The sequence below is a fragment of the Thermobia domestica genome, chromosome 7, assembly GCF_964235325.1.
Source record: "Thermobia domestica chromosome 7, izTheDome1.hap1.1, whole genome shotgun sequence".
Lineage (NCBI taxonomy): Eukaryota > Metazoa > Arthropoda > Insecta > Zygentoma > Lepismatidae > Thermobia > Thermobia domestica.
Window position 1 is genome coordinate 260,913,729 of NC_137460.1, and position 144,179 is coordinate 261,057,907.

A 144,179-nucleotide genomic window follows, 5' to 3' on the forward strand; every position below is an offset into this window, starting at 1 on the left:
TAGTAGATTTGCACCACAAAATCGCTAATTTGCATTTCTATATCTTTAAAAGACAGACTGCGAGATAATAAATGAGGCTGCTAGTGTAGAAGTGTAGTTTGAGAGTTACATTTGGCTTCGGTCATTTCCATTTATTTCCATCTAACATGGTGAACATAATGGATAAATCAATTCTTTAAGGAGAATAAACAACACGGAAAAAACAATGTTTAGGTTGTATTTTTTGTTTGTCCTGGGAAGAAATGTGTTATCCGCCGTAATCTGTTACGTTTCCCAGCTACTGCTTCCTCAACTACCCACCTGATGTGTATTGCGTTTTACATCTTAATTAGGTGTGAACATTTAATTGAGATTTCCATTAGTGACATTTGTTTTCTTGTTCAACAGAATAATACATAATTGATAAATAGTTATGGTTTAAACCTAAATTAATCAGAGCAGGTCTTAACTTTAAAAGCAATAATAAAATTGCCCTAGTTAGATAAAAGAAGGAGAGGTGTGGTCGTGACACACCGTATTGCGAGATGTGGTCGCGACACACAAAATAAAACATTGTGTACAATTGCAAGTATCTACTGCGAAAGTAAATATAAGTTTTTTTTACTTTATAATACTATGAAAATCAACAGGAATTTTATTTTCTTTTTTATTTGATTTGAACACAAGTTGATTTGAAGATTTACCGGTTTGAATATAAATTCGATTCTTGTTGATGACTTCGAAGCAAGTATTTCATGAAGTGTTGTACGTTGCACAAAAAGATTTATGTCTTACTGAAAAATGTACTAATATCAGACTTTAACATTACTTGAAATTATTTTTGTAAAAAAAAAGCTCAATTATTATTTCTACATACGAAAGTGTTAAAAATATACTTTCTATATATGATTATACAAAAATCTTATTTTAGAAAGGAGAGATCTAGGGATTTATAAATAACATTTTTACATGGGTACTTGGAACGTATTACACGCCAAATGTTTATCCAGTATGAAAACTGAAAACGAACGGGAAAAGGTTTAATTTTATTGTATCCCTTGGTTTAGAATCCGAGACTAACTCTTCTACTTGGTACTGTCCTTGGCATGGATATTTCCTTCTCAGTCGTTTTTGATATTTAAAATATCATAGAGTAAAAGCGTGGTGGGTTAAGCAGAGATAATTTGTTTGAATAGGGAGACTATCGTACACAAACTTGCGAATTATGCTATTCATATATAAATATTTGAAACAGGTTGCGTAAATCGATTATCTTGCTGCATTCGCAGTACCATATAACAGGACTTGTAAACTCTTGCTTGGAAGTACTCACCAGCCAAAAAATCTGCTAGTCAGACCATTTTGCCGTTAGTGGTTATACAAATAAACAGAAATCATTTTGCGGCACAGTAAACACATTTTTTATTTTGTTTATTGGCATGCCTCTTATGAATAAAGAAAGAGTGACATCTGCTATTTATTCTTGAATTCACATTTTTGATGGAATTTTTTACACTCAATGTAAAAAAAATGTAGTCGCAACTGACGAATAGATTATAGAAACCCTCGTATGTAATAAGTATACCATGCGTTAATAGATGTTAGTAGGACTATAATGATTATATTTATAGTATAATCTCATTGTAGAAGAGTGACGCAACAATGTATTACCCTACTGTTCTGGTTATTGCGTGTACAAAGTGGGTTCTTGAAACTACATTTTTAGTGAATAATTTTGAGTTGTAGAAGGAGTCTCTTACCTATACGAGATAAGGAACCTCATATCTGCGTTGTTCGCAAGCCTCATCATAATTATAGCGTACCGGTAAAAGCGATAAGTTACCAGTATGATTTAGAATGTGCTATCTATTAGGTTCAACGTGTTCACAAATGTGAAAAACTTTGAATACACGAAGTTCATTACAAAGTTGAAATTATTGATAATTAAACAAAACTAAAATTTCTGTGTAAACCAGTGTACAAATTAACGAAATATTATGACGACAATGTTTATAACACAAATTATTATTCAGAATGTATTTCTTCATCGGTTTTTTTAAGTTATGTGTTAAATTTGTAACAAAAATATAAAAAGGGGCTGCGATGGCTCAGTGGTAGAGCGTTCACCTCTGGTGCTTGGGGTCCCGGGTTCGATCCCAGCCCCCGCCAAGTGAACTTTGTGGTGGACAAACACCGTGTGCGTGGGTTTTCTCGGGGTCCTCCCGTTTCCTCCCACTTTCTTCATTCCACCATTTCATTCATTACTCATCATCACGGTCTTCTTTAGCCTAATCGGCATAACCATGGGACGTAAAACTCAAAGATTTCATTTCATTTTCAAGAATATGAAAATACGCAATTAGAGAAAAAATTTTAAATTTCTGTCACTTGCTTTGGGTCTACGATGACCTACCACACCTTCCCACAATAGAGATGTTTGCTTGGTGTCATCTGCAGAAGTTAATCTAGTTCTTCAACCTTTAAACGGTGAAGGCCGCAACTGATGCGTCAAGGCATGAACCTTAATAACTTACCCCCTAATTAAGTTAGGAAGATAATTTTGATATCATTTGAGTTCATTTTGAATTTAACGTCCCGTTCAGCAGCGAGGCTATGAGACATGAACCTACTGATTAATATGGCACCCGAACCTGGAGCTCCCGCCGGGAATCGAACCCGGGTCTCCCACGTCTAAGGAGCGTACCCTAACCGCTTAGCCACGGAGCTTAATTCTGATATCAATGCATTTCTGAAGGATGCGGCTTGTCGTCCATATGACAAATTTTATGTATGTAGGGGGTACCACGGCGGAGAGGAGAGATATCTCAGGTTTTTTTTAGGGGTCCTTTCTTCCTTATGGGTATTCACGAAAAAAATTGTATGTGAAGCAAAATAGTAGTTCACTACACCTTAGTACCCTCCAAAAGTTCTTGTTACTTAAATGGGGGAGGGACAATGTTGATTTTTGCGTCCAGTTTTTTGGCGTAAATTATATTTTCTGGGTGGTTCCATATAGTACATCTTTATACTGAATTGGTCTAGAAAAGTGAAAACATTGGAGAATAGTGAAAACATTGGTGTGCATACAATGTGCACTATGACGGGGAGGGAGCCAACACCGTAAAGGTCTGCAACGGCACTTCGTTGTTATATGCAGAACTTTTTTAAATAGGAATTTTTTCTTGCTTTTTATAGCAGCAAAAGCTACCATTTTTTAAATATTAGTGTCACAAGTTCATTGCCAACAGATTAGATTCACTTTCTCAGCGTAGAGTGACTATAAGAGTTGCCAGAGCACCCTAAGTTTTATTTTTGACTTTTCTCCTTTGCAAATACGGTGGGAATTGCACAAGTATTACCTCACTGGAATTCGTATTCCGAAAGCTTTCCAATGAGGTACCAATCATTATCGTGTAATTGTTACAGTGTCACCAGGGCCTCCAATGTGACAGTCTACAAGATGTCGATCAAAAACCTGCCTGTGTATAATGTTTAAACACAATTTCTAAAATACCTGATAAGGAAATCATTAAATTTATTAGATCCTTACCTTTTAAATTTACTATGATATTATAGCAACAATTGTTAAGTGTAGATTTAATATGATGCAATTTCTTGCCCATGTATTGAAATTTACTTTTGAAGTTTCAGAATTATTACAATGTATGTTTATTCAGGACCTGTCATCAGAACTTCCATTCCTTTTCAACTTGATTCAATCGCTGCTGATTTATTAGACTGCTGTCAATGTTGTGTACTGTTAATTATGTGGTGTAACACGTATTCAGACAAAAAATATTTATCCAGGTATACCTCAATACAGATCTAATATAAGTAAAACTTATAATTTTTGTAAAGTGACTAGCTGTTACGTACAAACTATTACCTTAATGGCAATAGCGTTTCATGTATGAGTAAATGAATGTTTTCTTAAGCCAGATTTCTGAGCAAAAACTTTACCGCAGTCCTGGCATAGAAATGGTTTCTCACCTGTATGATTTATTATGTGGTCATTAAGACCTGATTTCTGTGCAAATGTTTTCCCACAAATATGGCATGTAAACTGTCTCTCCCCTGTATGAGTTAATATGTGGATATTTAGACCTGATTTCCGTGCGTAGGCCTTCCCACAATGTGGACATAGATGTGGTTTCTCACCTGTATGAGTTAAAATGTGTTTCTCCATATCTGATTTTCTAGCAAATGCCTTTTCACAATGGGGACATGAGTGTGATCTTTTAATTATATTAGAAAATGAGTGCTTCGTCCCAGCTGAGATCGGCGGCAGAAAGTCGCTATATTCGTCACCTGAATAAGATGTAAAATCTACGTGGATTAATGCGTGCGAAATAAGATATGATTTCTGTGCGAATGCTTTTCCACAATCGTTGCATAAAAATGGTTTCTCACCAGTGTGAGTTAAAGTGTGTCTTTTCAAAATAGATTTTCGGGCAAACGTTCTCCCACAATCATTACATAAAAATGGTCTCTCACCTGTGTGTGATAACATGTGTTTTCTGAGACTAGATTTTTGCGCAAATCTCTGACCACACTCCGAGCACTTATGTGGTTTCTGACCAGTATGTGTTAGCATGTGTCGTTCTAGATATGATGGACGCTCGAAACTCTTGCCGCATTCCTGACACTTATGTGGTTTCCAAATCTCACGAGTTATGTTTGTGTTCACATTAGTCTCTAGGAGGAATATGCTATTATACAGCTGGCTTGAACATTCTTTCTCTCGTTTTGGAGCGCAAGCGACAGCCATTGAACATGATTTTTGAGGAAATGCTGTTTCAAATTCTTCGAATGCTTCATCAATTCTCTTGAAGGAGCACTGTTCGTTCCGAGTATTATTTAAAGGCTGTGTTTGCGAGTGAAATCTGAAAAGACAACGTATCATGTGTAATGGTCAGAAGGCATAAGAATTACTGACAATTTAGAGAGTTCAGCGAAATTGATCATACAAAGGTGCAACTGAACAAGTAAAATACAAAACGTACTTGAATCCGGCAAAATCGATGTTTTGTCTACAATCTTCAAATAGACAGAACGCGAAAAGAAACACAGTAAAGAGCTTATATAATAATAATAATAATAATAATAATAATAATAATAATAATAATAAATATTTTTATAATAAAACCAAGAGAGAGAAGGAATCAGAAAATCAAATCTCAAACTTGGAGAATTTACGCAGACAATGTACCGAATATACTTCAAAATGTTGACACAATTCTATATAGGATGTTTGTAATATCCCATAAAATTTAAATGTTGTGTACAAATACGAATATGGGTTTCTAAAATTCAGTAAAACATGTTAATTTTTTTCACTTGACAAAAACTTACTTTGATGTACAAATATATAAATTAATACAAAATAAAATATTACCTTTGGAATTCGTGATATGTTAAAGTTGTTCCTTTTTCTACTTGATTACATGGAGGTGATTCTAAGAGATTTCTGCATATGCTATTTCGATCTATATTCACTTCGTTAACGAGGCTGGTCTCATACGTGTCATTTGTTATGTCCAGCTCTGACTTTGTTAAATGTTCTGTCTCGGAAATCGAAACATAATTTTTGTTATCAGATTCTGGCTGAACTATATTTACTGACTTATAGGTTGAAAGAAAACCGTTTTTAATTTGAAGTTCTGGAGACTTGGAAAGCGAACTACAACTCACAGTTTCACATATTGCAGAATTTGGTTTTGTACTTGCATGCAACTCTGATTCTTCGAGTTGTGTGAATACCATATCCTGTTCTTCCAGGGATTCATCAATATAGTGTTTGTCACTTTCAGCTTTTATGAAAATTTCAGAGAGGGTAGCATTTGTTTTATTATTCCTTTCGCACTCACTTTGCATTATGACATTAAATTGTGATGAACGGTATCCTGTTTTGTGTTTAGTAATTCCTGAGAAGTTATTAATATCTTTTCCTGAAAGTTCAGAATTTGTTATCAGAGGCTGAGATTGATCCGGTATCCATTATAAGTTTAATAAAAATGGGCTACGTTCAAACAACCTGGAGTAGGGAAAAATTATGATAGAAAATTTTCCAATTTATTCTGTAACATAAAGAAAGAATAAATAATTATTAAAAGTTTTATATTTAAGCATTGAAATCACAAGCTTAAGAATCATGCACGGTAATTTTATGCTTTGAAAGTCATGTGAAAAAATGTACATAAGTTTCGCATTAAGTCTAAAACTCTGTTGATATGTACGACCACTATTGTGGATTCAATAAATTAACTAGAAGGTACTAAAAACTTAAAATACTGTGTGTTGGAAGATAGAGAAGGAACATATTGGGAAATAGAAGTTATATATGATTATACAAGGCACGCTCGGAATGAAACTTTTGTTCCAAAAAAGTAACAAAGATGTACCCTATTAAGGAAGCACTAGAAAGAGCTATGACTACACAACCGGATTGTACCTGCTCCAATCGTCTGCACACATTTGACGCCTAAAAAAATCTCTGACAGATGTAGGTCATGTGAAGTAGTCGTACAAACAGATGGATATAAATGGAACACTGTTGTAAGATTTTCCTGCAAATTGGAGAAATGTTTTACTGAAGAGTTACAGTTAATACGTGTGTGCAACTGCGTTGCGTCCGTGAACTCAATATTTCTCACAACCAAAAAGAAAAGCAAAGTTAACATGTGATTCAATAAGTATATAATTTGTTCGGTAATGTGCCTTGTGGAACGCAAACTGAAGTAATCCAATGTATCGCAGTGATCGGAACTAATTTTGCTGCATGGACACGGACTTTATTTCATTGTTTCTTTGGTACATCTCAACGTCTGGATAAAGAGGTTTCACACTATGCACAGCCACGAACATTAATAAATGGAGGTTGGAGCAATAAGAAATAATGGCTTTAGCTTTATTTATTAATGTTCATGACTGTACAAATCTCCTACCATAATCTTTGATTAGTCGGAATCCCGACACATCAAATGATTGTACAAATCGTGTGCAGTTCTTTGGTATATCCTCAACCGTTACGTCTTTGCCATCCATCGTCCAACTTGCAATCGACAATTTGTCTGTGAGTAAACCACAGTCACCAGCAATAGCAAGTTCAAACCATCAAAACTGCATAATTGTTTTGTGCATTTAACTTTGAATCTCTCGAAAAGTTCTTAACCGTACAGAAATTTTATTAGCTTGTGATCAGAATGAATTGGTGTTTCAATGGCACGTTTAGTTTTTCTGCAGGCGAGTGTTCTCTCTCGAACTTCCCTTGCAAGGAGAAAAACTTCACACGCAGTATGACTCTTGAAAATGAAATGAAATCTTTGAGTTTACGTCCCACGAATATGCCGGTTAGACTAAAAAAGACGGTGATGATGAGGATAAATGAAATGGTGGAATGAAGAAAGTGGGAGGAAACGGGAGAAACCCGAGAAAACCCACGAGCACGGTGTTTGTTCACTACAAAGTTCACTTGGCGGGGGCTGGGATCGAACCCGGGACCCCAAGCACCAGAGGTGAACGCTCTACCACTGAGCCATCGCGCCCCCATGGAGTATCACTCTTGTACTAGTATGAAAATCCGAAATGATGGGTTAAATGGCCTGGATGAACTGACATAGACTACCCTGGTACTAGATTTGAAGTAGATACAATGGTTAGAAATGAATTATTTCAGTTTTATGGCGTGAGGATGCTGGAAGAATTGGTGGAATGATATTGTGGGAGAAAATGGGAGTACCCCGAAAAAACCCACGGGCACGATGTTGACCACCAGAAATTTACTTGACCAGGGATTGAATCAGGAACACATGCGAAAGAGGTAAGCACTTTACCACTAAGGTACCTTGTTGCGCACAATAAGAACGTAAAAAGCATGAATATAAGAAATATTTGTGAGTAACAGTTAAGAGTGAACGATAGAGATTAAAGAGGAGTAACTGTTGGTAAGGTATATTAAAACAAAATCAAATAAATAGTAACATAACATTGAAAATAGGACCACGTGAGTTCAATTCGGGGATGCCGTCTGTGCAAGATTAGTTATGATTTTAATGAAACTGATCAGGAATATTATCTCTCTGTACAACATTATTAAGGGCATTATTCGAGCAGACGATTCGGCCAAATCTTCGGTTTCCTTACATTTTTAGGTTAGGTTAGAGTGCAGTTTATGCCGAACAACTGATTTTGTCACTGAAAGTGGCATTGGAGGAACGGAATCACTGTTATTTTAAACAGGTAAGGAGTCGGTGTTATAGTGGTTGGTGGCACTGATGTTGCCTCCTGTGCTGTGGTTGGTTGGTTGTGTTGAAATCGCTGATTGGTTGTTATGTATTCGTAACTGATATTCGAATGTTGTACGATTGAATGTGTGTGTTGCGTTTGTGAAGTGTGATGTTAAGTCAGTTTGGATGTCGTTTTGTTTCTGATATTCTTAAGTGAGTTTGATTTTTTTTTTTGTTGAAATATGTTTGTGATATTGAAGTGAATTCATATCGTTTCGGAATATTGTGTGGATTGATTAACATTGAGAAGAATTATATATATATATATATATATATATATATATATATATATATATATATATATATATATATATATATATATATATATATATATATATATATATATATAGTTTGTAATGTTACTAATTTATGATTTCATTATCAGCGAATGTTCTGGAATTTCCTCGAAATGTAGTAGGCATACTGTTTCGAATTTGTTGTGTTTCTGTAGAGAAGTGATTCTTGAAACAATCGTTAGAAATTCTAGGGACCTTATCGGAGGTCCTGGAAGAGCAGTTGGAGTGGACGAGAGTTTGTTCGGTAAACGTAAATTTAATGTTGGTCGAATGCGCCGTAGTCAGAAGTGGATAGGCTGCTGCTACTTGGTGGTTAGTGAAACGTATCTAATTTTTTTGGCATGCTGGATTGATTTATAATTAGTGGTGAGTGTTAATTTACTTTTTTACAGTAGTTTTTCTTTTTACGTTAGATCTATAGTAGTCGTTTGATTATTTATTGTTGTTTTTAATGTTTTTATACTACTTGAGGGGGGGGGGGGGGGGAAGGGGGACGGTAGATTTAGATCTCAAAATTGATAGTCAGCGTTTTACTTGCATTGATTTCTCGGAATATTTCAGCGTCAGTTCTGAACGATATTGCCCTTGTACGTAGTAATTGAAGAGTAAATTCTTGGTGAGAGTGGTAGATCATTTGGTTAGCAATCGTAATCTATTATCATTGTCATGATATATCTTAGTTTGCTGGTGTAAAGTTAGGTTACGATTGCTTATTAGGTGGTCTGCAAAACTAGTCTAGAATTTACTTTTTGATTGCTTTGATTTATGGGATTATTTTTGGGAACTGATCTCTGAACTGTTCCGAGGAATCGATTCCGGTGAATCGGTTCCAATGAATGTTCGGCATAAAGTGCACTCTTATGGGGCGTTTACACTTGGTCGATTTAGTCGCATGACTAAATCGATTTAGTCGCACGACTAAATCGACTCGCTGCATTTGCCACTAAATCGAAGCAACTAGGCCGAATCAGATCAATGGGTGTGTTCAATTATTTCAACCACAGAAAATAGAACGTCTTTCAATTCAGTTGCCAGTCGATTAGTCGCCTTCGATCAACAAGCGATTAAGTTGAAGTCCCGTTTACACGGTCGATTAAGTTGAAAGTGACGTCAATTCAACTGAATCGAACGCAAATCGACTAAGTGTAAACGCCCCATTACCGATAGGAATTATAGAGTAAGTGTTGGTAAGGTATATTAAAACAAAATCAAATAAATAGTAACATTGAAAATAGGACCACGTGAGTTCAATTCGGGGATGCCGTCTCTGGAAGATTAGCTATGATTTTAATGAAACTTGTCAGGAATATTATCTATTTTGGCAACATTATTAAGGGCATTATTCGAGCAGACGATTCGGTCAAATTTTCAGTTTCCTTACATTTTTACGTTAGGTTAGAGCTTTCTGGTTGGTTCCAACAAGTTGTGACAGATTTCTTATATTTTCAGGCTAGATTATAGCTTCTAAAATGCAGTAGTAGTTCTCGGGTTAGGTTAAGTTACAATACTTTCACTACCATCAACATTTATTTCAATGTGTTATGAAGAGACACAACTAAATTATATTCACACACTCATTCCTTCACAAAAAATGTTTTACATTTAATATATTTTCTACTTGGTAGAACCATCTGCTCGTGTGAACCATTATTAAAGCATGTGTCAATAAAATATGGTAGCAATAAAAATTATTTTAAAACATTAGCCTCATAGTCTTAATCTTTACAGCAATGATGAGCATATCTATAGCATACGTATTAGTAGTAGTAGTAGTAGGAGCGGATTAGAAGCCCCGCAGGGTTGATTGGGTTCTGTTCTCGAGCTACAATGGGCAAATTAAAGACTTGCCAGAAGTTTTCTATTCATTTTTTAATCTTTGGATCCGTATAGTAAAACTGCACTGAGGAAACTCCACTCTGTAAGAGAAAGCCTTATTTGATTGCCAGTTGTTTGTAAGTTATGTGGATAATATAACCTATCCTACTATAACGTTATATTATGTAATCAAACGAAAATCAATAGAGAGAACTGGACAAATTTGAAACTTCGTGTGAAAGAAATTACTGGACCCCCTTAACGGAACATTGACCGCATATTCTTACACGTTAAAACTAATCAAACATATCAAAAATAAATAAACGAAAGAATCTTCTACTTGCTTAAAGATAATCGTTTCCCCGTATACTTTGCAAAATCTCAGTATACCTCCCTACACATTTCAATGTGCTAATGAACTTGATAAGTTCATCAAGGGTGCCATTTAGAACGATTCTATGGTGAAAAACTGCAATCCATTATCTTGACGAACTTGATATCATTGTATATCTGTCTCTTAAAAGGCCAGCAGTGTTGGAGATTATTCACAAAGCAAAAATCGTGTAGTTGTATGAGAATTACAGTATTTCGAATGGATTACCGTACACCTTTGTAATTATTGTTCCCTATGCATAGTCGTTTTAACGTTGTAATAAGTGCTTGACCCTAACTTCCGTATTTAGAAACACGTTCGTGAAGTTAACAGATATTTATATAGAGCAGTGAATTTCAAACTTTTTTACTGATAGACATTTTTTGAACATTTAATACATTGCAAGAAACATTGTGGTTTTTATTATTATAAATAATAATAATAATAATAATAATAATAATAATAATAATAATAATTATTATTATTATTATTATTATTATTATACGGTACCAATTAGTTTTTATAATGACCTTTATAGCACTCAGCATTAGTGGTACCGCTGGTGTTGTTGACTTGTACAGTCTGTCTCGATTTGAACTAGTCATTATGAAATTGATAACGATATTTAAATTCTAGAATTTCGCGACAGAACTTAGTGGACTACGTGACACTCCAGTGCAGGGGTGTAGCCAAGGGGGGCATTGAGGCCAGGCCCCCCAAATTGTTTCCTTGCCCCCCCTCCAAATGACCAGCTTTTATAACATAGAAAAAAAAATATCTCGCTTCATTCATTTAAAAGTAACGAAGTTTATTGACAATTAATAATTTGTGGTAAAATAGTATGGAGAAATTTTGTTTTTCCATACCGATCGAAAAATAGTATAGTATTTCTTCTTTATACCGATCGAAAAATAGGATACTTTTTTGTGACAACATATTACACAATTTACTGCGATTTATATTTGACAGTTTGAAGATAAACGTTTTAACAAGGTACTACAAATACAGCCATAAAACAAAGGTACTAAACTGATTTGTAAGTACAGTATATTTTTATATGCTTTAACAAGTGTTTTAAAAGACATAGAGGATGGAAAATTTGGTGAGAAACAATGCTTTTATTCAATTTGGATTTCATTCGCGCTCTCTTTTATTTCTACTCAGTGTAATAAAATAATTAGGCTATTTTTTTTAGTCACGAATAATAAATAAATATTTTTGTCAGGAAACCGTAAAGAAATTAAGTGAAATTGCAAAGAAAATCAATCTTGTGTAGATAGGTTCTGTATACAAGGTCTTAAATTTAAATATAAAGGTAACCAAGAAAAGTTTTGTTGCTTTTTCACCCACCACCTTCGCACATGGATGTGTCATCTAACCTGGAAGATCAAAAATAGTCCCCATCAGCATCGACGGCCTTCTGAAAACGTTCTGGAAGGCCATGGAATCAAATCGTGGTAGAACTTGGTGGGCCGTGAAACGAAGAAAGTATCAGGTCCATTTGGACTTTTACTAGGGATTTGAACTGGCGTCCTCTAAGGTGATTGTCCAAAGAATGGAACAGGTGATAATCGGACGGTGCAATACCCGGGAAATATAATGGTTGCAATATTGTTTCCCACCCAAGGCGGAAAATGGTGTCCTGAGTCATCCTAGCCACGTGGGACTTAGTGTTGTCCCGTAAACGAGGACCCATTTGCAATTCAGAAGTGATGGCTCCAGAGTTTTGAGTTTTTGTTGAGCACAGCTCAACTGCTGACACTACATAGTTGCATTGATACTCTGACCAGCTGGTAGCAGTTCCCGATGCACGATGCACCAAACACACAGAAGGACCTTCTTCTGGTACAGTGCTGGTTTCGGCTGTTTTTAAATCGATTTATGGGATGCTAACCAATGATGACGGCGCCGTGGAGCTGCGTATAAGACACACTTTTTATCACATGTCTACGCCCTGTCAATAAATGGCTCCGAAACAGTAAATAAACACAGGCGACTGCCGCGTTGCCTTCTAACCCGGTGTCAAAATATGTGAGACCCATCAACCCAACTTGTAGTGCTTCACAAGTTGATGGATGTACTGCCGAATGGTTTCTCCACACAGTGAATTGTAGTCCCAATTCCTCTTTGTACATGTGCTGGTATTCTGTCACGTGGTGTTTTTGGGTGTTTCGTCATCGTCCTTAAACTTATTAAATCATCGCTGCAATGTCCGCGTCGTCACCACACCCTCACCAAAGGCCTGGCATATCTTCTGTCCCACTACAGCGGCGTTTGACTTCCATTTGAACTCGTTCACCATACATGCTCTTATGACGCTCTGTGGATGTCCCATGTTCCCTCTGCCTTTACGCAAGTTCACGGTGTGTCTGAATTTCCACAACTAGGTAGTATGTTGGATATACCCACACCAACAACTGACATTCGCCTTATGTCCACTCGCATTCAACTCACGGTGTGAGGTGCAATTGAACACAAACCTCCACGAAAAGGGACAGAACTTTCTTGGTTACCTTTATAGTTTTGCACAAAAGTATAGCGTTTTGTCCCGGGCAGTAGTTCTTGATTAAGCATAATAAAAACTATCTTGAATATAATTTTTGGATAATAATAATAATAATAATAATAATAATAATAATAATAATAATAATAATAATCTAAAATAGTATTTTTAGTTTTCCAGAAGTAAACCAAAATTTTCCTTTCTTTCAGGCCTCAAAAACACTAGCAGCAACATATTTTTTGGCTTTGTACATTGTAGCTGCCCCCCCTAAAAACGACGGGCCCCCCTACACAAACCTGCTGGCTACACCCCTGCTCCAGTGTATCGCGACAGAGGTTGAGAACCACTGATGTAGAGGAAAGCAGATCCGACTTCTCCTCAGGATTGACCAAAGAAATTAGAAGCATTAGAAATTAGAAGAGGGAGATGTATTCCGTCTTATGTGAGTTTCTAGTTCTGTTTGGGAATTCCTTCAGAGATGGCGTGGCTGGTATCGTTGATGACGTTTTCAGGAGAAACGACTAATGTTCATTATGATGTTGTTAACGAAATATGTTTAGAAATTACGAAAAGTTCTCTGAGAAGTTTTGAGAAAATCGTACGGTAAAATTTTTCTGTCAAGAATAAACTATCACTTTCGGAATTTCTCGGCAGAAATTTGTTACCTCAAACTATAGGTTAATAACTAAATTAGTTATTTATGATGTATGTAGCCTACAAAAATGCCTAAGACATTCCGGAAAATAGTTCTTCCCGCCCAAAAAAAAATCCACACTAAAACTACCTTCTGTTGACTTTTCCAGAAGAAATGACTTACGACGTATCATAGGGTTGCTAATGAACTATTTATCTGCAACATTAACAAAATAACCTAAGTCGGTTTTGAGACAAACATCAAAAAATAACTTTTCCTTAGGAGTAACTTATCCAATAATGAGCAGATACTGAGAGATGGAATTATTTGAGACACTTAAAATTTTCAGTCTGAAGCTGCTTAAAATCTATGCCATATATACCAAAATTTACATACTCAGAAGTCCGAGTTGCACACGATATTTATATGAAAAAAGGAATATAATAAATTATGCTTCATGTTTTCTCATAGGGATATAAAAAACTGTGGACGGTATTCAGAGACAAATCGTTAATCGATTGTTAGTCACCAACTAATTAGTTGTATTCTAGCTCTATAGTAAGGAATGTTTTTTTTTTTGGGGGGGGGATTCAGATTCTACTTTGAGTACAACTAAATAGCTGATTTGGGCATGATTAACTAATATAACCTCAATGCATCGGGTGAGAAAAATAAATGCGGTAACTACGGAAAAGAAGATGTGCGCATGCGTAGTCTATAAACACGAAAATACATGAAATCCGAAATATATTGCACAGGCTAAATCGTGGCTAAAAGGGTACCCTTTGCTCTAGATTAATTAGTCACATGTGATTAACTTCGACAACTAATACGTCCTAATCATAGACTCTGAATACACTTTTGATAACCATCCTTTAGTCAAACCCGTAGTAGATCATAAATCGGACTTCAAAACGACTGTGCATAAGGCCCTGAGTGTCTCAAATTACACAGCAAGTTGGGCTAACTTGAAACAAGGAAAGCAACGATGTAATTAAGCATGAGAAATCAAACACTGTCGCAAGTTATGCATCGTAAAGGATACTTGAGAAACAGCATAAAGCAGAAAAAGAATTTCATTGAAAAAGTACGTACACAATGGTAAGTAAAAGTAAGCCAAAGTTTGTATGCAGACGTCTATAAAGCAATATCAAAAGAGCATCTCTCTCTTGAGACCTTTGAGAGGAAAATGTTACAGATATCAAGTTCAAAATTAAACTCGTTTTCGTCGTCAATCTCAGGATAAACCTAAATGTCATTTCTTGATATCTTCGCATGAACTACCATAACCAGGTTTCCCTGTAAGTTAGGCTACAAAATGCTTCCCGTTTTGGTATTCAAGTCTCAGAGTAATTTGACAATGACAAAGTACTCCTCTGTAATTGCTTCTACTGAAGGAGCTCCTTCACTTGGTCAAAATCATGTGCTGGAGTTCTGCGTTCTGAAGGTTCGTAGCTATTCTCATCTTCACTCTCATTTAAGGGAATATCACGAATATCCTTCTCAGAATTTGAGTAATTAAGTCAGGAGATAGATTCTGACTCGTTGGTAGATCCTACGTAAGGATTTTTAGTCTTAAATCGACACAAAGAATGTTATATTTGTTATTTTTACCTCGTTTTTCTTCTCATTAATTATTTAATTTTCAATTGAAAATGGTCAAGTGTCTCATTTTACCACATTTTTGCCTCAAGTTACCTCTCATCAAGCTAACTTTATGAAATTAAACTGCGCGTGAGAACGGACTCTCCACACTGCGCAGATGAATATTGAGTCATCTATTAGACACACTAGGGTAGACTATACGCAACAAATTTTCAAATTTTAATAATTCTTTGCGAAACAAATGAGTAGTTATAAAGCAATCCAAATAAATTTCCCTTAAGCCCGTTCTTAATCTTCCATATCAATCTTAATTGCAATTGCTTGCTGCTTTCTGCATAACATTCCAGAAGTAAACTGTCTTCCGAAATGCCCCACTCACAAAAATGTAGCCAAAATGTATTTTGTCTCAAGTAGCCCCTTTTGACGGTACCTATGATGATAATGATAATATAATGTGAAACACTTCACTTACGAATAAAATTTCCCTGCCATTTACTCGACTTGCTACTGCACAACTTGTACAAATTTTGTTTAGTGGAAAGATCTAGACGTTCTCGCCTAACGTAAATGTTGGACAATCAGAGGCGCACAGAAGAATTTACTTCAGGTGGTCCATATTCAATATCAGAAATTATATTTAATTTTTTAAATGTACATTAAAATTAGAATAAATTTACAGGGAAGTCGGGAATTCGGATGGTCAAACTGAGGATTTAACCATTCAAATTGTATTTAGTAAGTAATCGCTTATTCTATTTCTTTTGCATGTTTTAAAGTCACTTAAAACAAAATATTATTTCAGCTTCCGCAGTGGAATATGGAATGCACAAGACCAGTTTAGCGAGCTTTCTAAATTTGGAAATTTGAAATCACCATTAAAGTCATTAACGTTAGAAATTGTTGAGTAATTTATTCACGCAACACAAACAGTAAGAAGTCTCCGAATAGTGTTAGACTACCGTCAATCAATATTATTATCCAAAAGTATATGTTTTCTTCCAGAACATCATAAATTCCCACGTTTTTCAGCTTTCTTAAGGAATTTTGCGCTTTCTCCAGATAAAGAAATTTGTCTCCTTATTTTCCCTCGATATAGGAAATTTCGCTTGAAATACTGTGTGAGTTAGGTCAACTATACACTATAGGATAGATCCTACGAAATCTCTTACGCTTTATCCTAGAGTCAAGATCTTAACGTGTACAGTATCAGAGAGCATGTCATTTCCTATGTCCTGAATGATCCTATGAGATTTTTCTTGTTAGAGCTCTCTCTATTTCGAAAAGAAAATTCGTAAGATTTCGATTTAAGTGGCATAAGGTGAGAGAAATTATAAATACATTTATTTTCTTCCCGCCAGTCACAATATTTGTCTACGACACGAAGTGATCTATGCATTGTATTTAAGAGGGGATCGTGATCATCATGTTAACACTAGTCCCACACTATCAATTGCTTGTCAATTGTAAGAGACACTTTTTTTTTAAATGCATGATGGATCGACATCTCGTAACGTCATTCGGTCAGACAGAAAAAATCTTCACGAGTACAAAAGATAGGATTTCCAATGAGAACGGTCGTAACATTTTTCCGAAGATAAATCCCAAGATACTTCCTAGGATTTATCGCACAGTGTATAGTTAGCCTTAGAACAGAGTAATAAATTCACATATTTGTATTAACACTTCATTCTCACTTATGCGCAGTAAAATTGACCATCAAAATTATTGAAATAAGTAAATACCAAACAAGTAATTTGAAACGAGTTCTCTGTACCCCCAAAATGGTTCGGGTGTACTATCCGAAGTATATGAACTCATAGTTCACAGTAACCCATTAACGCCCGGAGCAACTTTAATCAAACTTTTTCGACATATGGCTTTGAATCTGGAAAAAGTATTGTGGTAGAAAGTCTCCCTAAGGAATGAAAGTTGTTAGCAGTGTGATGTAAATATAACGCAAAAGGACTGGTATAAGTGTCCAATGAATAATTTTCTGGGTCGCTGAAATGAATAGGATGTTCCAATCGCGTTTAAGTTTATAACCATGGGCAGAGGTTGAGAAGGAAGTGAAAAAATAAAATGTCAAAAAATTACTGAGACTTTTGTTGAATACAAAGCTGTCGAAGTCTGACCTGTTTTCAATGACTTTTGGAAGGTAGGTGAAGGAGGAAGAGGATTGAAGTATTTCTCCAAAACCTATTCTCCCCGTGGAAAGAAAGGGTCGCGGTGGCTCAGTGGTACAGCGTTCACCTCTGCTTCTTGGGGTCACGGGTTCAATCCCAAGTGGACAAACAACGTGTGCGTGGGTTTCTTCGGGTTTGTCCCGTTTTCTCCCACTTTCTTAATTTCCACCATTTTATTAATTACTTATCATCACCGTCTCCTATAGCCTAACCGGAATAACCATTAGAGGTAAAACTCAAAGATTTCATTTTATTTTTCCCCGTGCAAAGAACAGGCGTTTTATTTAGCATATATATATACAGGGCACTTCAAAGCAACACCGATAACGTTTGGGACGTGATTCCTGAAATCACGATAAGAAAAAAAGTATACACCAACCTGTGTGCACAAATACTTCCTTTCGGGGTAATAGACTACCGAAAACATGAAAATATGAACTTTAAAGGTCGATAGTTCCAAAACTATGGGACGTATCGTAGTAAGGTCCGGACTTCTCTTAGGAACTAGTATGTGTCCTATCCAAATATTCATGCTTTAGAATCCTGCAGTACCTTCACAATAATTCTTATAGAAGTAGTTGGTGAGTACTTCAACTTATATGCCCGTAGCCAAACTCCCTCTATAAAAATTGTTGCTTGAGTACCTTAGAATTCTGAAGCTTGGATATTTGGATAGGGCACATAATAGTTCCTAAGTTAAGTGTTGATCCGACTGCCGTAGGTGAAATTGTTTTGAAGCTATGGACAGTAAAAATTCATTATTTCATATTTTCGGCAGCCTGCTGTAAGTTCGAATAGAAGCATTTATGCGCCCACGTTGGTCCATACATTTTGTCTTATCTTACTCTCAGTAATCACCTCCCAAATGTTGTCGGTGTTGTTTTGAAACTCACTATATATAAATTAGAATGCTAAGGAAAATTTGAAAAAAGAGATTTAGGGAAATAATACCTAATAAAAGTTAAGTAATATAAAGTACATAAGACATGAAAATAAAGTAGAAACATGTCTAATGTAAACAAAAAGACGTAAGGATCACCAATAATATGTTCTGAAATTATTTCTCCATTTCTGACAAGGAAGCGTCACGCAGTGGCTCCGCTGAGATCCGAACGAGACAATTGTATTTGCATTTGATATGTTATAACTAGATGAATCTCAAAGTTATACGCGCCACCGGGCGGAATATCGTGAGTTACAACATATTTTGTAATGTAAGAACTAAAACAAAACAAAAAAAAAAAAAAAAAAAAAAAGGCAGAATAGTTTGAACAGAGTCATTTGTTCGGAAACGGTTGGGTAAGTGGAAAACTAAGCCAACACGTATCCCATCATTTTCAACGACAAACTTTTTTGGGTAAACAACTTTGTCCCAGGGTCCCCCGCAGGCTCCCAGACGGGGTCCAACTCAAAATTTTGAAATGGTAAGGGGGTTTAAGTGGCACATCGTTTGAAAGCTGTTGTAAAATGAAAGAAAATGCAGCAACTCTCGACTCTCTACAACAACTCTGTGCAAAATGGCGACGGGTCAAAGTGTAAACAAAAACTTAATTGAAAAGTCCATGGTCTCCCCTATAAATCGGAAATGGTGAGACAAATGTGAAGACAGGAAAGGATGTGTGGCATTATTTTCAAAGTACAGCGATTTAAGTGAAAACGTGTTGTTCCAGGGTGCCCACAGGGTTCCAGGCGGTGTTCAACTAAAAAGTTTCAAATGGCAAGAGAGGTAGGACATCGTTTGAAAACTCTTGTAAGTGAAAGAAGATGGAGCACATCTCGACTTTCTATGACACCCCTGTCCAAAATTACGGCGGGTCAAAATGTAAACAAAAGACTAATTGAAAATCTATGACCACCTTGAATCCAAGATGGCCGCTTAAAACCTATATCAAAAGGATAAGCATACCAAACTCCTGTAGCTAGGAAAACAAATTTGGCATTAATGTTGATTAGTAAGTGACTAAAATATGCAAAATGTTCAAAAACGCGACATCTTGAGTTCAAAATGCTGCACTATGTGTAGAACGCATATCCAGCTCACACCACTAGTATTGGAGAAGTGAAGGTTTATGGTTAATAGTAGATATCCACAAAATATCAAAGAGTATAATCTGTAAATGCAATATGTCTGCCAGCGTGAAAAATGAGTTTGTATATAAATGTTATTTCCTGGAATACTGTGACCAAACCAACAAAGTTTGACGCAGCTCGATGTACTGAAATGACTTACACATGTTTGGTACTACTTGCCAATCTTGCAATTTTTTTTGTATATTTGGTATTGCTTGAAGTATTGCGATCAAACCAACGAATGACATACAAACGTAACCGTCACGAATACGTTACAATAGAGCCCCCGAATACTGGTACAGCAAGTTCTTTCTGTTTGAACTACGTATGACAAAATTAGAAAAATACCTGAAAGTATTCAACTTTTGTTTAGCAGTATGAGTAGGAAGTCAGAGTTGTCTGTTCATCGCATATTCGTTATATTCAAGTAAATAATGTCGAGAGAACCGTGAACATTGAACCGTGAACCGTGAACCGTGAACCATTAAGAACAAAACATATATGTGCTGTTACCGAATGAAATAATAGTTGAAGTGAATCGAAATTCAATTGTTCTTTTGTCTTCCTATTATTTCTAAATACATAATAGAGAAAAATAGAGATTTAGATTTGCACTGTTATGAATGACAGGTTTTAAACGGCCATATTGGATTCAAGGTGGTCATAATTTTTCAATTACGCTTTTGTTTACATCTTGACCTGCCGCAATTTTGGACAGGGTTGTCGTAGAAAGTCAAGACTTACTCCATCTACTTTCATTTAACAAGATCTTGCAAACGTTGAGTTTCTTAACCTCTCCTGCCATTTGAAACTTCTTAGTTGTACCCCACCTGGGACCCTGTGAGCACCCTGGGACAAGACGGTTTAACTTTAATTGTTGTACTTTGAAAATAATGCCACACTCCCTTTCGTATTTTCATATTTGTCTCACCGTTTCCGATTTATGGGGGTGACCATGGATTTTTCAATTGTTTTTGTATAATTTTGACCCTCCGCCATTTTGCACAGAGTTGTCGTAGAAAGTCAAGACTTCCTGCATTTTCTTTCATTTTACAACAGCTTTCAAACGAGGTGCTACTTAACCCCCCTTGCCATTTAAAAAAAACTGAGTTGAATCCCGTTTGGGACCCTACGAGAACCCTGGGGCAAACTTTTTTATCCGAAAAAGTGTCCTTGAAAATGATGGGATACGTATTGTCCGAGTTTTCCATTTACCCAACCGTTTCCGAACAAATGAATCGGTTCAAACTATTCTGCCAGCTTTGTAGTTTTTATATTACAAAATATGTTGTAACTCGCGACATTCCACCCAGTGGCACGTATAACTTTGGCATTCGTCTAGTTATAACATGTCAAATGCTAACACATTGTCTCCTTCGGATCTCAGCAGAGCCACTGCGTGACCCTTTCTTGTGAGTATTTTCTGTTTACACCATCATTTTGGTGGGGTACGACTTCCTTTATATTTTTTAGACCCAATGTCAATGTTTCTATTTGTTCGGCAGATTTTGCACTTAGAAGAGGGAGGCCGGGAAAACATTGGACGGCTGCAACGTGAAAATGCCGCCGCGTTGAAGCTATGTTTATTGGAGTTTTTCCCTTCTTTTTCTTGCTGTAGATTAACCTCCCGAAGTTTGTGGGGTTGTTACCTTCCATTATACACACACACACACACACACACACACACACACACACACACATATATATATATATATATATATATATATATATATATATATATATATATATATATATATATATAGGATGGAAGGCACCAACCCGACAAACTTCAGGAGGTGATTCTATATATTTTTCTTCTGAGTGGAGCAAGACAACACATATAAAACAAAACTTTGCAATTGGAAAATAACTATTGATATTTTAGAAGCGAGGTAAAGTTGAATTGTATTTTTGTATTATTACAAAAGGAAATTTCCGATCAGTTCCGGTGATAAATTTTTTAAATGTATATGATTTCTCCCATCTCTCACTTTTAAGTGTTTTGGCGCAATGAATTTTATAGTCATCTGGTATTACTACCAATTTTTTCTCATTCTATTTAATTAATTACATTATTGACTCCTTAACGAATTTCTGAGTTTCTGAGGACGACTCCTACGGATTATGGTAAAGAATGTATTGAAGATAGGAAGGATAAGATGAGCAGTAAAGAATTGGAACCACTGAACAAACATTTTAGACAATACTGGCGACAGAACTATTTCTGATATAGTATTACGGTTAACGTATTAGAGTCTAAATTTTTAGATCGAGGCTGAGCTAAGCTATGGTTTGTTTTTTTAATTATACTCGTATCAGAATTAAGCCCTGACTACGTAAAGCATGTAATTGGACAATGGAGAGATTAATTAATAAATATGTTTATTATCGTAATACATGAGTGACATTGCTCCATGATTAATCTATTGATTTTCACTTTTCTGCCTTTCATAGATTCTCTCGTGTTTGTCACTTTATTTAGTTCTCTATCTCCGTGTCTTTTATTTGTTTGTGCAAAATAGAGAGAGAGCGCGAGAGAAAAAGAGACACAGAGAGAAGCATACCTGTAGGTATTCCTACATGTAAAATGATTTTTTCTCTACAATCACTTCTTATTGCACTTCAACTCTATCATATATTGAATAATTCATTTTTGACAGAGATTTTTTTCTCCGCGGTTTAAGTTAGCTAGAGTTACACCTGTGTACAAAAAGGGAAATAAGTTAGGTTGAAATAAGTATCGCCCTATTTGTTTTATCGTCCTTTTCTAAAATATTTGAGTTAGAAATGAGAGCGCGACTAAATAACTTTTCTTTTTACATGACGGAATATCAATAAGTCAACAGGATTTCAATGCCAAGGGTCAACCAACACTGTAGTCTTTAATTTAATTTCTGATGTAGCGATGGATATAAGTAAAAGAAAGCATGTGATTGGTATTTTTGTTGACCTATCTAAGGCGTTCGATTGTATAGACTAAGGTATTATGCCAGGAAAACTATTCTTAAGGCATCAGAGGTGTGGCATACAATTGGATAAAGTCTTATTTATCAGAACGTAGTCAAACTATTGACATCTGTAAAGAGGTAGATGGCAGAAGAGAAATATTCAAATCGTCTATACAAAAGGAGTACCACAATGGTCAATACAAGGTACTCTTTTATTTGTTATATACATTAATGATTTAGTTAACAATTTAGGTCGTGTCAAATCAATACTATATGCTGATGACATAAATGTTCTTATCAGTGAAGACTCGGTAGAGGTAGCAGGAATGCACTCAACAAAGACGTTAACTTAAATTATTAGTTGGCTGAACATTAGTTAACTAACTTTGAATTTTTGTCAAATTTCGATTCCAGGGCTTAAGAAGTGAACTTATACCAATAACTATAAACTTTGCAGAAATATGTCAATGAAACACTGTTACATTTCTAGGGTTATATGTTAACGAAGATTTAATAAGGCATACTAATGTTGAATACATTAATACTAAGTTCAGTTCACTGTGCTTAGCATTGCGTAGGCTGCAAGGAAGCTGTCATGTTCTTATACTTTAGTAGAGTTTCTTCAACAATAAACTATGGTGTTATAGCTTGGAGGAAGAATAAATGCTAGTACATTCCGAATACAAAAATTAATATGATAATAATGTTTATTATGCCTAAACGACCATCGTATCCTCATGTAAAAATGTTTAAAAAATATAAATTATTGACATTACTTACTACACACACACACACACACACACACACACACACACACATATATATATATATATATATATATATATATATACAGTACAACCCCTCAAATCCGAACTAATTGAGGCTGAAGCCTGTTCGGATTTCGGGGGGTTCGGATTACCCGGGAAATAATATTATGTACTTATTTCGTCACTGAATTGGCGGTAAAACAACGACTGGGGTTAGACAGGGTGGCCCAGTGGTCGAAAGGGCAGTGACCTTGACTGGCGGGTGTACACCCATGTCCAAAATGATTGTCGCAAATCTATAACTGTCTTTTTGTAAGAATATAATTAGATAATGATTTAGAATAAGCATTAAGTCTAAAAATGTTAAAACCTTAAAAAAACTAAATTTGTGTGATTAAATCTATTTTTTTTTCATTTTCCAGCTGTAGTTATTTTTTTCTCCTTTTTATATTAGCAAATGTGAATCACTCACATAACACTAGGCAGAATTTTAACATGTATATCATCCAGTAAAAGTATGCAAATTTTAACAAAACTGTTTATATGAATTGTATAAAATTGTATAAGGAACTGCCGACAAAGTATACAGGAACTTACACGAAAACGAACCTTAACGAAAACGAGTATACAGGAACTCTGTTACAATTATTGTTAGCAAAAAAGTTATAACTCTGTTGAAACTCATCTTTCTGATAACATAGAAAGTAACATATCTGACAACTGAAATGCTAAATTGGGGAATATTCTCATATTGTAAGTTATGAACAGGCAAATAAATATGAAAGTGAATATGGCACTGATTGGGGATTCTATGAAACAATAAGGTTTCACTTAGTAAAAGTACCCAAGACTTTTGGAATAGTATTAGAAACAAAACGTACGGGGAATCTAAACCAGTATATCATCTTTTATCTAAAATTGTATGGCGTATTTCAATCTCCCTCATTGAAGAGCACTGGCGCAAACCCCGTGGGACATGTCCCCCCAATTTTGGGCCTGGGGGGACTATCCCGTCCAATAATCTGACTTAAAAAGTGCTTTCTGGGATAAGTGTGATGATTTTTGTCCGATTGCCACAAAGGAATGTAAGATGAAATCGATTTCTCTTGGCTTTTCGATTTTTAAAAAAGAATCGTATTCTGTAGTATTTCATACTGTACTTCTTGCTGTAGTGCGTTTAGTAGTTTCACCAATATGTATTAATTCCACTTTCGCTACTTCGGCACAAATGCAATAAACGCCAGAGGAGGATATGTCCCCCTCCTCATGTTGGAAACTTGTCTCAGCTGTAGGTACGGGCACAAATTCCGGGGAAATGGGGAGACATGTCCCTCCCAACATTGTAACTGGAGGCTGTCCCAATAATCCGATTTGAAAAGTGCATTTTGCAGATACATGTGATGACTTGTGTCCGACTGCTACAAAGAAAATTGAGATGAAATTTGTTTCTCTTGGCTTTTCTATTTTTAATGAAAATGTAGGCGTGCGACTGTGCGTGACGTAACCTGATATGAAGTCTTATCTCCTCTCCCCTAGGCCCTAGCACACGAAGAGTACATAGACTATCCAATGTCAGTAGAACCCATCTTTCCAGTAAATTCGCATTTAATCTATTTGTAGTATCAGCCTAGGCATTTACTGATGCTTCGTAAGTTAACTAACTCTATAGCCTATGGAACCCGGAGGTTCAAGACCGCGTTCACAAAAGCTCTCCACTGACTTCTATCCTTAGTCAACTGGATCCAGTTTCTACTTTGTATTCATATTTTTGCGAAATCTATCTTAATATTGTCTTCCCATCTGCGCCTAGGTCTTCCTAATGGTGGTTTTCCGATTGGTCTTACTGCTAACACTTTCAAAGCGTTCCTACTTTCTTCCACTCTGGCCATATGTTCTGCCCACCTAAGCCTCCTAGACTTTATGACCCTAAAAATGTTTGGTAAGCCGTATAATTTACGTAGTTCCTCGTTATGAAGTTTCCGCCATTCCCCATTCCCGTTCCTCTTGGGTCCGAATATTTCTCTCGGGATCTTGCTCTCAAATACTTTCAGTCTATGCTCTTCACTCAGTAAACGACCATGTTTCGAAACCATACAGAACAACAGGTATGATTATCGTTTTATATATTTTAAGTTCAAATTCCTCGACAGAATTTGCGACGAACTGAACTGAATAATAACACGAATTCCCTGTTTTTAGTCGACATTTAATTTCTTCGTGAATATGATTTTCGTCTGTTAATATTGACCCTAGATAGTTGAAAGTATCCAGTTTATCAAAAGTATTATTTAATATTTTAACGCATCCATAATTTGCTGTATTACGGTCCCGACGCACTTCCATGTATTTAGTTTTCTCTGCATTTACTTCTAAACCCCCATCCATGCAAGCATTTAATAAGATCTCTGCATTTCTTTATATTGTTCTCCTATCATCCCCTATTAAATTTACATAATCAGCGTATGCATAACCTGTAAACACCGTTAAGCTCTAGGTCCTGGTTGCTATCTTTGATGTTCCTTATAGCGTATTCCAGGACAAAGTTGAATAATAATGGCGACAACGCATCTCCTTACTTCAGGCTATTCTTGACGTAAAAGCTCGTGACCAAAAGTTTTCCTACCCGGACTTTTCTTTGGAATTCATTTAAACATGCCTTAGTTGATATAATTAGCTTTTTAGGTATTCCAAATTCTGTAAGAACGTTGTACAATGTTTCTCTCCTAACCGAGTCGTAAGCCTTTCTAAAATCAATAAATTATTGATGTTCCGGGCTTCTTTATTCCCACATCTTTTCGAGTATTTGGCGAAAGGTACGTATTTGGTCGATAGTTGATCGATTTCGTCTAAATCCATACTAATAATCTCCAAAAATTTCATCTGCGGAACTTCATTCGAAATTTCATCAATAGAATGTTTGAAAGGATTTTATAGGATGTTGACAGAAGAGAGATGCCTCGATAATTATTACAGTCAGTTTCGTCGCCTTTCTTGTGGATTGGAACAATGATTGATTTTTTCCACTCAAGTGGGAATTCTTCCTTGTTCCAGATAAGGAGAATGAGTTTGTTTATCTTGTTCCACAATTTTTCGCCACCAGCTAAAATTAACTCAGCCGGTATTTCGTTTACACCCGAACACTTTGTTTCTTTAATTTCCTTATAGGGGTTTCTACTTCTATTCGGTTGGGTTCTGGAATATACGGTCCTGCGGTATCTTCTTTTCTCCACGCCCGTCAGTTTCTGACTGCGTGTCAAGCAAATCGTCAAAGAAATCTCTCCATCTATTTAAGAGGCTATCCGTATCAGTGAGAACTGTTCCATCAGCTTTCTGTAATATAAGCGCGAGGTTAATAGCCTTTCTTAAATTCGTTGATCCCTTTATACATGTCCCAAATGTTTTTATTTTTACTATTATCTTTAAGTTCCTAAATTTAGGCTTTCAAAAAATCGCGTTTCTCTATTCTATCGTACATTCTATGGTGCAAACCGAAGCGTTGTGTTGTATAAGTACCTCCTTTCCTAAGCTGCGGGGCTCAATTTGGATTTAAGCAGCATTGGAAGTGTCACTGTTCATCTCAGCGACCATAAAAACTATAGATTCAACAATAACACTGGTCATTTTCAATCATTTTTAAATATATCTCCTTCTTAAGTTACACTGTCAAAGTGAAAACGAAAAGCAACTCAGGTTCGAACTTCATCTAGGTTGAAAACAACCGAGATTGGTCCAGTGATTCCAGAGTTAAGTTCTATTTATTTTTATGTATCTCTTCCTCTCTTACGTTCTACCGACAAAGTGAAATAATGAAAAAAATATCAGCCCAAAATTCATCTATGTTAAGAATTTGATCGAGATCGGTCAAATGGTTCAAGAGTTATTAAGTTTTATTTATTTTTTATAATTCCCCCTCCTCCTACTCTTATAAGTTACTGTGGGGGCGCGGTGGCTCAATGGTAGAGCGTTCACTTTTTGTGCTTGGGGTCCCTGGCTCGGTCCCAGGTCGCGCCTTGTGGACTTTGTGGTGGACAAACACCGTGCTTGTGGGTTTCCTCGGTGTTCTCCCGTTTCCTCCCACTTTATTCATTCTACCATTTCATTCATCTCTCATCAAAGTTACATCATCAAAGCGAAATGATAAAAACACTCTCAGGCCCGAACATCATGAATGCTGAAAATTTGATCGAGATAGGACTAGTGGTTCAAGAGATTTGGAGTAAAAAACATAGTCACTTTCAATTTTATAATATAGATCTTCAGTTCCCCATAAAACCACTCTGAAGTTAAACTCTTTTTATTTTTACTGATTTACTTAAGAAGTGCTAATGAAAATGTACAAGCATCCGAATTTCAAGTTTTTATTCCAATTCCAAGTACCTAAAACGAGATTATAGGTCCCAAAAGGTCTCGTTCAAATAACATGGAGACATTTTTCATCCCCTCTTTAGACCCCTTAAAAATTAAAAATATTCCCTTTTGGCAATTTTCCTGTGCGGTATTTCCGAAAAGCTACAATCATTCCAAATTTAATCGTTGTAGCCCTACAAGAAGTGCTCAATAATTTATTACAGGTCATGTAGTTTTATATATAGTTAAGATTTTAGTCTGTACTTCATTATCCTTACTATGTACTATCGTATTGTTGGTACTGTAACGAAGAGTTTAGTGATGATGTCCTTCAGTATTAATTTCACCTTGATAAGTGTTGTGATTGTAGTATAGCATAAACTTTACGTTTAAAAAGATACTGGTTATTGTTCATTCTCTTGAGAAGTATGTACGAGCTTTTATAGTCACGAATATTATATTGCTTACTTCTAAAAGATTTATCAAATGGTTCACTGCATGGTCTTATGTTTAGATATTTTTCCCTCTCAATTCTAAAACTATTGTAGAAATTTTATTCCAGAATCCTAAATGACGTTATACCTACTGATGGGCAAATTCTATCGTCCATATATTTTTCGGGATTTTTCCCGGAAAGTTTCACAAAAATGGGAGTTTTCCAAGAATTTGTGTATAAACACAACGAATTGCATTCTATTACTTTGATTTCAAAATAAAAATTCGTTCCTTAATCACAGTATATTTATTACTGTTGTCTGCACAAGATTCTTCAAAATGTGAATTCTGAACAGAATAATGTTAATATTTTATTACATTTAGAGAGTGTGCATAAATGTACATTCAATTACAATATATTTTATAGGAGTAAATATGTTGGAAAAACATTTGGTATATTAAGTCCACATACCTTTACATCGTTAAACGTTTTAAATTTATGTGTAACTGGATTTTCTAAATTTGACTCCACTACTGATGTTGCAAACGTATTAAAGTTTTAAATGTTAGAAGCAAATAAATTTCGGTAACTGCCAGAAAACGTAAGTAGCCTGTCGAAAAATTCATAAGTTTGCCAGTGTATGGGATCGGGTATGTATACACGACTCCAAAAGTGCATTACCACCTGCGATTCTCCTTTTCCTGCAATAGCAGGCAACCCAAAAATCTCGGCGATTGGGTTGGTTGCGAATTCGAAAGGCGTCGGACCAAACCTCAATTTCGTAACAAATATATCATTGTTGCAAACTACAAATAATAGAATAAAATGAATTATTAAAAATGACAATTTTATTATCGTGGCGGAGTTGGATAACATCAAAAGTTACAACATGATCTTATTAAGCAGTTCAAACAAGATGAATGGCAAGAAACACATATCACATGAAAGCATTTATCTCCTCCCCCCGCAACAAAAAATAATCTCATAAAAAAGAAAATAGTTACATAATGTAAAGGTTTAATGTAAAAGCCTCACCAAATATTTAGAAAGTTAACGAAGGAAAGACAACAACAACTGAACCGAAGTGCATGTGAATGAATTGTGCACAGATATTGCAGACGTAAAATGAGGATACGAGTTTCGTATTTTTCTAAAAAAAAAAGTTGGGTGGGGCACGTGCCCCTCCAAACTTTTGATCACGAAATATGAAAAGTGCTACTAACACTATGCCAAATGTGTGTAAAGGGTATCAAGAATTGTAACGAAACTTTGTGTATGGACAATAGGGCAAAAATAAAGGAATATGGGCTTTTATGTTCTGTGGGAAAACGATTTTAGGGGGGTAAAAGTCCCCACGGAAAATTTTTTAAAGCTGACGCCCGAAAGGTAAGAAGAAGTAAATCGAAGTGAAAGAAATTGTGAACAGAGATTGCAGACGTAAAATGAGGATACGGGTATCGAATTTTCTCGAAAAAATGTTGGGTGGGGCATGGCCCCCTCCAAACCTTTGATTACGAAATACGAAAAGTGCTAGCAATAGTATATCAAATGTGTGTAAAGGACATGAAGAATTGCAACGAAACTTTAGGTATAGACAATACGCACAAAACAAAGGAATACGGTTTTTGATTTTCTGCGGAAAAACGGTTTAAGGGGGCTAAAGAACCCACCCCAAACTTTTGAAAGTTAACGCCCGAAAGATAAGAAGTGAATCGAAGTGAATGAAATTTTGAACACATATTTTAGACATAAAATGTGAATATACCCCCCAAACATTTGATTACGAAATATCAAAAGTTCTAGTAACAGTATGTCAGATGTGTGTAACGACATCAAGAATTGCAACATAACTTCTTGTATGGACCATACGCAAAAACAAAGGAATATTGTTTTTTAACTTTCTACGAAAAAGCGGTTTCAGGAGGCAAAAGTACCCACCCCAAACATTTGAAAATTTACGCCCGAAAGATAACAAGTGAACCAAAGTGAATGAAATTTTGCACATATTGTAGACAAAATGTGCTTATGCGGGTTTCGTATTTACCTGGAAAAGACGGTTAGGTGGTGCACGGACCCCTCCAAACCTTTGACCAGGAAATATCAAAAGTGATAGTAACAGTATGTCGGATGTGTGTAAAGGACATGAAGAATTACAACGAAACTTTGTGTATGGACAACACGCAAAAATAAATGAATACGGGTTTTTATATTCAGTGGAAAAAAACGATTTTAGGGGGCAAAAGCTCCCCTCCCAAAATGTTGAAATTTTACGCCCGAAAGGGAAGATGAAGTAGCCCGAAGTGAATGAAATTGCGAAAATATTTTGCAGACATCTAATTAAAGAATACAGGTTTCGTATTTTCCTGGAAGAAACGGTTGGGTGGGACGCGTAACCCTCCAAACATTTGAACAAGAAATATCAAAAGTGCTAGTATTAGTATGTCAGATGTGTGTAAAGGACATGACGAATTGCAGCGAAAGTTTGTGTATGGACAATAGGCGAAAAATAGACGAATACGAGTTTTTAATTTTCTGCGGAAAAACGGTTTTAGGGGGCAAAAGCTCGCACCGAAAATTTTGAAAGTTGACGCCCGAAAGGCAAATAGAAGTTAACCGAACTGAATGGAATTGTGAACAGATATCGCAGACGTAAAATGAGGGTACGGGTTTCGTATTTTCATGGAAAAAACGATTGGGTGGTGCACGGACCTCTCCAAATCTTTGATCACGAAATATGAAAAGTGTTAGTAACACTAGGTCAAATGTGTGTAAAGGACATGGAGAATTGCTGCAAAACTTTACGTGCTGACAATACGCAAAAAATAAATGAATGCGGGTTTTTATTTTCTGTGGAAAACGGTTTTAGAGGGCAAATGCTATCACCCAAAATTTTGAAAGATTACGCCCGAAAAACAAGAAGTGAACCGAAGAGAATGAAATTGTGCACGGATATTTTACACACAAAATAAGGGAATATGGATTTCGTATTTTCCTGGAAAAATACGGTTGGGTGGAGCACGGAGCCCTCCAAACATTTGATCACGAAAACATTGTAAGCGTTAAAGCTGCCTCCTGAAATATTATAAAATAGTACATATACTGTTTGTGCTTACTGTTGATCTTCCAAATTTGAAACATCGGATGGATACACTTGTGAAACACGGAAGGTCTTATTTTACATATCCAATATCTACACTCAATTTCTTTCGCTTCTGTCCACTTCTTCCGCCACCAGACGCCTCGGTCCACCCAAAAGTTTTTTCTTTGCAGGAAAATACGAAACACGTATTCATTCATCTTACCTCTACAATATTTGTGCACAATTGCATTCACTTCGGTTCACTTGTTTTTGCCTTTTGGGCGTTAATTTTCAAAATTTTGGGTGGGGGCCTTTTCCCCTTTACCGTTTTTCCACAGAAAATAGAAAACGCATTTGATTTTTTTGCGTATTTTCACTACGCAAAATTTCGTTGCAATTCTTCATGTTCTTTAGGCACTTCTGGTATACTGTTATTAGCACTTTTGATATTTCGTGATCAAAGATTTGGAGGGGTCCGTGGCCCAACTAACCGTTTTTTCCAGGAAAATACGAAACCCCTATTCCCTCATTTTATGTCTACAATATCTGTGCACAATTTCACTTCGGTCCACTTGTTATTACCTTTCGGGCGTCAACTTTCAAAATTTTGGGTCATGGTTTTCGCTCCCTAAAACAACTTTACCGCAGAAAATAATAATACACGTATTCGTTTATTTTATGAGTAGTATCGACCTACCAAATTTTATCAAAATTGGAGTGTTACACTTGGGAAGTGTTACTTGTCAGTCATTGTAGAACTATTTTCCTTGTTTCTCCATCAATAAAAATTGTCTGACAGGTAAACGGTCCAAATGGATGAATCGAGTTGCGGGATGAGACGTAGTGCGACTGATAGAGGATATGGAATAATGTATATTTGCAAAATTATAAGGGCTGAACGTCATAAGAGACGGAGGGGGTCAAAATTGATGGGTAGGAAAGCTATGCTATGTTATTGAAATACATCAAATAAACTGTTGAATCATAAAAATAGTGAGAGATAGACAATGCAAACGGTGATAGTTTCACATATTGACAGAAGAAGAATGGGCAGAGTAGATCACGAATCTCTGGTGGCACCTTGAAATCCGTCAGTTTGAAATCTGTGATAATTTTCGAAATGGAAAGGTAGTGACGTGATATATCAATTAGGGCTAGCATGCTCTCAGAAGTCAATTATGAACTTTAGTGATCGTCATCTGTACTTATTTGTTAGATTTAGGATAATTTTCATAGTTATTTACGAAAATCTAGGAGACTGATACTCGTATGTTGAAAGTTTGGACTATCACGAAAAAAATGTAAGTTGAACATGTCCAAAGTCACGAAAACTAACCTCGAAATTTGATATCCAAGTTGTATATTATTATATTTCACTGTCGAATATCAAATTTCACTGTTAGTTTTCTTGGTTTGTAGATATGTGAGTTATTTCTTGTCCATAATACGACTCATAATGCTAAATGACTCACAAATCAAATTTAGTTCGTACCTTTAGCATTTCTTACAATCAACGTACAATTGTAGTTCTTAGCCTTTCGAAAATTGTGAGCCTTATAGACTCCTTCTTTCTTACAAATATTAGTATCAATAATACAACATATTAAAAATTATCTTAACGGTAACCCACCGACAAACTTTAAGCAACCCCTGTAAAATGAAATGAAGTATTTCATTTTAACGAACCACGATTATGCTCTTTAGGCTAAGGGAGACAATGATTAAGGCAATTGAATGTTGATGAAAGATATGGTGGAATGAGAATGTGGAAGGAAATTGAAGTATCCCAAGAAAACCCACACACGGTACGATGGTGTCCACCACAAAATTTCTTGGCTGAGGATCGAACCAGAGGCCCCACGTACCAGAGGCAAGTGTTTACCACTGAGTCACCTTGTCTTCCCCCAATCCCTAAGAGACGCGGGCATCCAGTTAAGAATAACTGACATAGAAACACGTACTTACCATTTTCGCACAAAGGAAACTCCACGAATCCCACATTCTGACCGTTTGTACTTCTTGTATGTTGGTTTATCACACACATTATTTAGTATATCGATACATCTGTCAGAATCATAGTGTTTCCTCCAAAGTAGGGGCAGGGTGACTTAGTGATAGATTGCTTACTTCTGGTGTGGGATGGACCTTGTTCGATCCCAGACTATAAAATTTGTAGTGGATACCATCGTACCCGTGAGATTTCTCGGAATTATCCTGTTTTCTCCTACATTCTCATTTCACAAATTATTTCCCAAAAATTAGCTTCCATCTATTACCTGTCTTTATTATTGGATCGGATTTCAGTTTAGCATCCCTTCAGTAGCAAAATTACATGAGATATGGAGCTACGGATTAACGTGAGATACGAACTGCTTGCGCTCCCGCCGCGAATCGGAGCCGGGTCTCCTATGCGAAAGTCGCAGACGCTACCCCATAGCCATGCGTGATCTCTCTGTCTTCATTAGCCTATAAGGCATAACATTTAAACTTTATGGACTTCAAATAATTTCAGTTCTTCCTCGATAGCCAATTCTATACTGAGACAAAGTAGATCAATCAAATGTGTCTATTTTAGCTTTTTTTATAATCTTAATGATGTTCTTGTAACTTTGACCGTGTTCTAAGATTCCTGTTAGTTGAAATATCGTATTTAATTATAGTTAACTTGCCTCGCTCAACGTTTCATAAAATATCCCCATAATTCTTCAATTCATTTGAGGTGACCTTTGTCCTGCCTCCGTACCATATCGCGTTGTGCATTAATGGAAGCCATGGCTAAAAATAATATACATTTCCTTTCCCCCGACTTCGATCCGACATTTTGTTCTCGAGTTACGGCTGTTTTGGGCATTTTTCCGACTGGTTTTTGGCTGGTCATAGCGCCAAAAGGAAGTATTGTGCACCCAGGTTGTCTTATCATGGTGTCAGGAATGAGCTCTCAAACGTTGTAAGTGTTGTTTTGAAACACGCTCTATATTTCTATCCTGTTTCTGATTAGCTTCTCTTTGCTAATCAATTTCCAGTATTCCCAAAATAAACCAAAAGTAAACTAAATTCACTAAATCGCCTTCCTCCTATACTTTCTTCTTGTATAGTACTTATTATATATTTATATTGTAATTGACAGAGATTGCCAATATTGATTGAAATATCTGGTTAAAATTCTATTAGAGGAATTCCCTCTTCAGTACAGAAATTACCTCCTTGCATCCTACCGCAATTTTAGGCGAGATGGGATTAAGTAAGATGGGAATTCCCATCTCGCCTAAAATGGTAGACATTTTTATTTTGGAGATATAAGTGGCTGATAAATCGTTAGGCGAAGGGTATCATCTGAAAAGGTAGGGGTACGGTAGGTAGCGGCATGACGTCACGCCATCCCCCATGCCCATCTTTGCCCATTGTAATTGCTTAGGAAGTGGGAGGACGCCGTACACAGTTTTTTGGAGGTGGGGATAGGGTCCCCCGCGTTCCCACGCACTTTAACCCCTGCTGCTAAGTATTAATTGCTGTGAGGACTAACGAAAAAATTATGTGATAATAATAATAATAATAATAATAATAATAATAATAATAATAATAATAAAGTATCTGAATGATACAGATTATTTTTCAACTTTTATTACAATTGCTGTGGGTTCCCATGAATCTGGTTATATTGTTTTTGTAAGGAATAAAGAGGTTTCAAACAACAATATGATTTGTATAAAAGAAAAAAAGCCTTATCAGTTGCTTTACAAAGATGATAGGTGACCTTGTGTCTGTTTTTTAAACACAATGTTACGAGGCACAGAAGCCACCACGCCTGCGGTGTGCTTGCTTTTTTGCCTCAGGCAGCTTCAGTACTAAAATTAAGACTTTGCCTCAGGCAGACAGTACTAAAATTCTGTCAATTTATGTGTAGCTATCAGTCAACCACACAGGTTCTTTGAAACGCTGAATTTTACAAGAAAGGTTTTGTCCATCAGATAGGAAGTGAACGAAGCCCATCTTACGTTGTAATTCCTTCCCGTCTTTTGCACACTGTGTGAAATTTAACTTGTATACTGTAGTAAGTTACAGAAAAGGGAATGCTATTTTTTTAAAAATGACATTATCGAATAAGACTGACCATTATTACAATATATTCAAGATGAAAAATATTCTTTTAACAGTCGTCGTACTTAGTTGTGTACACTGAAATTCCCATAATGTGCTTTCTTTTCTAATATGAGCTCCGAGCTTCTTCGTGGCTAAGTGATTAGCGTACGTGCCTTTGACGTGAGAGACCCGGGTTCGATTCCGGTGAGAACTCATGTAGTTCGGGTTTCTCAATTAATCAGTAGGTCCCGTCTTATATAGCCTTGCTGCTGAAAGGGACGACAAAATCAACTCAACTCATATTGAGCACCATAGGAGATATATAACTCCGAGGTGAATTTTGTCCCTGGAAAACCTCCCAAAATCATCAACGGTACGAAATATGTCTGCAGTGCTACATGTCCATCATTTCCAACTCTATGCTCTGTGACCTAGTTTGCTTTTCATGTTTTCAGTAAACTAGACAGACAAAAGGAAGAATAGAGGCTTTCTTCCAGAAAATTGTGTTCGAGGGGGGGGGTCACACAGGCTCGTATCCACGAGGAGTCTAGGGGGCCGGGCTCACCCAAAATTTTTACATTAGAATGATTTATGAGCATTAACGTAGTCAGCCATTATGATTTTTTTTTGTTTCAGGATGATCCCATATTCGACTTCTGGTGTAAGCTCAACTTTCAGTCCTGTGTCATTTGCAGGTCTCGTCTCATACAGATTCGTTGAAAAACCTCTAAACATGTGCTATGACTAGTATGCGAACTAATTTTTTTTTTTAGCAAGAGAGAAATTTCTTGCTTTAGACTCTGCCCTGTAATCCAGTTTTTCTGGAGGCGAGATAATGTGGTTATGAACGACCTATCAGATTTAGTTCCGAACCCACATTAAAAAGACCTTCCTTTATAACCTTGGAAAATATACTGATAGCTCCAGTAATAGATATTATAGCAAAGAGATTTAAAAAATAGGTGGTTTTGAAATAGAGAAAGGACAATACCTGAGCTTTATTAGTATTACTAGCATATATTACCCGCTTTGCTAAATTAAAATGAAAATTTAAAAGCACAACTCCGTATTTCATGTGTTTAGTACCCATGAAATATGCTGTTTTCGTTTTTAATGGCATCGATTTAAACAGCATCGGAAAGATCATTGATCATCTCGCCGACCCCAGAAATCATGGATTCGACACCAATAATGGTCATTTACGGTCATTTATATATATATATATATATATATATATATATATATATATATATATATATATATATATATCTATTTCCTCCTCCTCTATGTTGCGGGCCATGGCAACGGAAGTGTCACTGTTCATCTCAGCGACCCCCCACAAATGTGGATTCAGCACTTATTAACTGTCATTTTCCAGTATCTTTAAATATCTCTTCCTCCCTTTCCCCCAAGTTGTGAGGTTGAATTTGAATTTAAACATGATCCAAAGTACCACTGTTCATCTAAGCAACCCAGAAAACTATAAATTTGACACTGATAGTGGCCATTATCGATCATTTTATATATCACTTTCTCCCCTTCTTGCAAGTGGCGGAGCTGATTTTGCATTTAAACCGGATCAAAAATGTCACAGTTCATCAGAATGATCCCGAAAACTATGGATTAGGCACTAATATTGGTCATTTTCGATTATTATTATATATATATATATATATAGCTCCCCCTCCCCCGTGCTGCGGCACACGAAATCAGAATTGTCACTGTTAATCTCAGCTACTCCTAAAACTATTGATTCGACACTAATATTACTCAGTTTCGATCATTTTTAAGCATTTAAACCCTCTCCACCATTGTTCCCTCCCCCTTCCCAACTATTAGGGCTGAACTTGGATTAAAACAGCATCAGAAGTGTCACTGTTTGTCTCATCGGGCCCGAAAACTATGGATTCAACATTAATATCGGTCATTTTTGATCATTTTTAAATTTCTCTCCCTCTCGCCCTCCCCTACGTTGCTTTGTCAAAGTGAATAGCCTAAAGTAATCCCTGCCCCTAAACTCATGTATATTGAAAATTTGATTTAGATTGGTCGGGTGGTTCAAGAGTGATGAAGTCACAGAGCCAGACATTTTTATTTTTATTTTACATATATCTGCCCCCTCCCCCTACCCTACGTTGGCTCGTCAAAGTGAAACGAAAAAAAACCACCCAAGACCCGACTCTCATATTTGTTGAAAATTAGATCGAGATTGGTTGGGTGGTTCAAAAGTTATTAGGTTTTATTAGTTTCTATTTATACGTCCCCCTCCCCTCCCCTAGGATGTACCGTTAAAGTGAAATTACAAAAATGTTTCCAGATCCAAACCTCATATATCTTGAAAATTTGATTGCGATCGGTCGGATATTCAAGATATAGTTCAAGAGTTATTAAGTTAAAAAAATAGTGGCTTTGAGTCTTATATAAATTGATTTATATATATATCCTCCGCCCCCACGTTGCTTCGTCAAATTTAAATAACACAATCCCAGACCTGAGCCTCATCTATGTTGAAAATTTGATCAAGATCGATCGAATGGTTCAGGAATTATTAAATTTGATTTATTTTTACACCCCCCCTAAGTTCTACCATCAAAGTGAACAGCCTAAAACCAGCCCAGCCGTAAAACTCATCCATGTTTCAAATTTGATTAAGATCAGTGGGGCGGTTCGGGAGATTTAGAGTCACAAATATAGTGTTTCTCAATTATATATATATATTAGTAGTGTCGAATCTAAATTTTTCCTATGGGGGCAACGTAAAATTTTACGGCACATTCCACCAGCCCCCCTTCCAACAGAACGGCGAATGGATCGTTTTTACCACTAGCAATCCTTTACATTGAAACTTTTCCGAAATAGGCAGTACTGGCTTCGATACAAGGAAAAAAAAGTTTGAAGGGCCGGATCGGGACAGTGAAGAGAAGAGTGGCAGTGTTGTGCAAATTTCAATTGATTTGATAATTAACAATTAATCTTTCAATTTAATTGTTAATTGCAATTGACAACGGAAGTAAGTAATGGTTAATTGTTAATTGCAGTTGGCCATTAATAAAAGAGAATCAATTGAAATTAATCAATCGATTGAAAGTAATTGCAATTGAATTCAGTCATTCAATTGCAATTGAAATTAATTAGCAATTAATTCAATTGCAATTTTTGATTTCCACAGCAATTACTTTCAATTGATTGATCAATTGCAATTGATTTTCACTGATTAATTTTCAACACTGTAGTTCAGAGAGAGTGTGGGGCAATGAAAACTTTACCCACGACCAACTGACCCACCACCCATCGTGACCCATGACCCACCGTGACCCACTCTGTCCTCTACATCCTCTACAGCATTGTTTCTAGGCTACAGAAATATTTTGAACATCGCTATATATGTATATATTTAATATGGGAACGATCTTACCCGTCCTCCCCCCAATGTTGAAGACAGATTTGCGCTGTTGCATACATACCTGTCGTTTCTCGTTTCTTTTTGTCCATGAACTCAAAATCCTGGACAAGGCTTGCATAAATTTCTCGCCATGCTTTTTGCTTTTCAATTCTGTCCTTGAAAGAGTCTGTTATCTTATCCCATATGCAAATTCTACATTCCACAAGTTCAATAACGGTTAAAATATCGAATGGAAAAATTCCTGCCATCTCTAAAAATCTAAGGAAAACTAGATAGGTAAAAATGCAATAATACACAACCTTTTCATCCAGTCACTGTAGCTAAACTGCAGAACTCTATCAAGGGGTCGATCCCGGTACAAAGGGGAGAGGGAAAACTTGGATACATAGCTTTGGTCTTTGTTTTCAATTGCCATTCTACACATTATTTTTTAAAATGGGAGATTTGGGATAGTTTTGGAAGTGAGAGAAAAAATCTGTAACAAGTGAAGCATGAAGTCACATCCCTATTGTTGAGATCACAATCAAGAAAATGCCAAGTGAGTAACTTGTCCTTGGAGCTTGGGAAAGAGTGTTTGATTGTGTTGGTTTCGTTTCAAAATAATAATTCTACTTTGCTTGTCAAAAAATATTGTATTCAATCATTGCTTATTGAGTGGAACCGGGAAAAGTGATCTGCACACAATTCTAATGAAAATAAAAGGAAGTAATAATAATCAGGATTTTTTCCATATGCTTATGTTCACAGTGTATCAAAATTTGAAAATTACGCTTAAATTAATTTCAAGAATGTATTGAAATTTAAATGCATTAATAGATTAAAAAATATACCATCAAAGAGCGTGTGTGTGTGTGAGAGAGAGAGACAGAGAGAGAAAGAACAAAAATTAAAAATTAGTGGAAAATTATCAAGAAATTGGTTATCTAAATTTCCTATATTCTATTTGGTAATAGCTATTTAGAGGGAAACCAGTACTCTTCAAACTTCCCACATTTTATACTTATTTAATAAAGGGAATTAGCTACTCCAAAACAGAGACTGTAAAAAAATAATAAGCTGTTCCAAAGTTGTTTATAGGACAAGATAATAATAATATTATTATACAATTATAATAGAAAAAATGGAAACAACAAAATTTCAAAGACAAGAAACGAAACAAAAATACACAGCGCCTTGTCACTCACTCTCTTCATCTAACCCACTGCCCGGCCGACATTATCTGCCACATGTGCATTCAATCATAAGAAAACATTGCCACCGACAAAATTGGTGTCGGCGATACCGCCGACATTATCGGGGGCTTGGCCGACAGCATCTGCGTGTCAAAGGATCGGTCGATAATATCGGTGCCGTGTGTAAGCTACGATTTGAGTATATTGAAGTCGATTTCACCGCCGACATTATCGATGCTTCCACCGATATTATCGTTGCCGTGTGCAAACGCACTAAGACTTCTCTTTGATCTGTATGTAAACTTTTGTCAGTTGATGCAAAAAATAAGTGAGTTTGTTCTACGCTCTACAGTTCGAAACTGATTTTATAAGATGGACAGACTTCCCTCACTTGAAAACAACATAGACAGATTTTCTGAAACTTTCGTACGTTGTTAGCTGCAATATTCCTGTACAGGTAATTATCCGCGGAGATGTTTACATAGAATCAACTAAATCTTTACGATCTATGAAGAGAGAGAAAACAGACTTTGCTCTTATTTGCTGTCAATCTGCATTCCATCGGTTTCTTTTTCTCCGCGGACAACCCTAAGTTCACGCACGTGACCTAGCGAAGGCAGAGAGAGAAAGAAATCTACCTGGTTAGATTCCTATCTGCTGTTCTGCACTGTTGCAAAATACAGCCAATATCTTAAACAGCTTTTAAATGGAAGAAAATTAATTTTTAATTAGCGCGCTATAATATTACCTTAGCAAGAAAAAGTAAAAGTGAACATGCAATATTTATACTAATAAACATTTGGCCGAATTTTGAACTCTATAAAATAAATAGTTTTTATAAAATTTTGGAAAGAAATTTGCTATGTTATTATATATATAACGTTTCCCTCGCGTTCCCCCTCAGTTTTACCCCTACTATATATGAGAATTAACATTTCCCTTTATACTTATTATGGAAATAACAAAATGGATATTCAGAATAGTTTTGGTTTTCAAACACTTAATGCCAAGAAGCAAGCATATCTCCATGAAATAAGCATATCGTTTTGTTTGTTTCTTTCTTTCTTGACTCTTCTATCTATCTATCTAGTCGATCGCCTGAAGGCAAAACATTGCACAACAAACAAGCTGATTCGACACGTGCCAACGACAGAATGAAAGTCTTGATTCTAGTACTGAAGCTACACTCAGTCAAAAAAAAGCAAAATACCCGCAGGTTTCTCTGCCTCGTAATATTGTATAAAAAGAAAAACAGACACAAGGTCAGTTGTCAGTTGCTTAGTTCTTCGTAAAACAGTTAATAAAACTTTTATACAAATCGTTGTTGTTTGAAGCCTCTTTTTTCCTTATAAAAACAATATGTCCAGATTCACGGAAGCCCACAGGGAGTGCAATAGAAAGTTAAGATAATATCTTCATTATTCAGATCCTTTATTATTATTATTATTATTATTATTATTATTATTATTATTAGTAGTAGTAGTAGTAGTAGTAGTAGTAATGGTAGTAGTATTAATATTACTACATAATATTTTTCGTTAGTCCTCACAGCAATTTAGCAGCAGGGGTAAAAGTGCTTCGGAATGCAGGGGACGCCGTCCACCACCTTCAAAAATGTGTACGGCGTCCCCCCAGGTCCTAAGAAATTACAATGGGCAAAGATAGGCATGGGGGACGGCGTGACGTCACGCCGCTACCTACCGTTTCCCTACCTTTTCATATTCACTTTATCTTTGCTTAGCAGGAAATCGATACAAGAATTAGTAGGACAGTTACTCTTTATTGATAAAAATCGTAATTTGGCAGTTATTAGTCAATATTTCTGTGTCTAGAGGTAGAAGAGAGGGGACCATGGAAGTTACTATTGCCACGTACAAAAATGAAACCTGTATTCAACACTGACTACGTATATTTTAAGGATTTTTTTAAAAGCGAAATGCTTACACCTTTTTTTTAAAAAAGCGAAATGCTTACACCTTTTCAAAAGTAAAATTAAAATAATTACTAAGAAATACATTCATTGAAAAACTTACAGATGGCAAGTCCACCGTCTTAAATCCGCTTGAGAGCGTTCGAGTCCAAATTCAAGTAAAGTTAACGCATGAAAAACCCAGGTTCGATTCCCTGTGGGAGTTCATGTGATTCGGAATCGACGTTAACTAGTAGGTTCACGTTTCATATAGCTTCGCTGCTGAAAGGGACGTTAATCTCAAAATCAACACAAGAAAAGTTAAAACGATGAGAATGTTTTCTACTGTTTTGGCGTATGCAATTCTATGTTAAATAAAACTACATACACTATTTGATAATGGAAGTATCGTTAGAAATACAGTATCCAATAAATCAAACTTTTCGAGGAGGATTTGTCTGAAGATGCAAACAAATATTGAAAATAGTTTAAAAAGGTGCATAATGCAGAAATACTATTTTATCGCGTATGAACTTGAGGCTTCTAGAACAGCAAGTTCTGACCACATATTAACACCGCAGAACCAGGATATGATCAAGGGATGGACTAAACCATAGTTTCCAACTTTACCCAGTGTAATTAAAGTTGGGTTGAAACACACTCTGTACACTGTATACATGAGCGTCATGGGGGGAGGCTGCAGCCTCTATAAAATTCCCCTTGGATCGCGCCTTGGATTTTCGCAATTCATATTTCATAACTTCATACACGGCACGATCAAGCACTGAATCTATTGAAATCTTACTACGTAATAATTATCGAGTGTCTACACTTTTTCTATTAAAGCTCATAATATATATTGTGACATAATATAAACATAATATGACATAATATTGTGACATAAGATCATAATATAAATTGTCACTCATGTAGTGTGTGCTACTGTAACTTGCGATGCGCACGAGACAAGATTTGTGGCTGTCTCGTCTCGAAAATGTGCTAAAAAGCGATGTCTCGACTCGAAAAATGTATATTTCTCTATTGGAAGTGCCGCGACGACTCGAATTTTGTTATGAAAACCCTGTCTCGATTCGTCTCGTGCGCATCCCTAAATGTAACTCATGACAAAAATGTTTTGTTTTAAAACAAAATGAAGCGATTGAGGTGGACTCTGCTGAGTAGAAGACATGCAATTTATAAAATCGCCTCGCAACCCACTAGGCCGCATACTTAGGTTACACTCTTCACCTTTTTCCCATGCTATCTAAAGTATCGGCTAATCTTAAATTCGCATTGCCGATGCGGGTTTTCTAACAAGAAATATTATGTTGCAACCCAATTTGGTTGTAAAATCCTCACTTAATTAGCATTTAAGAACTTCGCAGCGTGCATTAAAATCATGACAGAAATATAGTTAAATCTCAGTTTCAAATTTCATGTCTACCTTGCATCCAAATACTTGTGCTGTCATTTCTTTCAATGTTGGTAGGAGCCGAAAGTTCCAATTGATCCCAATTTTTCGCTGTAATTCCCTCTATTTTTTCATAAAATTTTAAAGAAATATTATTATTAACAAGCAACACTTCTGAAGTGTAACACTCCGATTTTGATAAAATTTGGGAGGTAGATACTACACATGAAATAAACGAATACGTGTTTTTTATTCGTAAGTAAGCCGAATTAAACGATTCGGCTTACTTATTCGTAAAACCAAGTAAACCGAAGTAAACGAAATTTTACATACATATTGCAGACATAAAATGAGGGAACACGTGTTTCTAATTTTCCTGGAAAAACGGCCAGAAGGGGAACGGACCCCTCTAAATCTTTCATCACGAAATATTTAAAGTGATAGTAACAATATGACAAATATGTGTAAAGGACACAAAGAATTGCAACGGAACTTTGTGTATGAACAATATACCAAAAAAAAAGGAACACGGGTTTTTTATTTTGTGCTGAAAAACGGTTTCAGAGGGCAAAAGCCATCACCCAAAATTTTGAAATTTGAGGCCCAAAATGGAAGAAGTGCACCGAATCGAATGAAATTGTGTGCAGATATTGTAGACGAAAAATGAGATAATTGGGTTTCGTATTTCCCTGGAAAAAGCGGTTGAGTGAGACACGGACCTTCTAAACTGTTCATTACGGAATATCAAAAGTGCAAATAAGCATACGCAAAAGTTCCTAAAGAATATGGAGAATTCCAACGAAACTTCGTAAAGGGACTATTTGCAAAACAATATATGAAACATGTTTTAATTTTTGCGGGAAAACAGTGTTGACGCCTAGGTCCCATCCGAAAAAAAAGGAAATATAGCTCAGGAAGGAATAGGCCCAAGGAAATCAAATTGTGTGTAGATATTATATGTAAAATAAGGACTCTCGTGTTTCTCAAGTGTTCCTATCGGTTTTCCTTCAAATTTGGCATATCAATAGCAAACTGGATATAATCGACACGTGTTTTAGGGTTAAAGCGGTTAAAGGTGCCTCCTGAAATACTATAGAATAAGCTACACTGTTTGTGTTTGCTGTTACTTGATCTGCCAAATCTGAAGAAATCGGATGGAGGCACGACACTTGTCAAACACGAAAGGCCATATTTTACATATCCGATATCTTTCTTTCGCTTCGGTCTACTCCTACCCGCAACTCAACGCCTCAGTTCACTCAAAAGTTTTTTTTTTCTTTTAGGAAAATACGAAACACGTATTCCCTCACTTTACCTCTTCAATATTAGTGCACATTTCATTCACTTCGGTCCACTTCTTCTTGTCTTTTGTGGTCAAATTCCAAAATTTGGACGGGGGCTTTCTCCCCCAAAACCGTTATTAACCAAAATTAAAAAATGTATTCGTTTATTTTTGCGTATTGTCCATACACGCAGTTTGATGCAATTCTTCATGTCCGTTACACACATCTGATATACTGTTACTAGATATTTTGATATTTCGTGATGAAAGGTTTGCAGGAGTCCGTGCCCCACCTAACCGTCTTTTCCAGGAAAATACGCAAACCGTATTCCCTAATTTTTTGTCTACAATATCTGTCCAAATGTCAGTCACTTCAGTTCACTTTTTACCTTTCAAGCGTCAACTTTCGAAATTTTGGTTTTGGGTGTTTTGCCCCTAAAGCCGTCTTTCCGCAAAAAAGAAAACAACATATTCCTTTATTTTTTTGTCTATACAAAAAGTCTTGTTGCAATTCTTCATCTCCTTTACACACATCTGACGTACTGTTACTAGCAATTTTCAGTTTTTGTGATCAAAGGTTTGGAGGGGTCGGTGCCCCACCCAACCGATTTCTCCAGGAAAATACGAAACCCGTATTCACTCACTTTATGTCTATAATATCTGTGCACAATTTCACTCACTTCGATTAACTTCTTTTTGGCTTTCGGGAGTCAACTTTCAAAATTTTATTTGGGAGATTTTGTCCCCAAAAACCGTTTTCCCGCCGAACATGAAAAAATCTGTATTCATTAATTTTCTGCGTATTGTCCATACAAAAAGTTATGTTGTAATTCATGTTCTTTACACACACCTGACATACTGTTACTATCACTCCTGATTTTTCGGGATCAAAGATTTGGAGGGGTTAGTGCACCATTCTACCGTTTTTTCCAGGAAAATACGAAACTCGTATCCTCATTTCACGTCTGCAATATCTGTGCACAATTTAATTCACTTCGGCTCACTTCTTGCCTCTCGGACGTCAATTTTCAAAATTTTGGGTGGGAACTTTTGTCCCCTAATACCATTTTTCAGCAGAACATAAAAGAACCCATATTGCTTTATTTCTGGCGTATTATCCATACAAAACGTTTTGTTGCAATTCTTCATGTGCTTTATACACTTCTGACATACTATAATTAGCATTTTAATTTTTTTTTGATAAAAGGTTTGGAGGGTTCCGAGCCTCACACGACCATTTTCTCTAGTAAAATGTGAAAACCGTATCCACATTTTATGTCTGCAATATCTGTGCACATTTGCACTCACTTCGGTTCACTTGTGTTTGCCTTTCAAAATTTTCAACTTTCAAAATTTATTGTAGAAATTTTTGCCCCTTAAAACCATTTTCCCGCAGAACTTAGAAAAACCCGTATATGTTTATTTTTTGCGTATTGTCCATACACTGAGTTATGTTGCAATTCTTAATGTCCTTGACACACATTTGACATCTGTTATTAGCACTTTTGATATTTTGTGATCAAAGGATAGTGGGGGGTCCGTGCCGCACCGACCCCTTTTTTCCAGGAAAATAGCAAACCCATATTCCCTCATTTTATGTCTACAATGTCCTTGCACAATGTCATTCACTTCGGTTCACTTCTTTTTGCCTTTCCCGCGGCAAGTTTCATAATTTTGGGTGAGAGCTTTTGCCCCCAAAACCGTTTTTCCGCAGAAAATACCTTTCTCCATTTTTTTGCGTATTGCCCGTACGTGAAGTTTCGTTGGACTTCTTCATGTCCTTTACACAAATATGATATACTGTTACTAGCACTTTTGATATTTCGTGATCAAATGTTTGGAGGGGTCCGTGCCCACCTGTCATTTTTCAAGGAAATATGAAGCCAGTAATCCCACATTTTATTTTCACAATATCTGTGCAAGGTTGACTTCTTCTTACCTTTCGGTCGTCAAATTTCAAAATTTTGGGATAAGTTGTTTTGCCCCCTAAAACCGTCTTTGCGAAGAACATAGAAAATCCTATATTCCTTTATTTTTTCTGTATTATCCATACAAGAACTTTCGTTTCAATATTTCATGTCCTTTACACACATGTAACTGACATACTTTTACTAGCTCTTTCGATTTTGATCAAAAGTTTGGAGGGATCGGTGTCCCACTCAATCAGAAAAATACGAAACGCGGATTTCCCGATTTGGTATACAATATCTGTGCACAATTTCATTCACTTCGGTTCACTTCCTTTTGCCTTTCGGGCATCAACGTTCAAAATTTTGGGTTTGAGTTTTGCCTCTTAAAACCGTTTTTCCACAGAAAAGTTTAAAAAATATTTTCTTTTATTTTTTGCGTATTGTCCATACTCGCAGTTTGATTCAATTCTTGATGTTCTTTTACACACATCTGGCATGCTGTTATCAACATATTTAATTTTTCGTGATCAAAGGTCTGGAGGGGTCCGTGCCCCACCCAACCGTTTTCTCGAGGAAAATACGAAACCCGTATCCTCATTTTACGTGTGCAATATCTGTGCTTAATTTCATTCAGTTCGGTTCACTTCTTCTTGCCTTTCGGACGTCAAGTTTCAAAATTTTGGGTGCTAGTTTTTGCCCCTAAATCCGTTTTTGCCATTCCTTTTGCATTCTGCCTACTTCCAACAAAGAACTCCAAATTGTGAATAAACTACACAGCTCTGTCGGCTAAATTAATACTTTTCTAACAGTAGAAGAATAAAATATTAGTGAAAATTATGTGCCCAAAATTAATGTAGGTTCAGACATTAATTTCTGGTAAATCCCAAAAAATGATGTGATTTTTCCAAGCCATTATATCAAAGCGAATAAAAAAAGTTTCTACTTGCCGTACAAGTTGCTAAACTGACTGCGGCATTCTATAACTCCCCACAAAGGTACAAATGTCAACATTCTGAAGAGTTATGGAAAGATAACACGCAACATGCTGTTGCGTTAAGTTGTAACTCGATTACTAAATACACTTGAGTTTCCGATAATTGTCAACGGATAAACATAAATAATGCAAAGAAATCAAATTTAATAAAAGAAATAATAAATTACCTTACAAATTATAAATATGGTTCAAATCATTTTATGGTTGGGTCTGCGAACAAACAGCTCCCGGTACTAGTTTCCATTACTCTGGTTTAGAGCTTTTATTTTCTCAAAGTATGTTTCACGTTCCTTACTCGCAAAGACAGCGAAATATTAGAACGCAGAACACCATTTCCAGATATGTGGAAACCTGCTTCTTGCGGTCTCTTACTTTTTGGACTTTCCGCCAACACATTATATATTTACTAGTATCAAGGTTTACCTATTGTCTACTTTACACTTTAGTCCAAAGCATATCTGAGAATTCTGTTGGAAGCATGCATGAGAACTTTTCCTTGCATGGAATGTGTTCCTCGGACATTATATATTGATAAAATATGCACTTCGGACGGCATTCATATGAGTTTCTTACATTGACAGTTAATGACCACACTTTCTCGAGAACGAAATAACGTTCGTATATCTTAATTTTTTCTCGCTTTAGTGGGGCACTACATTTGAAATTATGCAATTCTGCCCCAAGTCTATATGAGCATTCTCTATTTTGTTATGTAAAATCTCACTAATATTTCGAAGAATACATTGGCACAGTTTTGGCCGAATATGATTGCTTTTCCTGTATACACTAAGGATCTCCAATTTGGTCGAGAAAATAGTCCGTGGTTGGATGTTGAGGTAGCTTCTCGAGTTTTATTTATACAATTTTTAGTCTGCCTGAAACATGTAGCCTTTCCTGAAAACTTCATATATCTTTTCTTTTGTGTTTGTAGTTGAAGCAGTGATAATTAAAGGGCAGTCCGAATGACTTTCGCCCCTGTAGACATGGAATTTCCCCATGACTGTACAGGGTGAACCTGAAAAATGTAGATAAAATCTGGGATGTGATTTGTAACATCCCAAGATGATAAAAAGTATTCTTGCATGTTCTCGAATTCCGCGTTGTGTACGAGTGACAAGTGGTGCCAACTTGGAATCGACAATCAAATCCTAACTATTCGAAGGCAACAGAAAGAAGTGCATAGCTCCAGGAGGTGATTTGAGACATCAAAAGTAGATAAAATCCCTTATTTATGTTGTCGAATACCGCGTCATGTATGAGTGACAGAGGTACCAACTTGGAGTCGACATGGAATCCCGAATTGGAACAAATCAAAAAGGTATGCACACACTACCGAAGTCATTCGTGACATTAAAATACAAAAAGTTCTCATGCAATTTGTCTAATTCAGTGTTGTGTACGAGTGACAGGGGCGTCAACGTGAAATGGACTATCGAATCTTGACAATCAAAACGGTAGAGAATGATATGCACAAACTGTAGAAAGTGATTTGTGACACCAAATTAGTTACATGTGGTTGCAGTTGCACAACGCGGAATTCGACATGCAGGACGACTTTATGTTTTATTTGATATAACGAATCACCACTTGAAGTTTGTGCACATGTTGCTGTCCTGTTACAATAGTAAGGATTTGATTGACGATTCCAAGCTGGCACCCCGTGTTACCTCCTGAACACCCTTCTTTAGCTTGTGGTATCTATATGGACTGTGATTTGATGTTTTTCGAAAATATTATAACTCAAAATTAAACCACGTAAGAATTTTCGCGCCATTTAGTATTTTTAAATCTGGTATATCCATAAGAACCTGTCCCGAACTGTGGGAAAACTTATAGTTAAATCTTGGAACTACGAATTTTTAGATATAATCTAAAGGAATGATAAATTTCAATGAAACTTCTCAAGACTAAATTACCAAATTAATCACTAGGCGAATATTGTCAACTCCAGCATGTTTATTTTGTCAGTGCTAACATTTTGTTTATTCAAATTATTTATTCTAGTTTCCAGAATATCTGGATGACAGTTAACATAGGACAATAGATTGGAACTGTATACAAGTTTCTCTCGTCAAAATTTATCAGGCAATCATGAAAACAATATTTACCTGCATATGTGTATTAAGTGATTGATTTTAGTTATGATAATTCATATAATTTGTTTCAAATACCCTGGTAAAACCTTGTAAACGATAGCACAGACAAATGTCAGAAACACATTCTAAAGTTAGCAATTGTTAATTACTATAGTGTAAATGTGAGTCTATGTAAATATTGATATTTTGTTCGACTTTATATAACGAAACATGAATAACGACACTTGTATCATAAATTTGGAGCCTTTCCGATGTGAGATGACACATGCTTCCTCAGACCTGATCTCTGGGCAAAAACTTTCCCACAATCGTGGCACAGATATGGTTTCTGACCTGTATGAGTTAAAGCATGGTCTTTCAAACCTGATTTCTGTGCAAATGTTTTTCCGCAAATATTGCAGGGATACGGTTTCTCCCCTGTATGAGTTGAAATGTGGATGTTCACACCTGATTTTCGCGCAAATGTCCTGTCACAGTACGGACAAGGATGTGGTCGCTCACCTGTGTGAGTTAATGTGTGTTTCCTCAAAGTTGAAATGTGTGCGAATGTCCTTCCACATTCATCACATAAATGTGGCCTCTCAGCTGTGTGGACTACCGCGTGAGAACTAAGACTTGACTTCTCGGAGAATGTTTTCCCACAGTCGTGACAGAGGAAAGGTCTCTCCATTGTGTGTGTTAATGCATGCTTCTTTAGAACTGTTTTCTGCGCAAACGCTTTTCCACATTCGTGGCATGAAAATGGCCTTTCACCCGTGTGAATTAGTAGATGTTTTTTCAGACCTGATTTCTGAGAATAAGCCTTTCCGCATTCTACACAAGAATGTGATTTCTCACCAGTGTGACTTAAGAAATGTCGTTTTAGATACGAAACATGTTCAAAGCTCTTACCACAATCTTGGCATGAATATAGTCTTCCAGAACTAGAAACTAACACGGTTGCCTTCATATTCACGTTTATAGCGAATGTGCTCTCACAATTCTGTCGTGAACATGAACCTAACTTTCTCTGAGTGAAACTGGAACTTGTTAAGTCCGATTTTCTCGCTAATGTATATCCACAACCATCAAACGTTTCATTAATTTCATTGTGGCCATACTGTTTCCTGCGAACAAGTGAAGTGTGTGTTTGCGAATTAGAAGTTTTGTCGGGCGATGTATTATGTTCACTGTAACAAGAAATAACTTGTTTATAGACATTTTTAAGACAACAGCACTGCTGCTCCTCTAAAGTTTTTTGACATTGAAATAGAGACAGACATATACGTTTTCTTGTTAATGGACATATAGATATAAAATTTATTTTCTTCCCAAATTCTAGAAAACGCATTACGGTTACTACTCCCTTTAGCCACAAGAAGTTACGAAAGAGAGACAGAAAAAACAAATTCCGAGCCGAATATTTCTAAAATTAAGAAAGCGAAATTTAAACAACATGTTTCACATTAATATTCATAACTTCTTCTACAGATAATTTCATAACCGAGATAGATTTAATTCCATCTCTAGAAGTAAGTTTCTCAATAGTTCGAGGTTTTAAGAAGTCAAGAAAAATAGAGATGCATAAATCGTGTAGCAGGAAACAAGAAATGATAAGTTTATTGGAAAGTTGCTAATTAAAATAAGTTTAAATTAAAAGAATTTTCATTACTCCCGAGTGGTTGGCAAAGGTCGGAAGATGAAAGCCGGCAATTCAACTATGATTTTATCTCGCTGCTAATTAAGCAATATATTCTTCAATGAAGTTATGTTGATTCATCCTGTGACTTAAGAGTATTAAACATTACATAAACAGGAGCTTCAATACAATAACATTAACTTTCTATATGACAGAAATGCTATCCATGACTTAAGGATACCATCCGAAAATGCCTTAACGTTTGGCCTCTCCATAAGTGTTGAAGTATAAAGGACCTATTTCCATACAAAATTACATAAAACTGTTGTTAGTACTACTCAAACATAAAATGGAACTCTACAGTAATAAATACCAAACCTGTGGTAACACATATTTTATTTAGTTACAAAATTTACCTTTCAATTCGTTATATTTAAATTATTTACACAATCAGATAATGAAGAAAATTTGATGAAAGATTTTTTCTAAACAATTACTTATTAGTGTGAGATAAATTTTTGGTTTACGTCCCACATATTCTATGTACGCTAAAACCGACGACGTTAATTAGAACTAAAAGGAATCGTGTAATGGAAGAATGGGAGGATACCATAAGAACACACCCACATAATGCTTGTCTATTTCAAGACCCGCTTAACTCATGATGGGATCATAATCAATATGTTGGTACGTTTCCTCAGCTTGTGATATCACTGAATAAGAGTAACAATGTCCCTTGCAAATATATTCATGGGCAAAATTTTAGCGTTCTTTGTATACTGGTTTAGAAGTTACAAGGGCGTATGAAGATTAATAGTGAACCCTACATGAAAGTTGTCTTCATTCTTGGACTCCTGAGGTTGAGTCTCACTCCTATAATAGCCCGAAATCAGACCGAGGTAGCACATACGGAAAGTTACTCCAATTGAATAGTAGAAAATGCTGCCGAAGGAGACCTCAAGATTTGAATGCATATACACTAAATAAAAATAAAATCTGTTAGTTCAATATCCCATGATTATCCCATTTAGGACAAGGGAGACGGATAATTAAGGTAACGGAATGATGATTGAAAAATTGGTAGAATGATAATATGGGAGGAACCGGGAGAACCGAGAAAAATCACGGATATAATGTTTACTACAAATTTACTTGGCCAGGGATCGAACCACAAATTTCACGCAGTAGAGGTAAGCGCTCTACCACTGAGTCACCATGAGCCTCATTTAGAGCATACAATACGAGGCAAAAGTACCTTGTAAGACTAGAATGTCTGGCGGGAGTGGCATTTCTTGGATTGGAGTAGGAGGTAGAACCGTATCTTTTACTCTCGTTTTTATTATGGGGCACTCTTGAAGTATGTCATCATTGATAAACTTTCAAAATCCTTAGTACGATGGCATAATGTAACATATCGTTCACCGCAAAAATATTTAATGATATTTCCATCTTATCTTTGACTGTTTAATAGTTATTACCTCCATAATACATTTATTACCCTATAATTTTTTTTTATAAACTTACAGTGCACCTTGCCTTCATATTGTATACTGTAAAGACATTTAAAACTCGTTTGTTACACTGTAGCTTAATATTTCAAATTGTTTTGTATGTATATTTTAGATAATGCTCGCAAAGTCGTGTCTACATATAACTAGAACTCATTTTCTGTTACTCTATCTTGATTATTTCTTCTACCTTCTTTCGAGGTACTCTTGAATTTACAATTATCTTAAGAAATGACTTATCTGTTGTTGTTATTTAGTCTTATAAATTTTAATCTTATTAATTCTTTTTCAGTTTCGTGATCAAATGTCAGCTACATATGCGAATTTCATATAATCTATTAATCCATCTTGTTTAAATAGATAATCTTCATAGCTACTATTACAAATGGTTATGTGCGTTCAACTAATACTTTCTGCCCTAATTCGCCTGCTCAGACTTAATTTTTCAATCCCCTTCCCCACTACATTTATTGAAACTGAACCGTCAAAAGAACATAAATAAAAGGCAATTCAACCCAACATCAGCTTACTTCCTAACCGTTAGCATGTTTTTTCTTACATTTCGATAAGCATTAGTTTTCTTCTTTCCTTTCTACTGGTACCAAAATCTCAAGGTTAATCTTAGAACATAAGAAACTATTCTCTGGATTTATCCGCTCCGGGTATGGAACCTTGCTACGTTTTGAGATGCTGCTGAGCATCTTTCTCGTTAAAATTCTTGCCTCTTTTCTTAATTTTAGGCTTTTTCACGTAATACTTTATCTTCAGGTTTCTCAAAATGGGTTTAATGAATCCATGTGTCATCTTTATCTGCTTTGAAAGCGAGTATGGTTTGTCTTCTTTTTGCACGATTCGTTTCGTGGATTTTGATACTTTGTCAGTATGTGATGAGATGTTGGTTAATGAAAGTTTTCATTGTAATATGCTTGTAACCTGCATGGAACAGATGCTAATTGTGAAATCTGATACACGAAACTTTTGCGCTAATTTTGACAATTGCAATTGAAACATAGGATTTAGTTCTTTGAAATGTAAGGTCCTGTGAGATAACTCGCAAGCAATACCAAGCACATTTCTTTGTTTTTGTAGAACAAACTATATCAGTATGCTTCCTACGATGGTTTTGCACAAGTGGAAAATTCCACCAATGCTTCGTAGTTTGGTTTTTGGGAGCATCTTACCCGTTATGGTGATGTCTTATGTATCATGTACATAATTTGCTCTATTGGTACAGAAATTTCTTGCTTTAAAGTAGAAATTTGTCACGCTGATATGATTCAGTCGTGTTCTACATTCTGGTATTAGAATCTACGAAGTAGATTAAGTGGTAGAGCGTTGGCTTTGCATTCGGGAGGTCGCGGGTTCGAATCCCCTTGCCGACCATCCTGACTGAGGTTTTCCAGGGTTTCTCTCAGTCGTACCAGGCAAATGCCGGGATGGTACCTACTAAACAGGCCCTGGCCGATACCTTCCCAAATCCTTTTCATTGTTATTGTTGTTGTATATCCAGTGTAAAATGGCCTCTGAGCTGTATCTGGTGATTGTTAAATAAATAAAATCATCTGCAATTCTTCCATGTCAGATGACAATAAAAATTCGTTTAGAAAGATCTGCGCCACTGTAGCTTTAGATTCCAACCAAAGTAAATATTTAGCAAATTCCTCTAATTGTATTTGCAAAAATCTAGAACTAAGTAATTTCTACTATATCTTGCTTCATCCTACGACCTTCTTTCGAGATAGACATTTCAACTGACGATTTTCTTTATTTTCTCAATATTTTCAACTAATCATAAATACTTTTTCTACTTTATGAACAAGTGTCAAATATCTATACGTATCTTCAAGTAATCTTTTAATCCATCTTGTTAACACAGATGATCCTCATAACTACTATTACAAATAGGTATATGCACTCAACTAACACTTTGTCATAAATCGCCTAAAAGACTCCCACATTCCCTCAGCAGGCACTATATACTGTTATTTAATTGAGCAATACTCTTCATAGGTTATTTTGGTCTAAAATGGAAGCAGTACAGGGGCTTAGACTCTAAAAGCCTTGGAAGTTTGAAAATAAGGACCACTCAAATATATATGCAGGGTGTTAATGAACAATACCGACAAATTGTAAGAAGTGATTCCTCACATAAAAATAGACCTATGGCGAAAAGTGCATAGTTTCAGAACTAGAGCTGTCCAAAATCGCGAGAAAGCTAAATTTCAGGAGGCCTTATTTCGAATTTGAGAAATTATGAATGGTGGTCCTTATCAGCGTATAGGAAATAACGCATAAACAATCCAAAAGTGCATATTTCATTAATGCTCAATGTTTGTACAGAGCATTTCGTGCAGGGTCAAATTCCCAGACATGCGATCAAACTAATTTCGAGATACTCTCACATTATGTTCGGCCCAAAGTGGGCAAACGATAAGCCTTGACAGTAGTGAACACGAAAATATTTGGCGCGATATCGGACGTGTTAAGGATCGTCAGGAGAACGGTCCTTTGTACTCGAGGAAACGCATGCTGTGATCTTTTCTTTCACGCTTTTAAGTGAAGAAAACGTGAAATATACCGTGACGAAATACATAACATGTTATTCCGAACACTAAAACAAAAAACATGGAGCTCCCGGTTCCTAACACTCCCGCTTTCCCTCCGAAGCATTACATGTCTATTGTTCAAGGTTTACCTCTTGCTACTTAGAACCCTCCTTCAAATCAGGGTATATCTGTAAACTCTATTGAGAGCATATCTGAGAATCACACCCTGTAGGATTACCCACTACAACTATTGACAATTGATGAAATATGCACTTTTAGATTGTGTATACGTGGCTTCCCTTACGGTGATAAGAACCACCATCCAGTTTCTGAAATTCGACATACGGCCTATTGAAATTTAGCTTTTTTGCGATTTTGGAGACGTAACTCTGAAACTATGCACTTCTCCCCACAGGTTCATACGAACTTTTCCTCTTATTTTGATGTGAGAAATCACCTCTTACAGTTTGTCTGTATGTGGGTGGTAAATAATGTATCTCCCCAACACTTTTCCTTGTTTGTTGATATATATATATATATATATATATATATATATATATATATATATATATATATATCCCGAAACCCTTCGTTGTGGGATGGACGGCTAATTTTACGGATCCTTTAAAATATAAAATTGGGATCCCCTAAAAATAAAATTTATAGAAAGCTTCTTTTATTGATTTGTGGGGCATCCAAGATTCGGTTTCGCCACTACTTTATTGAAGAATCTTATTTGAACGTCTTTTCGTGTATACTGAATTATGCTATCCAATCTTTCATACTGCTGTTACATTTTTCACACGCTTTACGCAAAGGAATACTACATGGAAGTATATTTTTCTTCGTTCTCCATATTTTCTACCACATTGTAAACCCTTGTCTTTCTTTTTATGCTTTATAGATGTACGAAAATAATTTATACAAGGCTTTGAACCAGTTACAAGTTTCTCAGCTTAGAAATTAGTATGATATCAATATCCTGTTTTACGTTAAAAACAATAATCTGATGAATCCCTGGCAGGTAACTACACTTACTTTTCATAGAATGAAAATATAACTGTAATCGATGCATGTGCCTGTGAAGAATGCCGTCAAATACCTCTTTCTTTATCCTATTCATGAATTTCAAGTAGAACACACTTAATACATAGTAACATTCTTAGCAACGGATTTTCATTTGATATGAACATTTGTAATGTACTACTCGTGTATTACCTTAAAAATGTTTATTTTCCTGCTCCTACAGGTAGTACAAATCTGTCTCCTACACATCATTATACAGACCTTACGGCTCTGAAGTGTATTACCTCATATTTTTCTTTTATGAATTGTTTCAGGAGTAAAAAGAAACAAATTATCTATCTTATGAACCACTTCAAACACAGTACATTCCATTCTAAATTACTCTATTCTTTCTATGGCTGAAAGCATCTCAACAGTCGTAAAAAAGTTATAGACAATGTTGGTTATTTACGTTACCTAAAGAAGATATACCTGCATACACATATACGAATTATAAAGATATGTATTACCTTTGATATGGACCAGGATTTATAAAAGATGCTTCTTCTTCCGCTATATTACTTGGAGATAATTTCGACGGTTCAAGGCAGATGTTATTTCCGTCCGCATTCACTTCATTACAGAAACTAGTTGCATGTATGTCATTTTCGACTTCTAGCTCTGACTTTACAAAGTAGACAGTCTCGGAAATCGAAGTACCACCTTCGACTTCCGCTTTCTCTACTAAACATACTGACTCAGGAGTTGGAGCAAATGTGTCTTTGACTTCAAGTTCCAGATTTTCTTCAGGGGTTTCACTTGCTTCCGAACTTTCTTCTGTACATACTTCCAACTTTGACAGTTCGAGTTCTGTGAATGACATATGCTCAACTTTCACTGACTCGTCAACATAACAGCCGATATCTTCGGTTTTGATCAAAATTTCGGACATGAAAGAATCTGTATTGTTGTTATCATAATGATTTTCCATTGTAATCTTAATTATAATCAGTATACTGTATAGTATGTAAATATCAACATTTTGGCAAGTTACTTAAATCTTCGTCCTAAAGTTTAGAATAAGATATCGGAAGCTGAAAATGGTCCAGGTGCTCATCTTAAGCTTATGAAAGACATATTATTAAAATCTGTAAAAGAAAAATAAATTTATAATCTACTTATACTGTACTATAAATTTCCGAATACACAAGTGTAAAATTTAAATTAAATATTTATTGGAACACTTACGTTCACAAATGTACATATTAAGTTTCAATACTTCTTATTTCTTATTTTTACGAGTATTTACTGTAAGGTAAAGAGTCAGATTTGGTATTCTGTTTTGAAAAACTATATAGACAACACTACCATCACAACTAGTAATTTCAAAGAAGAAAATAAACGTTCATTCCAATCTTTGAAAACAGAGTGTTACTATAAGAAAGTGCATTTTACTGGAATAAAAATTATATATCATCCTCTACTTTTAAGCAAAACCATAATTCAAAGCATTGTTTACTATGTCTCTACTATATTGTCATTTTACGAATGAACCAAAGAATTAAGTGTATAATATTATATGCAGTGGAATAAAAATCTAGGATAAATTAAATTAAAGGAGAATGAAATATCCCTATATATGATGCAAGCGAGACTGAAGATGTCACAAACGATAACTCGTTTCCCACGGCCATTTTCAAATCCACCATTTTGGATTGAATTTGAAAATTTAAATTGGAAATGGATGGTGCGACACATCTAGCACTAAGATTACATATATAATTGTAATTTGACTATCTAACGGTTTCTGGCATTTTCAATGCTTTTTCGTTATTTTTCGTTTTACGATCATTAATTGAAGGTGGCCTTCACAAAAAACAGAACGCATAGATTATAGTAATGGAGAGTTAACAAGGTGTGCGATTCATCGCAGATGATTTCAACCACTGCTATCCTAAAAGTAATTCTATCTCACCGAGAACAATTGATACATTCTTAACCGAATTCAGGAATATACGAACTGATGAAGAGAGGGCTCGAACAGTTATACCTAAACCGATTCAGAAATAACAACAATAAATCAGAAATAATCTAGAGGGTGGGCTGTAAGTCGCTTACCACCGCTTGTAAAATCCGTGTTCGTGGAAAATAGTGAACCAGAACCATGTAGTAACATAGTAGGCCGAGGGAGAAGTCCAAGATGGCGGCCTCCTTGAAAGCCGCCATCTTGAATTCACGTCATGATTTTTAAATGGAAACATGGTCATGGTCATTAGGCTAGAATTTAAAGACAAACACAATGGTGAAATCGGTTCGTTAATATCCTAATTTGTTCAGAAGTTACAGGCATTTGAAATTGCTAATTTTAGCTGTCACGCATGGCGGAGCACGTGCTCTTCGTGGCCCAAATCCTGAGTTATGCACAAGGTAAATCGTTCAACCCAATTGTCCATGACCCTCACAAGAGTTTTTGGTGAAATATCGCCACAGGCTGCAAATATGCGTTCTTCCAGGTGTTCAAGATCTCGGATCTTTTGGCGTGTATATTTGCCTTCAGACGACCCTACAGATAAAAATCCAAGGTCGTTAGATCTGGTGATCGTGCTGCCTATTCAATGGGACCACGGCGCCCAATCCAAAGTCCAGGAAATTGTTCATCCAGATAGTTACGGACCGGTAACCCGTAATGCGGAGGGGCACTATCCTGCTGGAAAAAGAGTGGAAATGTGTCCTCCTCGGAAAATATGAAGGGAGGACGAGATCCCTGAATATATCCAAATACCGTTCAGCAATGAGGACACCAGGAATGATGAATGGACCAATTAGCTTGTTGCCCCATAGACCACACCACATCATTAATTTGCCTGTACCTACCATTTTATAAGGGTCAACCCACTGAGGATTTGTCTGGGACCAATAGCGACAGTTATGCTTATTCACTTCCCGAGTCACATAAAAATTGGCCTCATCAGAAAATAAAATTTGTGTGTGGAATCCGTTTACAACTGTGCAAGGGCCCAGTCGCAAAATTCCACACGACGATCAGGGTCATCTTCAGATAGATGATGTTGAAGTTGCAATTTGTTCGGATGCCACTTGCTTTTCTGTAAGATACGTCTGATGGATGTACGGCTGATACCACATCCCATGGAGAGACGACGGTTACTGCGGTGTGGTGATGTAGCAAATGATGCTAGCACTGCTACTGATGTGGCTTGATCTGTTTCGATCGTAGGTCTTCCACACCTGGGTTTATCTGCTAAGGAACCAGTATCCATGAACTTTTGGATAAGGTGGGCGACACTGTTATGGGACAGAGGATGCAGGTCTGGGTGCCTGGCATTGAATTCAGCTTCTAGAGCCCTTGCACTCCTTCCTCCCCATGCCCTGATCAACTCCATCCTCTCTGCTGTCGTTTGCGGCATAATTATTCACCTGCAAGAACAGAAACAGTACGGTAAAATTAGCAATTTGAAATGTCTGCACCGTTTGAACACATTAAGATATCAACAAACCGATTTCACAATTGTGCTTCTCTTTAAATTGTAGCCAAAATTGGTGTGCCGCATGACCATACTCCCACTTAAAAATCTTGTCGTGAATTCAAGATGGTGGCTTTCAAGATGGCGGCTATCTTGGTCACCATCACAATCTGACTTCCCGCTCGGCCTACTGTGTTACTACATGGTTGCTGTTCAGTATTTTCCACAAACACGCAAAGGTGTGGTAAGGGACTTCTGGCCTATCCTGTATAAGAGAATGAGATGGTAAATTTATATATTTAAGTCTACTCTAGTAAAAAGATACAACTACTCTAGTCGTAAGTACTGAGTTGTAATTTTAAGAATGTTTTGTAAAAGCAAACAAAATGCTTCAAAGATTTCTAATCATGAGAGTTTGCCTGATATCGGAAACTACATCTTTAGTTTTCAACAGCTAAAGTCTATCTATCGGAACGTACTTGCTTTAACTTTTTGAAACAACTATCACATCCTACAATGCGTTTCGGGATTAGATGTTGGGATAAGAATGAAGATAAAATGAATGGCCAAGTTATATAATATACAATAAATGTACATGACCTCCCAATAGACATACTTTGCAGTTGCCAACCGACAGTAACACAGTGTAATTCAAGGGTAAGTAGATAAAAAAGGAATGTCACAAAACTGCATTTTTTAGAAAACTGCGATTTAATATTGAAAACCGCATTAGAAGAATAGGGTTACACCTTTTGTCCCTTTTTACATGAACGTTTTTATATCTACTTATACATGGCATATACAGTCAGATAGTACCAAGGGTCACCAATAGATAGGACAAAGCACCCGAAAAACACATACATGGACATTCCTTGTTTTCCCCCTTACCTTCAATTTTATTACATAATGGACGAAAAGTCTTAGAATAATTAAATAAAATAAAAAAATGCGACAAACAGTAACGAAATGATCCAACACAAGTTATATGGGAAGGAAAGATGTTACTGATTATAAAGCTTTTCCGCCGGCCATTTTGAAATCCATAATCATGGGTTCCACTTCAAAATTTCAATTTGGAAAGAGAATTCTAGTACTAAACTCGCTCACTAATTAACATATGTAGACGTATTTTGTATATTACGAACAGTTTTTATATTTTCAATGCTTTTCCATTATTTTTCGTTTCAGGTTCACTATTTGGATGGTTTTCACAGAATACTAAACGCATAGATTTTTGTGATGTCGGGTAAGCTAGGTGTGTCATCGCAGACCTATTCCACCCTAAAAGAATCATATCTCTAACAATACAGTTGATACACTCCTATTTGAATTATGGAATACGGAAGCTGTTAAATACAGGCTTCGAACGGGAACATCTAGATCGGCTACAGACGAAACCACAACAATACATTACATTCTGAATAACATGAAATATAATATCGATTGAGAAGATGATCAGAGCCTAGAGACATAAATGCTTAAAGAATATTAAGCAAGACGGAGAAGCAGGTGTGTAAATTATTTAATACGGACGAAACCTGGTACGACAGCAACACAAAGACAAAGAAATTCCGAAATACTAACATCAAATCAGCTGACCAAGCTTACAGAAAGTGTTTCACCCTCAAGCATCAGGATACCTTATGGAAAGGAACGGAGGTGCGTTAACGACTCTCACCATGGCTGAAAGTCGCTTTACTAGAGCTGACTTCGTTTTCTAAAGTACAAGCAGAAGTGATTATCATGGAAATTAAATGCAGGAAAATATGATTCCTGTAAATCTGCCGAATATAGCACCAAATTCTGTTGTTATTGATACGATCCCATCCACCTAGTACGAGAAAGAAATGCTATGAAGTAAAGCACTAAAACAGAAATTGTAAAGTGATCAGAAATAAGGGTATTGATTGCTTTCCACGATGGAACAAATTTGAAATAATTGATATGAGAAGTAATGTTGCACTCGATATAAAACATTCATACAGAATAGACCTTATCGCTAAAGAAGCACAACAAGAAGGTTTTCGTTATCTTTCTTGTCACTGCGAGTTTTATGGAATTAATTTTGTGTAGAGTATGGTTAAGACTCATGTTGCTTCCGAAAAGAAAGTATTTACATCGTACGCTACATTAAAGTGCACTGTCAGTAAGTTGAAATCACGTCGAATGCAGAACCATCTTTCATCACGCAACTTTCCGAGTCAAGAAAGCGTTTAAGACTACAGTTTTGTACTGTTTATCGCAAAATTATTCTGGAATAAAACATCGGAGGTCTAAAGTGAGGAAATTTAGTGAAACAATTTTCACTAATTACAGCGCCATCTATCACGAATTGAACAAAAGTGTGTCAACTAAAATTTACTTATTTCTTCCCGAAAGCTCCGAATCTGAAGTAAAAAGCGCGGTTCCTTTTAAAGTTTCAAAGTTGCTTTTACGCCACTCCCAGGATGCTAGGAGGGCTATTTTTATCACAAGTGAGTTTCCTTTTACAAACGAACATCTTCCTGTCTGTCACCTATTTCTGTTGATATTTTGCAATCCTACGTTATCCCGTGAACTTGATCCATCTGTGCAAACCATGACACGAAATCCGTAGGTTCTACTCAGAACTAGTAAGTGTATCTAGGGTTAAAATTTAAATTATCTTCCTTTTGCTTGTTGAAAAATTAGAAGTTAAAGTTTGATTTACTTTCGGAGACAAAAATTCACATTAAGGACTTTCAACTCCAGTTATATGTCACTATTTCTGGAAAGTCGTCTAGCCGGAGTACCCGGGCAGAAAACCCATCCTATTTTTTGAAGTACTTTTGATTTTTTAAGCATTTGAAATCGGGAAACTTTGTGCTTTTAATGGGTTTACGTGGTCTTGATGAGCCATTTTACTGAAACACTATTTGCCTTTATACACGTTTTATCAAATATCAAAATCTGTGGTGTAATAGAGTAAAAAACGCAGCTTTGTAGTTTTCGTAACGGGTCATTTGAGGACAAATATAACTTTGTGTCTGCAAATATTGTTGCATTACTATTGACAAAATAAATGCTTTCTTGTTATCCTATGTAATAAATTGTTTTACTCAATAGTTTAATTAATACTTGTGACATTACTGCTTTCAGGCTGTATTTTTGTTTTGCGAAATGTCATTTGTATACATTCGTTATGTGTCCCTAGGCCATTTCTTGAGGTTACAGCCAGTCTTTCTCAAATATGGAATAATTTACTAACGTAATTTTGTCTTTGAATTGTCGTCGGGAAACTGCTATTTTCTTTGGAATACTTTCCGTCAAAGAAATATGAAAATCGTATGATGTAATAGACCATACTTGGATTTGCTACAGGGTTGTTTTCTATTTTTCATTCTTGGGACTATTGCAATTAAGTACTTCAACAGTTGGAAGCCCTGCGCCACCAGAGAGAAATTGCTCGTAGTGAACACTTATGATAGATCGGCATGAGTGTTTGAGTTAGCTTGTGCTGTAAAAGGCAGAAATCCTTACATGGCATGTGAAGTTTTCAATATCATTCTGATAAATTTGTGTCTACTGTTCTTCGTAAGACAGATAAGATATATAAAGAATCAAAATGTAATTACAGTGTCAATGTAGGAATATAAATATTATTGTGTTGTGCCATACTCTGGTTTTCTTTAAGTTGTTGGTTTAATAAATTCCTTTATATATATCTCAAGAACTCTTTATCAATCATTACCATTTGGTGAAAATGTACAAGGTCAAAGGTTAAGAAGCAAGCTCCTTTAGGAGCCGACACTCAAACCGAAAATAATAGAAATTCGTCATTTCCGATTTTAACGTTGATCGCTATAAAGAAAATACGGTAAAAGAAATATGATATTGTGCAATCGGTTACATACCCCAAAAATTCATTTCCCTTTAAGTCTCAACTAGCGTTACGCGTGGTAGAAATTCATTAGAACTTCAGGTTTCAACTTTCAGTTATATAAGGAAAGAAGATAACAGGTTCTTTACCATTTGTTCCTTAATCCCTATTCAAACCGAAATTGTAACAAATCAAGTACTTCCAATTTTAATGTCGATAGCCTTAGAATAAAAATTGTACTAGATAGCCACAAACGAATTTCTGTACTCGAAGGTTCAGATATCTGTAGTCTCTCTATTGAAAACGGAAATAGCACGAATCACCACTTCCGCTTTTAACGTAGATCATTGTACAGTGAAATTAGTAAAAAAAAAAAAAATGGATTTTCTGCTATTAATTAGGAGTCAAATAACTATATTCATCAAATAAATATATTCAATCTAAGCTCTACTCTCTCTCTATTATAATCAGAATTGGAATAATATATTACCACTTTCGGTAAAAAAGCAATTAACAAAATATCGCACTAACAAACAAACAAAACTCCTTCACGTGCTGCACAAGTAACACTTACATGTTTTTAAGGTAAGAGGGTATAATTGTGCACAAGTTATGAATTTGTATGCTCCGTAAACGTACCTTCTGCTCGGAACAATAGCGTAACGTATGTCACACTGTTGTGACGTCGCCTACACATTTGATATTCTGATGGGTGTATATTCTGTTTTTTTTTTATTTTTGTTTTCTGCCACTAAAATCTGGTAAGGAATTTTGTTTTTAAGCATATTACGCTAAAATTTACGATTCTTTCATTTGCAATAAAGCAGAAATATAAAAAAAGCAATAATTTCTTAATATTAGACATAAATGACAAGTAAAGCCCTAGGTCAATGTAGAGTCGTGTAAATGTTCAAATGTAATTATCCCAATATGCCTTTGAACACTGAATTTAAATGAATGTTATGTTATCGGGAATAATGTAATCGGTATTTGCGTACGGAATTTTTTGGATATGCAACCTAGTGAAAGGAAACATGCGAAGTAATTCCGTCTGGTTGACAGACGTTGTATTTCTTACTGGTTCTTGAAAATGCATTTTTAAGAACTCTACAATTTTTTGCGCTTGTAAAATTTCACTTCTTTCATATGATAATTATTACATTTTCGCATATTAACTGACGACTAGTTTCAGTACATACTTATTGGGAGAATATTGTGTGCAGGTCTTGTTTCCTTCCAGAGACATGCGAAATTAACAAGCAACATTTTGAAGAGTTCGAGTATATTATAAAATAATAAAGGATAATGAAGAAGGATATGATGAATTTAAAAGATGGAATGATATAATAGGAGAATGGATGAGAGCAAAATTACTACAGTAAGACGAAAACGAGCGATCATGAATAAAGACATTTAAGAAAACAGTGGACTGAGAAAAGAAGAAATAGGGAAAATTTGAAAAGAAAACAGTGGACTGAGAAAAGAAGAAATAGGGAAAATTTGAAAAGAAAACAGTGGACAGAAAAAACAAGAAAACTTACAGGGAAAACTAGAACAAAATACCGATAAATAATGTGACACTAATTACTCTTCCTCTTAATTGTAATCCGCAGGAAGAACCATTATTTTCTCAAGACAACAAGAACAATATTGAAATAGTTAATAAAAGCAAACTAAGAACACAATAATGTCATAAAACAAGAAGAAATAAGTTTAAAACAAGAACTAAATATTTAGAAACATGTAAAACAATCAGAAAAATTGGAAATCATCATCCAATAAAATATATCGGAACACGATCAAACCGCTTTAGCTAAAGGAAAGCACACAAGTGAAAGGTATTGGAGGTATTTGTGGCAAAAAAATGCATGGATTATGAAGTACAAGGAATTATGAAAAGAATTAATCAATATATATGATATACGGAAGCTTGTAGATTGACTCATGGTGATTTCTGATGAAGTAATGGTCAGGAATCGATCATTCCACACTAAGAAACGTACTATCATAGTACATTTGTTACACCTTTGTCTGATTTTATTATATTTATACCTAAAGGCATTATTATTAAGTAGTCTGGGTTTTGGCAGTTCGGGGAAATTTATTTATTTTTCTTATATTTTAAGGTTTGGCCCTGGAAATGTTTCTTTCATGTTTCTCAATATTCAGCTTTCTCTTTTAACTCCTAATATTTTGTTCTATTCCTGAAATTATCTATCAGTTGTATTCTTCCTACTCTTTGATGGTGCATGAAAAAAACTTATTTGCTCTCACGACACCATTCTCGACCTTAACGTCATTCGGACAGAATATTGCGTATCTTCCTGATACTATCTCACGTTTTCCTGACCTTCTCCCTGCACTCAAACCCACTATGTTCACTTTACATTTATCCATTTCCACTTTTAAATTTTCAAGTTTATCTGCAGGTAGTAAAATTACTATGTTTCAAGAGAGATTGACTCCTTATTCCGAGAGTCAGTCGTTCCCCATCTAAGTTGTCCAGCTAAGACGTTGTTCGCTTTATCTCGCGAGGAAGCATAGGCTGGGTTTTTTCCTTCGCGTAGGCCGTCAACCGACCTCTCCAGTACTTTAGAAAGTTAAAGATATGGACTATTTAATTCTTTAACTTACTGCTATCGGAGTTCCGAAAAAACGTATAACGATTGGTTAACGATATCATAAATAAACTTCCCCGTGAGATGCATATATCCACTAGTAATTTTGTGGTTTAGGAAATCGTATCAATGAAAGATCAAGCAAACTTGGTAGGGGATGTAATCAGGTTTTGCTCAAGTGAGCCAGGCACGAAAAAACCCGGTGTTTGTTTTCGGATTGGACCCACCTGAGAAAAAACCGACTTAAAACCCATCTGGGTTTTCGAGCTTTTTCTTAGTATATTATAGGTACAACTAAGGTAATCACATTGAAAGTGGATTTTGTCAGATCTTGGACTTTCTTTGAGCAAATTAGACGTTTTCACATTAAGGTGTACAACAATATTCAACTAAAGACCTTTGCAAAGTTCTGAATAAACTGAATAAAAAAAAAAAAAAAACTTACCTTACCTTAGCCTGAGATAATTATACAACAAATTACTGTATGAAATATGCTTATAGCCTATTTGAAGTAAAATATTCAATTTTACATTTTAGAAAATACTTTCCGTGAACAGTGTGCTGGCCAACTCGGCGACACCGAGGGACGTTATTCCTTATACGTGTAACGGGTTTAAGGCCATAGGTGTCGGTACTACAAATAAATACTAGTCGGTACTACAATAGTGCATTCGTAAAATTATTAGTATTATTTTTATTTAGTTTGATGGTAACAAGCATTCTTCAGTAAACTTTGTTTTCCAGCAATAACAGTTTAATTTAGTTATTTATTGCTACTCTTCGGATAAGAATTCTGTAGATTCAACACCAGCAATAGCCTAAAAAATCATGTCAAATTTAAGAATCTTAATGCTCAGAGTTCTGAAAACTACGTAACGCTTACTATTTCAAGTGCCGAATTGAAATTTACGTACTACTGGAAATCTCGATATACAGTAAAAAAAAGCTCGAAAAAAAAAAGTCTTGCAACAACTGCTCAAGAAATTCCCGTAATTGAACGCACAAAGTATCGATAGTAAACTTGAACATGAAAACCATTTACTTTACGCTGGAAAATATGTATGTCGTATAAGACATTTGAAACAATTATTTTATAAATATGAATTATATTTTTGTTTTAAATTAATATATTTGATGTTCATATTTGGCGAACATCACTGAGGCAGTAACGTAACTTGATTTTTTTTGGGGGTGGGGGCAAGCATTAATAAGTATATTTTGGCCCTTCTTCCTACTTTTCTCTTACTCTTTATGAATCCCCGGAGCCTGTGGGCCGTTAGTTACGTCCCTGGGTCCGTTCCATACATCAGAAATGAATTAAGGGAACAATATTGACAAATCTTAAAGCCATACGAATAAATAGTATTCCGAAGGTCATTAATAGTAGATATTTTTTATTGAAATGGGGCATGCCTCATTTTGTTTTATTTACCTTTTGTGTGCTGTTTTGTTTATGTAATGTAGTAAACCTGTTTTGATGCTTCATTTATAAACTCATGATCGTATCGTATATGGAGTACGAAAATTTTGTCTTAAAGGGGGCCCTCCTCGAACGGCGGGGATTTCCTTGGAGAAAGTTGCCCCCTGCCCCCACAAGTTACGGCCCTGCACTAGGGATACTGGAATGATTAGGTCTACAATTGTTCGTAAGTCTGCCTGTATCGTACATACTACAGGGTACTACTTCCGGTCTTTTAAGTTTAAATTTCCCGGGTAGAAGCACAAGACACTAAATTTTTGTGTATAGATTTTGGCGGCATACCAACGTAAAATTTCAAAATGGCTGTTATTTTTTCAAAATAGCAGGTATTCACGCTACAAAGCAGACTTTTCGGTCTTTTAGTTTGAAATTTTCAAAGTAAGAGCACGATACACACTAAGTTAGCTGTATACATTTTGGCGGCGATCCAACGTAAAAGTTTAAAATGGAGGGAATTTTAAAAAAGCAGTGAATACAAAATTGTTACAAGTTGTGACGATGATAATCTTGAATTATAAATCACATTTTAACGATTTTACCCCAAAGACATTGAAATATTTCGAAAAAAAAAACTATTAAACCCGAAAAACGCATATGGGCCCAGGTGGGTTGGGCTCTTTCAATAAATCCCGGGTTTTATTCAAACCCTGGAATTAATACCTAGATCAAGCTTGTAGAGACCATGGTATTGCGTATAAAAACTTTTAAGGTACCAAATGCGAAGAATAGAATACACGGGGAACTGTAAGATAAATAATTTGGTCGCTCTGTTAGCAATGTCGAGTGTATTACTGAAAGACTAGCACAATTACGAATTACTTCAGCGAGACTACTAGTGAAAGTCTAGCAACATTAGGAGTTACTTTAGTTATGAATAGTAAAATGAAAATGAACTGAGGAGTATCGAAAATACCTCTAACAGAAAATTAAGGGAAAAGTTGTATCAAATTTAGTAGAAGTTTGGAGTTGTAATAAATGAGCTACACCCAATGAGTTCTATACTTAAGCAGCAACAACTCTCGAAGTGTTTGTGGGGAGTACGAAATGGTAGTGGAAGTGCTGAAATAACAATGAGCTTTAATTCAATTAATCAATTAACTTAAGAACATAAACGTCACAATTAAATGATTGAAGCAGTAATGCTCTCTTAGATACTGTCTACTAAGTCGCAGTAAATAAAAAGCCATCACCGATGGCGACATTAAATGTTTAACACATAAAATGCAGTCAAGAACTTCAGTAGAGTGTTTATGAACTACTTTTCATACCTCCATAGAAAAATTAAAGTGCTTAGTAAATTCAGAGTTCTCAAGGATGTAAGTACTTACTGGATATGTTCTTTGAAACAGAGTCATGCTGACTACGTTTTCGAATCATAAAGTGGTGTTGCACTCAAACGACTTTTTCTATATATATACAGCGTGAAGAGCAAAGCATAAAGTCAGAATATAACGCGGATAGAAGTCAAAGCTTAGAGCTTCTGTATGCTTATGATTTCTGAAGCTCATGTATAATATCCATACTTTGCAAAATGCAATGATTTTCTTACGTACAAACACTAAACTATCGGTATATATAGGTTTGACAGACATTCCGGTTTTCAATGGAAGAATTAACTGTCCCGAAACAGGTTTTCGAGTCGCCTGTTTGTTTGAGTTTTCCTTCTTCAGATTGAAAAAATCAACTTGCAAGAAGTAGTATTTGTCACCTGAAAACGGAAGGTTTTCGGAAGATTTGTTGGCGAATTAATTTTACTAAACAAACAGCAGGGAGTTTGAAATCATTTCCATTCATCCCTCCTACGGGTAGTTTAACTTCCAAATGAAAAAAGGATTTCAAAAAATATTCTGGAGGGGGCATATCCTATGTAATTTTTTTCTTGAATATCATTTTCAATAGAAAAGAACGTACTTTTCTCTGTCACTGCTTTAACTACTAGTTATTTTATACTTCATTGTTGGAACTTCAATCAACAATGCGATACTACTCTCAGTCGCTGAATTTTAACCGCATTTAAACTGTCTGTTTCGTCCTGTCTATCGTCTTCTTAAGCACAATTTCTGCTGAGAACTGAGTTCTCTTTAATATAGTTTCCCATACGGGGATAAATATTTCTAAAGAAACTGTGCACAAATTAAATAATTTCGGATCTATAATGTTTTCTTTATCTGATAAAATTATCAGTAATTTGCAGGCTAATATTCCATAACGACTTACTCTAGCACAAGAAGTGACAGTTAAACACATGAAGGTATGTTTAACTTTCATATTGAATTTTGTTTCCTACCAAATTTGGAAGAGCCTGCTAAAGTCTTTCAAGAGATTGAGTTTTCCTTTATTGTTCTGTATCTAGCGTAAATGTATTTTGCTTGCTAAATTATAAATTTGTGTTTCTGTGTTCTAATAGTGTTTCTGACACAGATGACGACGCAACAAAGAAAAAATATATCTTCAATCGTAAATGGAAGGGTGTGCTGTAACTGGTACATTATTGAGGACTTGTTAAACTAACAAATCGGATTAAGGGACGCCATACAGGTCTTCTTATATTAACTTTTTCATTCTCTGTACATCTCTTGTAGGACTTCATTTGTATTAACTACGTACAGAATGAACTGAAAAGCTGTGAACAGTAACCGGGGAAAAGACAGGAAATTAACTGATTTTGACGAAATGAGTTGAAAAGCAAATCTTATATATAATTTCAAACTGGTGTCCCGGTTTTTCGTTTATAGTTCATTTTCGAAGAAGAATTTAATTTATCAGAGCAGTCTAGGAATGAGTTGTTTGAAACAGACAACATGTTACCAAGAACTCACTCCCAGACTACTTCGGAGAATAGAAACATCTTTGACAACTGTTTCCCAAACTACTCCAGGAATCGTTTGAGATAAATCAGTTCTCAAACAACAGTGATTTATAATTTCTAGAAAAATTGCATTAAAAAACAAACCTGAAATCTTTAAATGAGCTCTAAGCTCTGACTTCTATTCGCTTCTAAACTAACCTAATCTAAACTAATATTCAAACATGACATAAAATTCTCAGCTAAAAGTTACAACAGTAAAAAGATGTAAAAAATGTACAAAGCTTATTTCCGAAAGTACATGGAGCGCTGCTCTAATGATACAGAGATCCACAATGGCATAAAAATAAAAAGATATTGCTCCGCAAATAACAAACCATTAGCAAATTTTCGACGCCACAGGGACCATGAAAAATGCAAGATAAGGTTTCCTGAAGATAAGATTTTATTACAAAATTTCGTTTTAGAATTCCGCATAAGAAAAAGAAAAATTAAAACAACAAAAAACTAATAACGTCTACTCTTGCCATAGGTGGGAAATAAGGTTTCGAGCCCACCCATCAGAAGTTTTCTCTAACTCGATTAAACCGCTCAATGTTGCAAAACAATAACAATCTTTGAATCTAATATAAACCTATTTGAGAAATGAGGAATTCAAGCTCTTAGATCCCATCTCTGTACATATACAAAAGCATTATCTTCACTAAGACTAATTGGCATTCCTTTACAGTTACATCTTGTGTGCATCATTCACATAATAAAAGGCAAGCTACGGATGTTTGTCTCGCAATAAGATTATAGCTCAATTAGAAATAGTGTGTACTCTATGTGTACAAGATTGTATAATCACTTACCCAACATTTTAAAAATATTAAGAACATAAAGGTGTTTAAGAATGAGGTGTTCAAACTTCTTCTAGATAAAGCTTATTATAGCGTTTCTGAATATCTAGAGTGTAACTCTTAAAATATGTATACATTTAGGTGTATTCTTTGCTCCTATTATTTTGCTATCGATTGTAACTCAATTTTCTATTAGTGTTTTATTTTTTTTACTACTATCTTTGTCTGTTATTTGATGTATTATTTTTAGACGTGTCCCATGTGGCAAGGTTCTAGATTACAAGTCCCCCTTCCCTGGATGCGGGTCAGTGATATACATGATGCAGAAGAGCCGAAAAACTGTATTATTAGATGACCAGAAGAAAATAATACACTTTTTCGGATCTTCCGGGTCACCTATATCACTGATCCGTAACTCCCTAACCTACTACCTCCTCCCGTGACAACGACACAATATTCTGTAAATGTATAGCAGGACAACCTTTGACTATCTCAAAAAACCTAAAGTATTATTATTTTACAAAAAGTTAAATACTTCTTCAAAACATAGGGGGGACAAAGCCTCTAACCCCCCGACAATAAATATCTGCAGACAGTCAAAACAAGGACTCTACTTTAAAGCCCCAAATAAATAATAATAAAAAAAAAGTATCGATAGTGCAAAGCAGTACCAAAACTGTGAACAAATGAATTTCAAACAGCACCGATTAAAAATATAGAGAGGACATTCATCTAGAACCTTCCCGTCCTATGTGCTTAGTCTTTTGCAACATTTATGTACAGAAAGGATAAAACTAAACTAAACTAAACAATATTTAGCAGCAAACCGTTAAACGGCTGTTCAATCTCATTTACTAACTGTACACTTACCATGATACACAAATTGTAGTTCGCTCTTCCACGAATTTGACAACCAGCGCATAAACCTAACCCACTGACATACTGACTACATGGAGCTACGAACAGCTGACATCACAAAAGCAAACTACCCAATGACTGCACATTAAGGTCAGACACCTAGTGGAAAAAATAGCCACTGCCACCAGTTCATTTCACAATAAACTTCGTTCACCTCTGGCGCATGGGATCCCGGGTTAAAACACTCCACCCGACAAATGAACTATGTGGTGGACAAATACCGTGTGCGTGGGTTTCCTCGGGGTTCTCTCGCTTCCCCCACTTTCTTTATTCCACCGTTTCTTCATTCCTCATCTTCACTGTCTCCTTTAGCCTAGCTGGCATAAGCGTGGGACGTAAAGCTCAAAATTTTGTTGAATTTATTTCTTTCTTTTTTTTTTCTTTTTTTTTTTACTACTGCTACAAACAGTTTTAGCAAGTGATTGAACATGGAACAACATGTTCCAGTCACTGTCCTTGTCAAAGTAAAATCATACCGGGAAAATCTTCAACATTTCAACCACATTTCATTCAACAATTGAACTCTGTTTATACATTAAATTATCGTAAATAATTTGTGTCGTATTTTAACGTTTTGATAGTTGCGTACAAACATTTTAAAAATATTTTCTTTATCAGGAAATGCAATTCTCTCAGAAATTATTTAAGTTGAATTAATGAATGCTGATTGACTTTACGAAGCTTAAGTACAAATACAACCCATGCATGCACACTATAAAACTGAAACTGCTCAAAGCACGTTCTACTTTCTGCTATTAGGCCCCTGGAAAGCGTTTATATAATTGAAATGAAATCTTTGAGTTTTACGTCCCACGGTTATGCCGGTTAGGCTAAAGGAGACGGTGATTATGAGAGATGAGTGAAATGGTGGAATGAAGAAAGTGGGAGGAAACGGGAGAACCCCGAGAAAACCCACGAGCACGGTGTTTGTCCACCACAAAGTTCACTTGGCGGGGGCTGGGATCGAACCCGGGACCCCAAGCACCAGAGGTGAACGCTCTACCACTGAGCCACCGCGCCCCCCGTTTATATAATTGAGTCAGTGCAGGAGCGCAGGAGGATGATGCGGGCGGAGATGAGTCGGTAAGTCATAGTCACGTCAGCGACGGTGGGTAAACCCAAAAGCGAGGAAAGTGCAAATATACCTTAGAAGGCATAAAGCATGGCTTGCATTTAGCACAGCTCTGTGACACTTCTACACTACCTTCACACAGCATTTCACTAGTTAAATGTCTTCTTCATAATAGAGTATGAAGTTGTAAAAATACAGTAAAGCGCACAACAAAACTTTATTAAACTATACGTAAGAAGTAAGATATCAATATATTTTGATTACTTACAGAATCCTATTATGAAATCAGGTAACACATTTATTTCTTCTGTAAATTTTATGAGTTTAAGCATCCATGAATTGGGATAGCAATCTGGAGTCATTACCAGGACATGTCTATAAGAGCCTTTTGTACATTATCTTCCAATCTCTTAAGGAACAAATAATAATATATGATTAATAAACATCTGAAAATGCAACTCACATATTAAATGTAGTTGATGACGGATTCATTATTGATCATAACGAAACATCAACATAATTCTTCTTCTTCTTCTTCTTAAATTTACTGTGAAAACAGTAACTTTGTCAATAGTTCGTAACTGCCCTCCGGAATTTTAGTTCGTTTTCTTCTAGAAATATTTGAACATTCAAATTAAAATCAATACCAACGCTTTATTCTGCTTCGATTTTTTTTTTTTAACAAAAAGCAGAATTTACTTTTTTACTTTGGGCTATAACAATTTTAAAATAAAACACAACTAATGAAACGTGTTTAAAGGTAATCAATCTATCGTTACTAGTCTATGTCTAAGTCTGCCGTACGTCCCGTAGAAAACGGGACAGTACAGTTTTGGATACGAATGTCCCACGTGTAGTGATGGGTAAATTCCCGGGAAGATATTTTTCGGGAATATTCCCTGGGAAAATTCCCGGGAAGATTCCCAAAATGGGAATTTATGTTCAATCAGAAAGAAAATTGCATTCTATTACTATATTATGATTTCAAAGTTGAATTAATTTTTATATCACAGCATATTATTACTGTTGTCCACAGAGGATTCTTTAAAATGTATATTCTGAACGATACTGTGTTACTTTATTAACACTTTATTATATTTAGAGAGTAAGCATAAATATATATTTATTTATAATATGTTCTATCAATTAAATATGTGTGAAAAAATTATATGTAACAGTTTAAATTTATATGTAAGTGGATTTGATCTACTTGACTCTATTACTGATATTATGAACACATTAAATTTATAAATGTTACAAACCAATTAGATTGGGTAAATGCTAGAAGACACATGTCACCAATTTATCAACATTTGCGCATACATATTTATGTTCAGAAAATTTGCAAGATACTTACTTATCTTTATATTTTAGCACGTAACATTGCCATACACTACCTTTCATTCTACCTATTTCTCGAAATTCCATACGTTAATTCACATGCAAAAGAAGTCCGAGTACCTCTTCAGAAATTCGAGTCAGAGGGAGGAGACAGACCGACGTCTATTAGTAATGGTGGTTCAGGGTTTATTAATAGTACTTCATCTCTATTTCTACATAATTCTAATTTACTTTACAAAATGGTTCCTTTTCATCATTTGTAAATTAGTACTTTGCTAATTTTGGCTGTTCTTTAGCATTGGGGGGGGGGACAGCTTTTGCACATACATTTTTGCGATATTCTATTCCGATGCGGTTGTTTTATGGTTTCATACTTTAAATTACGTTACCAACATTAAATTCAGACAACATAGCAGAGCGAGCGTTAGCGAATGAAGGCAGGTTAGAGCCCCACATGGCACGTTGTTTTCTATCTTCGTTACCAACAATTCACTTTCTTTTCTCACATAAATCACTTGCACTTACCTTTCCGTTTTGTATAAATCCCCTACTGCCTTAAAAAATATATGTTCGATACTTTCTTGACTACTTGAACATCACTATCAACTCATTTCTTCCGTAAATCATCCTATTTTTTGCTAGTTTTTGCCTCCAATACTAAACAATTACCCTACTTTTTAGTTCAAATGGGAATGGAACTTAAAAAATCATATTATTAGTTACATAAAGTACCGTCAAATAATTTTAAATTTTTTAACTAAAAAATTCTTTAAAACCTAGAAGTAAATCATAATATATTAAAATAAAGTAATTAGTCATATGGTTCTTATAATTTGGAAGATAAAGTAAAGAAAAGGAAATAAATTCCTTCCCGGGAATTTATAGGCCAGGGAAAAAACCCAGGAATATTCCCATTTTTAAATTCCTTCCCACCGGGAATATTCCTACTGCCCATCACTATACCCACGTCACCGCAAATTCAGTCGGGACAGGCAAATGCCCCGTATTTTGGTCCCGTCCTATTCCTACTCTCAATATCAGCTTATCAAAAAGTAAAAATCCCCCCCCCAAAAGTCATTGGCTGGAAACCCTGTTATTAGTGAATGAACAATAAACTATTACATGCATGAACGTCCGCAGGGACGACGGGGCCAGGACCCCTGCAATTTCTTGTATGTAGTTTTCAGGCCTCAGCAATAGTATTTGAGGCTACAGGAAACAAAGGCGAAATGTATTTTTTTTCTTCGATCTGAGAAATTGACTGTTACACTTTGAAACTGCAGACTACTTAAAGTAGAGCAGGAAAAAAAAATAAAATGTGGTTTATTTTCTTTTACACTATCAATAGATTCTGCACCTGAAGGCCTACACAAAGATATCAATTTCGACAAAAAGCGACATTTCGTTTTCCTTTCCACTATTCATTTCCTAAATTTAATTCTCAAACTCTATAATTTTCTCAATTTTTTTTTTGTTGTTTCGCGAAGTGAAAAGTTTATTAGAGAAAATTCATAGAATGTTCTTTGTCTCTTAGAGAGTTTTTATAATAACCGACAGTAGCGCACTTTGAATGTGTTTCGGGGAGGTTGCTTGGGAAACAGTAAGAAGCATTTGTGTTTTTACGTACAATTCGACAAAATAACGAATTCATTTCGGGGGCTGATTTCTCCCCAATAGTTTCCCTTAAATACGCCACTGATAGCCGAGAGTAGTAGGGTCCCCGTTGGCGCGAGTTTGGCGCCATAGGTCCTTTGTGACGTAATAGGTCAAAGGTCAATGACCTTGGGTCGGGGTCAATGACCTAGGGGTACTTAGGACCACCCCGTGTAAATTTTGGCAGGGGTACCTTGCCCCACCCCTAAATTTTGGCAGGAGTACATAGGAACACCACCTTAAATTTTGGAAATTGCCAAATCTAAAAATTGGGTATGGTAGCCAAGGACCTTAATATGTACCTCTATTAGTATTGGGGGTCCACCTCGTTCCCTTTCATGGGTAAAAAATTGCCAAAATGTCAAATTTCGGGGGTTTTTGACCTCATTTATTCCCTTTGATGAGGTCTTATTAACTTATATAGTTATATGGGCGTACACTGGGATCCATTCCCCTTCATAAGACATAGTATATCGAAACACCCCTTTATATTTTTAGGAGGGGTACAATGGCCCACCCCTTCAATTTTGGAAATTACCCAATTTAAACAATTGGTATAATAGTACTGGATACCAAAATGTATTATGATAAATTTGGGTTGCCCACCTCGTTTCTTTTAGGGGTACAAAATTGCCAAAATATAAACGTAAGCAATACGTTGTACCACGTGTTTGAATTTTCACCTAATTTATCCCCTTTGGATGAGGTCCTATTACCTTATATGGTTTTATGTTCATATATAGGAATCCATTCCCTATCATAAGACATAGGTACATTTGTGCACCCCTTTAAATTTTTGAGAGTTGTGCCTTGTCCCACCCCTTTAATTTTGGAAATTGCCCATTTTAAACATTTGGTATTATAGTATAGGACCGTAATATAGATCACTATAAATTTGGGTGGTAAACTTCGTTTCCTTTTAGGGGCACACAATTGTCAAAATATAAACGTAAGCAATGCGTTGTATCACGTGTTTGTTTTTTGGTCCATTTTATCCCCTTTGATGTGGTCCTATTACCTTATATGGTTATATGTTCATGTGTAGGTGTTCATTCCCTATCATAAGACGTGGGTATATTGGTGAACCCTTTAAATTTTTGGGAGGAATACCTTGGCCCACCCCTTAAATTTAGAAAATTTTCTAATTTAACCATTCGGTATTATAGTACAGGACCTCAATATGTATCATGATAAATTTGGATGGTCCACCTTTTTCCTTTTTATTGGTAAAAGATTGTCGATAATTAGTACGACCACGTGTTTGGTTTTGACCTAAGCTCTCCCTTTTGATGAGATCCTATTATCTTATATGATTACATAAGGGCCAATTATCTTACATAAGACATAGGTATATGAGTGCACCCTTCTTAAAATTTAGGAGAGGCCCACCCCTTAAATTTTGGAAATGGTTGCATATAAGCATTTGGTGTTATAGTATAGGACATCAATATGGATCACTATCAAATTGGGTGATCCATCACGTTCTCTTTCATGGGTAAAGAACTACCAAAAAATTAAATTTGGGAGGTTTGACCCCATTTGATGAGGTCTTATTACCTCATATGATTATATGGGCATATGTCTATTCTATTTTTTAAGATGTAGATACATTAGTGCATCCGTTGAAAAATTTGAATTAGTACATTGCCCCCTCCCCACTTAAACATTTAGTATTATACTATAGGACCCTAATACGTATTAGTATAAATTTGGGTTGTCCATTTTGTTCCCTTTTTATGGATAAAAAATTATTAAAAATTCAAATTTCGGAGTTTCATTAGCTTATATGAATATTCGAATGTGTTCATTGGTTTATTTTCTTTTATAAGGCATGAGAACATCGATGCTTTCATTTTAAAATTTGGCAGGGGTACATTGGCTCACCCTTAAAGTTAAGAAATTACCCAATTTGGAACAATAATATTGGTTCTTATAAATTTCGTATCTTTTCATGGGTAAAAGATTGTCAAAAATGTAAATGAGCCCTTTGACAAGGATGAATGTGTACAGAGGTTTATTACCTTTATATTTTTTTGTTCCCTTTTAAATTTGAGAATTTTCAAATAACAAGTTGGTGTCCCTCTTATGGACAAATATTTAAATTTTAAAGGTTATTGACCTATTTTATCTTTCTTGATACGGCTTTATTATTATGACTTACTACTTTTTTCATAAGACACAGGTGTATTTGCGTACCAATCTTAAATTTTGGGAGGGGTACATTTCTTATTGTCATATCAATAATTGGTAAAGCCTGTCTCAGACGGGACTGAAGTAAGGCTGCGATTCATGATCTAAAACTCACGACCTTACTTAACGATCGTGTGAGAGGTAACTTGCCCTTAGGTCAGGTTGAAATTTTCTGCTGTCTTTATTTGGATCCTGACTTGGAAGAAATAGAAGCAGTTTCTATTTTCTTCTGGACTTCCATACAACTACCAATCAGAAAAGAGTAGCGCCTGACGATATTCATCTTTATTTCTCGCTGTAATTTCAAAACAATGCTGTCTGGACAAGAAAAATATTAATAATATTAACAAAATCATATGAAAAATATGAATTTTTAGATAATGTGAAGCACGATTTATATTATTTTAGAAAATTGCAAGAATAAAGACCTTAGAGAAGGTATTCAGTGAAGTAAGTAGTGTCCGCCCGAACACAACAGGTGTGAACAAATGTAATTAAATCTTTTAAAAGAATAAAAATAGGTTATTTAAGTATGTTTTGCAAGTAATATACAAAAAAATGAAACATGTTTTAAAAAAGCGTGCAGGTATACTTTTGGCGCACCACTCGAAATAATTGTTCAAAAATTAGAGTCTTTTTACTAATTTCCTTCTTATTGTTTTCTAAATGATTTGTGCTGGGCGACATGAAAATATCCACAATGCATAGTTAAAATTCAAGGGGTAACTTATCATAAGCAATTGTTGAAAAATTATAATTCTTTTACCATTTGCCTATAAATACAGCGTCCGGATGCATGCATAAAAACTACAGTCCAAAAAACACAAAACAACCTTCGCTAGGTCGCCACTGAAAAGCACGAAATCTATCTACCCGAAGCTGGGGGGCCCAAGTGTTAGCGAGGGGGTGCGTCAGTGAAAGTGGGTATCCGCATAAGCGAGGGTAGTGGAAACGAATGTGTTTTGGCAGTGATATGAGTTTCAATAGCATTTGTAATGGTTTTATACTAGTAGCGTTTCGCTTGTAAAAAAAATACAACTTCTGTACACTTGTGCAGAAATTCACCGCCGGTGGAAAATAGTTTTTAGACAGGCATCTTTCATATGAACTCACTTATTTTATCAGTCGTAAAGCATTTGTAATAATTTTACACTAGTAATTCTACACATATAAACATAAAATTCAGATGTGGTGCGCCAAAAGTAAACCAGCACCAGAAATAGAAACAATGAGAGTTAATTGTCATCAACGTGGTGTGGCCATCGTGCAATTTTAGGGAACAGTTCTACAATGCTGGCACAATGCAGAAAGTCCGAGTGTAGTGCATGAAAGGAGCTCCCGGCGCGGTATAAGTTTATGGGTTATGTGGGCATTCTTTGTGGGTAGTGAGCTGAGCGGATACACTCAGTACCTATACTAGAAATTTGCTCTTTCTTTATTTTAGTTTTCCGCGCCTGATAACTGTCCTCATTTACATATGTGGACAAGTCAATTGATTTTCAGTTCTACAATCTGGTGGATACAAGGATCTATAGACCTTTTTAAAGCTGATACAGAGTCCCTGTTGTTCGTATCTCGCTGCCGAATTCTCGGAGTTACTACTTTCAATATCGTGTGGAATTCTGAATAGTCCACTCTGTAGATTTCTTTTGTACGAACGAGGATCTTCTATATGTAGTTAATTATTCGCCATTGAAAATACGGTGCTTTACTGTGCCTTATTGGGGCGAAGAATTCACTCCTTGACCAGCAGCTCCTCTTTACTCTTTCTCTCTCGCTTTTTGGGGGTTGGGGAGGGCGGATTTTGTCTCAACAAAGGAGCAGATATCACTGCTACGGCTATTTCATCTTCGGATGAACTCATATTCTGAAATAGATAAACAATAATATTTACAATTACGACAGTTGATTGCCCTGTACGTAACACATTCTTCAAGTGTTTTTGTCTGATTAACACTGACCACGAGAGGCTCTGCTGGTAAAACCTACCTAGTTTTAAGGATCGTCTGAGACCCCTCCATCACCTTAGGATAAAATAATTTGTATGGAAGTTTAAGTTAAGCAACACTGTTAAGTTGTAGCCTGGATTGAGGCCTTAGTTCAGATCTGTGTGAGACGGGCTTAATTGTTCTTAAAATTGGATGGTATCTCATTCATTGGGTAAATAATTGTCAAATATTAGTATGATCACGTGGTCAGTTATTGACCTATCATGGGATTAGGAGTTCAGGACATTTGTACATTGAAATTTGTTATTAGTATCAAGTTGGCCCCACCACTTTTGGACGGAGAAAATAAATAATTCTATTCGTTTGTGCTACATTAGTGCTGGTTAGTGCCCAAATTTCAGCGTTTGTGCAATCAAAAGAACAAACTTATGAACAATTTAAATTTCGGGGCCAACTTGAGGTCAAGTTGGCCCCGCTTTTTTCCCTAATTCAGATAGAATGGATTTTCTAACGTCAAACGTTTGTGCTACGTTAGTGCTGGTCAGTGCCCAAATTTCGCCGTTAGTGCTCTTCAAATAACGCCGTTATAACAAAATTAATTAGCGTTAAGTTGGCCCGCCTTTTTCCCTAATTGAGATAGAATGGATTTTCAAACGTCAAACGTTAGCTTTACGTTAGTGCTGGTTAGTGCCCAAATTTCAACGTTAGTGCTGTTGAAATAACGCCGTTATAACGAATTAATTAGCGTCAAGTTGGCCCCGCCTTTTTTCCCTAATTGAGATAGAATCGATTTTCTAACGTCAAACATTAGTGCTACGTTAGTGCTGGTTAGTGCCCAAATTTCAACGTTAGTGCTGTTCAAATAACGCCGTTATAACGAATTATTTAGCGTCAGGTTGGCCCCGCCTTTTTTCCCTAATTGAGATAGAATGGATTTTCTAACGTCAAACGTTAGTGCTACGTTAGTGCTGGTTAGTGCCCAAATTTCGCCGTTAGTACTGTTCAAATAATGCCGTTATAACAAAATTAATTAGCGTCAAGTTGGCCCCGCCTTTTTCCCCTAATTGAGATAGGATGGATTTTCTAACGTCAAACGTTAGTGCTACGTTAGTGCTGGTTAGTGCCCAGATTTCAACGTTAGTGCTGTTCAAATAACGCCGTTATAACGAATTAATTAGCGTCAAGTTGGCCCCGACTTTTTTCCCTAATTGAGATAGAATGGATTTTCTAACGTCAAACGTTAGTGCTTTGTTAGTGCTGGTTAGTGCCCAAATTTCATCGTTAGTGCTGTTCAAATAACGCCGTTATAACGAATTAATTTGCGTCAAGTTGGCCCTGCCTTTTATCCCTAATTGAGATAGAATGGAATTAATAACGTCAAACGTTAGTGCTACGTTAGTGCTGGTAAGTGCCCAAATTTCGCCGTTAGTGCTCTTCAAATAACGCCGTTATAACAAAATTAATTAGCGTGAAGCTGGCCCCGCTTTTTTCCCTAATTGAGATAGAATGGATTTTCTAATGCCAAACGTTTGTGCTACATTAGTGCTTGTTAGTGCCCATATTTCACCATTAGTGCTCTTCAAATAACACCGTTATAACGAAATTAATGAGCGTTAAGCTGGCCTCGCTATTTTTCACTAATTAAGGTAGAATTTTATATTTAATGCAAACAGTTTGTGCTTGATCGTTGGTGCTTGGTCGTGCTTCATTTTGTCCGTTAGTGGTGTTGAAATTGCACGTCCGTGAACTTTGCGTCTCCACTTAACGCATCAACGATAAAATTAGTGTCACTCATTATTGCATCGTTAGTGCTACTTAGTGCAGCAACCTCTAACGTTAGTGCTTCGTTAGTGTACATGCTACAAGTAAAACAACTTTAGGGTTTCAAATTGGTGCTGGGCTCACTTTAAGGTCTATCGAAATAATTAGTGCCATTCGTTAGTGCAGCCTCAGTGCTTCTTACTGCACTAACCACTAACGTTAGTGTTTCAATAGTGTAGGTTTTAGAGCCAAAGCAATGGTCCTCGCTGATCTCTCCACACTATGCATTAATGAAAAAATCGTGCCATTCGTTTGTGCATGGTTAGTGCTTTTAGGAAAAACAAATAGTTTCGTAAATGCTTTACTACTCGTGTAGATATAGCCAATTATATGTCACGAAACTCCCTTAAGAAATACATGGGGAATTTTTCATTGCATTTCCCGGCAAATTCAAAAGCACTAATGACTTATTCTAGTGCAATCGTTAGTGCTTCTTAGTGCACCATCCCCTAACGTTTGTTATTCATCAGTGTCGCTGCAACAAGTGGAAAACCTATGTGGTCAGCGTGATCTTGATCCCTACTTTAAGCACTAACGAAGAAATCAGTGCTTTTCGTCAGTGCATCGTTAGGCATCTGGAAAACACTGATTGTTTCGTGAATGCTTCACTATTAGTGTAGATGTAGCAAATTATAAGTTCCAAATCTCCCATATAAAATGCATGGACAATTTTCTAATTGCGTGAAATTCCCGCCAAATTCAAAAGCACTAATGACATCTTTTATTGTACTCGTTAATGCATCGTTAGTGCTTCTTAGTGAACCAACCAATAACGTTAGTGCTTTTTCAGTGTAGATGCTACAAGTAAAAAACTTTGGGGAGATAAGTTCACGCTGCTTTCACTTCAAGCAGTAACGAAAAATCAGTGCCTTCATTAGTGCATCGATATTGCTTCTTAGTGCGTCAACTAATGACGTTAGTGCTTCATTAGTGTATTCTCTAGAACCAAATCAATGATAGGAAGTAATTACCCTATAAGCCTCACTTTAAGCACTAACGGAGAAAATAGTGGAATTTCTTAGTGCATCGTTAGTGCTTCTAAAAACGCTAATAGTTTCGTTAGTACTTCGTTATTGTTGTAGATATAGCTATTTATATGTCACGAAACTCCCAAAACAAAAACGTTAATTTTTTTACTACTTAAATTCTCGCCAAGTTCAAAAGCAGTAATGATCTCTTCTAGTGCAATCGTTAGTGAATCGCTAGTGGTTGCTAGTGCACCAAGTCCGAACATTAGAGCCTCTCATTGTGAATGTTTTTGTAGGGAAAAGCTAGCGTGTAGTTAGCATTCCCTAAGTTTTATTTTATAGCGTCCATACTGTTGAAGCACTAATGTTGGGAGTTCTGCAATAAGACCTATTAACGAAGTAGTAACCATTACAATACACGTCGTCATTAGTGCTTTTAAATTTGGCCTTAATTTTACAAAATGAAAAATGCTATGTCCGTAAAATTAACTGCGCACGGTTCTCAAATGCCAACATTTTTTTTTTACATATTTACAGCTTCTTTAGTGCACATTAGTGCACTAACCACTTACCTTAATACCATAGTACTTTAAAAGTTATTAATGAATAACTAGGGCAGTTCTAAGTTTAGATTTTTCAACTTTCGCACAATTTTATAGTAATTGTGCCACAAAAGTGGAACTAACACCAGCGGTTAGTGCATTGTTAGAGCTCTATGACACAGTAGGCCCTAAAGTTAGTGCTAGCATAATTTAGGAGTTATAAGTGCATAACTCACTCAGCACTAAATTTAAGTTTATCGAACTTTACAATAATTATCTCGCAAAGGTAGAATAAACGTCGAATTTTTCATCGTTAGTACTCCAAAAAGTTCTAACGGTAGTGATATTTAATCTCTAAAGTTAGTGCTATCATAGTTTGGGAGTTATTGATGAATAACTCTTGCGAGGCTAACTTTAGACCTTTCAGTTTTTGTAGAATTTTACATTTATTGTCAGATAGAAACAAGATCAACAACATAAGTCAGTGTATTGTTGGACCTCCATTAAACAGTAAGCACTATTGTTAGTGTTGTCATAATTTAGGAATTATTATTGAATTACATGGATGGTACAGTATTGAAACTTACTGAATTTTACACTAATTTCCCCATAAAGATAGAACAAACTCTAAAGATGAGTACATTGTTAGTGCTACATAAAACTCAAAACACTAACGTTAGTGCTATCATAGTTTAGGAGTTACCAATGAATAACAGAATTTAAAATTATCAAATTTTACTCTGTTTCACAAAGGTAGGACAACAACTGAAGTTTAGCGCATCCTTAGCAGTCAAAAAAAGAAAAACAAAAAAATTAGGTACTAACGTTGTACTATCTCATTTTAGTGGTTGTTAATGAAGAACTCAAGCGAGGCTATTCATTTTACACTAATTTAGATTCACATTAGATTTTTCACTTACACAATTGTCCCACAAAAGTGGGACTAATACCAGGGCTTAGTGCATTTCTAGAGCTCTATAAAACACTAAGCACTGTCTTTGTAATTTCACGAATACTTCAGGCAGGACTGAATTTAGATTAATCGAATTTTACTCTAATTGTTCCACAAAGGTGGATAACCACCAAAGCTTAGTGCACTGTTGGTGCTCCATAATACATTAATCACTAACGTCAGTGCCATCACAGTTTAGGAGTTATTAATAAATAACTCGGCAGGGATAAAATCAGGTTTTTCAACTTTTACACAATCAGTGTAAAATTCAATAAATTTTAATTTAATTTCGTCCGAGTTATTCACTAATAACTCTTAAACTATATCGTTATCGTCAGTGCTTACTATGTTTAGAGCACTAATATTTAGCGATTACACTATCTTTTGATTGACAACTATTGTAAAATTCGATAAATTTAAATTTAGCCTCGCGCGAGTTATTCATTAATAACTTCTAAATTGAGATAGCACTAACGTTAGTGCTGAGTTTATGGAGCACTAACCTCTGGCTTTGTCTCATTTCTGTCTGACAATTAGCGTAAAATTGTATAAAAATTGAAAGATTTAAACTTAGCCCCGCCCGAGTTGTTCATTAATAACTTGTAAACTGCTATAGCAGTAACGGTAATGTTTAGTATCTTTTGGAGCACTAACGATGCACTAACCTTTGACGTTTACTGCACCTGTATGGGACGATTATTGTAAAATTCGATAAAACTAAATGAGTCCCGAGCGAGTTATTCACTTATAATTCCTAAACTATGAGAGCACTAACGTTAGTGCTTGATGTTTCGGCAGGCAATAACGATGCACTAACTTTTGATGTTTATTCCACCTTTGTAGGACAATTATTGTAGAGTTCAATAAATTTCAATTTAGTCCCACGAGAGGTATTCACTAATAACTCCTAAACTCACATAGCACTAATGTTAATGTTTAGTGAACGAAGCACTAACCATGTGAACTGTTTTGGTAGTAATTCAGATGCGTGCGAATCTAAATTTAGATAAGTGGTATTTTCCAGTTTGTAAAATTCCCGCCAAATTTAAAAGCACTAATGAACACATATAGTGTAACGGTAACTATTACATTAGAAGGTTTTATTGCAGAACTCCTAATATTAGTGCTCAAATTGTATGGATGCTAAAAGGTGAAACTTGAGGGAAGCTAACTACACGCTAGGACTAGCCCCTCCGCACAAAAGCATTCACGACAAGAACCACTAGTTTTCGGAATTGGTGCACTAGCAAACACAAACGATTACACTAGAAGAGATCATTACTACTTTTGAATTGGGTGATAATTTGACTCAATGAAAAATTCCCGATGTATTTTTTATGGGAGTTTCATGATATAATTTGCCATTCTACACTAGCTACTAGTGAAGCACTAACGAAACTATTAATGTTTTCTAGAAGCACGACCGATGCACTGCGTTTCATCGTTAGTGCTTTCTCGGGAAACTAACATGTATTTAGACCTCCCAAAATTTTCCTTCTGGCATTCAAACTATTGAACAATTAATGTTGGGAGTTAATGCTCCAAGAAGCACTAACGAAGCATTAACGATTTTACTAGAAGAGATTATTAGTGCATTTGAATTTGGTGGAAGTTTGAGACAATAAAAATTTGCCCATGTATTTCTTATGGGAGCTTCGAGACATAAAATTGGCCATATCTACAGTAATAGCGCAGCACTAATGAAACTATTAGAGTTTTCTAGAAATACTGACGATGCACTATCGATTTCACTAGGTTTCTTCGGTAGTGCTTTCTTACGGGCTAAAGCTTTTCGCTTCTAGCGTCCAACCTATTGAAGCATTAATGTTGGGAGTTGGTGCTCTAAGAAGCACTAGCGAAGCAATAACAATTGCACTAAAAGAGATCATCAGTGCTTTTGAATTTGACCAAAATTTGAGCCCATGAAAAATTCCCAATGTATTTCTTATGGGAGTTTCGTGACATGCAATTGGCCATATCTACTCTAATAGTGAAGTACTAGCGAAACTATTAGTGTTTCCTAGAAGCACCAACGATGCAATAACGAATGGCGCTAATTTTTTCGTTAGTGTTTGAAATGGCGACCAGAGTGTAACTACATACTATCATGTTTTGGCTTTAGAGCCTCCACTAATGAAGCACTAACGTTAAGAGTTTGTGCACTAAAAAACAGGAACAATCCACTAACGAATGGCACTACCTTTTTGTTAGTGCTAGAAGTGGGGGCAATGTCAACTTGATCCCAAAGGGTTTTTTCTTGTAGCACCTACATACACCAATGAGCACTAACGTTAGGGGTTGCTGTACAAAGAAGCACTAACGATGCACTGACGATTACACAAAAGGAGATCATTAGCGCTCTTGAATTTGGCGGGAATTTGTCGCAATCAGAAATTATCCATAACCACACTAATAATGCAGTACTAACGAAACTATCAGAGATTTCAAGAAACACTAACGATGCACTAACGAATGACAATAATTTATTCGTAAGTGCTTAAATAAGAGGCTAAGTTCACACTGGCCCTCCAAATATGTTTTGCTTGTAGCACCTACACTAATGAACAACTAACGTTAGGTGTTGATGCACCAAAACGCACCAATGATGTACTAATGACCTCATTAGAACAGAGCATTAGTGCTCTCGAATTTGGCGGGAGTTGGACGCAATCAGAAATTACCCATGTATTTCTTATGGAAGTTTCGTGACATGTAATTAGCCATAACCTCAATAATAGTGAGCACTAACGAAAATATCACAGTTTTCTAGAAGCATTAACGATGCACTAACGAATGTCATTAATTTCTTCGTTAGTTCCTAAAATGGGGGCCAAGTTCACGCTAGCCCTCCAGAGGTGCTTTACTTGTACAACCTACACTAATGAAGAACTAACATTAGGGGTTCGTACACTAAGAAGCACTAACGATTGCACTAAAATAGATCATAAGTGCTTTTGAATTTACCGGGAATTTGACGCAATGAAAAATTACTCATGTATTTCTTTAGGGAAGTTTCCTGAAATGAGATTCCCATAACTACACTAATATTGAAACATTAACGAAACGATTAGTATTTTCTACACGCACTGACGGTGCATTAACGAAAGACTAATTATTCAGCTAGTGCTTGAAGTGGAGGCCAACGTGAAGTTGAGTACATGAAGGTTTTCTTTTACTTGTAGCATGTACACTAATGAAGACCTAACGTTAGGGGTTGTACACTAAGATGAACCCACGATTGACACTAATTTTATTGTTAATGCCTCAGGTGGAGGCCAAGTTCACTGACGTGAAATTTCATCACAACTATAGAACATATGGAAGCACGACCAAGTTCTAACATAGCACAAACGCTTGTCATTATAAAAATTATACCTCAAATAAGAAACAAAACCGGACCAACTTAACGTTAATTAATTTCGTTATAACGGTGTTATTTCAACAGCACTAACGATTAAATTTGAACATTAACCAGCTCTAAAGTAGCACTGACGTTTGGGATTAGAAAATCAATTCTATCTCAATTAGAGAAAAAGGTGGAGCCAACTTGACGCTAATTAATTCGTTATGACGACGTTATTCTTGGGCACTAACCAGCACTAACGTTTCACATTAGAAAATCCATTCTATCTCAATTAGCGGAAAAAAGCGGGGCCAACTTGACGCTAATTAATTCGTTATACCGGCGTAACTTGAATAGCACTAACGCTCAAATTTGGGCACTAACCGGCACTAACATAGCACTAACGTTTCCCATTAGAAAATCCATTCTATCTCAATTAGGGAAAAAAGCGGGGCCAGCTTGACGCTAATTAATTTTGTTATAACGGCGTTATTTGAAGAGCACTAACGGCGAAATTTGGGCACTAACCAGCACTAACGTAGCACTAAAGTTTGACGTTAAAAATCCATTCTATCTCAATTGGGGAAAAAAGGCGGGGCCAATTTGACGCTAATTAATTTCGTTATAACGGCGTTATTTGAACAGCACTAACGTTGAAATTTGGGCACTAACCAGTACTAACGTAGCACTAACGTTTGACGTCAGAAAATCGATTCTATCTCAATTAGGGAAAAAAGTCGGGGCCAACTTGACGCTAATTAATTCGTTATAACGGCGTTATTTGAACAGCACTAACGGTGAAAAAAAGAAATTTTTGAGTTTTACGTCCCACGTTTATGCCGGTTAGGCTAAAGGAGACGGTGATTATGAGAAATGAATGAAATGGTGGAATGAAGAAAGTGGAAGGAAACGGGAGAACCCCGATAAAACACACGCACACGGTGTTTGTCCACCACAAAGTTCACTTGGCGGGAGCAGGGTTTGAACCCGGCTCCCCAAGCACCAGAGGTGAACGCTCTACCACTGAGTCACGGCGGCTCCTGCACTAACGGTGAAATTTGGGCACTAACCAGTACTAACGTAGCACTAATGTTTAACGTCAGAAAAATCCATTCTCTCTCAATTAAAGAGAAAAGCGGGGCCAGATTGACGCTAATTATTTATTTATAACGGCGTTATTTGAAGAGCACTACCGCGAAATTTGGGCACTAACCAGAACTAACGTAGCACTAATGTTTGACGTTAAAAATCCATTCTATCTCAATTAGGGAAAAAAGGCGGGGCCAACTTGACGCTAATTAATTCGTTATAACGGCGTTATTTGAACAGCACTAACGTTGAAATTTGGGCACTAACCAGCACTAATGTAACACTAACGTTTGGGGCTAGAAAATCCATTCTATCTCAATTATAGAAAAAAGGCGGGGCCATCTTGACGCTAATTAATTCGTTATAACGGCGTTATTTAAACAGCACTAACGTTGAAATTTGGGCACTAACCAGCACTAACGTTTGACGTTAGAGAATCCATTCTATCGCAATTAGGGAAAAAGGCAGGGCCACCTTGACGCTAATTAATTCGTTTTACCGGCGTTACTTGAGTAGCACTAACGATCAAATTTGGGCACTAACCTGCACTAACATAGCACTAACGTTTCCCATTAGAGAATCCATTCTATCTCAATTAAGCAGAAAAGCGGGGCCAACTTGACGCTAATTAATTTTGTTATAACGGCGTTATTTGAAGAGCACTAACGGCGAAATTTGGGCACTAACCAGCACTAACGTAGCACTAACGTTCGACGTTAGAAAGTCCATTCTATCTCAATTATGGGAAAAAGGCGGGGCCAACTTGACGCTAATTAATTCGTTATAACGGCGTTATTTAAACAGCACTAACGTTGAAATTTTGGCACTGACCAGCACTAACGTAGCACTAACGTTTAACTCCTTCAAATGGACTCCTTCAAATTTTTCAACGGATGCACCGATGTATCTATATCTTAAAAATAGAATAGACATATGCCCATGTAATCATATAAGGTAATAAGACCTCATCAAATGGGGTCAAACCTCCGAAATTTAATTTTTTGGTAGTTCTTTACCCATGAAAGGGAACGTGATGGATCACCCAAATTTATAGTGATATATATTGATGTCCTATACTATAATACTAAATGCTTATATTATACAATTTCAAAATTTAAAGGGGGCCCTTCTAAATTTTAAGAAGGATGCACTCATATACCTAGGTCTTATGTAAGATAATTGACCCTTATATAATCATGTAAGCTAATAGGATCTCATCAAAGGGGATAACTTAGGTCAAAACCAAACACGTGGTCGTACTAATTTCCGACAATCTTTTACCCATGAAAGGGAATGAGGTGAACCATTCAAATTTATCGTAATACATATTGGAGTCCTTTACTATGATACCAAATGCTTAAATTGTAGAATTTCCAAAATTTAAGGGGTGGGCCAAGGTACCTCTCCCCAAAATTTAAAGGGGTGCTCCATTGTACCCATGTTTTATGATAGGTAATAGACCCTTATATATGACCAAATGTTTAAAATGGGCAATTTCCAAAATTAAAGGGGTGGGCCAAGTTACCCTTTCCAAAATTTTAAAGGGGTCTATGTGTACCTATGTCTTATGATAGGGAATGGACCCCTTTATATGACAATATAAGCATATAAGGTAATAGGACCTCATCCAAGGGGATAAATTAGGCCAAACCAAACACGTTGTACAACGTATTTGTTACGTTTATATCTTGGCAATTTTGTACCCCTAAAAGAAAACGAGGTGGACCACCCAAATTTATCATAATACATGTTAGGCTCCAGCACTACCACACCAATTGTTTAAATTGGGCAATTTCCAAAATTGAAGGGTTGGACCAATGTGCCCTTCCCAAAAATTTTAAAAAGTGCATCAATATACCCATGTCTTGTGAAAGGGCATGGAGCCCAGTGTACGCCCATATAACTATATAAGGTAATAAGACCTCATCAAAGGGAATAAATGAGGTCAATAACCCCCGAAATTTGACTTTTTAGCAATTTTTTACCCATGAAAGAGAACGAGGTGGAACCCCAATACTAATAGAGGTACATACTATGGTCCTACGCTACATACTGAATTTTTAGTTTTGACAATTTACAAATTCTAAGGGTGGTGGTCGTATGTACTCCTGGCAAAAAAATTTTTGAATGGGCCAAGGTACCCCTGCCAAAATTTACAGGGGTGGTCCTAAATACTCCTAGGTCATTGACCCCGGGCCAAGGTCATTGACCTTTGACCAATGACTTCACAAAGGTCGGGGTCAAAGTCCAAAGTCGCGCCAACGGGGACCCCTACTACTCCGAGCTTGAAGAAAATTGTTCACACATCTATTTTAAATTTGATATTGCTTTACTATATTACGGAAGAGATTTCAGCCATGTGGGAACCCTTTCCTTACCTACATTACTACTTTCTATATTTGAGCTTGAGGCAAAATAATTGCTTTGTTCAGGCGGGTTTTCTTTCTTTTTTTTAAAAAAAAAGTATGCGTACATATTTTTTTCCTAACCTGAGAATGATGGAATGGAACTTCGAAGAAGGCAGAATGCTGTTTTTGTTATAAAAAGAAAGCAACATCGATAAGAATACGCTGCTAACTTATGCTGTTAACTGTGCTATGTGCTGCTAACTGTGTTCTGTTGAGGGAAGCGAAAAATGCTTTATTTCGATAACAATTGTAATTGTGACGTGGAAGTGGCCTGGTAGATATGTTATAACTTTACTTTTCCTTCGTTGATTTTCCGCGCGCTTCGAGAAAATATGTGAACACAGTTGTATCACATGTGTCCGTGTTGTCAATTTCACAGAGTGGTTAACGGTTCATTCGAGCCAGGCATTGGGTTATGAACATGTTTTCAAAACAGATTGAGGGTTGACACCCATCCACCTCATCCCTCCCAAACGGAAAGGCCGATCATAAACCATTTTCCATCCCCAAATTCTACAAATAGACCTGAACTATCCTCTGCTGTTTATCCCTTCTACCCTTTTGTTTTAGTTTTCTCGTCACAATTTTAGTTATTATGTTGTGCAGGAAGTGTGTGAGTATTCTGAATTCCGTGTAGTTGCTAATTTCAAAATGGATATTATAAAATACATGAAACGTCAAAGAACAGCCAGTGATTCACTAGAACGTAATAATGAAAACAATAATGAGAAAGAAAGAAGTATTATTAAGAGACATAGTGATGTTGTAAATAAGCACACTGAGGTTAACGAAGGATTTGCTTCAGTTTCCGCAGATCAAAGTGGCTTCCCTATATGTTGTGATGTTACGATATAGGACAATATTTGCAAATATAATTTATTAGTGTGTAAAGAGACAACGACAAGTTGAAAATGATAGACGAACCGTGGTAACCAAGATCATCGTATGATTTTCGCGGTGATTTGTCAGAGGGAGAAAAGCGTCCTTTTTTTGTTTAAGTGGCTCGAGCGGTATAGTTCCTGGCTGGGGTATTCAGTAAAAGTCAAAGGAGCTTTGTGTCCACACTGTGTTCTGTTTAAACCGAATGTTCAGAGAAGTATGCAAGGTGCTTTCATTGTAGGACCATTTATTAAAATAAAAATATGCATGAAGCATGTAAGAATCATGTTTTGTCTGAGTGGCATAAAGAAGCAATAGAACGCTTGAAGAATTTCAAGAGTACAATGGAAGGTAGACACAATAATGTTATTGAACAAATTGATTCTGCCCTTGATAAACAAATTACAGCCAACAGAAAGAAATTGTTGCCAATTATGTCTTCAATTGTGTTTCGCGCAACTCACGACCTTCTTTGCAAGGGGATTCTTCTTTCTCTGGTGTTCTTCATTATTTACTTGATTTTAAAGTCGAGTGTGGTGATGCTCTTGGCTACCACTTGCGACCGTCGCTCTACGATGTGCGACGACAGACTCGATGGTCTCTGCATGATGAGTGTTCATCGGAACAAGATCGCAGAAGGTAATGAAACTTTAGTTTCAAGCGTAATAACTGCTTTTGCTAAAGAGGCTCCAAGAAGACTTCAGTTTCTCTTCCGAGACTAAGGTAAGAAACATCAAACCATTTAACAGTAATTCGAATTTTATTGTAATTGTATAGTTTGAAGTGTTTATATATATATATATATATATATATATATATATATATATATATATATATATATATATATATATATATATATATATACAGTGGCGTATTTAGGGGGTGGCTTCCGGGCTTAAGCCCCCCCCGAAATCTTACTTAGTATAGTAAAGTAAATGAAATATCTTGCAGAATTTTCACATTTCCAGGCAAAGCCCCCCCGAAATTTAGCAAAGCCCCTCCTGAAACAAAATCGTAAATACGCCACTGTATATATATATATATATATATATATATATATATATATATATATATATATATATATATATATATATAATTAATTTACGAGGAGATTTGAAATTTTTTTTAATTTCAGTTTTTTTTTAAGATTTAATTTTATTTCACATTTGGGAAGTAGTAAGCTCAAACTATGTGACCAGTCATTCTAAATAGTTCCTTTTTTCAGTCACATCCAGTTGCGTCGCCAAGATTTCATTTCGGGAAGCGCCCGAGGTGTTTCGGCGTGGGTGGAAATTTTTGCCTCAATATGGACTTCAGGTTTTATTTTATTAACTTTCAGAAATTTTAGAGAGGGTGCGGAACCCCAGGATCCACCCCTGGTTAGGCCCACTGGTCGCATCATGCGAATATCGTGATCATATCACACAAATTTTGCTCTGGTGACTCCTCCCGAGATTCTTACCCGTCCCCTATCCCAAGGTGAGTCGCAGAGAGAAAAGCAATTATAAATTTTAAAAAAGTTAAAAACTCTGTAACTTTAATGTTTGCCCCCTGCAAAAAATCCTGCGGATGCCCATCATGACATGAAAGTTTGAGTTGATTTGATTTTGAGTTTAACATTCCTTTCAGCAACGAAGTTATGAGATGGGACCTTCTGATTAACGTGGAATCCGGACCACATGAGCTCCCGCGGGGAAAACATAAAAGTTAGGAGCAAGTTATATCACACCACCATCTCAGATTTCATACGAACAAACAAATAGACTCAAAGCGCAGAGTTGTAGTTGTCTGCTGGGAGTCAAGGGGATATTTGATAAAGTTCACGAGCTCAGCTGTTGATAATACATAACAAGTGAAGTGTTCGAATTTTGTGTCAACGAGAATACCTAAATCGAAATGCATGTATTCTTTCAATTTGGTGGAGACTTACCCTTTTCTGAAAGCAACGAAGTTCAACTATGGAGTTGACTGCAAATTTGCAATGGTACTCTTTCCATTGCACATGGTGGAAACTTGGTCACTCTTTAAGGCCAGAAAACAAGCAAACATAACATTGTTTCCAGTGCCTCTATATCTACAAGTACAGGGAAGATGAGTGTGTTTTACTCCAAGACATTAGGTAAGTTAACGGAAATTATAAATAATCTTTTTGAGTGGCAGGGGCGCAGAATTGTGATTTGGTGTAGGGCTTGGAAATGTGTAAATCCGGCCCTGACAATCACACAAGACGCAAGGAGCAACATCAGCTAAGATTTCGTCACGTTAAACTCACAAATGTAATTTTGGCAACTGCTCTGTAAATAAATATTGCTATGTAAAAAATATTCAAAGTAGATTGTATCCCTGATTCAATCCCGTAAAACATTTTTATAAGACTCAACTTAAGTTATTAAGGCGACTTTTTTTTAAAAAAAATATCTTCACTTCGTACAACTAATTGTAGGGAACAAAAAGAGAAAACTAGCTTGAGCTGAGCGAACTTTCGCCTATTATACTGTTGTTCATAACCAGAGCTACAGTTCATTGGATTGTGCTCGAAAGTTTGGCGAGGCCACATCAAGGTGTCCCATATTCTCATGACGAAAATATGGCAGGTTTATCTATGTTCAGACTGATTGCCAACGATTTACGAATGTTTCGGTTTACGTTGCGTTCTCCAAATTTTGCGAAATTTGATAAAGAATAGAGCCCGAAATTATATGGATGACCATTCAGAAAGTGAAAAGTCAACGGCGGCGCAAAATATGCATTGTATTTTACAATGACCGATATAAGACTCAAAATTCTTTGATCCAGCTTTTTCGTGGCGCTGCTGTCCGAAACATTTAGCAAGTAGTTGTACAGAATGGAACTCCTCTTCTAATGAAAGGAACTAGCGGTGAGTTCTGTTTTAAGCGCTGTTGAAAGGATGGGCGTACTATCAAATAAGCGAGGAAAGAGAGACATAAACAGTGTAGGAATTAACCGTGGATTCGAGGAAATTACCTTTGACAAAATTCAGCCACACTAGAGGAGAAAATTTTCATCCGTAGTAGGGGAAACTTCTTATGTCTATTTCTTTTTGGTTTGGCTATTAATTAATGAGGAAACTTATTTTGTGTAGCCGTACTAAAATAAATAAATAATAATGAGAATTGTTTCCTAATATAGTATGAAAAAAATCGTAATATCACCTTTCACTTCTGAAGTAGTTTTAAAAATATATAATTAAAAATGTTAGATATTTTTGGTGTACAAGTAGGTTGTTATGCTCACTACGAGCGCAATTTTGACCTTTTTTTCGAACCAGATTATTTAGACATAGAAATGAATGAAGTAGCGTTATGCGCAAAGTATTCCCATAACTACAATGCTAAAGTGAGATTGAATATGCTTTTATGACATTTAAAATCATAAAAACTTATACCTAAAACTTATAACTTATAGTGCTGTTTTTGATTGAAAAAATAGTTTTTGTTTGATCGAAATCGGTTTATTAATAGCTGAGTAATACGAACTTAAAGTTTAGTATGTCGCATATGGTTGTTACATGTATATACACTTTCACCACACACATATACATATGTTCAGTTGAAGAGAGCATGAGCATATATGTACATGAGATTTATAGCGTCTCTTTTTCCTTCTCCTCACACTAACATACATATATATACATTAGCCTCCTCATGCCAACAGAACTTCTAGCTGCAGTAGGCACCAGATGGAGCTGTTATGACGTAATCCCACGAGATGGGACTACGCAATAACTATGACATTATCCCACGAGATGGGACTACGTAATAACTATGATGTTAGTTGATACACGTCATAATATCCTTCCACCTTCAGCAAGAAAGAGAGAGAATGACTTACATATAGCTCAACATGATTTCCTCAACATCATTTCCTCAAATAAAAGAAAGAAATTCACAACTCACAAATTGTACGTGCTGTTCTCACTAGATCTCTTTTTTAGAATCAGTGTCTCCAACTCAATATTTTTTTCGGAACGTTCCAGGATTTTAATTTTTTAGATATCGCTTTAAAACATATCGGGATGAATTCACCCCATTACTAATAAATATGATAATTGATAAAAATGAGTTGGCAACACTGGCAGTCTCACGCCCAAATAACGTTAAAATTAAATAGCTCGATCCCTAATTAACCGATTTCAAAAATTCAAACGGAAAATGAATACTAATAACATAACCAATTTTATAAAATGCATAAATGGTTGCATAACCCACAGGATATGTTTCCCTTTTTTAATATCTTTACAAAATTTCATTAAATCGAAAAAATAAAAAATACTACCATAATTTAAATAAAGTTTTAAGACTCTTTTAAAGAATAACATTCCCGAAAACTAAAAAAAAAACGTAAAAAATTCCCGAAATTTCGAATTTGCTATAACTTCATCAAATATTAACCGATTTTCAAAATTCAAACGGCAATCAATAGACAAATAAATTTCCTATCTATCGAATGTCTTATAAATCGCATAACTCTAAGGATATAATTATAAAAAACTCAAATAAATCCCTTATTTATACATGTATCTTTAAAATTTAAATGACATTATGTTCTGTATATCCAAAGGTCTTAGTTTTTTATAGTCTGATACTATAAAAACACTTATACACTTAAAATATACTTAAAATTACAAGTTCGGATATTGATAATGAAACCATAAAAACACTTATACACTTAAAACATACTTAAAATTACAAGTTTTATTTTTGTTATTTTTTGGATTCATTTCTAAAGTAAAACTGATGTATTTTATAACCATTATCTAAATCTTTCAAACCCTCATACTTAACAAACAGCTTATACTTTTTCAAATCTTTCAATACTTGCTCACTTTCATCATTATATCTTTGTGGTAATAACGTTTTATATTTCTCATCTAAATGTACTAGAACTCTTTGACCATAACGCTGTGTTTGAATCAATTTCCATAATGTTATCTCGTACGCTTTACCTTTTTCTAACTCATCTATGCGAAGGAATCTCAATGCTTAACGTCATTTTTTACTCAAATAAGTAGCCATAGTTTATTTATTATAAGGAAAATGTTCGTTTTATGAGATTCATAAAACCGATTCTCATTTACACACAGAAAATTTACATAAAATCTACATACAGAACTCAACAGTTGGATAATTATCTTTTAAACCAGTGTATTTGATTTTTATTCCATCTTTAACGATCTCATCAATCATTTTATCTGTTAAGTGTTTTGTAAATCTAGGTGGAAAAAAGACCTTAAAATCCTCACACTCAACTAAAATGCTCTTCCCAAACTTAGTTTTAATCTTTTCCATTTTCACAATCTTATATTCTGTATTTAATTCTAATTCTCTTAATCCAATAACTTGTTCTTGTTCAAGACTTCCAAGTTTTTTTAAAAGCTCAATATGACTCGACATCGTATTTATTATATAGAAAATCAATGAACACTCTTCAATTTTTATCTTCACCAAAAATATTTAAATCATTTTTGTCAATTTCGTTTATGGAAAAACTTTAATAAAACAATACAAACATATATTTAACTATCTAAACTCTTCTACTACTTTCTCATTCTTGGGATCATATGTAAAGTTCTTTTGTCCAACTAAAATCGCATAACATATAGTATTAGCAGCCACAGCTTCTGCAAAGTCTACTACAATCTTTATGTTTGTTCTCTCATTTACCGATACATTTTTCCTCTTACTACAATTAATCACATACATTGGTCTGTTATCTATAAACTCTTTAGGATCATAGTACATTTCGGTATTGCCACATGTTATTCTCTTAAATGCAGTATAATCTTCGTATATCTTAAAATAATGCTTGTTAGCAATATCTAAGTATCTTGATTCTTTTGGAAATACCTCATTCCTTCCATTCTTAAGATAGATATTCTTTACCTTACAATGATCAAACTTACTTGCATCTGCTGTTTGTTTGCCACTTCTATCAGTTTGGAACATTAGAACTACGAAATCAGGCATATCAAATTTTCTAGAATTAAATTGAGTAGTAACATCGAACTCCAAGAAAGAGCCTACAACAGTCTTTTGAACACATTGATAAGTATGGAATGAAAACATGATTTTAGGTTCTTTATGAATATTCAACTTTAACCTGTTTTCATAATTAGATTCGTATTCAACAATAGGCATTCTTATCTCCATAATTTTTATTGTTATTTTTCCATGATGAGGAGCTGCTGCACCTGCTCCTGATCGAGTCCATTTGTACAAGACGTCGTTATTGTTGTTAGCTTTTGTAAATGTTATTCTCAATCCACCTTTCCACATAACCTCTTTATAATCACTTAAAAAGCCTGGAATTAATCTTAATGGATACAAAACACTTAAGTCCTTTCTTAGACCAAGTTTATCATCTGTTTCAAATCCTGCTTGTTTTAGATATTCAACTTCTGCTTTGGAAATCTTTAACGTTCCGATAGCTGTAGATGTTATTCCAGTTAGTTCAATCTTATCTATAACAACTCCATGCTTTCTAACCTCAATTTGAGAAAAGAAGAATGGTGAGAAGTTATCTACAAGTTTTATAGTATCATTTGCACCAAATGTTCCTGTAACTGATGCACCAACAACTTCAAAAGTTATATGACAATCTGCTTTGTGTGGATGTATGAAGCCATCCCCCACATCGAAATCAAACTCAATATCTTTGTTAGCTTCATTCAAATTATTAAATGTTCTTGTGTTAGCTTTAAAACTCTGTAACTCGTAACTCTCAACACTAACCATTTATTATAAAGAAAATCTTGAAACAACGCTTTTATGGGATATACCCATAAAAGAATCATACATAATAACAATTAAAAAACTTATAATCCCCATCCTAACTTAACCTTAGCATTCATAGCAGTACCAACCCCAAAAGCAGCTAATCGTTCACCAATTGACGCATCACTACTAAATGCTCTTTTCCATGCTTTAGTTTCTAGTTCCTTATCTGCAATATGTCATGACTCTGTATCTTTATTGTCTCTTTAGTATATATCGTGTTCTTTACAAGCCTCATCTAATGGGTTAATACCTTTATGTCCTCTTTCTAATCTTTCTTGTAGCTTAGTTCCCGGACCGCAGTACGAAAATCCTGGAATATGTAATTCAAATGGGAGTTTATTAATCAAATCATTTACTAATCCTTTTCCAAGCTTCTCATCATTCCAGAATCGTGGTGGTAACGTATTTAAGATCTTAATCAAATACCCTATACCTTTTGGATCATTAGGAATAAATGGTGAAAGCTTATTATTAATCATACTCACTATACCTACTTTCTCATTATAAAAGTTTTTTTTACCAGCCTTTTCTTCTCCATCTATAACTATTAACCGATCAATTAACTTTCTCACATCATCCATCCATATATATTCTTTAGGTATCTCTGTATATTGTTTAATTCCTTCACCAGTCCTTTTAGGAGTTGGAGGTAATGATGGTTTAATATAATTATCCCAAATAGGCTTGATAATATTAATGTACTTAGAACCTCTATTAGATGCTACTTTTTTTATCTCGATTATATTTTTGGAAGGCAGCATCTGATTCTATTATTATTTCCTTGTCCTGTTCAAAATTGTCATCATCATAAACTTCAATGGTTTTATTAGTATTCATCGTTAACAATTCCCATAGACCTTCTGTTCCTTTATAAGTTTTACCATTAAGTATCAAATCATCACCATTCACTTTAACTTCAGAATTTCCTATCTTATTTATTATTTTTCCATCTTCTTCTACAGTTCTTATTCCAAATACACTATCATTTCTTTTACTATAATATTTCGTTGCAATCTTACCAAATGACTGTGCCGTTGTTAAAGGTTCTATTCCTTCAACTTTGTCTTTAATTTGTTTTCTCATTTTTTTCTCCTGTTATAGGCGTATCACTACTACTTGGGGAACTATCATAAGTTATCTTTTTAGGTGTTTCTAGTAGACCGGGATCTATTGAAGCCTTCTTATGTACAACTGGAACAAGTACAGTTATTAGATTTTTATTTTGTTCTGCTACTTCTTTGATTTCACTTCCCAAGTTTTGAATAGCATTAATTACAGGCTGTTCTTGCGTCTTAAATTTATCATATATTCCTGCTCTTTCTTTCTTCCAAGATTTGAAGCCCTTTATCAAGAACTCTTTTAACTTAATATTCTTGTGAATATCTTTCTCATCCATTTATTATATAGAAAACGAACAAACGTCAATAAACGTCAAAGAACTTCAATAAACATGAAAAAACATCAAACGTTTATAAAGTATTTTATCTTGTTCCTATACTTACCATTGTCTACCTTCCTTGTCATATCAATTACTATAAAACCATAATCTTCTTGCCAACATTTTGAACATATCTCTTTAAATTTATCATAAGACATATCTCCCCCAACAAACTCATTATACACATGTTTAAGATTAGTATCATCTTGTCTGAATATGCATAGGAAGTTAACGTTATCTCTTATAAGCTGTTTAGGCACTTTTGAATATGTTTGTGCAAGATAGAAACAGTCTAAATGTCTATGTCTACCTCTTGTAAAGTAATTTCTAACAGTATCTTGATTCTCCAAAATGTAATAATCAAATACAACTATAGAGTATTTTTCACATTCATCAGTAGGTACAATACAATCATTACCGCTTAAGAACGTTGCTATTTGCTTCTTAAACTTTAGTTCTGCTTTTCCAAATCGATCTTTTAATTGCTCATACTTTGGCTGATTCATGCTTTTAGAATATATATAGAAGTAATTATTGTTTAACCAACCTGGCTGTAATAAAAAATTAAATAACAAAAAAGTTTTACCACACCCAGATGGACCAACTATAAGACATCGAATATCATTAGGTATAAGCTCTCCATTTCTTTTCTTAACTGTTTTTTCTTTTATCATCTCTTTTACATCCCAAATAATAGTTTTCTTACTCATTTGTTATAGAGAAAATCGACTCTTTTATGATCTTATATCTTTAAGTTGTTCTCTGATCTTAAGCAACGTATCTTTTATATATTCGTTACCCATTTCACCATTTAATGTTATTATCATCTCTAACTGTTCTTTTAATTAGTTAATACAAGTGACAATGGTTTTATATTCGTCTTTTCTTTTCCTTATGTTTAACTTAGAAGACAAACCTGTTATTATAGCACTTCCAGTTGCAAGAGATGTTGTTAATATTGAGTAAATTGTTACAGATATAAAAATATTAATAAATCCACTTGTTGCAGAAAGTATAACCGACAACGTGATCAAAGTGTAGTATGCATATTTAACAATTCGTAGTTTTCTCTTTTTCTTCTTTAAACTGTATTCTAACTTTTGAATGATATCTTCTATTAACTTGATTACTTTCTCTCTTGGAATATCTCTAGGTAAATCAAACTCATTCATTTATTATATAATAAATGGCTAAGGTGTTTAAGTTAACGAGTGATACTTCTGTTTTAAAGAAGAAACTCCATTACGAATTAGACAACAGTAGCAACTATTTAAGTATAGGACTAGTTGGGTTTTACAGTACATATCTAACTCCAAACATAACAACAGAAAAAAACAGTTTCTCATATGGTGATAGACAAGTTTTTATACCAGAAGGGCAATATAATTTAAAATCACTTAATGAGTATTTAAAATCTCAATCCATCAACATAACATTATCAGAAGATCATTTAAGAAACAGAATTAAAATAGAAACTGATAGTAATGATGTTACAATTGGGGGTATAGGTACTGTCCTCGGGTTTAATGTTCTTGAAGTTTTAGAAAAAAACAAAACACATATTGGAAGTAAGTTGCCAAAGTTTCATCCGTTTGATACTATAAATGTTCACTGTAATATAGCAGATGGTAGTTTATTAAAGATACAGAATACACACATAGAAAAACAGGAATTATAGCATCATTTAAAACAGATGCCGAGTTTAAACATAGTATTATTTATGAACCTACTTATCCATTATTTTTCCCTATATCCAAAGACAAGGTTGACAATTTTGAGATAAGGATAACAGATGAGAATGATTCCTTAATTGAATTTGGTGGAGCAACAACTGTACTTTTACAAACTAAAATTTTCTCTTAAATAAATAGGAAGATGTGTTCTATTAAAGGTTGTATGTTTAGTGTTCCTTATAACGAACTAAAGGATTTAAATATTGATCATGTATTAACAATAAACAACTTAGTGATAAATCTAAGAAAATTAAAGAAGGTAAAGGAATGGATTTAACTTTAACTACTGCACAAATGAAAAAGATTAAGAAAGAGCATATGGGTGGTTTTATTTTTACAATTCCAGCTATTTTAGCAGCTTTAGGTGCAGTCGGTTCATTAGCAGGTGGTGCAGCAGCGATTACTAAAACTGTACTGGATGCTAAGAAGAATAAACAAGAACATGAAGAACAAAAGAGACACAATATGGCTATGGAAGAAAAGCAGGGAGCAGGTAAACCAAAGAAGTCAAAAAACTAAAACCATTGACCAACTTCGATATAGAGAGGTTGGTTAAAGAATTAAAGATAAAACGATTTAGAGGTGTATTTATGAGTGATGAACTTCCACAAAAACCCTATGTACATGAGTGTGGTATAGTTAACCTTGATAAATCAGAAAACATTGGTACTCATTGGATATGCTATTGGAAAGATAACAACATAAAGTACGTGTTCGATTCTTATGCTTGTGTTCCTCCTAAACAACTAGTACAATATCTTGGTACCAAAAACTTATTTTACAATGACGAACGAATACAAGACTTTAATTCAGTTATATGTGGTCATCTTTGTGTTAAGGTTTTAAATCTTCTAAATCAAGGGTATTCTTTTAGTGATGTTATGTATATGATTAAAAATGATTAAATATTATTAAGTTTAAGTACTTTTATGGTTTATATTCATAAAAGTTTTGTTTTAAGATAAATATGGAAGCTATACACAATAGATTTTTAGATTATTTTGAGAAGCAAGAGGATGAACTAGATGCACTAGTTAGATTTAATTTTAATTGGTATTTTCAGGATGTTAGTAAGATAGACTTAAAAGATAAAAACAACGCATATACAGTTCTTCAGTTATGGAAAATGTTAATACCTAAATTTTTGTATACGGAAGAAGAGTTGGTAAAGTTATATCCAATAATTACCTTAAAGGATATGTTATCAAATTATAGCACCGCACCATTAAAATGCAGTAATTGTGGTAGTAAGTCATTAACAAAAGGTAGGAGTACATATATTTGTGATAATTGTTCTGTAGCGAATGGTTTTGTTTACAATACTTGTGAAGGAATGAGAGCTGCTTGTGTAAGAAAACCATGGTATGATACTATAAAAAGATTTAAGTTACAGTTATCTCGTTTGCAAGCTTTACAGGATAGAATTATTCCTGAAGATGTGTTCAAGGTGCTAAATGATGAATTTAGAGATATCAAAAAATTTAATATCAACCAAAGATGTTTTAGAAGTACCAAAGAAAAACAAATACACAAAATGATGTTTATTTAATACACTATCACCTTACCGATCAAAAACCATTAAACTTACGACATATGGAAGAAACACTTATAAACGACTTCGAAAACTTATACGAAACCTTTAAAGAACTGTATCCGAAAAGAGTATTATTTATTAACTTAAAATGTGTATTGTACCATCTGTTGAAAAAGCACGATGTCCATGTTGATATTGATTTTAAACACTCATGTAAACAAATAGAGATGTTAAAGAAATGTTTTGAAAAATTAGGATGGACATTTTCTGTATAATAAATGAGTATGGATATATTTGGTAATGTTAAAGATAGAAAAGATAATGTTGATATTAGTGAAGAAAAATTAAAATTGTTGGAGAATTTAAATGATCTTGTTAGCGTAAGTCAACTTAGATCAATAGAAGCCCAATTAGAGGACGATAGAAAACGATTTGAAGATGCATTAGAAACGTTACAAGACACATATATAAAGAAAGAAGATTTTCAAAAGGTTAGGATGGATACTACTAAATTGATTATGCAGAAAGAAACTATACCTTTATTATATCGATTGAGAATTAAGAATGCTAAGGAGCCAATCTTTAAAATATTTAATCTCACTAATGGCTACACATTTCTCTATAATGGAAAAATAATGCACATGGAATTAAGTCTGGATAAATACTTTTTAGACATATATTTAGATAATACTTTGATTGAAAATATACCTTTTAACTTTAACAACAACGATATAATTACGATTAAACCAAATAAAAATTCAGCTATGGAAGAAGGACAATTTTTATTTGATATAATGTACATAGAAAGAGAGCTTTCCTAAGGACGTTTGCTATATAATAAATATGGATATTTTTGGTAATGTTAAAAGTATAATAGAAGAATCTAGAGAAGTTTTTACATCCTGGGTTGATTTTAAGAACAAAAGATTGGTTAATGTATCTAATGCTATTGATAAACAAGATGTTGTAACATTAGAACAGCTTGAATCAGTGAAAGAAGAGTTTAATTTACTTACAAGAAAAGAAATTGTTGAAGTTCCATGTCGATTGGCGGAAGATGATCTTGGAAAACCAGCCTTTTTTGTATATAATTTAGCTGCTGCCTACAAATTTCTTTATAGAGGTAGGTTAATGGATATAGAATCGAGTCCTAATAAACATCTTAGAGACTTATTCTTAAATGACGCTTTAGTTGAAAGTTTTCCATTATACTTTAATATAAATGATCAGTTAACAATTAGACCATCCAAAGATTCTGAATTGAAAGAAGGTAAATTATTATTGCTTAATATGTATATAGAAATAGAAGATGAAGGTGAAAACGGATCAAGTGATGATGATGATAATGTTAAAAGTATAGTATTAGGTAATGATAAATTTTATTTTTTTGTTGATTTTCTATACAATAAATAATGATGATGTATTGTGTTAAGTGTAAGAAATTGACAGATACGGAGAAAGATACCATTAGAATTGAACAAACAAAAAATGGAAGATATCTAAGGAAAGGTATTTGTTCTGTATGTGGTGTTACTAAAACTCAATTCGTTAAAAAGCCCGATTGACTAAAAGAAGGTAAAGGTGTTAGAGAAGACATTATAGAAGAAATTCACAAACCATCTAGAAAAAACTTAGACAGATTAAGTGTAGTTATAAAAGGTATTGATGATCTTTGGCAAGCTGATCTTGTTGAAATGGATAGTGGAGTATTAAAAGGTGTTTCTAAATCAAATAAAGGTTATAAGTATCTGCTAACGATTATAGATGTGTTCTCGAAATATGTGTTTGCTGTTCTTGTTAAAGATAAGAGTGGGAAGAATGTTACAGAAGCATTCGAATCCATATTAAGAATGAGAAAACCTAGTAACTTACAAACTGATCAAGGTAAAGAGTTTTATAATATAGAATTTAAGAAGTTAATGGAGGAAAATAAGATTTATCATTACTCAACCTATAGTGGTAAGAAAGCTTCTGTTGTTGAGAGATTTAATAGAACACTTAAACAAAATATGTGGAAAAGGTTTACAACACAAGGGAATTATAAATGGATAGAGATATTACCAACATTGGTTAGTGAGTATAATAATAGAGTGCATCGAACAATTGGTTTAAAGCCAATAGAAGTTAATAAGAAGAATGAGCGAACAATATTGGATAAAGTGTATAAGAAAGAATATAAGCGTATTAAACCCAAATACAAATTAGGTGATCATGTTCGTATAAGTAAATCGAAAGGGTTATTTGAGAAAGGATATACACCTAATTGGTCAACAGAAGTATTTGTTATTAGTGAAGTTATTCCATCTAATCCGCCTACATATAGAATTAAAGATTTAGAAGAAGAGGATGTACAATGTAGATTTTACGAACCAGAACTATTACAGACGAAACATAAAGATGAATACTATCTGGAAAAGGTGTTAAGAAAGAAAGGTGATAAAGTATATGTTAAATGGCTAGGTTTTGATGATTCACATAATAGTTGGGTAGATAAGAGTAATGTTGTAGTGTAAATATAAATGTTTGTCTTTTATGGTTATTATTCCATAGAAGGCTAGCGAACCGTTACTCTCTGTGTTAGATGATTATGTAAGGGTGTAACTATTTCGAAAGAGTTAATACTTGATATGATCAAATGGAAAATGAGAATTTATTTGTGTGGGTAAAAAACTCCGAAAATGATTAAATCAACATTTTTATACAATAAATATGAGTACTATGGATAATTCGTATAGTTTAAATGATATTTGTTATGAACAGATTAAGGGTAATTATTGGTATGGTGTTTTTGGTGATTTTAAACTGATTATAGATAAGAGTACAGGGTACTTCAATGCTACTAAACTGTGTCAAGATGGTGGGAAAAGATTTGATATTTGGCTGAAAAATAAAGAATCTCAGGAACTAATAGAATACTATAACAAAATAACCAGTCCCTATAATCATAGGAGTTGCTCTACATACCTAGTAAAAGGAGGAGATAAAGAAACAACATCAATTGTCTCAGGAACATACGTTTATAAAAAATATTTATTGCTATAGCTCACTGGTTGTCTAAAGAGTTTTATGATAAGTGTTATGATATTTTTGAAAACTACTTCGCACAAGATGCTGAACAATACCTTGACGATAAAGAACAACTACAAACGAAGGTACAAGAAATAGAACAACAAATGAATGAATTACGTATAAACAATGAGAAACAAGAAAAGGAAATAAATCGTCTTAAAACAATCGCAGCACCATATACAGATGATGTTTCAAAAGAAAATTGTCTAATCATATATAAGAAGAATAAACCTAATGATCCTTTCCCTTATTATGCTATCAGATGTCAAAAGAGAAGTCTATATAAGCCTCTTAATGAAGCAGAAGAAAAATATCCGAATCATGTAATAATATATGAAAAGTTAAGAGATCCTAACAGTATTAAGCTATTCAATCTAATGCAGCAAGAACTAGATATTCGTAAAGGTAAGGGTAATGAGTTTTGGGCACCACTATCAGAAGAAGAATTGATTAAAGAAATTGATTGTTTATAGGATCGGTTATTATCTGATATTTAAGGTTAATATTAGATAATTAAAGTTACAACTTTTATGATATAAGTCATAAAACATAATTAGGTTAATATTAGATAATTAAAGTTACAACTTTTATGATATAATAGTCATAAAAGATAATTAAGCTTAATAACTAATAATTAAAGTTACAACTTTTATGATATAATAATCATAAAAGATAATTAAAGTTAATATTAGATAATAAAGGTTACGACTTTTATGATATAATAGTCATAAAAGGTAATTAGTTAAACATTAAACAAACCATCTGTTGTAACATCGAATGCTAAATTCAATATACTACCTAAATCGGGATTATTACGGTATTTTCTTATTATAACTCTCCAATCTACGTAAGGTCTAAATAAATATATAAACTTTACAGAGAGGGGTTGATAAATTGAATGTTATGCCAATGAACTCTGTCTTTGAACTCTGCAATAAATCCTTCTGTTAAATTTTGAAATATTGAAATTATTTCCCAATCTACTTTGTCAGCGTAATCTCTTATAAGGTTTTCTGATAATTGTTGTGTTCGAGATAAGCGTCCCCAAGAAACTTTATCTGCATGTTCTCGTATAAAGGCTTCAGAGAGTTTGTTTCCATAATATATAGCATCAAAATCAACTTTATCTATAAACTCATTAATAAATTCTTCAGATAGGTTTTGATTATACGATACTTCTTTCCAATCAACTCTGTCTGCAAATTCTCTTATAAAGTCTTCTGATAAGTCTTGGCTTCCTGAAATAATCTCCCAATCAACTTTATCAGCTAATTCTCTTATAAACTCTTCCGATAACTTTTTCCATGAACATATTTCACTCAAATTAACTTTCTGCAGATATTTACGTATGAAATCTTCTGTAATGTGATCATAGTTTTATTCCTCCTCATAATCATCATAACCTATAGATAACCATTGTTCATCAGTCAGTGAATCTAATATCTCATAGAGAATGTTTTGTATAAGAAATGAGTTCTTTTCTTTATTGGCTTTCTTGAACAAATGATCTAACATACCTATGGAGATGCTAAAATTTATTTTGTCTTCATCATTATAACCACCAATATCTAAATATTTACATACACAATCAAATATAGGTTTGTAGGATAATATTTCCTTAGCACTAGTCATGTTCGTTTTTATTCTAGATTTTTAAAATTTATCTCATTTTTGTTGGTTTTCTATATAATAAATATGGAGAAAGAATTTGATTTATTACTTGATAGACTTAAACTAATTCATCATGATCTTAAACTCTTAGCAGCACTATTAGAGAAGCAAATACTGTTAAAGGAAAAAGAATTATTAATAATGCAACAAAAACATCTGATTTGCGTAGTGATGATGAATATAAATATGGTAGTGATGATTATGATGATGATGATGAGTAAGTTTACAAAAATGATTTAATTTTAATATGTGTATGTGTGACTTTGATGGGTTATTCTCATCAAAGTCGTGTTCTAATACAACGCGTAATATGTAGACAATGGCAGGAGTGTACAATGTTAAGCGTTGTATTAGGATATATGGAACTAAAAATAGTACAAAAATGAACAGAAATAATCCGGCGAAGATAAAAATTGAGTAGTAAGTTTTTCTATATAGTAAATAAGATTAGTAATTATAGTAAATTTACTGTAATAGAGTTAAGACGGCAATGTAAAGAAAAGGGAATCAAAAGATATTCCCGATTAAGAAAAGCAGAACTAATAAACCTTCTTAAACAATATGATGATGAACAAAGCAGAAGACAGATTAGAGATATATTCCCATTTAAACAAGAAATAATTTTAGAACCGAAAATCAAAGTTGAATCAGTACCAATTGATGTAAAACTCAAAGAAACGACAATGAAATCAAGATTAGAAACATGGAAATTTACAACAAATTACAAACCACAAGATCCACTTGAACAATATATTACTACAACATCTAAAGCTATATTAAACAGATTACAAATTAGCTTAAGTAAACATAGTTCATTAAAAGCTAATCTTTATATAAGTTGTACATATAAGAAAGGTAAAGAAACTCAAAACTTCTATTTTAACACTGAAAACCAAGAAATATATCAATCAAATAATTTAAAAGAAGAAATAACTAAAATGAAACAAAGATTAAGAACAAGAATGGATGAGTTCCAAGCTAGAGGTTCTGGCTGGGCTCTTATAAACATTAACTTTTTACAACTAGCAATCGTCAAATATACACCATATAGAGGATCAACATACATAGATCTATCTGATAAAATTAAAAATAAACAAGCAATCATAAATGTAAAGAACGAAGATGAAAAATGTTTCTTATATTCAATTTGTTCTGCACTATACCCAGTTAATAAAGATCCACAACGACCTTCCAAGTACAAGCAAGCTGTTAAATACTTAGAAGAAAAATTAAAAAAATATTCATTTTCCTGTAAAACTATGTGATATTCCAAGAGCTGGAAAATTACTTAATATTTCTATAAATGTTTATGCATATGATAAAGACTATTCAATCTATATACTACATCACACACAAAACAAGGAAGAAAATCATGTCAATTTATTATATATAAAAGAACAAAATGAAGACCAAGTAAAAACACATTATTGTTGGATTAAGGATTTAAGCAGACTAGTATGTGCACAGTTAACTAAATGGAGAGCTCGAAAATATTTATGTGATAGATGTTTGTTATACTTGTACTCGCAAGACGCTTTAAATAAACATGAGCAAGATTGTTCGTTAAATGAACCAGTAAAAATAATAATGCCTGAAGAAGGTAAATGTGTTGAATTTAAAAACTACCAATACACAATGAAAGTGCCATTTGTGATTTATGCTGATTTTGAATGTTTGTTACATAAAGTTATGGGTTGTGAAGAATGTTATCCGAATAACGAGCCATATACGAAAAATATCAACATCATAAACCATCTGGATTTTGTTATTATGTAGTAAAGAGCGATGGAAGTAAAACTAATCCTGTTTTGTATAGAGGTAAGAACGCTGCTACTAAATTTGTAAGACTGTTAACAAAAGAAGCCAAACACATATCGAGCATATACAAACAAAATAACGAATTAGCATTAACAAAAAGTCAGAGAAAAGAGTTCAATGAATCTAAATGTTGTTATTGCTGTAAGGAGGAGTATACTAAAGAAAATCATAAAGTTAAACATCACGATCATATAACAGGAAAATTTGTAGCACCTCTATGTAATAACTGCAATTTAAAAGTTAAAGTACCAAAGTTTGTACCAGTGATCATACATAACTTGACAGGATATGACTCTCACTTGTTTATAAAAGAGCCTGGATGTAATAAAGAAGAAATAGATCTAATACCCAATAATGAAGAAAGATACATATCATTACGATGATTTGACCTTTTATAATCATGTTCGTTATTCCTATTTTGATTGTCATTATTACGAGCATAGAATGGTATATTACCTCTACTTTTCTTATTTCGGTTGTCATTTCTTCGATCCTTGGAATTACCATTACGTAGTTTTGGTCGTTTATTGTAATTATGAGGGTTACGATTCCGATTTTGCTCGTGGTTAGTGTTTTGATTACGAGAACGTGGTTGTCAATCGTTGTTGTCACGACCATTTGCATTTCTCCTGTTTCAGTTACCGTTTCTTTGAGCCTTGATATTATTAACTTTCTGATTGTAATACCTATTCTGATTATTATTACCATAACTAAAAGATCTCTGATAGTTTTGAGAAGTTTGATTCTGCCTGTTGTTCGAATTGTTACCCTGCAGAAGTTTTTCCTCTCTAGTTTGTTGAAAATACAATGTTTCTAATTTCTGGATAGACGCCAAAATTCTCTAATATTAGTGCAAGAATGTAAATAAAGTTCCGTACGAAATCTCTGAGGTAACATGTGTAGGCCTATAATGTCTGTTAATATCAAATTCTCGGGTAATTGCGGTGTCAGTTCTCTAAGTTTGTTAAACTGATCTAAAGCAAAAGCATGCATTGAGTCATGAGTCTTAGGATTGAATCGAGTTGCTTTACAAGCTGACAGTCTGTGGTGTATTGTCGCGTCTCCGGCGAAAGATTCAACTAACGCTTTTTTAACCTCTTCTAAAGTTTTAAATTCCTCATTACGTGTGTAATACCAGCTTAAGGCTACACCCTCCAATACATGAGGTATGGCTTGTACTAAAGCTTTTTCTGATAATTTAGCAACTTCTGCTGCTAATGCTAACTTACGCAGATATGTATGTACTGATTCAGTAGCGGGATCACCTTTAAACTTAGGTAAATACGCAATAATTTTCGGAGTAAGATGGTCTTTCAATTTAGTTGTTTCTACTTCCCTATGTCTTGTTTCACGATTATGACGTCTAAAATTTCTATTGGTAATGAGCTTAACATGAGTTTCGTCGCTACTGCTAACTTCACTATGTTCGGTATAAGCTGAATCACTGTTAGGTTGGTATCCAGTTCTAACATGAATGTTACTATCGATATTAGGTTCCAATTCCCGTGATTTGTTTTCGATTCTTTTTACTTTTTGGTATACTAACGCCAAATCGTGCCTAATTTCTCATATTTCACCCTGTGCTACTTTAATTTGGGCGTTGTTCTCGAAAGCCGGTTCATTTTTAACTTTGACGTGATAATATGTCTAATCTCTTGGTAACACATCTGAAGTGACCGTTGTTCCGACCCTGTTGTTTTAAATCTACGACTTCGTCGTGTATTTCGTCTAAGTGACTCTCAGTTTCTATATGCGCTACGAGACAACGTTCCTTATTAGCGTTAGAAATGGTGTGATTAGCCTCTACCTGTCCTTGTGTTAATTCTAATTTTTCGGATTTACCCATTAAAAGATTTGTGTTTTTGGATACTTTCATTCCCATTGAATGTACGTCGCGGACCATGAGCTCTAGTTTATCTCTGTTCTGCTGAATGGCTACTGTATTGTGTTCAATTCCCCTCTGAACTCTTTCAATGTTTTGATCTAATTTTTTCTCTAACGCTTGTATTCTATCAGCTATTTTCGTAGTTCCCTCATAGCACTTAATTTCAACTGCTTCTATTTGTGCCTGTAGCTTAGCAAGATTTTCCTTATTCTCATTCAGTGCCCGTTCCTGCTTATCTAATTTTTATCTTAGTTCTGCAAAATTTTCCTTGTTCTCATTCTGTGTTTGTTCTTGTCTATCTAATTTTTCTCTTCCTTCTGCAAAATTTTCCTTGTTCTCATTCTGTGCCTGTTCTAGTCTATTTAATTTTTTTCTTGCTTCTGCAAAATATTCCTTATTTTCTATCTGGGCCTGTTCATTTTTCTTAAAATGTTCTCTATTTTCAGCTTGCATTTGTTCAAGTATCTTAAGTATGTCAATCTGTTGGTGCGCCATGATGAAAATACAATTACTAGTCGCAAATAATAAATGTAAATAGAATTCAAATAAAATACATATATTACAAAACACTATATGAGTACGAAAATACTAAGTTTTACTATTATTATTTATATTGGGACAACCTGTAAAAAGAAAATATGGTTAATAAAATTTCCTATTCCAATATTATTAGTACTTATTCATATATAACTACTGTCTCCATGCTCAAATCACTGGCGGCCTTGGCTCGTGTCGCTAGCTCGGGCGTCATTAAAATTGCTACCTACCGTTTCCCTTGGATGCTGGCTCCCGAAGAACTCCCTAAGGAAACAGCTGATAACAATTCTGGTCCAGGCTCATACTGTGTTTGGGCGCAGAATGATAATATTGAAATATGACAAGTGATTTGACATGAGCCACGTTGGTGCTTTTGAGACTCAGGTTGTATAATACTTACTGTTTGCGTATGCACACGCATACATATACCCAACTGGCAAGTCGTCTGCTCGCAGGAATTCACACACACATGAACGGAGACGATAATATTTACTTAGGTAAACTCCTATTTATTGAATATGAATATATGTGGGAGTAGTAGGGACCCCGTTATGGCTCGCCGAGTCAGCAAAAATTTTTGTGACGTCATAGGTCAAAGGTCAATGACCTTGGCCCGGGGTCAATGACCGAGGGGTACCTAGGACCACCCCCTCTAAATTTTGGCAGGGGTACCTTGGCCCACCCCTTAAATTTTGGCAGGGTACATAGGACCACCCCCCTTAAATTTTGGAAATTGCCAAATCTAAAAATTGGGTGTGGTAGCGTAGGACCAGGGTATGTACCTCTATTAGTATTGGGTGTCTATGTCGTTCCCTTTCATGGGTAAAAAATTGCCAAAAATTGAAATTTCGGGGGTTTTTGACCTAATTTATCCCCTTTGATGAGGTGTTATTACCTTATATAGTTATATGGGCGTATACAGAGGTTCATTACCTTTCATAAGACATGGGTATATTAATGCACCCATTGAGAAATTTGGGAGGGGTACCTTGGCCCACCCCTTAAATTTTGGAAATTGCCCAATTTAAACATTTGGTATTATAGTACAGGACCCTAATATGTATTATGATAAATTTGGATGGTCCACCTCGTTTCCTTTTAGGGGTACCAAATTGCCAAAATATAAACGTAAGCAATACGTTATACCACGTGTTTGGTTTTTGGCTCAATTTATCCCCTTTGATGAGGTGTTATTACCTTATGTGGTTATATGGTCATGTATAGGGGTCCATTACCTTTCATAAGACATGGGTATATTAATGCACCCCCGGGAGGGGTACCATGGCCCACCCCTTAAATTTTGGAAATTGCCCAATTTCAACATTGGGTATTATAGTATTGGACCCTAACATGTATTATGATAAATTTGGGTGGTCCACCTCGTTCCCTTTTAGGGGTACAAAATTGCCAAATTTTAGTACAACCACATGTTTGGTTTTTTGGCTCATTTTATTCCCTTGGATGAGGTCCTATTACCTTATATGGTTATATGGTCATGTATAGGGGTCCATTATCTATTATAAGACATGGGTACATTGGTGCACCCCGGGAGGGGTACCTTGGCCCACCCCTTAAATTTTGGAAATTGCCCAATTTAAACATTTGGTATTATAGTACAGGACCTCAATATGTATCATGATGAATTTGGATGGTCCATATCGTTCCCTTTTAGGGGTACAAAATTGCCAAAATATAAACGTTGTACCACGTGTTTGGTTTTTGGTCCATTTTATTCTCTTAAATGAGATCCTATGATTACAGGGATCTATTTCCTATCATAAGATATGGGCACCCTTCTTAAATTTTGGCAATGGGGTACACTGAAATTGTCCAATTGAAGCATAGTACAGAACCTCAATATGTTTCGGTGGTCCTATTACCAAATTTTTTAGTACAACCACGTGTTCGGTTATTGACTCAATGTATCCTATTTGATAAGGTATTATACCCCTTTCAATTTGGTAGGACCCTTCGGGTGTAGTACGGTCACGTGATCGATGATTTGGTTTTGATGCGTGACGAGGTCCCTGGTCAGTGTTCTCTAGGAATTAGGTGGAAACTTTGAACAAGATTCTTGGCATTTAAAACTTTTTTTTTTCAACTTTTCAAACTTAAAAAAATCAAAACAAAAATTGAAACGAAAACTTTTAAACAAAAATCTTGAAACTAAAAAATTTTTCAAAACGAAAATTTGAAACGAAAAATTTTGAAACGAAAAAAGTTGAAACAAAAATTTTGAAACGAAAAATTTTCAACCAAAAAAAAATTGAAACGAAAAATTTTCAAACAAAAAATTTTGAAACAATAAATTTACAAACAAAAATTTCAAAACAAATTTTAAACAAAAAATATTTGGAAACGAAAAATTTCAAAACAAAAATTTCGAAAAAAAATTTGAAACAAAAAATTTTCAAATAGAATTTAAATCAAACAGTGATCAGGTTTCACGGTTAATCGTTAAACTTTATCCGGTTTTTAACTATTCGATTAACAAATAAACGGTTTTCAACTATTCGATAAACAGATGAACTGTTTTTTTTCCTTTTCACACCAGTGAGTGCAAGAATTTACAAACTAAAACAAAAAAAATGTGTACTCGCTTTAAATACGCATCATTTTTGAAACAAGGTGTTAGTGTTCATCATTGATACACAGTGGAAACATCCATTTACCTGTATTCTCGCAGGGCCTAGTGGGTGTGGAAAAACGTATTTTGTGAAGCGATTACTGTCACATCTCCCAACCATGATCAATGCAAAATTTCGTAAGATATATTGGTATTATGCAGAATGGCAAGACGTGTATGCAACAATGCCAGTTCCAGTAGAATTTCACGAAGGACTTCCACGAATGAAAGATTTTCAGCCTCAAGATGGACCACATTTGATTATTATTGATGACCATATGCGAGAAGTGAATAGTGATATTGTTGATATGTTCACAAAAGGATCACATCATCGAAATATTAGTGTGATTTTTATAACACAAAATGTATTTCATCAAAGTAAAGCAAATAGAAATATGAGTTTAAATTGTTCGTATTTGGTGTTGTTTAAAAATCCACGTGACAAGTCACAAATCAAGCATATGAGTTATCAAATCATGCCTGAGCATCCACTGTTTCTACAAGAAAGTTATGCAGACGCAACAAGAAATCCACATGGTTATTTACTGATGGATCTTAAACAAGATACACCCGATTAAATGCGATTTCGTACAAATATTTTTCCCGACGATTTGCATCATTATGTTTACGTACCAACAAAACATGTTTAAATTATTGTGCATGTGAAAAAAATGACTTAGTCTGTCACGATGTCTCCTACAGTGAAACACGCTGATCTGCTACGTGCTCTGCACAAAGCTAAACCAAGATTGCGTAAAGCTATTATTGCCAATGCAGACGCTTCATTAATTCATAGTATTTGTGAATGTTGTTATAATGTCTTAAAAGGCAATGTTCCACTGACAAGTGCGCAGAAGTCAAGATTAAAGCGTTACAAGAACACGCTCCGCTATCTCGTAGACAATACAAAATCATTGGATAAAAAGAAGAAACATTTAGCCGTACAACAAGGAGGATTCTTACCTGCATTACTTGCACCTATTGTAGGAAGTGTGTTATCCAGTATTTTGTTTAAACAATAAACATCATGGAACATAGCAAGAAGATGGTTTTAGTGCCACCAGAAATGCTTCAACGAATGCATGCATCATCATCCCGTGTGAGTGAAAATCGAGAATCTAATCTCGATCGTGAAATGCAATCCATATTGAATACATCGTATCCAAGTGATGAAGAAAAATGGAATCAGTACAATAGAATATTACAGAAATATCTTTATGTGATACGTAAACAAGAAGAACCAATACCACTTACAATTACATCAATGAAACCTGATGGTGACGTCCCGAATGTTGACGATAGCACGAAACAAGAAATTTTAGCCGCAATACCACAAATGTATCGTAAGAAAGCCGAACTACTATACCGTCGTTTAAAACAAGATGACGCAATTACGTGGGATCATAAAGGAACAGTGTACATCAACGATAATAAACTACATGGATCCAATATTGTAGATTTAATGTGCGATGTGACTCGACCGAGGAAACATTCTAATCCTCAAGGCTGGGAATTGTTTTGCAACTACCTTGCATCGTCAAACACACCTCAAGAATTGATTGGTAATCCACGAAGATTAAACTATATTGTCAAGCATAATAGTACAACAGCATCTGAAGGATCTGCACCACCAAAACCGGCACCTGAATTATTTTCTTCCGGAGAAGAAGAAGAAGAAGAAGATGATGATGATGTTTTAGAAGTCCGACCAAAAAGAAAACATATCATTCTACAATGGTCAACGTACAAACCATGAACAAAAAGTTGAAATCCATTTATTACAATTCAGCACATCCTGCATCGTTTTCTACTGCAAAGAAATTATGGCAAGCCACAGGAAAATCTATACCTCTAGCCAAAATAAAACTTTGGTTAAACAAACAACCTACCTACACGTTACATCGTCCTGTACGTCGTCGTTTCCGTAGAGATTTTTATCTTGTCAACAATATTGATGATCAATGGGAATGTGATTTAAATGATTTACAATCACTTCAAAACTATAATGACAAATTACCGCTATATTCTTACAGTGATTGATGTGTTTAGTCGGTACGGGTGGGCTGTATCACTAAAATCAAAAAGTGCCGAGGATATAGTGAATGCATTTGAAATGATTTTCCAGGAGAGGAAACCAATTGTACTACGTAGTGATCAAGGAACTGAATTTACCGACAAGACAGTACAAAAGTTTCTCAGAAAACACAACGTGCAACATGTTACAACAAAGGATCCAGATATTAAAGCCAGCATCGCAGAAAGATTTAATCAGACATTGAAACATCGTATGTGGAAATACTTTACCAAATATCAAACATACAATTACATCAAAGTATTACCTTTACTTGTAAAAGGATACAATGAAAGTCGGCAAGCCAGTATTAAAATGGCACCTGCAAACGTTTCTCAGGACAATTTACTGGAGGTGTGGCATAACTTATACGACAAAAAGCTACAACGTTCAAAACAAGATACGGATTTATCTGTTGGTGATACTGTTCGTATAAGTAAAACAAAACGTATCTTTGACAAGGGTTACCTCGAGAACTGGACTTGGGAAATATTCAGAGTAAAAGCCATTGTACCAAGAAACCCACCAGTGTATCGACTAGAGGATTTAAATCATCAACTTATCGATGGTGTTTTCTACAGAGAAGAATTACAACCAGTACCGCTCCCTTCGACGTTCCTCATCGATAAAATATTACGTACAAGAACAAAAGGTCGCAGAAAGGAGTATCTCGTCCAGTGGAAAGGATATCCTTCCTCATTCAATTCGTGGATCCCTGCAACTTCATTGAAGAAGAAGAAGAAGAATGGAACCTGATCAAGATTTTTACGTTACACTTCCCAGTAATAGTTCCATGGATTATTTTCCAGAAAATACATTGACTTCATATATTACGAAATTACAACGATGTGTAGAGTTTCGCCAGAAATGGGATGTGGCAATTGTAGAGATTCATTATCCACATTCTTTGCTGAACATTAACAGTAAAAACAATAAAATATATTACAAATCATCAAGTAGTAATGATCAGGAACCGTGGAAGGTTGTAACGATCCCTGTACGCTATTATAACAATATACGGGATCTTATTCATGCAATTAATATACATCATAAAGAAACCAATTTATTTATATCTCATGACGCAACTAATAATATATGCCTCATAAGACATCCCAAAAAGGAAATCCATACTTCTGTACAATTGTCACCAAGTGTTAGTTTAATGCTTGGATTTGACCCGAAAAGTGATTTAAAAGATATGGAAAAGGGACAATATACACCGGATGTACGATTAGGCTTACCATCACAAATGTACGTCTATTGTGACATTATTGAATCTGTCATTGTTGGAGATACAATGGTACCCTTGCTACGAATTGTCAACATGGATCCTGTAAATCATACTTTTGGAAGTCATGCAGTACAAATCTTTAATCCTGCACATTATGTTCCTGTGGAAAAAATGAATTTTGAGCAAATACAAATCGATATAAGGGATAGCACAGGTCATCGGATGCCATTCACCTTTGGAACGGTGTGTACAAAACTACATTTCCGTCGTCGTCGTCATGACTGATCCGTATTTGCAATACTACCAAAAACAAGCGTTATCCGGTATCGGCAACGTCTATGTGGGAAGTCCCTATCAAGCAGGACATGGCATTGGAAGTTTCCTTGGTGGCTTATTTCGTTCAGTGTTACCACTTGTGAAGCAAGGCGCTAAAACTGTGGGAAAAGAATTATTAAAATCAGGTGCCAATATGATTAATGATGTTGTGATCTCGAATCAACCGCTGGAAGAATCGTTTCATCAACGTATGCAAGAGGCAAAATCGAATTTACAAGAAAAAGCTAAAAATAAGTTGAAAACTATGCTGGGAAGTGGATATCATAAACGAAAATGGGATGACTGCTCTCAGTTTGAGGTTGACCTTTCAACGATCAACAACACCATCAATCCTACAAAGAGACGTAAATTATCACATAAGAAGAAGAAGAGATCATTGGCATCGTCACCAGATATTTTTGATTAATTCAACGATGGCTTTCTTACATCATCAATCCTGTGAATGTGTAAAAAGTGAATTGGAAATTTTTTCAACGTTGCCCACGCAAACCAGTGTTCTGGACAATCGTATTATTGGCTACAAACCAATTAGTTCAATAGCTGAAAATTCACCAATAGAATTTGTAGTGAGTGGTAGCAGTGATGAATACATTGATTTACCACAAACCTTATTATACATCCAAGCACAAATTGTGAAACCAGATGGTTCCTCCTTCACCAATACGGATAAAGCAATTGCACCTGTCAATGATTTTCTAAATGCTATGTTTAGTGAAGTACAAATCTACTTGAACAATAAACTGATTTCATTTCCGTCACATAATCATCCATATCGTTCGTACATGGAAAAACTACTCAATTATAGTGATGGAGCTAAAAATACACATTTACAAACAGCAATGTGGTTTCAAGATACGGCTGGTCATATGAGCGCAACCACAAGTGAGAACAAAGGATTTCAACAACGCTATGAACTGACAAAACAAAGTATGAAATTCGATATGATTGGACATCTTCATTGTGACATTTTTAATCAAGATAAATTTTTAATTCATGGAGTGGAATTACGTGTGAAACTTATTCCTGCAAAGCCAAACTTTTGTCTCATGGCCGGTGAAAGTGGTGTCAATGCAAAAATCAATATTCTAGATGCATCGTTGCAGGTGAAAAAAGTCAGCATCAGCCCTAGTGTCAAATTGGCACACAATAAAATTTTACAATCTACACCGGCAAAGTATCCTCTGACAAGGGTTCAAATGAAATCATTTACCATCCCGAAGGATATACAATCCAAAACTATTGATAACCTGTTTATGGGAACATTGCCAAATCGTATTATTGTAGGATTTACATCGAATGAAGCATCCAGTGGAACTATTACCACCAATCCATTTGAATTTCAACATCTAAACATTAATTTCTTTACATTGTACGTGGATGGAAAAGCTGTACCTTCAAAACCATTGCAACCCAACTTTGAAGAAAATCTCTACATTTCATCGTACCACACATTGTTCTCAGGCTCTGGCATACATTTTACCAATACTGGAAATACAATTTCAAGAGCCGACTACAAGAATGGATATACACTGTTTGTATTTGACCTAACTCCCGATTCTTCTGCTGGAGATTGTCACTATTGGAATTTACAACGACATGGAGCCATCCGATTGGAAGTTCATTTCCAAGAGAAATTAGCAGCACCTGCAAACTGTATTGTGTATGGAGAGTTTTCCTCACTCCTAGAGATAGACCACCAGCGCAACATTATCCTGGACTTTTAAATTACAAGGTACGTATACGTTATGTATCATTTCCATTCACGATGTTGAATACATTACAATTAGCTAGTGCTTTAAACGGGAGTCCATTATTCAGAAATCATTTTACTGGGGTATTTGCAAGCGATGAGTTGCCCTCACGGATTTCTCTTCCTCTGGCAATCATTGTAAATACAGATCCATCCACAAAACTAGGAAGCCATTGGATTGCAATTTATATTGATCATCGCGGTGTTGGAGAATATTTTGACAGCTATGGCCTTCCTCCTTATGTACCACAACATGTTGCATTCTTAAAACTTCATTGTATATACTATAAATATAATAATAGCCAAATGCAAAGTCTTGGTTCATCCGTATGTGGCTATTATGCTTATTTTTATTTGTGCTGTAAAGCCCAAGGAAAATCTCTGCGTGAAATTCAATACTTGTTCACAACAGTACCCACGGTTAATGATCGTAGACTGCTGCAATATACCTTCCAGGTAATTTTATCATATTTATCATTGTAAGTGTATTTGTTTTATCATCATCTATTTCTTACTAATCATCTTTTTCCTCGTTCTTTTTTACAGAATTCACAATACGAAGCTTTGCAAACGGGTGCTATGCTGAAAACATGGAAACAAATCATTACAATCAAGAAGAGGAGGCGGTCTAATGAAGAAACCCAGCTGATTATACAAACATTGTCAATAAGAAAGAAAAAGAAGAAACCAGAAAATTGAATAAAAAACAATTTATGCTTATTTATGTGTTTTTATTGTCCATTCCATATACAACGTTATCAGATTCTCCTAAAGAACTGTGCGATATAAGACGAGAACCCTGGACAAAGTTTCCACCTAATTCCTAGAGAACATTGACCTGGGACCTCGTCACGCATCAAAACCAAATCATCGATCACGTGACCGTACTACACCCGAAGGGTCCTACCAAATTGAAAGGGGTATAATACCTTATCAATTAGGATACATTGAGTCAATAACCGAACACGTGGTTGTACTAAAAAATTTGGTAATAGGACCACCGAAACATATTGAGGTTCTGTACTATGCTTCAATTGGACAATTTCAGTGTACCCCATTGCCAAAATTTAAGAAGGGTGCCCATATCTTATGATAGGAAATAGATCCCTGTAATCATAGGATCTCATTTAAGGGGATAAAATGGACCAACAACCAAACACGTGGTACAACGTTTATATTTTGGCAATTTTGTACCCCTAAAAGGGAACGATATGGACCATCCAAATTTATCATGATACATATTGAGGTCCTGTACTATAATACCAAATGTTTAAATTGGGCAATTTCCAAAATTTAAGGGGTGGGCCAAGGTACCCCTCCCGGGGTGCACCAATGTACCCATGTCTTATAATAGATAATGGACCCCTATACATGACCATATAACCATATAAGGTAATAGGACCTCATCCAAGGGAATAAAATGAGCCAAAAAACCAAACATGTGGTTGTACTAAAATTTGGCAATTTTGTACCCCTAAAAGGGAACGAGGTGGACCACCCAAATTTATCATAATACATGTTAGGGTCCAATACTATAATACCCAATGTTGAAATTGGGCAATTTCCAAAATTTAAGGGGTGGGCCATGGTACCCTTCCCGGGGGTGCATTAATATACCCATGTCTTATGAAAGGTAATGGACCCCTATACATGACCATATAACCATATAAGGTAATAACACCTCATCAAAGGGGATAAATTGAGCCAAAAACCAAACACGTGGTATAACGTATTGCTTACGTTTATATTTTGGCAATTTGGTACCCCTAAAAGGAAACGAGGTGGACCATCCAAATTTATCATAATACATATTAGGGTCCTGTACTATAATACCAAATGTTTAAATTGGGCAATTTCCAAAATTTAAGGGGTGGGCCAAGGTACCCCTCCCAAATTTCTCAATGGGTGCATTAATATACCCATGTCTTATGAAAGGTAATGAACCCCTGTATACGCCCATATAACTATATAAGGTAATAACACCTCATCAAAGGGGATAAATTAGGTCAAAAACCCCCGAAATTTCAATTTTTGGCAATTTTTTACCCATGAAAGGGAACGACATAGACACCCAATACTAATAGAGGTACATACCCTGGTCTTAGGCTACCATACCAAATTTTTAGATTTGGCAATTTCCAAAATTTAAGGGGGGTGGTCCTATGTACCCCTGCCAAAATTTAAGGGGTGGGCCAAGGTACCCCTGCCAAAATTTAGAGGGGGTGGTCCTAGGTACCCCTCGGTCATTGACCCTGGGCCAAGGTCTGCCGAAGAAATGAACCCAGACCCTACAGCAACGTGTACACACAACGATCAGGAGCGGTGCCTCACTGGAACATGGGTATCATATGAAATACAGAAAGCAATAGAATTAGGATATCAACCGGTGGAAATTTTTGAAATTTGGGATTATGACATTGAACAATATGATCCCATCACGAAAACAGGTGGCTTGTTCACGGAATATATCAATACATTTTTAAAATCAAAAATGGAAGCGTCTGGCTGGCCCAGTTCCTGTGTCACCGAAGAAGACAAATCAAAATTTATACAAACCGTCCTGGAGCGTGAAGGTATTGCATTGGATCCGTCCAAAATTGAAAATAATCCTGCACGAAGAAGTTTATCTAAGCTTTGTGTTAACTCATTATGGGGAAAGCTTTGTCAGCGTTCAAACTTTAGCCAGACCACAATTATTGATCGGCCGGAAGAATTTTATGAAAAACTCACTTCCCCCGACATTAAACTCCATCAAATTGTACCCATCAATGATACCATGTTATATGCATTCTGGGAGTACAATGAACATGTGCCTGTTCAAAACCGAAACACCAATGTCGTGTTAGGCGCATTTACAACATGTCAGGCACGTCTGGAACTGTACAAGTACCTGGAAATGTTGCAGGAACGTGTTTTATATTTCGACACGGATTCTGTGATATTTACAGAAAAGCCTGGGCAGCCAACCATTGAACCTTCAACGTACTTGGGATGCTTATCGGATGAGATGGAGTCTTATGGCCAACGAGCGTACATCAAGACATTTGTTAGTGGAGGACCGAAAAATTACAGCTTAGAAATATACAATCCAGATACCAATATCACCAGCTACATATGTAAAATTAGAGGATTTACATTAAACTACAATGCAGGACAACAATTAAATTTCAACACGCTAAAAGAAATGATTACAAATCAATGCCGTGGACAAGTCACCATCACTATCCCCCATAAAATATGCAGGACCAAAGACCATACCATCGTCACACGCAAAGAAGAAAAAATGTACAGCATCCAGTACACAAAACGTCGATTTAAAGAACTCAATTCCTACGATACGGTTCCGTACGGGTACGTTAAAAAACAGAAGATGGAACTGGAAAAAGAAGAAGATGAAGAAGAAAAAACTGTAAACACCCAATAAGGCCGCCATTTCTTTTTTCCTTTTCCTTTTTCCGCTCCTTAACCACAAAGCAGCAACACCAAGAAGAAAAAAACGCAGTACCCAGAAGAGTTCATAAACAATCAACACCATCAGTGTAAGAAATGTAGTCATCTCGTACCTAACGGAAACCTTGACCATAAAGGTGCAACATCAAGAAAAATGCAGTACCCAGAAAAAGTTCGTATACCACCATCAGTGGATGAAATGGTGTTATCTCGTACCCGAGGAGGAAGATGAACCTAAACAGATCCATCATTTACGAGTATGTTTTATTTCTCTCTTACCAATATTGACTCATTTTTATTGTTTCAGGAAAAAAAAGAAATTCATAAAGTAATCCATTGTTTCTTCTTTTTCTTTACAGGATACGTCTACAACATTCGAAGATGATGACACGTCCAAAATATTCATTAAACTAGATCCTGTATTTATTATTTTAATAAACATGTATAGGAAGAGCACATACCTTTCGTTAAAATACAAGTTGAAAAAAAATATGTTTTATTATTTCTTGAAACCCTGAACACTTGTTTTCAAATCATGGTAATCTTGAAAATTTAAGGTGAAAAATATATTCAAGATTTGGTTTACACGATTTTGTTCGAAAAATTAATTAAAGAATTTTTTTAGTGTCCAAAATTTGATTTTTAATTTAGTTCGAAAAATTTTTAATTTGAAAATTTTTAGATGTGGATTACAACTTTAGTTCGAAACTTGTTTTTAAAAATTGGTTCGAAATTTTTTGAAATTTTTTTGGTTCGAAAATTTTTTGTTCGAAAAATTTTTGATCTGAAAATTTAGTTCGAAAGTTTTTAGTTTAAAATTTTTTGTTCAAAAAAAGTTGTTTAAATTTTTAGTTCGAAAATTTTTTGTAATTTTTGTTTCAAAATTTTTAGTTCGAAAATTTTGTTTTGAAATTTTTTTTGGTTCGAAAATTTTTAGTTTTGAAATTTTTTTTAGTTCGAAAAATTTTTAGTTTGAAAATTCTTGCACTCTGCGGAACCGTTTCGAAAAGAATCGGAGCAGTTTAGGTAAGAAAAATCTGGCAACACTGTTTCCATTAATGAAGCGCTTACTGAGCAATAAAACGCTGAGCGTTTAAAAAAATCTCTTAAACTCAAAACAATGTGTTATAAGAAATCTACAAGCGACAAGGATGGACCCCTCTTTCACCATTGTTAAAATAAATGTATAATTTCAGAGGCATAGGCAACTAATTAATGGACATGATCTCCATACGTAAACGTATAAGGCAAGCTGTCTCTCCATCAAGGTAAGAAAACTGGTAATCATCTTATCTGTCAAAGAGAATGATAATATTATGGTAAACTTCAGTACAATATCATGATACCAAAAAGGGTTATTTAAGGAGGAGGTTGAACCCTCCATGGGAACTTTAAGGATAACCATAAAAAGGGGACAAAATTCTAAAATCCCGGTCTAGGATGGATCGCCGTCATATCGCTCTGTATTTCCCTCATGGACTGGGGTGCTAAGATCATGTGACTTCTATCCACCAATCAAAATTGAGGTACCAAAACACTCATCTTACACATAAAATAAAACAAATGAGTGAGGGGTTTTCCCATGTAACCTGTTCACTGTGTGGCGGGTCTAAAATCATGTGACCTCTATCAACAAATCAGAATCGAGATACCAAAGTATACATCAGAAAGGACACCCTAATTTCAAAAATCCTAGGACCTAAAATCACGTGATCTCTATCATCCAATCAGAATCAAGGTACCAAAGCACTTATCTTACAAGTAAAAGGAAACGAATTAGTGATGGATTTCCCCGCAAGGGTAAAACATGACGTCATACCATGTGACCTGTTCACCGTGTAGCGGGTCTAAGATCATGTAACCTCTATCAGCCAATCAGTATCGTAGTACCAAAGTACTCATCAGAGAAAATATCCTTAAAAGGGAACGATTTTCAAAAATCCTAGGACCTAAGATCACGTGACCTCTATCAGCCAATCAGAATCGAGGTACCAAAGCACTCATCTTACCCGTAAAAGGAAACAAATTTCAAAAGTCCCAGGGCTTAAGATCATTTGACCTCTATCAACTAATCAACGTCGTGGTACCAAAACATTCATCTTACCTGTAAAAGGGAACGAATTTTCAAATATCCCAGGGTGAGTGATTTTCCCCGCGGGGTGACTCATGACGTCATACCACGTGACCTGGAAAATTTGAATTTCCCGCGTGGGCGGGGCCTAAAGTCACGTGACCTCTCTCAGCCAATCAGAATCGAGGTACCAAAGCACTAAAAGGGAACAAATTTCAAAAATCCTGGTCATAAAAGAGAGTGAGGATGAGTCATTCGGGCGAACGCCTACCACTACTACTGTGGGTACGGAACGGAATACACACACACACACACACACACACACACACACACATATATATATATATATATATATATATATATATATATATATATATATATATTCACAAAACACAAAATTCTCACTTGACAGAGTTAAATGCTCAAACAGAAGAAATTGCGCTTCGGCAATCGAATAAGCGAAATGGAGAATAAAACTCTTAACACTGCATGGTAAATGTAGATATGCGCACACTATTTATGAACACTAGAAACATAGCCACTGCTTAAATATCACTTGCACTATAAATTGACTCTTCGCACTGAGTCGAGACTTTCACCATGTAATAATGAAAGGGGGAAAGGGGAAAAGCTGGAAAAACGCTGGTCAACGAAGTATCTTGACTCCAAAAGGACGCTACATATCCAGAAGGTATTTATTTGTCCTTTTGCTTCACATCCCATATGTTAATATAGCAACACAACGTTCTTCACACACACACTTCCTACGATGTCTTGCACTAGCTCTCTTTACGACGAACTTTTGCTAACTCTTCTTACTGCGAACTCCTTTTGCTAACTCTCCGCTTGTACTGACGCTTGGGAATAACCCGTTTTCTGCACTTAGGGTTGACAATGCACTATATCAAACAATAAAGAAAATGTTGAAGTTTTCTGCATTCATACACAGTGCCAATGGGTTGATGTTATAATAGAGAACACTGGCAACATTTGATTTGGTCCCGTGAGAATGAAGTTTGGAAATAATAGTTAAAAAAAGTGTGGCAGCCTCAACTAACAGATTCTTTCCATGGTTATTGGCTTTTTATGCACTACTGTTATACATAAAACAGTTTAGTGAAAAGGAGCGAACGATGATAATTGTGTGTATGAGTCATTTCACCTACGACTCCTGCAGGACATGAGCACTTGTTCTCACGGCAGGAAGGATGACGTAATATGAGTGCGTGAGAACACGACAAACACAATATCAACTTCTTGTCTAAAAATATTCCCAATCTTAATAAATGATTTTATAAAAAAAAGGATATGCGTAATAGTCATGGTGACGAAGATTATAAGTTGGAAACTATTTTAAGGAAAGAAAAAATAAGTTTGCTGCGACGAAGCACTCTGGCTAGACGATAAGAGTTGCATTGAAAAACAACAAGTTCTTTGTTCTATCGTGAGAAACGATAAGATACAACTGAAGAACACCTGCATATACAGAAAGAATTGAAGTTCTCACCAAGAAGAGAAATAGCTTTTCTATGAGTAAAATAATAATTTCGTTGCATGAACAAAAGTTAAAAAGAAATACACTGGTCGTCCAAATACATAGTTTTGTGGCCGGGCAGACGGTGACAATTTAGTTTACACACTTTGTCAGTACCGTCTTCAAAACCTTTTGGCTGCGACATGTAAACCTCGTCTTCAATGTCACCATATAAGAACGCAGTCTTTACATCAAAATTGTACACAAGAAAATTTTCTTTAGCTGCAACCGCGAAGAGAGTTCTTACAGTTTCATAACGCGCCACTGGACTAAATGTTTCATCGAAATCAATACCTTTTTCTTGAACATCACCCCTTGCAACAAATCTTGCACGAAAACGAGCTATTGTCCCATCATCATTTAGCTTTGTGCGATAAACCCACCGATTATCAATTATTTTCATATTGTTAGGACGTTCAACTAAATCCCACGTTTTATTTTCATTAAGGGCATCTATCTCTTCTTTCGTAGCTGAAATCCATTCAGATTTATTTTCTGAATTAATCGCTTGCTCATAAGTAACAGGATCATCAGCGGTACTTAATCCAGAATATGCTACAACAATAAAAACAATCACCACTTGTCATCCAACTGGGCTGTTTCTTTTCTCTTTGAATTCACTGATATGACGTATTGTCTGTTCATTCATTTGCTTGGCCTTCACTTTGTGTATACACGTTGCTGTCACGTACATTTTCACCTTCAAGGTCACTCGCACTGGAAATTAGCTTTTATTCGTCTTCCTCCTTAACCTTTTGTCACTCGCGCCAAATTTAGTAACATAACTACTCGCGCGTTTGCTTTATTCCACCATTGACATTTTGAGATACAAACAATATATTTAGTAACATTTATTTGAAGTAATGCATGCAATTCCTGAGTAAATTACTAGAACATTTCGAATTGCTGCTATAGTGTTGTCAAAATGTCTTGATTCATGGCAAAAGTGCGAACTAAAGCTCAAACCATCGCACACCCACACGTTGAGCTAATAAGGGCTGAGCTGTTTCTAAACGAGAGAGCCTTGGCGAAAGGGAGTGGATTCCTTAGCCGATAGCAGCGCTTGGAACAGAAGAACTAGGTATCAAGGCAGTGTGGTATATCTATAGCTTGTCAATATCTCTTCTCTGACTTCGGGTTTAGAAATAATTGAATCTAATACCCTGAGTAGCAGTAAAAAGCTCGTGTGACTCATTGCTGCTCTTACGATTGGAATTCCGGTTCCGTCACATGCCCACTGTGATCTTACATCATCACGTGCTCCCTTCTTCGTGGCAATCAAATAAAGACATTAATTTCGCTTTTGAAGTTGCTGTACCGTTGCAGTGCGTTCTTCCTCGAAACTTGTTTGTAATTTGTCCAAATACTTGTTAATATATTTTACAATTTCATCAATCACGACAATAGAGATATCTTTTTTTAAAGCATGAATTTACTCAGTGATACTCTTAGCAGTAAGTTTCGGTCGTAGCATCTTTTTCACAATGTTTTTACACTTTGTCGATGCTGCCAGTTACTTCTTCCATTTTGTTTTTCTGTCTTTCCCAATGAAACAATCTTCACTATTTTCACTGTAACTGTAACTCACATCCATATCGTTTGCATCTACCCTGTTCTTATCTGCTTCACTATCATGATCAATATCATCTTCATTCACTTTTTCATTACTTAAATCCGCATCACTTTTAGCAGCCACTAATTTTCGATAGTTAGCATCAGACTTATCATTAATATTGTCAAGCCACTTCTGTATCTCACTTGTATTCAAGAAGGGAAACATCGCTTAGAAAAACAAAACTTCACACAAAAACAGTAATTATTACATTAACGATCGCGCATTGGAAAATTTCAAACTCCATAGAAATATATGGTTGCTACTTTTATCACGGAACTACTCGCGCGTTTGAAAAACGCAAACACAGACGAAACTATTTCCTCAACCTGTACTGGAAGGTACTACAATTGCAGCACGTCAGCGAGCTTTTAGGTGGCAGAGGGGGAGAAACCACTTGAGGAATAGCAGTGAGTGTGAATCCGCTAATGCGACCGTTCGTAAAAATCATTAGTTTTTATTCACCTGTTTGCTTCTTTCCAACAGCGTGAGTGACAAAAGGTTAAGTGGCATCTGTACTTCTGGGAACTTAGCGTGTTGTGTTTTTTTCCCCACGCGTTCTACATCACTCAGTTGCTCTGCTTTAAACAACATGTCATGGGATTTTATCACTTTATTTAAAGAAGGCACATACACTTGATATCCATCGTACCGGTTCAAATATTCGACCATATAACCAAAGACACTTTTATTGTCAAATTTCTTACGATCTTGTTTCGGAATGTGAACAAAACATTTTTTTCCAAACACTTTTAGATGTTTCAAGCTATGTAACAGTATTATTCCATAACTTACTTGTTGATTTACCTGCGATAGGTTTACCTGTGTATTTCAACAAGTAAACAGCTGTAGTAGATGTCCCGGCGTTCATCCCCGTGTTAAAATTTTGGCCCTAAAACCGTTATCCGAGGCCCTAAACTGGCCTAAACCAGTATGTTGCTATGCTAGAATAAGGAAGTATACTCTTGGACGCTTATCAGATGTAAAAACAAGATAAGACATGCCTCTTTTCGTCTTCTTGTCTTATATTGTTTAGTTATTTGACCCCCATCCACCCCTGCTACTTCTGGAAAGCCGAATATGTCGGAGGCAAATTTCGACAGGCCTTTAGTTCTTATGTTCATAGCCTTTTACGGCTACCACAGGATCCCGTGGGAAAATGTTGGTTTGTGAGAACCGGCTGTTGCTATGCTCATAGTCTGGGATGCTCATACTTTGTGATGGGTAAATTCCCGGGAAGATATTTTTCGGGAATGTTCCCTGGGAATATTCCCGGGAAGATTCCCAAAATGGGAATTTATCCGGGAATTTATGTTCAATCAGAAAGAAAATTGCATTCTATTACCATATTATGATTTCAAAGTTGAATTAATATTTATATCACAGCATATTATTACTGTTGTCCACAGAGGATTCTTTAATATGTATATTCTAAATGGTATTATGTTACTTTATTAACACTTTATTATATTTAGAAAGTAGGCAAAAATGTATATTTATTTACAATATGTTCTATCAATTAAGTATGTGTGAAAAAAATATATAAATTTATATGTAAGTGGATTTGCTCAACTTGACTCTATTACTGATATTATAAACATATTAAATTTATAAATGTTATACACTAATTAGATTGGGTAAATGTTAACAGATACATGTCTCGCCAATTTATCAACATTTGCGCATACATATTTATGTTCACAAAATTTGCAAGACACTTACTTATCTTTATATTTTAGCACATAACATTGCCATACATGACCTTTCATTCTACCTACTTCTCGAAATTCCATACGTTAATTTACATGTAAAAGAAGTCCGAGCACTTCTTGAGAAATTTGAGTCTGAGAGAGGAGAGAGACCGACGTCTATTAGTAATGGTAGTTCAGGGTTTATTAATAGTACTTCACTCTATTTCTACATAATTCTAAATTACTTTACAAAATGGTTCCTTTTCATCATTTGTGAATTAGTACTTTGCTAATTTTGGCTCTTCTTTAGCATTGGGGGCCAGCTTTTGCACCTACTTGTTTGCGATATTCTATTCCGATGCGTTTGTTTTATAGTTTCATACGACAAATTACGTTACCAACATTAAATTCGGACAGCATTGCAGAGCGAGCGTTAGCGAATGAAGGCGGGTTAAAGCCCCACATGGCACGTTGTTTTCTATCTTCGTTACCAATAATTCACTTTCTTTTCTCACATAAATCACTTCCACTTACCTTTCACTTTTGTATAAATCCCCTACTGCCCTAAGAAATGTGTTCGATATTTTCTTGGCTGCTTGAACATCACTATCAACTCATTTCTTCCGCAAATCATCCTATTTTTTGCTAGTTTTGGCTCCCAAATTCTGAACAATTACCTTACGTTTTAGTGCAAATGAAAATGAAAAAAAATTATATTATTAATTATATAAAGTAGTCAAGAAATTTTAATTTTTTTAGAATTTAAATTAAATCATAGTATATTAAAATAAAGTAATTAGTCATATGGTTCTTATAATTTGGAAGATAAAGTAAAGAAATGGAAATAAATTCCTTCCCGGAAATTTATATGCCAGGGAAAAACCCGGGAATATTCCCATTTTTAAATTCCTTCCCACCGGGAATATTCCCACTGCCCACCACTACTCATACTCTTGGCCGGCTATCGGATCTTCATCAGAATCCTTTCAGTTATCACGATCGAAGCTTCCCAATTGATTGATTGATTTTCGTCTTTTCGTTATGTATTGAATAGCTATTTTGCATAGCATTGAGTAGATATTTTAGACCTTTACCCCAATCCTTTGATATTCAGTGATGGAAGCACTCCAATTTGATTGGTCTTCGTCTTTCCCCGCGCAAGGCCAGTACTTCACGATTTAGAGTTGAATTAATCGTAGAGTTGAATCTTGCATGAAAAAAAAAAAGAATTTCACGTATTGATCTTAGCGTAGGTAGGGAGCTGGTATCGACACCCCCGCCACCCCCCTACTCCTCATGGAAAGCCAAAGAGCATGAGCGATTCAGCCCCTTGGTCCTATTCCCACGATATGCCTGTAGGTTATGAACTGAAGGCATGATATTCAAATGATCGAAGCTTCTCAGCAGATTGTATGAAATTAACCTTAGTTGCTAAGGTAAATATTATATTTCATGATTTTTTTTAAAAAAACGTAGGATTAGAAACGATATATGAGTCTCATAACGAAACATCCATAAAAATCGTGTTGCTTAGCCCCTTGGTCCTATTACCACGAAATGCATGTAGATTATGAACTGAAGGCATGATATTGATGATTAAAGCTTCTCAGCAGATTGTATGAAATGGGTCTTAGTTGCTAAGGTAAATATTGTATTTCACGATCTTTTAAACGTGAGATTATAAACAATATATGAGTCTCATAACGAAACACATACCCATACAAAATCGTGTTCCTTAGCCCCTTGGTCCTATTCCCACGAAATGCCTGTAGGTTATGAACTGAAGGCATGATATTGATGATTAAGGCTTCTCAGCAGATTGTATGAAAAGGATCTTAGTTGCTAAGGTAAATATTGTATTTCATGATTTTTTTAAACATGCGATTATAAACAATATACAGATGGTGATCAGAAAAATGGAAACACCTGAACGAAATCGCAACTTACCAGATTAATATGGTGTCCCTTTAGTAGTCTCTCGGTAGGTATTCTACAATAAATGGCTTCATGATCAGAAAATCCAAGTTCAGTAACTTCAAACAAACATTTAAGATTACTTTTTGGAATAATAATTTGGTCGATAGCTGTCTTTCCTTGACGAGTAGGTACGTTAATAATAGTTTGTAGTTCATATAAATTTAACATATCTTGAAACTTAGATTTATCAGTTGAATTCTTTAACCAATCTATGTTTATATCCCCACAGATAACTACACTACTAAATTTTCTACGTAAGTTCGCTAGAAGTTTCTCAAAATTTTTAAAGAAAATTCCTAAATCACCAGAAGGGGTCCTATAGATACACACAATACAAATATTTAACTCTTGAAGTTTTGATGCGACTACCTCACAATGCATTTCGACGCAAAAATTCCGAACGTCAATCTCAGTTGCATGTATATAAGAGCGAGCAAAAATTGCGACACCACCTCGACTTTTTATTGTACGAGAGTAGTGAGTAATAATATTAAAACCGTTTAAACTAACCATATTAACTACATTTGCATCTAACCAGTGCTCACATATACAAAGAAGCTGTACATTTGAGAAGTCGCTTTCCAACAATACCTCCAGAAGATCAATTTTGTTCCCTAAACCTTGCACATTATGAAAAAGGAGGTGTAAAGAGTCAGTATTTCCTACCATAAAAAAATCATCGGATAACATCTTACGCATTCTCTTCCAACGTTCTATCTTTTGAGCATTTACAGTTATGTTATAACAATCTTCTGCTTTATAGATTGAACTACTTGCCCTTTGTATTAAGCTAATCCTATTAATATGATCTACTCCTACATTACCACACTCTACGTTAATATTGGAGTATGTATCAAGGGTCTTGCATACGTTATTGCTACTGTCTCTTACTACAGGTGCTAGACTTTCGTTATTGTCTAACGATGCTTGCCATGGTAAAGGGATGACGCTTGTCGAGACTACAGATGATGATTCTACAAGTTCAGCAAATTTATTACACAGTGAACGTTTTCCAGTGTTGTTCAAATGTAGTCTGTGCGTAGTAAAATTATCCCTTTCCATAGAGCCCAAATCAACGTACCTTACATTACAATAACCTTTGCATATTTTGGAAATTTTGCTGTTTGTTTGTTTTAAATGTACATTAACACAGGAGTTACCGTCTAAGTCATGTCTATGTGGAATACCTGCTACAATTACGTTAGTGTTATTTAACATATTTAGACACTTGTACAGATTTACCACAGCTTTGTTACCCTCACCACGTGCAACATCGTTCCCCCCGCCAATGATTATTAGTGTGTCTTTCATACTCATATCCTTGCATAGTGAACCACAGTCTCTCATTGTTTCACTCATGGTGGCACCCGTCTTCGTGATACATGACACTTCATAACTGTTGCTTAATACGTCTTTTAACAGAACCGCTGAGTTTCTGGCATGACTGTCCCCTAGAATTAATATTTTCTTATTTCTACTTTGCCATTCTTCTGTGTAGGGTGACGTTTTTCCTCATGCATTGTTTTCATAGGTATGTGTACCGTTTCTTGTTAGCCTTGCACACTTTTTACTTTTCGATTTTGATTTGTTGTCACTTCGATGTCCAGTAGCTCATACCGGTTTTTCACTGGAATTGAGTATTTGGTTTTCAACACATCCTCACTATTTTTCAATCTTTTAGTTTTATATACATTACTGCTACTACATGCTGCCTGCGACTTCACTTCTTGAGTAACACCTTGCACTGCAAACTTAACCTGTTCACTTACTTGTTTTACATTAGATCGTAGTTCAGCATTTTCGGTTTTCAAATAATCCACTTCACTTCCTGTCTATCTTCCTGTAGACCATTTCAACTTCAATTCACCACAGATTCAGCTTCAACCCAACATGGCGCACAACATATCTACTCACAAAGCACTCTCTGCCTCCATTTCTACCACACAAATCACTAATGTCATCTATCATAAACGTTATAATGCCCCTTGGAATCAATAACATCTATCGACATGTAAGACAATCCACCAATACTGCTCAATTTTCTTGGTCATATTTATTCCACGGAACAATTATGTACCAGCTCATTAGAAATCATCCAAATTTCTCTTGTTCCTTAAACTCAATAACACCGTCCGATACAGCTCAACAGAATCTTCAGCAAAATCCTAGGAAAAATTATCGTCAAATGACTTCATGCTCATCTTTCTCAATACCATCTTTACCACACCATCAAGCAGGCTCCCTCCGACAAATTAGCATCAACGATCAGCTTCTGCGTCTCCTCAGCTGCATCCGTAAGCAGTATAATACCACCAAGCCATTCTGTCTGGTACTCTTTGATTTAGAGAAGGCATTTAATGAGGTGTAAATTTGTTCACACGCTGCCTATCAACTGATGAAGAGTAATATACCAAAGATATTTGGATATTTTCCAATATGGGAGGGGAAAGCTGGAGTTGAAGTGTTTTTCATTTATTTCAAATTATCAAAAGTTGCGTTAGGAACTAACTAACAGGCTAAACGCCCTTGTTTAGTGAAAAAGTCATGCTTTTTCTTCTAAATCATAATAAAATTCATTAGGAAGTATATTCTGATAAACCTGAGTACGGTTGCGGAAGAAATATGTGTATGTGTATATTTGTGTATTGGAGTTATATCTTTCTTCGCGGAATGGATAAAAAGACAATTTATTGGGAGTGTACATGTTTATTGACCCAGCCCCAGTCACAAAGAATATCTTCTTAGAGAAAGTGAAAAATGTAGCCCGGAAAACTCGTTCCAGACAGACTTGTTCCAAGGGGCCGCGGTGGTTCTGTGGTATAGCGTTCACCTCCGGTGCTTGGAGTCCCTGGTTTGATCCCAGCTCCCTCCGTTGGACTTTGTGGTGTACAAACACCGTGCTCATGGGTTTTCTCGGTGTTCTCCCGTTTCCTCCCACTTTCTTCATTTCACTATTCCATTCCTTTCTCATCATCTACGCCTCCTTTAGCCTAACCGGCATAATCGTGGGACGTAAAACTTACAAATTGCATTTCATTTTCATTTCCCAGACTTGTTCCAGCATCATAAGTAAAAGTTTGCTTTTCCAAGAAAGTACGAGAGGAAATATTGCTCGTTGAAAATGTTATTGTAAAACAAACAATGTTTTGTTATCTATGACACTATCGGGAAAGACTCAAAGTCCAGAGGAAAAAGGACTAAACTTGTTAGGGAGTGAAAGATCCTTCGCATAGAATTCTTGTCCATACGATTGACCCTGCTTGAGTGTTATTACTTATTGAAGTTTTGTTAAGGTTTTCACGAGAAGGCAGTTTATTGGTGAGAAAAGAACGATTTTCAATTTCAGTTCGAAGCTGTTCTGTTTGATGGTTTTCCAGGTCTAGACTCATATACACTTATGGGGAAAACACTTTTTTGTGTACTGTAATATGTCGCAGAACCGAGAATAATTTTTGTCTGTTATGAAGAAGTTATTGTAACACTTAAAAAAGTCCCTGCGTACCTGAAACATTGTCCGTAAAATGGATGGTTTTGTTCCGTAGAACTTATTTTTGCCGAGTCAAAACACCTGTCCGTATTATAGTGGTGTCCGTTAAGAGAGGTTTCACTGAAGTTCGACATAAAAGAAAATTTTACCAAGTTATACCAAAGAACAATATATTTTAGTTAAACTATATTTGTTTTTAGAAATCCTTACAGGGGCCACGGTGGCTCAGTAGTAGACCGTTCGTCGTTGATACATGGTCTTGTTGGTTTGTTCCCAGCTCGCGCCAACTGGACTTTGTGGTGGACAAATCATCTGCGCCTATTGTGGCATCCATTGGTCTAAAGATTTTTCACATGCAATTCGAGCATGAATTTCATTAATAGGTTCCACTTGGAATTCAGGTGAAATTTGTTACTGAAATTTATTATTTATTATTGCCGAAAATCGATTACATACCTAACACCTTCTGATATTTTTTTAAACAATGTATCAAGTTACGATAACTGGCTGGACTTTCTTCGACAATACCTAAATCTATCCATTTTCATATTTCACCTTCAAATGCCGTTCGCATCAACTGCGATATTAGATATATCTTTCCAATAACTGGCTCCTGATCCATTAACTCAAATTTGTACGGTTTACACCGAATAGGCTTTCGCAAAATAGAAATTTATATTTAACAAATAACAACAATAATAATAAATAAACAAGTTATTTCCTGCACAGTATTAAAATATGTCCTAATAAAAAATGTGATACATGCCCTAATAAAAGCATGGTGTGGTTGTAGGGTTAAATATGTGTAGTTTCTCGGAAGATTAGCTTCTTCTACAAGCTCGGATACGTTCTCACACATTCTACTAAAATATTCTTCAGAAATAAGAAAGCGAAAATGAAACAATAAGGGCCATTCCATCGTCACGGGCAGGACAATTACACTACATATTTGATGCTTTAAAGTTGTATATTTCTAAAAGTACAAGAATTCTGCTAATTGTATGATATATGAGCAGTAGAGACTTAGAAGTATATGTAGCTGATTTTCAATATGTTTTCAGTATTTTCTTCTGTTTAAAGTAGAAAATATTAATCCCTAAACGTCTGTCACGAACGGGGACAAAAAAGAGAAGTGACTTTTGACACACCAAATAAATGTTACAAAACTCTGTGAATTCTTAGTTCAAAATGTTTTTATTTAAACGGAAATGTATAAATGATGAAATTTTTTTAAACAAACTTCACATAAGAGAAATTTGCCAAATATTTATATTAATAAATAAACTAAACTTCTACTGTGTCACGGGCAGGACACATGGTTGTCACTGGCAGGACACCGTGTGGATCAACACCAGTAGCGTCTCCTGAGGTGGATGTTAAGGCGTTGGCAAGAAAGAAAAAATATATTACCCTCACAACCATAGGCGATACTAGAGGGGGAACCCCCTCTTCCCAGGAGCAAAGATGGGCCCACCCACATTGTTTTACTGATCAAAAATATTGTGATAAATTTACCTCAATTTACGCATAACTATTATAGTGGCATTCGCATTCAGCATACGAGTATTTAAAAGTGACTATACTTTGCCCACCCATCGAAGTAGTAATGGGGTTACTATAGGAAACTTTTTGGCCCCTGGGTCCCTGCCTCAGGACCCATGGTCCCTGGCCGGGGTCAATGACCTAGGGGTACCTAGGACCACCCCCTCTAAATTTTGGCAGGGGTACCATGGCCCACCCCCTAAATTTTGGCAGGGGTACATAGGACCACCCCCCTTAAATTTCGGAAATTGCCAAATCTAAAAATTTGGTATGGTAGCCTAGGACCATAGTATGTACCTCTATTAGTATTGGGTGTCTATGTCGTTCCCTTTCATGGGTAAAAAATTGCCAAAAAGTCAAATTTCGGGGTTTTTGACCTAATTTATCCCCTTTGATGAGGTGTTATTACCCTATATGGTTATATGGGCGTATACAGGGGTTCATTCCCTTTCATAAGACATGGGTATATTAATGCACCACTTGAAAAATTTGGGAGGGGTACCTGGGCCCACCCCTTAAATTTTGGAAATTGACCAATTTAAACATTGGGTATTATAGTACAGGGTCCTAATATGCATTATGATAAATTTGGGTGGTCCACCTCGTTCCCTTCTAGGGGTACAAAAATTGCCAAAATATAAACGTAAGCAAGACGTAGTACCACGTGTTTGGTTTTTGGTCGATTTTATCCCCTTTGATGAGGTGTTATTATCCTATATAGTTATATGGTCATGTATAGGGGTCCATTACCTATCATAAGACATAGGTACATTTGTGCACCCCGGGAGGGGTACCTTGGCCCACCCCTTTAATTTTTGGAAATTGCCCAATTTAAACATTTGGTATTATAGTATAGGACACTAATATAGATCACTATAAATTTGGGTGGTCCACCTCGTTCCCCTTTAGGGGTACAAAATTGCCAAAATTTTAGTACAACCACGTGTTTGGTATTTGGTCGATTTTATCCTATATAGTTATATGGTCATGTATAGGGGTCCATTACCTATCATAAGACATAGGTACATTTGTGCACCCCTTTAAATTTTGGGGAGGGTACCTTGGACCACCCCTTTAATTTTTGGAAATTGCCCAATTTAAACATTTGGTATTATAGTACAGGGGGCGTATACAGGGTCCATTACCTTTCATAACATATGGGTATATTTGTGCACTCCTTTAAAAATTTGGGAGGGGTACCTGGACCCACCCTTTAAATTTTGGAAATTGACCAATTTAAACATTGGGTATTATAGTACAGGACAGTAATATGAATTATGATAAATTTGGGTGGTCTACCTCGTTCCCTCCTAGGGGTACAAAATTGCCAAAAATATAAACGTAAGCAATACGTTGTACCACGTGTTTGTTCTTTTGGCCCAATTTATTTTCTTGGATGAGGTCCTATTACCTTATATGATTATATGGTCATGTATAGGGGTCTATTCCCTATCATAAGACATAGGTACATTTGTGCACCCCCGGGAGGGGTACCTTGGCCCACCCCTTTAATTTTGGTAATTGCCCAATTTAAACATTTGGTATTATAGTATAGGACACTAATATAGATCACTATAAATTTGGGTGGTCCACCTCGTTCCCTTTTAGGGGTACAAAATTGCCAAAATTTTAGTACAACCACGTGTTTGGTATTTGGTACATTTTATCCCCCTTTGATGAGGTCCTATTACCTTATATGGTCATGTATAGGGGTCCATTATCTATCATAAGACATAGGTACATTGGTGCACCCCGGGAGGGGTACCTTGGCCCACCCCTTAAATTTTGGAAAATGCTCAATTTAAACATTTGGTATTATAGTACTGGATCCTAACATGTATTATGATAAATTTGGGTGGTCCACCTCGTTCCCTTCTAGGGGTACAAATTTGCCAAAATATAAACGTAAGCAATACGTTGTATCACGTGTTTGTTCCTTTGGCCCAATTTATATTCTTGGATGAGGTCCTATTACCTTATATGGTTATATGGTTATGTATAGGGGTCTATTCCCTATCATAAGACATAGGTACATTTGTGCACCCCGGGAGGGGTACCTTGGCCCACACCTTAAATTTTAGAAATTGCTCAATTTAAACATTTGGTATTATAGTACTGGATCCTAACATGTATTATGATAAATTTGGGTGATCCACCTCGTTCCCTTTCATGGGTACGAAATTGCCAAATTTTAGTACAACCACGTGTTTCGTTTCCGACCTAATTTATTCACTTGGATGAGGTCCTATTACCTAATATGATTATATGGTCATGTATAGGGGTCCATTTTCTATCATAAGACATAGGTACATTGATGCACCCCGGGATGGGTACCATAGCCAATCCCTTAAATTTTGGACATTTTTTCAATTTAAGCATTCGCTATCATAGTACATGACCTCAATATGTATCATGATAAATTTGGGTGGTCCACCTTGTTCCCTTTCATGAGTAAAAAAATGCCAAAATATAAACATAAGCAATATGTTGTATCACGTGTTTGGTTTTTGGCCCAATTTATCCCGTTTGATGCGGTCTTATACCGTATATGGTCATATGGTCATCTATATAGGTTCATTTCCTATCATAAGACATGAGTACATTGGTGCACCCGGGAGGGGTATCTTGACTCATCCACTCAGTTTTAGAAATTGTTTAATATAAGCATTTGGTATCTTCGTACAGGTCTTCAATATGTACCACTATAAATTTGGATGGTCCACATCGTTCCCTTTCATGGGTAAAGAACTACCAAAAATCAAATTTCGGAGGTTATTGACCCCTATTTAGCACGTTATATGGTTTATTACCTTTATATGTTTATGTTCTCTTTTAAATTTGGGAATTATAAAATAACATAATTTGGTAAACGTTTTCTAGGACCCATTGGTGTTCCTCTTATGGCCAAATATTCAAAATTTAAAGGTTATTAACCGGCTTTATTATTAAATGAGTACAGGATTTATTACTTTTCCATAAGACACAGGTGTATTTGTGTATCAATCTTAAATTTTGGGAGGTGTACATTTCTTATTGTCATATCAATAATTGGTAATTGTTCTTTGGGTAAATCATTGTGATCACGTGATCAGTTATTGACCTATGATGGGATTAGGAGTCCAGGACATTGGTACATTTAAACTTTGTAGGATAATTTGATAATGCGTCATTGGTATTGATTATTACAGCCAAATATAAACGTAAGCAATACGATGTACCACGTGATTGACCTTGATGAGGTAGTGTACAGGGATACATGGCTAACCTTATTGAATCTTATGACTCATAGTCTTAAGGGAATACATGCTACAACACTGGCAAAGTTATTGTTGATGCAACTTGATTGGCTGATCACTATCTTTCGTGCAATCTGATTGGTTGCTGATTTTCAAATCTTTGCTGCAAGCAGTTTTAAGTTTTGTTTAACATTTAAAAAAGTTTTTGAAATGTTTCTTTTTGTTTGAAACTATGGTTTGACATTTGTTTTCGTTTAATATTTTTAGTTTGAAAATTTTTGTTTCGAAATTTTTATTTGATTTTTTTTCAAAATTGTTTGTTTGAATCTTTGGTTTGCAATTTTTTGTTTGAAATTTTTAGTTTGAAAAATTTGTTTCGAAATTTTGTTTAAATTTTTTGTTTCAAAATTTTTGTTTGAAATTTTTTGTTTTGAAATTTTTGTTTTCAAAATTTTTTTTGAATTTTTGTTGCAAAATTTTGTTTGAAAATTTTTGTTTAAAATTTTTTTGTTCGAAATTTTTGTTTTGAAATTTTTCGTTTCCAAATTTTTTTTTGTTTAAAATTTTTAAGTTTGTGCACTCATTAGTGAAGAACCGGAACTGCTTAGAAGAAAATTTGGTTTGAAATTTTTCGTTTGAATTTTTTTTTGGAAATTGTTTCAAAATTTTGGTTTGACATTTTTAAAAGTTTGTGCACTCATTGGTAAAGAACCGAAACTGTTTAGAACTAAAACCTCTGGCAACATTGTGGTGCAATAGTACACGTCAGAACATGATAATGCAACGTCATCAGTTTTGCATCATATATAAGTATCGTTCGAGTTAGTATTCATGATAACGTCATCATGGCTACTTGTCTGCAGTTTCTAAACACACGTGATGTGATGAAATCATTTACCAAGATTACTGATTTACAACAGAATGTACCTTATAGAATCTTAGCTAGCCAAATGATCCCTACAAAGTTTGGATTAAGAATCGTAGTGAAGCTTGAAAATGATAAGAATATAATTTTACCAGCAAGATATTTACCCATGGAAGCATCAAAACAAGAAGAACTGCTACGTTTCTTAAATACTGGATCTGTATCTTTATGTTACAAAGGATTCTTGGGTCGAAGTCATCAACTTGAATTTAGTACACAGCCAGATTCGTCAGAAATTGTGATGAAATCATGAATTCAAACATCAACACATCAGACATAGTTGTATGAATGTGGTTGCTCGGCATGACGTCAGTAACTGTGATGAAATCATGAATTCAAATGTCAGCACATTCCTTACCAATGACGTCAGCAATAACTATAAACCAACCAATACCGTGAAATCATTTGAGCAAGTGCTTTTCAGGAGGAAAGATGTGTACTTCTAACGATAAAGAGTTCATCTTCGCAAGCTATTATCCAATAAATATATTTCAAACAAAGCATGTGATGATTGGTATCAGTGCTAGAACATTTGAACCAGTGATTCGATTGGGCAAAGCAGAACAATTTGGTGTACAACTGACATGTGAAGAATGGCAAATATTATGTTCACGAATCGACCAAATGAACGATTATTTTCATGATGAGCTAAATGTGACCATAGTCAAATCATTAGGCTCAAATCATGAAGTGGTGATGCGTACAGTCCTCGAAGAGAAGATGGTGCTGTTACGTAAAAAGAGTACATTTCATGCCCCTCGCAACATGGTGTATCTAACGGAAACTGAATGGAACAAATTTATAAGCGTATTTCAGTGTGTTAAACATGCAGTGGAAGTGTGCAACAAACTGGTATATTCCTGAAAAAGTACTATTTTGAAAAATGTGTTATGCATATTGTACAACATGTATCTAGATATTGTGATGGTTGTCAACATCGTTCGTGGGTGCATACATGTATTGATAAACAGTTTATTTGTGATCAAATGGACATTGAGTTTCCACCAATTGATATTGCAATAGACCTTAAAAGACTTCAATTGGAATTAAAATTATATGCTAAAGACAAACTAGTGCAAGAAGTTCAAAATACATTGTATCGACAATATCCAGATCATATATCTGGTATGGATGTATGTGGAGTGTAATAAAAGGATCCATTTCAATGATTTGTGTTTTTTCATTTCAAGTACAGCCCCATGCTCTGACGTGTACTATTGCATCATGAAAAAAAAAAACTGTTGACAAAGGTTTTTGTTCTAAACAGTTCCGGTTCTTTACTAATGAGTGCACAATCTATAAAAAAAATGTCAACCCAAACTTTGAAACAAAAATTTAGAAAAAAAATTTTAAACAAAAAAAATTTGAAAAACGAAAAATTTTCAAACAAAAAGTTTTAAACAAAAAATTTTCAAACAAAATTTTGCAACAAAAAAATTTCAAACAAAAAAATTTCAAACAAAAAATTTTAAAACAAAAATTTCAAACAAAATTCTGAAACAAAAAAAATTCAAACAAATTTGAAACAAGAGTTTTCAAACAAAAATTTTCAAAGTGGGAAAAATTTTACGTTTCACGGTTAACCGTCAAACTTTATCCGGTTTTTAACTATTCGATTATCAAATAAACGGTTTTGATCATATTTATCAGTGAGTGCAAAATGTTGAACGAAACCAAGATTTTTAAATGTTAAACAAAACATAAAACTGAATG

General features: G+C 35.3%; 1 protein-coding gene across 12 annotated transcripts; it reads right to left on the bottom strand.

Annotated features, from left to right (window-relative positions):
* Positions 1-1,395: 1,395 nt before the first annotated feature.
* Positions 1,396-73,897, bottom strand: LOC145690862 (uncharacterized). Of its 12 annotated transcripts, XM_081766247.1 has the most exons (4): positions 73,579-73,873; positions 59,129-59,689; positions 56,785-57,402; positions 1,396-4,862 (listed from the first exon to the last, which is right to left on the bottom strand). In XM_081766247.1, the coding sequence occupies exons 3-4, from the start codon at positions 57,243-57,245 to the stop codon at positions 3,884-3,886; spliced, it is 1,440 nt and encodes a 479-aa protein (XP_081622373.1). In that variant the 5' UTR covers positions 57,246-57,402; positions 59,129-59,689; positions 73,579-73,873; the 3' UTR covers positions 1,396-3,883. The 12 variants fall into 12 exon arrangements, with proteins under 12 accessions (XP_081622373.1, XP_081622372.1, XP_081622374.1 ...); XM_081766246.1 differs by lacking the exon at positions 59,129-59,689; XM_081766248.1 differs by lacking the exon at positions 59,129-59,689 and having other exon boundaries at positions 73,774-73,861.
* Between the last annotated feature and the right edge of the window lie 70,282 nt (positions 73,898-144,179).

Excerpts from the sequence above, each read along its gene's own strand:
- LOC145690862 (XM_081766241.1), bottom strand. The coding sequence starts at position 5,853 with ATGCAAAGTGAGTGCGAAAGGAATAATAAAACAAATGCTACCCTCTCT. Across the intron at positions 4,863-5,374 it reads ACATATCACGAATTCCAAAG|ATTTCACTCGCAAACACAGC; the intron begins GTAATATTTTAT and ends TTGTCTTTTCAG.